The sequence below is a fragment of the Pinus tabuliformis genome, chromosome 4_1, assembly GCF_031772625.1.
Source record: "Pinus tabuliformis cultivar Carrire ecotype Pingquan chromosome 4_1, CPIR1, whole genome shotgun sequence".
NCBI classification, from domain to species: domain Eukaryota; kingdom Viridiplantae; phylum Streptophyta; class Pinopsida; order Pinales; family Pinaceae; genus Pinus; species Pinus tabuliformis.
In genome coordinates, this window is record NC_142303.1 from 301,798,287 (window position 1) to 301,942,465 (window position 144,179).

The following is a 144,179-nucleotide window of genomic DNA, read 5'->3' on the forward strand; positions in this document are numbered from 1 at the left end:
ACCTTTTGTTGGATCTCTTTGAACTCCATCACTAACTGAGCTTGAGATTTAGGCTTCTTAAACTCATTGTTCAACTCTTCTTGTGTTTCCTACATTGTTGCATTTGGTTTAGCTAAACAAAACTTGATATACCAGCTCAACGCTCTGTCTTGTAGTGTTGTAACTATTTGCGCTTTATTCATGCCATCATCTATAATCTATTGTGCCTTCCATACATCATCTGCTACAAACCAAAATTGTTCAAGCTCTTCAATCCCCAGGCCCTTAAACACAAGCATCTTCATTGCGTTCATCATGTTAAATGGTGGAGGTGGAAGTGGAGGTGAAGGTGTAGGTGTATGAGGCAGAGGTGGAGGTGGAGGTCGAGCGGATGGATGTGGTATACCTGCAATACCTTAACTCACAATCTGCAGCACACCTCGCGGTGTCTTCAGAATTCTACTTTCGTCAGCACAATCAAATGATCCCAACAATGGACTGTATTCGACACCTGAATATGGGTCCCTTCTGAACGCTTTTCCACTTCACGTAGTCCCAAACATAAATTCAAAGGCATCACCCATTTTTTGCACAATAGCATTTTAATCCAAGTCTTCAAGGATTTCAGATACTTACCTTTTGGTCCCTTGAAAAACCTTCGCTCAGCTTCACTATAAATGGCGAATGTATCGATCGCGAACTTGATAATGAATCCTCCTAGAATACTATCGATCCAGTAATCGATAGCCCGCACAATTTTTTTTTTTTGAAGCCTCCATGCGCTTCACCAGTTCTGGGGTTCACACAATAGGGATGTCAAGCTTCCACATACCCTGACTATCCGCCAATTTAGACAACCACTAGTGCAGTTCGCACAGAAAAGAGCATAATAATATCTCATGTTCATATGTGAATAGGTATATATTCAACCACTCTTCTTTTGACATGCGCATATTCCTATTTTCCTGGGATACAAACTCATGTAATTTTCGATATATCCATTTTTTGATTTCTTTCTTAGTGGGGAACCACTTATTCAACATCACACATTCCTCAGATAGATCCAGATCTTGGCAACGAAACCATTTGTTGGCTTGAGGCGTCCTGACCCAAGTTCAGAGTTAGTTGCACCAACCAACAAAACCCTAAAGTACTGGCCCTATCGGCAAAAACCAATGTAACACAGACTGCAGTCTCACCTGAAGCAGTATTGGGGGATGACAGAACCAGGTTTCTACATCCAAAGGTTAGTGTGATGGGTTTCTGTGTTTCCTAGGGCTTATTCTGACCTTCGTGAATCCTAACCCTTAAAATACAGATAATTGCAGTAACTTGCAGAAACAAGATCTAAACCTTCACAAAGTGCTTTAAACATTCATAACATCAAGTAAATGATTTGATCTACTACTTTCACACATCAATTAAGCATTGTTTCATATACATTCAGATAACAAAGCAAATATATAGAAAATGCATAAGTAAATACAGATGCACAAATACACAATTATGGCTTCAAAATTGTCTTTATTAGATGTATTCTTTCTATTACAGATTCTTCTTCTCTGCGCACACAGCTGCAAGGGCCCACACACTTATCCTGTAGACTTACCAAGGTCTCTGCTCACTCAGTAGCAGGATCCTTCTCCTTCGCCTAAGTACAGGAAACATACTTCCCTGCCTTAGCTTACTTGCCCATACAATGATCTTCTATTCTTGACTGACCTCCTAGACTTGCTATGACTCCTTTATATATATTTCTCTTTTACAATACCATGGTTCGCAGACCATGGGCGAGTCACAAAACTCCCTATCTTCTAACAAACTAAGGGACTAAAGCCCCTTTTGACTCCTATGACCTTCATGCTCTACTCCCTCAAAACATGGAGACTTTACAAGTATAACAAAATTAATTACAAAAATTTACCCCAGGGGACCCTGTCCCAACACTCAACTACCAATCATGTCTCTGCCAATGCCATTCCATCTATAAAACTGAAGATTCTCCCCCTAAGAATGTAATGGAGCTACAATCATACACTCTAACTGCAGCAATAATTTTCCTTGCCAAGTGCAAGAGATTACTCCTCATGACCATGACTCCAACTGACTTTCAGCAATGATATACAATGAAGTGCAATACATACAATGCTTCATGGAAAAAATACATAGTTGTGACAAGTACATATGACTGACATATGAATCCTCTTTAAGCTCTTCTATCACCAACCAAGAATTTTATGGACCCAATTTTACATCATGCTCCCAATTTAGTGAGGCTACACCAAAGATATTCAAATTAATACATGACTTGGGCTCCCACTGACCCATACATGGCTAATGAAAAAACATGCTAGATACCATGGGTCTCTCCATAAGCAATACACCCAAAATATGACACAATGATAGTACATGGCTTTTACATCTACACACAATGGTTCTCTTATCAATACATGCCAAAACATAAAATAACATGAGCAAATGGAATCAATGAGCATCAACATATGATTATGGAAAATTTTAAGGATGGAAAATTATCTTGAAGTTTAAAACATTGGTGAATCTCACTAGTCCCTAATAGGAAAACGATAAAATTTTTATTGATGTATTATTGGTTTTATATATACCCACTATAAAATTTTGGCGATTTTGAAGGCAAAATAATTTTATATTGTAAAATTTGGGCGAATCATTTTTATAAAAATGGAAATTGGCGAATCATTTTTTTTGGAAAAAGCATGGAAAATTATCCCACCTGCGAATAATAGCCCCTAAAATTTTCCATGCATATGATCCATATGGAAGCAATAATGAACTACAATACATGGCATCCATGAGCTATGACATGAGCTCTCCAAATGTAGCAGCAAAAATAATAAGTACTAACAACATGACCACTCAACACCTTGGCCACAACCATCCCATCAATGAATATCCTGCAGCATAGTCATGATAACCACTAGCAACCACCATGGTCCACATGTGCATCAATAAACAATATCAACTAATAGCATCAATATAACAATAGTAGCAACAAAAAGTACATATCCTCATCATGAGCAATAATAATCTCTTCATACATAAACAACCATATGAATCAACATCACTCAACCAAATGAATGTCCAACACATCATAAGCAATATCATATTCAACCATCTAAAATATATCAATAGCATGCATTACTCATCTAGAAGTGAAAACAATCAATGATGTACATAAACTCTAGATGATCCAACTAGAAAAATGTGACAATAGTAATAAAAATCATTGTTTGGTCAATTTAGTGTGATCTAAATTGCTATTTATAATGTCAACCCGGGGTTCGTAAACTGACGAAGTGAAGTGTACTATCTGTACTAGATAACCATTTCCTTAGTCTTTTGTCGTTTTTAGTTTTTTTTAAGTTTGTTTTTGGATTTATCTTTCCCTAATGTGAGATGATGAAAAGGTGATAAAGCAAGTGAAATGTGGATGATTATGGTGATCTCTAAGTGGTTTTCAAAACTTAAAAGAGAGAAAGATTTTTAAAATAACTGCAATGAAATCAATTCTTCAAAAGAAATAAAGACATCAAACAATGAACTATGACATCGGCCCAGTATCTTTGTTGCTGAATGAAAATGAAAGTAAAATCTACACTAAATTCAATTAAAAGTAAGAACAACTAATCCACACTATTTCAACTCTTCAACTCAATCTTTCTTGTGAAAAGATATCATGAAATGTTAAGCAATGTGAAATCTAAAAGAAGTTAAACTGCATAAAAGAAACTAATCACACTACTTTAACTTTCTTGACCTTTTGCCTTTCAGCTTAATTTACCCTGTGAGAAACAGTCATGAACAAGTCAAGCAATGTGAGATCTAAAGAAAACTAAATCAAGCTATAATGAGTGATATTCTGGTTCCTAATAAAGTTATTTGATTATAGAAAGGAACTGTTAACAGATGAATAGCATGATATCTAAGAGCAGAAAATAAATGTACAACTTAAGGAAATGACAGTACTGGAAATCAAACTTCAGAAAGACAAGAGTCAGCGACAAAGACAAGATGATCTCGTATGCCAGTAGTTATAAAAAGAGAAGGTGAAAAATTGCCCCGGGCTGCCTAAGAAACCCTGCAAAAACACTGATCAGTTGTAACCATAAAAGAGCAGCAATGAAAATGTAAATCAACAGAAATCAAAAGCTTTGTTATGTACAGCTAATATACATGATGAAATAAAACGCAGCATTTAAATGACAACTGTACAGCTAATATACATGAACAGGGAAAAGTAATGCAAGAGTTAAAAGACAACTGTACAAGGCTTCAGTAAGCAGGGGCCCTCTGCCACTTCAACTGATTCAACGAACAGCTACAAGATTAAGTTTAAACCAGTCTTCTCATATATTAAACAGCAACGTAAAAGTGCAGTGGGGAAATACAACAGCTTTGGATTACATTACAAAAAGATTAATTTTTTCAGCGTTCATGGACGCATTATTTATAAGGAAAGAAAGCTAAACAGATTAACTAAATCTACGCTATTAACCACGCTACCAGAGACACGTAAATCCTCTTCAGCCCGGATCTAGGTAACTGTCATCATGTTTATTAAATCTGAGAGGTATGGCTGTTGGATTCACGCTATCAGGATGTCTTCGTGGCTAAGGACTGTGCCACGTAGCTTCACGTGCTCAAAAATAGAGCTACGCAGAGCCGTGCCACCGCTGAACACTTCCGTTGACTATCCTTTGCCCCTTGTTTGACCGCGGGCTTTTATGGCCATGCTGGATGATCTGGAGGGACACGATCCATGTCCTTGACTCCTGTAACTTGCCCATGTGGCTCATTTCTTGAGAGGACACCTGTAGCATGGTGTTTGACAAAACGGCTGCGGAATCCTGTGCTGGCTGCAGAAACCTGGGTCAGCTGCGGAAACCTGTATCGGCTGCGGAAACTGAGAAGCTTCCATAGCTGTCTGAACAAAATTCTAAGCCAAACAACAGTCATCAGCGTAGTTAGAAAACCATGTCAAAAGCTCGTTTTTAAACTAAAATACAATGATTTAATCAACTTGGTGGATAAAATGAGTGGAAAAGAAGGCTGAGAGGGTGTATGGGAAGGTGCAGGTTCGAGGCTCAACATACCCCCACTGTGAAGGTGTTGCATGTCCTCATGCAACCAAAACTTAGTTATTTTCCCTCAATCCATATGCTCTGAGGCTTCTGCAAGAACATCTAGTCCTCTTCTCTTTCTCTTTGATGCTAAAATGGTCCTTGGTTCCCTGACTAGACATTTGAACTTAAGATTAATCAATGCCCTGCTCAACTTTTTACACTTCTTCTTCAGCTTCCTGTTCTTCTTCTGCCACAGTCCTAAATGGAGCATAGTGTTATCATGGACAATCTTGTCTACCTTACTCTACTCTTTGAGTGCTTCGTTTTCCTGTTTGATGTGCCTATTTAAGACTTCCAATTCAAACACTTCCTGTTTTAAAGATTGTACTTGTGCATCAAGTGGCAAGGTGGTGCTTGGTCCTGCAGCTGATTGTTCCAAGGACTCTAAGTAGTTATATGCTTCTTGCAGGTTGGAATCTACCTCAGGTGTCTTTCTCGGCCTGAACTCAAATTATGGTGAAGGATGACTGCTTTCTCTTTCCGGCTGAAAAGGGATTTCCTCACATGGAGGACTTGGCTCAATGCTTGGCTAAGTTGGAGATTTCTCAAGTGTCTATTTATCTAAATCAATAAAATGAGACTGTTTTTCTTTGGTTTTATTCCCCTTCCCTTTTAGCCTAGTGCTCCTTCTCAGGTATGAACTAGTACTTTTCTCTTGTGCAGCCTGTTTTCCTCTTTGCTTTTTCTGGGTTATGGCAGCAGCTTGAAGATCTATTAACCTCTCTGACAGAGGTTGATAATCTTCTTCTATGGATTGTTCAGGGGATGGATAGGTTTCTTGAATGGTTATCTTGCCTTTGTCCTTCTTCTGTTTCTTGTTTTTAGTTCCCTCATTTTCTTCTTTCTGAATAGTTTCCTGAATGTCTATTGTAGGAGAGTCTTGGGCTGTAATATTCTTTTCTTTCCTCCTACTTCTCTTTGGAATTTTTGGGGAACTGCTTCCAGAGGCTTCAGTCAGTTCTTGGAAGTGGTTTCTTGTCAAAAACTTTTCCCAAGTATCCTTAGTGTTTTTCAACTGCTCTTCAATAAGATTTTTATGAACCCGTGATGGTAAAGATGGGGTTCAATACTGCCTACGTGTTTTTGAACAGTAGAGCTCATTTTCTTCAAGCTTGATAACAGAAAATAAGGCAAATTAAGGGTATAACCTTCCATAAAATTCATCATTAGCCTGGCATGATACATGTACATGGTACCAAAACGACCCTCGCATGTGATAAATTTATGGACAAGTAATAACAGAGTGGACCATTCTTCTTTTATTGCATGCACATGGGTTCCTTTGGTAAATACAGAGGTATCCATACCTGGGTTTTTGAGCATGATTCTCCATCCTTGATCGTCCACACTTCTGTTTTTGAACCACCTTTCGCCTTCTTGTGGGAGACTTGTTGTAGCTGCTATTGTGGCCTCGGTCACTGTAAATTTTAAGTCTCCTATCTCCACTGCGTGTCCATTAAAGGACCGTGCAAAGGCTTTAGTCACTTCTTTGTTATAACCCCTGAACTTTTGAATGAATCTGAGCCACCTTGCTTTCTTCAACGACTCCTTCGTTTGAGGATAACCCTCCAGATATTTTGGTCCGTCCGGTTTAGCTCTTAGTAGCTTTCCCATTCTCGGCTTTAAATTCCGATTGAGAATTCTATTGCGTATGAAGGTTCAGGAAAAAAAATGGGCTGATTACGGGATTCTTAGAGTAACTGGAGTAGCCGTAATCGAAGTTCAGGATGTATGTGGTGACTGAAGCCAGGGTTTGGAGCAAACTGTAGTGGATGCAGCGGAAATGGAGAACAGAGAATGGTATGAGTACCGAGGGAGTAAAGGGTAAGCAACAGTAACGAGTTTAACATCGAATGCATGCGGGAGTGAGGTGATAAATGGGCATAATAACGGCTGAGTCCTTTTGAATCGGATGACTTGCGCACACATCTCAGCAGACGACTGCGGAAATTATGGTGAAGGAGAGCCGTAGTACAGTAGGTCATGTCTCAAAGTACGGCCAATAAATGGAAGAACAGTCCATAAATTTAGAATGATCATGGAACCGTTAGAAATGAATAGGGTGTGTGGAATGACGTCGGTGGAAGAGGAGTGGTATGGGGCTTGTCGTATCAAATCATTGCATTTAGTGGAACTTGTCATGGTTTAAATAACTATGCATAATAATGACATTGAATTGTTATTTGGTAGAGATTTTTTATCATACCTTTGGAAGTTTATCATTTCTTGATTAAGGCTTCTGACCCATGGTTGTTCTTTGATCTTGAAGATGCCCCATGTCTTTGCTGCACTTGGTGATGATGACACTAACCTTTGACTGTGATTTTTTTTTTAAAACAGAGTGATGCCGGCTGTAGAGACAGAGTGATACTGGCTGCGGAAATCGTTTCTGGCTGCGGAAACTGGTTCTAGCTACGGAAACGGTTTCCAACTGCGGAAACTAAGACAACACCCCTTTAACTGCACAAAGATAGTTAGAGAAGAACTAACCAAATAAAATAGTCCTGAGAGGGACTTTTATTGATGGAATAAAATGAAATGAGTGGAATGAGATGGAAATGAAGTGGAGTGAAGTGGAATGGAGATGAAAATGAGATGGAGGTGAAATGAAATGACAAGTGAGGTGGAGTAAAGATGGAAAGAGAGAGAGAGATTTTTTTTGGAAAATATAGTGTCAAGTGCCCCTGATTTTCACTCTACATTTTCTGTATAAGACTGCCAATCTATGATTGGTTTTCAGGCTTATACAAAAGATTTTTTTTATTTTTTTTTTATTTTTTTTTTATTTTTTTTTTTAACTAAAAGAAACAAAGACTAGGCTGATGGAGGAGAAGGATTCCTCTCCACCAGCCTCATTGTAGAATTTTCTTGAAACATTTTGACAAAGTCCTCTTTTGAGAGTGGCTTATGATAAATTTTCAATCGGTGGCCATTCACAATGAGAGGAGTTTGAAACTCATCAATGGTCTTGACTCGAACTGCTCCATTGCTAAAGACTTCGTCAATCTCATATGGTCCAAGCCAATGAGTCCGAAATTTCGCTTTGAAGTCTTTAAACTTGGAATCAAACAGTAACGCCCAATCTCCCTTTTGAAACTTGTTCTCTTTGATATATCTGTCATGCCACTTAGTTCTTTGGTGCTGAACTAGATCAGTCCTTAAAATTGCATCTTGTCTTATTTCATCTAGCTCATTCAGCTGCTCCATTCTGTGCTTTTGGGCTTCTGATAGATTCATCCCCAACTGAACTGCCATCTTGAAAGTCTTGACTTGAAACTCAATGGGGAGCAGGACTTCTTTCCCATAAACAAGTTCATAGGGAGAATGTCCTGTTGTGTTCCTCCATGTAGTTCTATAGGCCCATAAGGCTTCAGGAAGCCTTTCTGCCCAATCTCTTCTGTGGAGATGAACAGTTTTGGTGATGATGCTCTCAAGAACTTTGTTTGTAGATTCCACTTGACCATTTGCTTGCGGATGGTACGGAGTAGATTTTCTGTGCTTGATTTTGTATTCTTCCATCAGCTTCTCCATCAAGTTAGATGTAAATTGACTTCCCTGATCTGTCACAATTTCTCTTGGGACACCAAAACGAGTAAAAATATCCTCAAAAAGAAATTGAACAACTGAATTTTCAGTGGCAGAAGGCAATGCCTTGGCTTCTACCCATTTAGTAACATAATCAGTGCAAACCAATATATACTTCTTTTGTTTAGATGGTGGATTAATAGGTCCAATGAAATCTAAAGCCCATTTTTCAAAGGGTTCGATGAGTACTTGTGGCTGTAATGGCATTTCATTTGAAAGAGTTGGTCTCCCAACTCTTTGGCAGCTGTCACACCTTCTAACATATTGTTTTGCATCTTTGAAGAGAGAAGGCCAATAATATCCTAAAGAAAGGATTTTATAGGCCATCCTCTTGTCAGCAAAGTGTCCACCGCATGGTTCATCATGACATGCCTTAAGGATGTCAGGCATTTCATCTTCCCGAACACATCTTCTGATCACACAATCTAGCCCTGTTTTAAACAATTCATTAGAAATCCATGAATAATTTGAACTCTCCTGAATAATTTTCCTTTTCTCATTAGGAAATAAGTGTGGAGGTAGCTTCCCTGTAACCAAATAGTTAGCAATATCTGCATACCAAGGAGTTTTAGTAGTTACTGCAAACAAATATTCATCTGGAAACTTATCCTCTACAGGAGAATCTTCGTTAGTATTTTGGATTCTAGACAAGAAATCAGCTACTGTATTTTGTTTCCCTGGTCTATCTAACACAGTAATATTGAATTCTTGTAAAAGTAAAAGCCATCTTGTAACTCTGCCATTAGTAACAGGTTTGTTCATGAGATATCTAATTGCAGAATGATCAGTATGGACAAAAGTTTCATAGCCAATTATATAATGTCTAAACTTGTTGATTGCATGAACAACATCTAAGAACTCTTTTTCAGTCACAGTATAATTTAACTCAGTAGGAGTCAAATTTTTACTGGTGTAGTAAATGGCATAAGGAACTAAATCCTTTTGACCCAACACAGCTCCTAGAGCTGTATCTGAAGCATCTGTAGAAATATGGAAAGGAAGTTTCCAATTTGGCCCTCTCAAAATGGGTGCTTCAGATATTCTTGTTTTCAAAGTTTCAAATGCAGATTGACAGTCAGGATCCCACTTGAATTCACAGTCTTTTGTAAGTAATTTGAAGAGTGGAGATGCTATTTTGGTGAAGTTTTCAATAAATCTTCTATAATATCCAGTAAATCCAAGAAAACTTCTAACATCTTTTTGACAATTTGGAATAGGTAACTTGGAGATGACTTCAACTTTTGATCTATCAACTTTAATCCCATCTCCTGAAATATGATGTCCTAAAACAATCCCTTCAGTAAACATCATAAAACATTTTTCATGACTTAATGAAAGATTTGTTTCTTTACATCTTATAAGGACTTTTTCCAAATTTTCTAATGCCTCTTCAAATGAATTACCATAAACTGTAAAATCATCCATATAGACCTCTACACAATCATGAATTAGATCAGAAAAGATTCCTAGTACTGCCCTTTGAAATGTTGCGGGTGCATTACATAATCCAAAAGGAAGTACTCGGTAAGCAAAAGTTCCCCATGGACAGGTAAATGTGGTCTTGTCCTGATCTTCAGGTGCTACCTGAATCTGATTGTAACCACTAAAACCATCCAAAAATGAGAAATACTTTTTGCCTGCTAAAGTATCTAATACCTGATCAATAAAGGGTAAAGGAAAGTGATCCTTCAAAGTTGCTTTGTTCAATTCCCTGTAATCAATGCAAACCCTCCATTTACCATTCTTTTTAGGTACTATAACCAAAGGAGAAACCCATCGGCTATCTGAAATGGGGTAAATGAAGTTTACATTAAGTAACTTTTGGAGCTCTTCTTTCACTATCTCCCTAAGGTTTGGATTCATCCTTCTTTGAGGTTGTCTGATTGGTCTACTGTTTTCCTCAATGTAGATGTGATGAATGCAAGTCTTAGGGTCAATACCTTTCATATCAGTATACTCCCATGCAAATGCAGTAGAATGTTTTTGCAAGATTTTGGTTAGCTCCTCCTGTTGTGATTTTTCCAAGTTTCTGTTGATATTCAATGTTTTTCCTGGAAAAATCTCAATGGCAGAACTACCAAACTCTTCCATAGAGAAAAGAGACATTTGTCTAGATGATAGACACTCAATGTCAGAATCCAACTGAAATTGTGTGTGGTCATATTCTGAAGATGGTTCAAAGTTTTCTAATGTGTTCAGAATTTGACTATCTTCACTGATCTCAGAAATGGTAAAGACAGGTTGTATAGTATCTTCATCATCAACCCACTCATTATCTCCTATTTCTGTAATTGCTTTTGCTGGAGGATACAGATTGAACTTCTTTGTCGAATTACCATCAGAAATATACATATCCCCAGACCTACAACTTATGAAAGCATCAGCTGTGGCTAGCCAAGGTCTTCCTAAAATAAGAGGATGTCCTCCTAGATTACTCTTGGGAGTTAAAATCATGAAATCCACTGGATATTCCCAAGAGTCTAAGGAGACTGGAATGTCTTCTAATACACCATCTGGTTTAATAATTGATCGATCTGCAAGTTGCAATAAAGTAGGTGTAAAAAGAAGATTAGGAAGTTTTAGCTGTTCCATAGTCTGTCTACTCATGATGTTGATAGCAGCCCCTAAATCAATCAAAGTATTTGGTATTTCTACCCCATTGATATGTGTTTTGACAATTGGACTACCGGGATCTACATATTTCTGCATAGTAATTTTTCCCATCATGATATCTGCAATTTTCCCTACCAGGTGGATTCTTCTGGTATCTCTTGGTTTCCTTCCTGGTCTTTTAAGACTCAACTCCTTTATTGTTTTTGCTAGAATAGGAATCTCTTTAATGGCTTGTAACAAGGGAATCTTGATACAGACATTCTTCAATTCATCTAGAAAATTATAGTCAGGCAACCAAATTTGTTTTTCCACTCCTTTGTCAATTTGTAATCTTTCAGGAAAAGGAGGTGTGGATAAAGATGCAGGTTGCTCAACTATGGGAGTTGTGGGGGTTAATTCTTTTTCTTTTTCTTTTTGAGTGTTTGGGTTTTGAAGAGATGCTTCAGAACCCTTATTGGCTTCAAGAGACTCTTCCTCAAAAATGCTTTGCTTTTGAGCATTTATAGAAGGCTTATCTAGGACTCTACCTGATCTGAGTTGTACTTCATTGAGAGGAACAATCATATAGGTAGGAAATTGTTGACCTTCCATCATGTAAGCATTTTGAGGGTTTTTATTATTGGGGTTTGGCAATGGCTGAGAAGGAAGTTGATTTGACTTCTGTTGGAATGGAAGCAAGAGTTGAGAATTTGGATTCTGTTGAGAAGGTTGTTGTTGTTGTGGAAATGGCAATGATAGTTGTGGATTTTGATTTGGAAGTTGTGGAGCTTGTTGGTTTTGAAAAGATGGGGGATATTGGTAAAATTGAGCAAATCTCCCATAAGGATTTTGCATACCTTGTACCCATGATTGAAAAGGATTTTGAGGTTGGGACCAAGGTTGTTGCCAAGGATTCCAATTTGGTGGGGGTTGAAAATTCATAGAGTTGCTAAACCCTTGATTTTGTTGCCCCTGCCAAGGTCTCCTTGCAACAAAACAGAGAGATTCGATTGTATTTGGATCTTCTTGAAAGACAGCTTTGAGCCCAGGAATTGAAGGACAATCCTTGGTCTCATGATTCTCTGAACAAATTACACATGTTTCTACAACTTTTGCATCCAAGGGACATTCCCTTAGAGCATGTTTCTTCCTACACTTTGGGCAAAAGATGGCCAAAGCCTCAGCTTTTGCTTTCTGCTTATTGTGAATCTTAAGGGTGTCTAGTTGCTCACTAAGACTCCCTAAGATGTCAGTTTTGAATTCATCAAGCATGTTGCCAATCTCAGCCCTACTTACTGATCCAGTTGCAGATTTGTTTGCTCTGATGAGAGAAGGATCTCTAGGCCCTTTTTGAGTTTTAGATTTCCCCCTTGAGAGATGGACACATAGCTCTGCTATATCATGAAGTGGAAGTTGAGATATGTCTCCTTTTCCCATCATGTTCAAAATATCTATCCATTCATCTCTAATGGCTTTTAATAGAAGGGCTTTCAAGGTCTCCTCATCTAAGTTACTCATTTTTGCTCTTTTCAGGTTGTATTGAAATCTTTCAAGTAAATCCTCCAAGTTTTCATCTTCTCTTTGCACCATTTTGAATACCTCATCCTTGTGATTGGTGGGCATACAATAGTCCAGGTACCTATCCAAAAATGTTTGTTTCATATCATTCCAAGACCTAATGGATTGAGTGAGTAATCCCATGAACCATTTCAAGGCTGCTCCTTTCAATGTTGAAGGAAACAGTTTGAGTTTTTGAGAGTCTTCCAGATAATCATAAGTTCGACACACGACTTCAAACTCAAATAGAAATGTTTCAGGGTCCTCATTCTTTAACCCATGGAAGTTTGGGAGGACAGATGGTGAGATGTTTTTCATTGTGGCTCGGGAGTCCTCATCGACTATAGGAAATCCGAATGAGTTATCTCCATCCCTATTTCCCCCAATGTTACCTCTACCTCCTCCATTGTTTCCTCCTCCTCCTCCTCTACCTCTACCTCTACCAAATCCAGTTGCTCCTTCCTCTGTCATGGTAGTTTCCCTGGAGACTTCAGAGTCTTCTGGTTCTTCTACTAAGGGTGAACGAGAAGGAATTTCTCCCTCTTCTTCTTCAGATGATTCTACTTCTTCAATTACAATTTGTCTTTCTGTAGAAGGAAGGAAAGGATCTCTTTCTAATTCAGATTCGATGGAAGGTGTGGGAGAGTCGACTCCTGCCTCTTGAATTCCAGGAATCCTAGGGCTAGGAGTGTAAGTTGGAGATGATGGAGGTGTCTCTTGTCTATTCCTTGAAGTAGATGGACTTGTAAAAATCGAACTCTTGGCTCTAGCTAAAAACCTTCCCCTAGAATGTCATTTTTTTTTTTTTTCTTCAAGTCGGGCTAATAATTCTCTTTCTGATCTTCCAGGTCACTCTAGGTGCAAGAAGAGAGCATACTCAAGAAACTATTAAACCAATAACTTCCTCTTTTCTGATCCTCCAGATCACACTAAGTGCAAGAGGAGAGCATACTTTGAGAGGTTATCAATTTTCCTTCCTTGAAATTTTCTTTTTTTTTTTTTTAAGAATTTGGCTACCTAATTTCACTTCCCCGGCAACGGCGCCAAAATGTTTGGTCAATTTAGTGTGATCTAAATTGCTATTTATAATGTCAACCCGGGGTTCGTAAACTGACGAAGTGAAGTGTACTATATGTACTAGATAACCATTTCCTTAGTCTTTTGTCGTTTTTAGTTTTTTTTTAAGTTTGTTTTTGGATTTATCTTTCCCTAATGTGAGATGATGAAAAGGTAATAAAGCAAGTGAAATGTGGATGATTATGGTGATCTCTAAGTGGTTTCCAAAACTTAAAAGAGAGAAAGATTTTTAAAATAACTGCAATGAAATCAATTCTTCAAAAGAAATAAAGACATCAAACAATGAACTATGACATCGGCCCAATATCTTTGTTGCTGAATGAAAATGAAAGTAAAATCTACACTAAATTCAATTAAAAGTAAGAACAACTAATCCACACTATTTCAACTCTTCAACTCAATCTTTCTTGTGAAAAGATATCATGAAATGTTAAGCAATGTGAAATCTAAAAGAAGTTAAACTGCATAAAAGAAACTAATCACACTACTTTAACTTTCTTGACCTTTTGCCTTTCAGCTTAATTTACCCTGTGAGAAACAGTCATGAATAAGTCAAGCAATGTGAGATCTAAAGCAAACTAAATCAAGCTATAATGAGTGATATTCTGGTTCCTAATAAAGTTATTTGATTATAGAAAGGAACCGTTAATAGATGAATAGCATGATATCTAAGAGCAGAAAATAAATGTACAACTTAAGGAAATGACAGTACTGGAAATCAAACTTCAGAAAGACAAGAATCAGCGACAAAGACAAGATGATCTCGTATGCCAGTAGTTATAAAAAGAAAAGGTGAAAAATTGCCCCGGGCTGCCTAAGAAAACCTGCAAAAACACTGATCAGTTGTAACCATAAAAGAGCAACAATGAAAATGTAAATCAACAGAAATCAAAAGCTTTGTTATGTACAGCTAATATACATGATGAAATAAAACGCAACATTTAAATGACCACTGTACAGCTAATATACATGAACAGGAAAAAGTAATGCAAGAGTTAAAAGACAATTGTACAAGGCTTCAGTAAGCAGGGGCCCTCTGCCACTTCAACCGATTCAACGAACAACTACAAGCTTAAGTTTAAACCAGTCTTCTCATATATTAAACAGCAACGTAAAAGTGCAGTGGGGAAATACAACAGCTTTGGATTACATTACAAAAAGATTAACTTTTTCAGCGTTCATGGACGCATTATTTATAAGGAAAGAAAGCTAAACAGATTAACTAAATCTACGTTATTAACCACGCTGCCAGAGACATGTAAATCCTCTTCAGCCCGGATCTAGGTAACTGTCATCATGTTTATTAAATCTGAGAGGTATGGTTGTTGGATTCACGCTATCAGGATGTCTTCGTGGCTAAGGACTGTGCCACGTAGCTTCACGTGCTCAAAAATAGAGCTACGCAGAGCCGTGCCACCGCTGAACACTTCCGTTGACTATCCTTTGCCCCTTGTTTGACCGCGGGCTTTTATGGCCATGCTGGATGATCTGGAGGGACACGATCCATGTCCTTAACTCCTGTAACTTGCCCATGTGGCTCATTTCTTGAGAGGACACCTGTAGCATGGTGTTTGACAAAACGGCTGTGGAATCCTGTGCTGGCTGCAGAAACCTGGGTCAGCTGCGGAAACCTGTATCGGCTGCGGAAACTGAGAAGCTTCCGCAGTTGTCTGAACAAAATTCTAAACCAAACAACAGTCATCAGCGTAGTTAGAAAACCATGTCAAAAGCTCGTTTTTAAACTAAAATACAATGATTTAATCAACTTGGTGGATAAAATGAGTGGAAAAGAAGGCTGAGAGGGTGTATGGGAAGGTGCAGGTTCGAGGCTCAACAATCATCTTGCATAAAACAATGTCAACATTCTACAAATTCATTAGGAAGCACATATGCTCCCCCTTAATGTGTGATCCTCCATCACACCATGACCCTATTCATAATACAACCACGTGGCTATCGAATCTCCAGTAATTATCGTGAAACTTCTCCAAAAACCATTAGTGACAATATAGCTGAAAAAATAATCAATGAATGTTGCAACAAGGCTGATATACATATATTTTCCACTCATATACAATAAATATATTAGCTTCCAAAATAATGAGTGAAAAAGAAATAAACATAAGGAATCAAGCCTTGAGAAACTAGCTCCCCCTGAACATGATGTACCTCATATGAAGTATCTTATTGATATGAAAGTACATGAAGGAACTAAATCATGCTGCCAACACTCCCCCTAAGACCATGAAAGTCTCATGCATAGTACTGCAGTCAAGTAAATCTAACATGAAAGAGTGGACTACAGTAAGGAATGATCTCATCTATTCTGAATCTGATGAGGAAGAGTACTCTCTTGGTCTCTTCTTACTTTTCACTCTTCCCTTCAACACATATACATTATTTGGTGTCTTGAATCCTCTAGCAATCACTCTCTTTGATCCTTCCTTCCGGATGATGCAACCTTTGGAATTGAAGATCACTTATTTTCCTCCATCAACCATTTGGATCACACTCAAGATATTATGATTTAGACCTTCAATGAGCCAAACATCTTCTGCATTTTTCCTCTTCTCACAAATATTGGATTTACCGCTTCCCAACACTCTAGTGGTTTCACTATCTTCAAACACCATACAACAATCATTGGTTTTATTGAGAAAACAAAATTTTCTCCTATCTGTTGACACATGGTGTGAGCATATGTTATCTATATACCACATGTCATCAACATCACGAGAACAAAGTGCAATGCCACATCTTCCTAGTTGCTTCTCCTTCTTCCATGTGTTCCTTGGTTGCACATTTTCCCTTAATTGCTGCTTTTGAACAAATGGCCTCAAATATCTAGACATCTTACAATCCTTGGCCATGTGCCCAAAATTATGGCACACATAACACTCTATGTGACCAAGATATGTAGCCAAGGGATCTAGTCTTTTTCTGCTCATACTAGACCTTCATCTTTTTACGTTAGATCTGCAATCAATAGCTAAATGCCCAAACATGTTACAAGCAAAAAAATGACCATTAAAATAATTTTTATACCTAAATGTAGGTCCTCCTTGTAGCTAATTATATTGTTGCATGGATGAGTGCATTCTCCTCCTACAATCAATTGCCACATGACAAAAACCGTGACAATCGAAGTACTCAATCTCGTCCATCAAGGGGGAAAAGGAGTTTTGACTTCTCCTTTGAAATCTGCTACCTCCAACCATAGGAGAAAATGGTCTTCTAGATGTTAAAGCTCCTTTTGGTTTTCTATATTTTTGTTGCTTTCATGGCTCATGGGTCTCATTATTTTTTGTAGGCTTCTTTGATTCTACTTTGACATTATTTCTTGCATTCAAACTTGTTATATAAATTGCTGCCTATTTTTCTCATTGGTATAGTGCTCTTCACTTTCTCCTACCGTTGGTTCTTTTCCTCAAGCTCCTTTCTCAATTTGTCAATCACACCTTCAAGCACTTCAACACAATCCTTTCTATCTTTTTTCTTACTATGATTTACTTCTTATAATATTTTTTATTCTTCCAATTGTTCTCTTAAGGTTGTAATTCCTTCCTGGAGATTTTTCTCCTTTTGATCACAATCCTGCAATTTCTTCTTATGCTCCTTGCATACATTTGTTAGTCTACCAATTTCACTAGAATTTTTTTCAATAACAACCATGACATATTCATATTGAGCCTTAAGAAGCATATAGTTGTGATCATCATCTCTATCACTAAACAAATATGAATCATTGTCATTACCGCTATTTGAAATATAACTCAAAAGTATATCATTATGGCTTATACCTTCAGATTTGTTGTCCTTTTCACAACCGATTCAAGTGGATCTTATTTCTTCTTTTTGCTACTTTTCCCAATCTCTTCATAATTGATGTTGCTGTTGGATCCATATAAGATATGCAATCTATCCCAAATTTCCTTTGTAGATTTTAAATCTCCAATTTTCTCTAAATCTACATTATGGATATTTTCAAAAATAATTCATCTTGCTTGAGAATTTTTCTTCTATAATTTAGATGTAGGAAAATATTCATCATTTCCTTCACAAACCAATCCCCAAATGTTAGAGCCACAAATAAATAATTTATTTTTCACATTTTCTTTCCATACTTTGAAATTTGCAGCAATAAGAACCAAATTCTTTGGAGAAATCATTTTGAAAAAAATATATGCAAATTTCTATCAAAATTGCCAAGATCCACTCATCAGCAATCAAGCTGCACCCGAGAGCCCTGCTTTGATACCAATTGCTGGAAACTAGATCACTACTGAGAGGGGTGGGGGGATGAATCAGTGGTGAGAGAACATATAAACTTTTTCTCCAATATATTAATATTATAACCATGCATGAATTGAAATAGATAAACATAGATCAGAGAAATAAAAATAAACATGCAACCATTAAAATAAATCTCACAAGGACACAAGTGTTTTTGGTCTAAAACCCTTCACGAGGAAAAAAACCACCCTGCTGCTACTACACTGCTCAATTTTTTTATTAAAATAGCTAAACAAATTTTACATGGATTAGCCACACCCATAGATGGAATACTTGACTTATTTCATAGTATGTTGGTTGGAAGACTTGACTTCTTTCACAATATGTTGGTCCTTTCATACATGAACTTGTTTCTCTCTTGGATCTATGGATTACCATCCGTTGAAGGCCACCACAATCAATGATCCTTGCCCAAATCCTGTTGGATGGAGACAACTCTTCCCTCTACTGAATCCACCAAGTCACTGTATACTCTGAAACCTCGACGCCTTCACTTCCTCCATGTGAGCCTCATTTCATATATTTTCAGGCTAGACTCCCAATCTGTTCAACATGAACATTACAACAACACCATTGTTCTGAATCAAAATATACAAAAAAAACTGAAGAAAAAAATAGGACAGTACAATCTCCAAATACTCCACTAGTTGCCACATAATATCATCAAACACTACTCCACTCAACACTTCTCTTCACACTCACTACACCAATTTGATGGCCGAAACATACTTCAGCTCACTACTACTACCACTTCAAACTACTTCAAAAACTCCGCACTAGAGAACACATGCAGCTTGCAGGCTCTTCTCCACACACACACTCTCACAAACCACAACTAGACAATCAACCAAACTAGCATTGAGCTTCCTCCAATATGTATATGAACTCAAGTGCTCAACTCAATAATTATTAAGAACAACTGGGCATTGCAACTCTATTCATATGCTTGATTTGATCCAGATTCAACTCATTGGCTTAATCAACCACTAACTACACTAGCCTTTTTGATATTTTTAACTTTAATCAGCTTCTCGAGGTCCCATGAACTTTTTCGATCATAAACCAAAAAGTTATGATCAAGGATGTCACCTCAACATAACAATTAGTTGATCAATGCAAGGAATGTGGAAAAATTCTCGTGAAATCCTTCACTCGCTCCCATAACATCGAATCCATGCGACTTAGGCTATAACCACTCCCAAAATCTTGCATGCCAATGCTTGGAGCCTTTCAGCCGCTCCCACAGGCCCGTCTCCATGCAACTGAGGCCAAAAATGAAGTAAACCAAAGGATCTTCAGTTTAGAACCTCTTCCACCTGATGGAACATCTTCTCCAACATATTATGACTCCTCAAAACTTCTGTGTCGGGTCTTGAACTGATGAAATAGGCTAGGAAGAAGTCAAAGACATGAAAGACCTATTCTTCCAACCTTAGTACCAAGACCAACACCTCCATCTCCTCAAGCAACAACCATAACTTGTGAAAACACCTCTAGGACTTGTATCAACATATATGACTCCTGTAGCGACATATCCAACTCCGGTAGCAACAACATCATTTCATACAATTGCCTCCAACACTAATATAGGCACCTCCAATACAAACAACCTCATCTTATCACATGTAGCAACAATATAATGTCTCCAAGACATGTAGAAACATATGTAACATCTAGAGTAGCACTCCAACATCTTGCAATGGCATCATCTCCAACCAACACAACATATCATCCTCAAAGCAACATCACATGTGGAATCCATTTCCAAATCACCTCCACTAGGTCTAGTCATAGGTATGTTGACATCAATGCCAACTAACAAGACCATCAAGCCAAACATCCATCACCAAGCACTCATCACACATCACACATCACACATGTATATGACCAGTATTATCTCCAACATGTTGACTTCGATGCCGAAAATACAATGCCAACAAAATTTCCTTCATACAAATATCTTGGATTTGATAGTCATAATAAGTTCAATTAGAATATAATGTGGAAAAAGGGATAGTAGAGGGTGGAAAGCTCATTATGGGCATGAAAACAAGTGTAATTTAGCAAACCTTTGGTTGTGTGCTAAGAAAAACTCCTATTTTATACTTTTGTCACTCCTATTATCTTATATAGATGTGAATTCTAGGGATTTGGTATTTTTAGCGAATATTGGAGAAGGAGAGAGAAAATATAAAGAATTTTATAGCTTATAATCTTAATATTAAAATAATTACACCCTATCCTATTCTCCTCATAAAAGTGAGCCCCTCCCCCATTGAGTGCATGGTCATGGTTAGGTATTTAATCTACAAGAACAAGATAAACAACATGGATGATAAGAGGCTCCCCAAAATTGTGTCTATCTCCAACCGTAACCACCAAGATCTTAAGTGAGGATGGCATCAAGAAACCAATTATTGGTTAGATCATTGGGGAATATAGAAATACATCATCCCAACATATACTAACAATCTAAAAAATATTATTACATTTAAAGTTAAAGACAATTTGTAGTGCAATAAAGAGTTAGAAAATAAACTGAAGTAAAAATACTACAAGAAGGTGTGAACCCTAATGTAGAAGATCAAAAGTATCTTTGAGTTCTAACTAGAAAAATTGAGAAAATCAACATTATTAAAATACAAACCAACTCCCATGAGCTATATAGAGAAACTAGGCATTGGGCATTACCAAAACATTACGGAATGCAAGAATTTATCATCTTTGTGACACTAAGAGGGTTGAATATGAAAGCCAAATTATACTACAATGCCCTACATACACCCAAATTAGAACTCAATTTTGAAATATTTGTTACAATACTGACCTTCGTAGCCTCCTAATTCATCAAAACTATGATAATCTTAGAACACTTGTCTTACTACTTTTTTAGCATGGAAATAAATACTCTAAAGGAGTAAGTAATATTTAGCCTTTTAAGGTATGATAAACCAATTATGATTTGAATGGGCATAAATCATCATGATTAAAATTATCTTTTATAAAATATTTTTTATTAATAAAATTTAACTTAAAATTATTAATTATGATGATGATGGTGATTATTGTCCACTGAGACCAAATTGGTCTATTAGACCTTAAGAAAGTAAGGGATTACTTGAAACTTTTTAGAATTTTATTTATGTGCTTGAAAACCATTAAGATAAGTGTTCCAAGACCACCATAGTTTCATTGAGTTAAAATGTTAGGAAGGTTGGTCATGTGACACATTTTGAAATTGGAATCTAATATTAATATATGCAAGACATTCTAGGAGAAAGTGTTTTTTATCTTCCACTGTGTCAGTATCATAAAGGTAACAAACCCTTTCATTCTAATGAGTCCTGAGAATTGACCAATGCCTAGTTTTATTATGGAGCTCATTAGAATAAGTTCTTATTTTAACAAGATTAATTTTATTTTTTACACTCTATAGAACAAAGATATATTTTTGATTCTCTAAAGTGGGGATGATAACCTCCTTATAATATCATAATTTTCTTTTGTCCTCCATTTTTTTATTGCACCATTTTCTACTTAAAGTTTGATGTCATACTATTTTCAATTCTTCCCTTCCTTTATTATCTAAGGGTTGAGCCAAGACTCAAATCGTCACACCATCCCCTCTTGAGTCGAAGGATGGCGTTAGCAAGAGTTTAAAGCAAGTTTAAGAAGTCTATTGTCTTCCATGTTATTTAACTTGTTCTTTTACGTTATGTACTTGTCATAGTTGTGCTCTCAATTGGGGAAATGATTACTTATATGTGGAGGATAGGATTGTAACATCCCTCAGTATACTTCGTACAAAATACATAGAATTAGAAAAATTTACCAGTTTTACCAACACGTAATTTTCCCAATGACTTATCCCATAATCCTTAGATAATAATCAAATGGTATAGTCATGATCCTTAAGGAAAGTAACCTTAGAAAAGGAATAGTAAATCACATAAACTAATAACCATTAATACAACTTGTTAACATAATTTTTCTACTGCAACTTTGCATCATTGACATTGTTCATTTAATCAGGCTTGTTAATAACACATTGAATGATATAAGTTTCAACATCATGCTAGGTAGCAATATCATAAAGTTAAACAAACACATAAATGGACACCAATATACCCTCAAAACCATGAAGGGAAAAACCAACAAACATTCTCTCATGTGATTCCTATTGAAAGTCTTTGTTTAATTCATTATGGATCACAAAAGCTTGAAAAAAAAAACATTTATTTTATTAAACATTTCGTGAGGGAGTTCACCCCTCACTCAATGGAAACAAGGGATTATTTTTTCAGCTGTTTTTCACGGCCACTAAGTGGCTGCTACATCCATGGATAATAATCCACGCAGATCCACTTGAAGGGATCTACCCACTGGCTTATCTGGTTGGGCCTAACCCCAAGGGGGTCAAGGAGATTTGACCTTGTGACCTCTCAATTGGAAAGGTACTTAGCAACGAGAACTCGACCAATTGAGCTATCTCTTGGGGCTTCAATAAGGGATTCTATCCCATGTCCATTGTTGAATTTTTATAAAAGGAACATAATATTTAATTCAAGCATAATTAGCTAGAAGCAGTTACATTAAACAAGATGTCATGTTTCTCAACTACATTACATAATAGTTCTTCGTGCACAATGTCTTCGTGGCATGGTTGTTTCATGTGGTAAGTTACTTCTTATAAACTACATTGATGATCTTTCACTCTACTTGTAACATTAATTATGTATAATGACCTCATTATTTTCCATATTATTAGTTAAAATCTATCTTTTGATTGTTGGAAAAGAGTTTAGTTTAGAACTACTACATTTGATTGTTGGAAAATAGTTTAGTTCAGAACTACTACATTTTTTTGTGAAGGTCATGATTCTTTTCTGCAACACTATCAGCAATAAACCCTAACATCATGAATATCAAAACCCAAAAGATTATGACCTTTTTCATCCCATATTCAATCTTTACTGGTTCACATTTCTATGTCACAATCATTAATAATATTCTATGCATTATACCTCTTTTCAAGGAAACACTATCTCCATAACTAATTTCTTACTTTTACATGCATAACCATAACTATTTAATACTTACAATACCTTAAATATTATATGCAAAACTATATTTTTAATGCATTTAATCCAAATAAAAAAATATGAAAATATATTTTCACAACTATGCTATTGGTGGTATTGTTTTCTGGTCATTCTTCTTATTGCAAAACCTTGGGTAGTATTCTACTTGTTTCTTCCACAAAACCAATTTTATTATTACCATTGCAATAACAAAGATTAATAACATAAAATACAGGTAGTACTTTATCTTTATCCCAAAATATAATACAAATGCACACATTTATAAATACATATATATTTTTCGCATATTTCACATGTGTATAAATTATAAAAATATGCTTATTCATCCTCTATTTCACATGCATTAAATAAATCTTTAAAAATTTAAAATTTATAAAAACATGTCTATTCGCAGTTCACATGCATGCATACAATTATAAATGTATGATTATTTATGGTTGAAAATGCAAAGTCCTATGCAATAATAAAACCATATTTATATTATTTCTATGGATGCAAAATTAGATGCATTAACCCTTGCAAGTCACGACTATTTTAATATCACAAATGCATTGGCCATTGCGAGAGGTTAATGATTATCAAATCATTGTTGCATTAACTTATTGGAAATGTATTTACCATTGTGAAACCACACTTTTATATATATAGATTTATAAAGTACTCTTTTGGTGACATTTTTTGGTTGAATTGTGTAAGGAATTCTATATTTTGTAGACTCCTGCTCTAATTGCATGTATACTTTAATAGCAGGAATTAAGCAATTTTGGTTTTCTCTTGCTTGTTTTATTTTAATTAACTTCAATTCCATATAAGTCACTACCCAATTTACATAATTCTTTATTCATGGAAAATTAACAAATTTAATTAATTTACTTGATTTCCATGCATTTTCCATATAGATTACTTAGAATAATTAATTTCCATGCATTTTCCATATAGATTACTTAGAATATATTTTCCATATGGAATAATATAGAGCCAAGTACAGTTTGCAAAAAGGAATAAGGTTGATTCAGAGGGGATTTGCACTTGATAATGGTAGATTTGGAACCAGTTACATTGATCTTTCGATGAATTTGCTAACATAAAATCCATGATAGAGTGAGTTGCTAATGGAATGTAATCTTTGCTTGAACTTATAGGTGTCTGCTTTCATGTTAATGATGAAAAAATTCTTTTATTTGTTGGAACTGTATCGATGACATCCTGGACCATCTTGAAATCACTCATACCTATCTTCTTATCTATGGGTGAAAGCATGAAGATGGGGTACACTTTTGGGCCAAATGTTGAGATGAAATTTCAAGTGTTTCCTCTTTTATCAAATTGCACCCCTCAAAATTCATATAAGAATTGTGAATTTTGATTCAAAGTAAAAAGACAATATGTGGAGAATTATGTTGTTGTCTTAATGATATTTTTTGAAAAATAATTTAGTGTCGTATAATCTCTCAATTTTCCATTAAATGCAATATATGTCCTTGCAAATTTTCGCAAAATTTAAGAGGTATGCCTGTGTTCACTTAGCATAACTTAGTCTCATATATATATATATATATATATATATATATATATATATATGAGCATGATCTACACATAGATAACTAAGTTTTTTGTATTAATTTCCTTTTTTATGCAAAATTATATTTTTAATTATTTTTGAAGTTGGAGAAGTAATAGCTCAATTGCATTTTGGAGACACGTGTTCACATAATATTTTTTTCAACTCCTTAAATAAATTGAAAAACGAAGAGTACCCTTTTGAATAGGACTCGTAATTTTTGGAATTTTTTTGTTGTGTATATTTTATGTTATTGATTTTTTATTCAGCCCTAAATTATCCAAAAAAAAAATTCAAGTGTTATGTTTAAAAGAAATTAGATCCAAGATATCATATGAATTCGAAAGTGTCAAATTCATATGACATTGGATAGTGGAATCTTTCATGAATCCAACATGATCAACTACTCCACTTAAGGACAAATTCGGCCCTAAATCCGATAGGGTATGAAGTGGGGTTGCAAAGAAATCTGCAAAAAAGAGGCTAAAGCTGTATTTTTAGGACTTCAAGAGCTCGATCAAGTGCTTTAAACACTTGAACGAGCGCTTAAATTCAAATTTCTCGATCGAGCATTAAAGTAACCCTCGATTGAGCAACATACGTGGTTAACCAACAACTCGATTGAGCCATTAAAAAGTCTAACCCGCCAACAACCTTACTAACTTTTATTAATGGTATTAATGGTAAACCATGCGACTTAGGGGCTCGATCGAGCTGTTAACTCAGGTTAGAAAATGGCTCGATCGAGAGTTGGTTTAAATGCTTAATCTAGCTATTTTTAAACACCTCAACAACTTGATTGAGCACTTAAAAATTGCTCAATCAAGTGCTTAAAATTGCTTAAGAAAGCATCCGTTTTTCACCAAAATGCACCCTCATTTCACCAAAGAGTGTAACCCAACTCCATGCTTTGACCCCCACTATAATTGCATGTGCATTCTTAGGCTTTGCAAGCATCTCCCTTAGTTTTTGAGAGCCAGTGTTGAAGAATTCCATAGAATTCTTCTCCCAATTTTTGCATTGTTAACATTTGCAAAAAATTAAGAGTTTCACGTATGGATCAACAAAGACTATTTATTGATGTTCACACTGAATTCTAGGCCTGCAAATACTTGCAAAGCCCTTTCTCGGGACTTTGGTAAAAGTAGATGTTATTTATCCTCTCCCTGCAACAAACTGTTGGCCCCCTCTTGTATTTCGTTAATTTAATCCATTTTTTGGTGATCGATCCAGTGGTTGCAAAAATCATTCCAAAACCCACAACTAATTCTTGGACATCAACCATTTCAGAACACGTCGTTATATTAATCATTAATATTTCCTTCATGTTAATAAAATTATTATGTTCAGTTCGGTTTTGGGATATTACAAGAATAAAGTATATTTCTTTTAATTTTGGGAGTATAAGTTATAAAATTCTTTTGGATTTGTTCTATCTTTCTCCATGACTCTTTAAAGATAGTGCAGTCCCAATCTTAGCATCGATATAAAATAATAGGAATAATAAGAATATCAAAAAGAGATTTTTTTCTTATTCTAAATCCAAAAATCTATTGATTTATAATTGTTTTCAAACCCATAATAAATTTTCCAATATCATTTTTTTGAATACCATAATATTAATTAAACTTGTAATGTTTTTTTTAAATACCATAACATTAAGTAAACTTGTAATGAATATTGATTTTAAAATTTTTATATAAATAGTGTAAATATTTTATTATTATTATTCTTTTATAAATCTATTTTTATAATAATATTATTTTAAATACTTAAATTTATAAAGCTAACATAAATAATGAGCATTAATCATGAACAAAGATATAACAACCTCTATATATTTTTGGATTTAGAGATGTATAGGAAGTCACTATGTAATATTGATTGTATTTTATTTATTTCAATCAATTTAAAATTAAAATTATGATTTAATTTTATATTATTTATAAAATACCGAAATATTATTAATTATCATATTTTATTAAATCAATTAGCTTAAATGATTTTAAAAATTCTAAACTGGTCTACGGTCATAGTGATAATTCTTTTCACTTTTCTTTCGAATGGCCCTGTGCATCATCTTCCGTCCCCCTCTACGAGACACGTGGCGCTCGGCACCGTACTTACGTGGAAAGTATTAGATGCTCGGATCCACAAGGAAGAAATGAGACGACACTACATCAAACGGAATTGGAGGGCAGAGAAAACCAAGGAAAATTGGGACGGTCTTCGTATTCGTATTCGATCATAGGCGTGGCATTTGGGAAGTTAATCCGACACTGTGCAACGTCACATCACAAAAACTGGCGGGCCCCTAAACAACGCGGCATCACAAAACTGGCGGGCGCCTAAACAACGCGGCGTAGTAAAGAGGCCCCACACATCACAACACTGTTCAAGGCGCAAATTACGGACTTGTGGTTTCCAGGTCACGGTGTGTTTGAGAAGATCCAAAGCCACACCTACCCCTTGCTTTTGTTTTCTACCATCTCAAAGACTTTGGTGCTTCCAACTTCCCATCGCTCTGCCTGCCTGAGCATCATCTGCTTCATTGTTACTGTTACTCCTGCTTCAAACTTCCTTTCGATCTGCCTGCCCGCGCATCATCTGGTTGCTTATTATCATTACTTACCTCTATTCTTCTTCTTTTTCTTCCAATGGCACACAACACAAACGCCTCTACTTCTGCATCTAATTCATCCGCACCCTATTCAGCGCCCAACTACTTCCATATATTTATAAATCACCGCGGCTGCGATGTCAAGAAAACCTTCGCCGCACATCTCTACCGGCGCCTTACTTCCCATGGATTGCGAGTGTTTCTTGACCGGCCAGAGTTAGAGGCCGGAAAAAGAATTCTTTCTCAAATCGAAGAGGCTATCCAAGTCGCCTCTGTTCAGATTGCCATATTCTCTGAAAACTATGCGAATTCGAAATGGTGTCTCGATGAGCTTCGGCTCATGGTAGACTCAGAGAAGCGCGGGGCTACCATTCTACCTGTATTTTACAACATTAAACCTTCCGATCTCCGGTGGGCGGACGCAGCTGAACATGGACCGTACGCTCAAGCCCTACTCAAACATGAAGAAAAGGGGCGATACGATCCCCGAAGAATTCAAGGTTGGAGAGAGGCTCTTTCTCAGGTTGCAAATACAAGCGGCTTTGAATTGGAGGCGTGTAATGGGTGAGTATCTTCAACACTCTTACAATTCCTGTCAGCGTTTAATTTGTAAATCTCTCTTCGTTTTCCTTTTATGGATTGATAGCCACATGACAAATTAGGCAGGTTACTCTTTGTAATTTTACACCTCCCATGAATATGCATATTCAGGGACGAGGCTGATCTCTTGGATAAGGTCGTGGAAAGGGTGTTGACAAAGGTTCCAAAACCAGCGTTACACGTGGCCAAATTTGCAACTGGTTTGCAGGAAAAAATTCAAGAGTTTGAGGAGACAGTATCATTCCAGCTGGAGCAGCAAACGATGGAGTCTAAGGTTGTGGCGATTGCAGGTGTGGGTGGAGTAGGCAAAACGACGCTAGCCAAGGAATTCTTCAACTCTAAGAGATCAGGTTATGGCGGCTCCTCCTTTCTAGCTGATGTGAGAGAAAAAGCGTCTAGGGCCTCGCTGCCTTCCCTGCAGTCTCAGCTTATTAAAGACTTGAAAGGTATAAGTAGGGGAATTGATAAGTGGGAAGCAGGTATAGGAATACTTCAAACATGTCTCTCATCTTGTCACGCTCTCATAGTAATCGACGATGTAGATGATGTCGATCAATTGGATGCATTTTTGCCAATTAAGGGCGTCCTTCATCCCAAGAGCTTGATTTTGGTCACGTCTCGTGATAAGCATGTCCTTCGAAGTGCAGGAATAGGGAAGTCATCAGTTTATCACCTAAAGGGCCTCAATAAATCACATTCCCAAGAGCTTTTCTGTTCGCATGCTTTCTTTCAGCCACATCCACGACCAGGGTTTGAAAACCTTGTCGACAGGTTTGTAGAAGGCTGCGACAGTTTGCCTTTATCGCTAAAAGTTTTTGGTGCTCTTTTATGTGGGCAAGATCAGCCTTATTGGGAAGAAAAATTGAAGGAACTTCATAGATTGCCTGATAAGATCCTGGCAAGCCTCAAAATTAGTTACAATTCATTGAATCAAAAGGAACAGCAAATATTTTTAGATATTGCTTGTTTTGGCATAGGAGAAGACAGGGATAAGTGGGTAACAATATGGGGCGGATTGGCGGGGCTTCAAACTCTAGAAGACAGATGTCTTGTAGATATAGAGGTTGTAGAGATTGTGATAATGTCAGCGTTTATAGATGTAAAGCTGAAGAGCATGAGAATGCATGATCATGTGCGCGACATGGGAAGAAATATTGCTGAGGAAGTATCAATGCCCCGTCGTCTTTGGCGTTCGGTTGAGGAGGTCCATGATCTGTTCGAGGAGCAGTCATTATCATCTGTAAGTCATTAATCATCTAAGACTTCATACCCATGTCCACAACTTTCAAGTTCTTTTTATTCAAATAAATAAATAATAATTTTGCCAGGTACTATGTCGTAATACTGTCTTTTAACCGAACGAACAGGTAATACCAGATGTACGTGGAATTAGGATGCCTGTCCAGTGGAACTATCAAACAATAACAGAAGAGGAGGCAATATTACGCACAAACTCAGAAATACCATTGAACAAAATTTCAAGTGAGCCGGCGATCAAAATGAGAACAATGCAACTTCTTGAAAGTGAAGGGGAATTTGTGGAAGGCATAATAAGAAGGGTGCGGTCACCAAATCTCGTATGGCTGCGCTGGAATTTGTGTCCCTTCTCTTCGCTGCCTACCTGGATTCCAATGGACCAGTTAAAAGTTTTAGAAGTGAGTGGGCCGAAACTGAAGAAATTATGGCGTCGTGATTCTCAGGTGAGTAAATGTAGATGAACATGCAGCAATAGTAGATGAGAGTAATTGTGTATCTTCTGTTTTCTCATGTTATGATTAAAACGTCCAACATTGCAGGCACCTTTACAGTTGCGGGAGCTGTATGTTGATGCTCCTATTTTAGAGTTTCCAAAGTCAATAGGGAAGCTGACACACCTCGAAAAGATTGTCTTCAGAAATTTTAGTTATCTAATTCATCTTCTACAGCCCGTAGCAGATCTATCAACGTTACCAACGTTACCAACGTTCCCAACGTTACCAGAAGGATTCTTTCATCTCCGCTCCTTGAAATATCTAGAGATACATGGGCGCTTCAGGATTCTTCCGAAGGAATTTGGAAATTTAACAAGTCTCCAAAGCATCGTTCTCTCTGGCTGCCAAAGGATGGAGAAGCTTCCAGATTCCTTCACAGATTTAAAAAATATCCAAGCCCTCCAGCTGTTTGCTTGCAACAGTTTGAAGCGGCTTCCAAAATCCTTGGGAGATCTAACAAATCTCCAACGAATATCCCTCTACGGGTGCGAGAGTTTGGAGCTTCTTCCAAATTCGTTTGCGAATCTGGCAAATCTCCAAGACCTCTATCTGTCGGGCTGCAAGAGATTGAAGCGGCTTCCAAACTCCTTGGGGGATTTAACAAATCTCCAAAGAATCACCCTCAAGAACTGCGAAGGTTTGGAGGTACTTCCAGAATCTTTTGGGTGTTTGACAAATCTGTTACGCATTGAACTCACTGGCTGCAAAAGATTGAAGAACCTTCCAGATTCCTTCACAGGTTTAACGAGCCTTCAACACCTCAAGCTGTCTGACTCCGACAAATTGGAGCGTCTTCCAAAATCCTTGGGGTGTTTAACAAATCTCCAATACATTGGTCTAGCTGGGTTTACGAGTTTGAAAAAACTTCCAAATTCCATGGGCGATTTAACAAATCTCCAAGAAATCAGCCTGTCAAGCTGCGGCAGATTGAAGCGGCTTCCAGAATCTTTTGGGTGTTTGACAAATCTTTTACGCATTGAACTCACTGGCTGCAGAAGATTGAAGAAGCTTCCAGAGTCCTTCACAGGTTTAACAAATCTTCAAAACCTCAACCTGTCTGACTCCGACAGATTGAAGCGTCTTCCAAGATCCTTGGGAAGTTTAGCAAATCTCCAATATATTAATCTATCGAATTGCAAGAGTTTGAAAAAACTTCCAAATTCCTTGGGGGATTTAACAAATCTCCAAGAAATCAGACTGGACAAGTGCGAAAGTTTGGAGGTACTTCCAGATTCCTTTGGGAATTTAAAAAATCTTCAAAGGACCACCCTGCAAGATTCCGGCTTGAAGACGCTTCCAAATTCCTTTCGGCATTTAACAAATCTTGTGTCCATAGATCTGGCAGCATGTAAAAGTTTGAAGATGCTTCCAAATAATTTATTTGGGAATTTAACAAATCTCGAAACAGTAAGTCTGTCCGGTTGCGAAAGTTTGGAAAAGCTTCCACATTCCTGGGGAAATTTGACAAAACTCCGATCTATTCAGTTGGATAACTGCAAAAGTTTGAAGAGGCTTCCGAAATCGTTGGGGAATCTATCGCAGCTGAGATTTCTGGATTTGAGTCATTGTAGCAGTACGTGTTCGATTGCACTACCTGGAAACATCACCACGCTTCAATTGTTAAAATTATCAGGATGTGTCCAAATGGCAACATTGCCCGTCCAAGTGGAACATCAGAAGTCCTTGGAATTGTTGAATCTGGTGGGTACAAACTTAAAAGAGTTGACCATTAATGCGCAGACTGCATGGCTAAGCAATTTGAAATATCTGTTCTTAGGAAGTCCTTTGTTGAAAGAGCTGCCACCTTCGTTCGGATGCCTATTGAGTTTGAAGGTACTGCTGCTCCACGGATGCCACGAATTGAAACACTTGCCGGATTCAGTCGGACTGTTGACTCAGTTGACTACGTTGGAGATATCAAAATGTGGGATACAAGAGTTACCAGATCTCATGGAGATGAACAATCTCGGTTCTTTAAGAGTACGCGATTGTCCGCTGCGTGAACTGCCATTTAAGGAGGAGTCTGCCCCGAGGAGAAAGAGAAAGCGAAGAGCAACGGAGAAAGGCCTGATTCGGCTCAACTTCTTAGAGTTGTACTGCACAGAAGTAAGAGAGGTATCCTTTCCGCAAGGTGTGTGCATCAACCTTCAAACCCTCCGCATCATGTGTTGTAATGATTTGGTAAAGGTTGGTTCATTGCCAGCAACAGTAGAGCGTCTGATTTTGAGGGGTTGCGGTGCGTTGGGAAAAGTAGAAGGGCTTAGTGGGTTGGCAAAACCTTTGTGGGTAGACATGCGAGGGTGTTGTAATATAGAAATGGGGGAGGTGCCACATTTCAGGAATACCACGCGTTTATTCATCCCAACTGACACTTGCAAACCCGAGGAGGAGGAGGAGGTGGTGGAGCAGCAGATGGCAGCTTTGCAGGAGGGTGTCCTGCCGTATAGGGTTGCAGTGGACGTGGGGAGCAGTAGAGTCTTTGTTACAAGGCTTTAGTTTGTGGTGGAGTGTAAATACAAAAGGTATCTTAGTTGTGTTATATATTTATGAATTTTAAATAACTAGCAATTGCCCCAAAAGGTGCAAAGAGAGGCCGATAAGTTTTTTAAATTTGAAAAATGTTATGAAAATTGGAAAAATGGTATGAGGAACACATTTGTAGATATGTATGCCATATGCCATATGTATTGGCAAATTTAAATTCTACATAGATATTGTAAAGTATGAGGAACACATTTGTAGATATGTATGCCATATCCCATATGTATTGGAAATTTTAAATTTTATATAAATATTGTAAAAGATGATATATTTGATAATTAATTACAAATTACATTACAAAGTATTTTTATCATTTATATTTATATGTATAAGTTATGTAAATTTTAAACCACCCTCGACCCGTCTTAATTCGGAATTTACCAAGAGATTAAATTTTCTTTCACTTTAAAAGAGGTTTGCATATCAAGAGATTTGATCCTTCTTGGTTTGGTAGATTCAAAGTAATGATGGATCTAAGCTGGTTTAATTTCTCCCTTTAAATAAGCTTCATTCCACATGAATATTATGGATTCTCAATGCCATGAATAATTTGTATTTTTATTATTATTTTATTTTTATAGAGTCAAAATATTTACATTACATTTATGTTATTATTTATCTTTTACTTTTTGTTAAAAACTCCCCAAAATAGGACAAATGCAAGTTTCATAATCATTAACTTGTAAGATTGGTCACAAGTTTATTTGAAGCCTAGTCCAGAGGGTTGTAGGGGTCTTTACACTGGGCGACACCGTCATGCACATGGCATCCAGCCATGGACAACGAAGGTGATCTTTAGAACAGAAAGTCTTGATTTAACACGGCCACTTTGATAGTGACAATGTGATCATCCAGTGAAAGAAGAACCAGATCATGCCAAGAGGGGTGACCATGGTTTAATTAAAATGTAATTACAGACCCAATTAGAAAGTTCCACCTACTCTATGCTTACGGTATTCCTGAGATGAGAAAGCATGAAATTGGTTATAGATCGAGAATTCACGGGCATCAGTGTGAGTTTGAGATACCACATTTATTCTATGTTTCTTAAAATCTCAATTCACAACTCCAGCAACATAATACTTTTCCTAAACATTTCCTTGAATGAAAAGATATATCCGCCCAAGGTATGTCCAAAGTATGACAAATGAACAACACTGAATAATTTCAAATATATATCAAAGCAATACAAACATAGCAAGCCACTAAGCCCAGTACTTCAACCATCTTTACAGTCAACTATGAGAACACTCACCTAACAATAATTGATCATACAACTCAAAAAAATGAAAATAATGTTCATGCTAAATTCTCATAATTTTGATCTTTTACTTTTTTTTTTCTCCCACCTTGACGTATAACACAATAACAATCATATGATCGACATAAAGCTCTCTCTGCAACTTAGTCATTCCCAATAATTAACTACTGGAAATTTTGAAAAAATAATTAGATAACTCACGTCATGCTTTGATCACTATTAAAAAAAACTACTTTTCTAATCACGTTGAAGAAAATCAAATCATTCATCCACCATTGGAAGCAAATTGACACAAAATATCTTAATATTGACTCAGAATCAAAGGTTTTCTTTTCATTTTTTTCTTATTTTCTTAATCCGTCAACTCCAAAGAGAACTGATAGGACAAAAGTTGATCCTACACTAGCCACAATTTGTTTTAATGTAGCCGCAATTTGTTTTAATGTAGCGAAAATCCCTTGGAGAAAATACTCAAATGCTCTCAACAATTACTCAAAAACCAACGAATGCTCTCACAGTAATAGCATAGCAGTTGCCACCACTGGGCACGCAGCTTTTCAGAAACCACTCTAGACAATATCCATTGTCAGCCCATCATCACAAATCAGTGTTTTCATGTCAAAAGTTTGGATTTAAATTAAATATCTACTCAGGTAGTCTAAATTGGATGATAGTCGTCTGCAACCACATCCATGAACTTTCGTCCCAGAGAACGAGCGTACCTGAATTGAAATCAAAGGAAGAGAAAAAACTGCCAACATGCAATGGTTTATGGCATTGCCGTGCTGACATAGAGTTTGGAATGCAGGACACTTCATCTCCTTCAGCATTTCCTCTTCCTCCTATTTAACAAATGGCAATTTTTCTTTTCTTTTCACTTTTTTTTCCATCAAATTTCTCTTACAGCAGACAAGCCAAAGGTTTACCCAAAAACCCATTCTCTCTTAAATATACCCTTTTGGTACGAGTTTTGACTCGCATTTTTTCATTTTCTATTGCAGAACTTTTTGAGAATGTTTATATTTTTATCTTTTGACTATGTTGAGGAGATCATAGACGAAGATTTGTGAACAACCCTCAACTTGCTTGTTGACACACTCCACTGACTCCTGGTATTTTGCCTTACTAATGGCTATAATAAAAAAAAAGCCATTCATAACCCAACTGATTCTTTCGTTTCAACAAAAACCCCATTGTTATGGATGTTCCTAGTTTATCCTCCATATGAAGAACCATGTGAAAGGAAAAAATCATAATCTGGATGTTTCACCTGATGTAATCTCAACCATTGATCAGCTGACTGAAACAAAGAGTTAGCCTGCTGTCGTTCACAGTTTCCATTAGTACTCCACACTGTCCCCTTCAACTTGTAAGAAGCTAGACCAAATACTGGTAAAGCTATCTTTGGAGAACCCCCAGAATTGCTTATCGGAGTGACAGGAACACTTTTCCCTCCAGTACTTACATGAACACTGCCACCATCTGCCAAAACATCAGTTAGAGATCAAATGCGGAGTGAGAAAATCAGAATTCAAAAAGCATCAACATGCTTTACTGATATGAAAACTATGTGAACAAAGTAGCAACAAGATGGAGGGAAAGAAAATAGAAAACAGATGAATCAAACCTTTTAGTGGAGTTGAAAGGGAATGAAAAGTTAGGAAGCAGGCAGCCAGGTCTCGCAAGGTTGGACCTGTTGGTATCCTGTATATCGGGTACCTGTAAGGAAATTCTTGTTTTAATTAGATAGCAGTAGATAATGAAAATTCATCTAGACGTTACTGATCGCATTGAACAAAATCCAATAGAACAGGAATGCTTAATAACTAACTGGCCTCCACACCAACTTAATCAAGGATTGCACAAGTATAATTGATGGCATACCAAGCAACCAATAGCCAACTGATTGGCAACAGATCAATGCTTCTTAAGGTTTTCAGCTGTGGAAAGTCCTTGGCAAGATCTCCAATCTGCAACATCCAGTTAACAGATATTAATTTTAACCTCGCAATTGAAACTACACCATAAAATAAAACATTCCTCAAAATAAATGCATAACCGAATCTTACCTTGTCAGCCAGAGGTTCACGACTATATGGAGTTGCTCGCTCAAAATATTGAAATGAAGGGCAACTGCTTCCTTCACCATCATCACTAGAAAAGCCTTTTTGTGCAGCTTTAGAGTGACTTCTATTGCCCCACCATATTTTGAGTCTCACTCTGCTTCATCACTACTACTACTACCTTCACTACCTGTATCTCTATAATCATCACTTGCATCACTCTCCTCACCATGGGACCTGCAAAAAAAAAACACAGCATGTTCAGGACTCAACTGAGCCAGCATGAATCACATGTCCAAATGTTATCAAGTTTTAAATGATATTGCTCCAATGAAAGACATGTGCATTAACACTGAATTGTGACAGGCAAAATCTTGTCTCAGATATGACACAACTGATATAGAGAGCTGCCGAAGCATGCAATATTTTCATCGTCTGGAGCAACATTAGAGCAGAATCGTTTGCAAAGATAGATTTCTCCAAAAAAAAATTGTTAAACAACAGGAGATAAATTGTTAAAGTTAAAACAACAGGAGCTACGGTGTATATTATGCCTTATTTACCATATTATTATTATACAAAAGCATTCAGCTGTGGTCAGATTTACGAAAAATTTAAGGAACCTCCCTTTGACATGACTTGCTATGAAAATAACTGGTGAATTGGATAATCTACCTGGTGCCAATATTAGGTCCAGAAAGGTGAGTGTAAAGTTGAATGGCAGAAAGAGACGGTACATAATACTGCATACCAGTGTCGCTTCTATTCAACACTATCGGTACTCCAGCACCATATGCACTCCACTCGTTGAATGACTCCCACAGATCACCAAGACTGAAGAAGGGCATGGATTTGGCTTCAGAATCCCTCCATCCTTTCATGAATGTCTGTGAAACCAAGAATTATTCCTATTATCAATGAAGAGCCAATGACAGAACAGCTAGAAAACATTGTGTTGTTAAAAATACAGGGTTCATAACTGTAGGAATTTACAGGGTAAGTTCCTCAGAAAGAATACCAAGAGGACACCGCTCACAACCAGATCTCAAATCAATACACCAGTATTTTTGACGTGGTTAAAACCCTCAGAGTGCAAGGAGGGAAACAGTCCACGGCCTGTCCCAACGTGGGTACAGACAATTTATTAATCAAAGAATGAAAATTTACATAAGCTTCTCTCATGCACGAATTACCCGAACAATGACCCTCCATGCGCTTTAAATAGAACTCATGGACCAATCGGGTGTCAAGCCACGGATCAAGTGTCGGTAATACCGAGGTGAGAGTGAACCGTCGGATCACTACATATCGTGACCGTCGGATTGTAAGTTACAAAATGTACAACGGTAAAGAAACACACTTTACCTAACTCTAACCTAACTCTATACTAGACCAAGTTGAACTTAACTATATCCTATGTGTCGGAATATCCTAACATCCCCCCTTAAGAACAACTTGGGATAGGATTGAAGGATTTACAAATATGACACAATAGGAGAAGGAAGGAGGCACTAGAGCCTATCCCCCCTTAGTGACAACTTCCTGAACTCCAAGCATATATCGAAGTTTAGTGAACTTCGCCTCTGTGAGAGCCTTTGTGAAGATGTCTGCAACCTGATCATCTGTTGGACAATATTGCACTTCAAGAACATGGTCATGAATGAGCTTTCTGATGAAGTGCATGTGTAGTTCAATGTGTTTGCTGCGCTGATGCTGGACTGGATCTTTGCATAGCTGAATGGCACTTTGATTATCACACCAAAGTGTGGTTGGATGCTGCTGCTCAAAGCCAAACTCTGATAGGATCTGACGAAGCCACAAGGCTTCCTTACTAGCTTCCACGGCACCACGATACTCTGCTTCTGCTGACGAAAGAGAAATGGCAGCCTGTTTCTTACAAGCCCATGTAATAGGTCCTGAACCAAGAGTGAAGACATAACCGGCAGTAGACTTCCGATCATCAAGGTCACCAGCCCAATCAGAATCAGTGAAACCAACTAACAGAGGAGCTGCTTTGGCACTGTAATGAATCCCAAACTGTACTGTACCTCGAACATAACGAAGTATTCTTTTAGCTGCTTTCCAATGACTTTCACGGGGGTTTTGCATAAAACGAGCAACAAGGCCAACAGCAAAGGAAAGATCAGGACGAGTATGGGTTAAATACAAGAGTTTTCCGACAAGTTGACGGTATAAGGTAGCATCAACTTCAGGAGAAGTACAAGAGACTGAAAGTTTGACTCCAGACTGAAAGGGAGAAGGGGCTGGCTTACAGTCTTCCATGTGAAAATGACGAAGAATATCACAAGCATACTTGGACTGGGAAAGGAAAATACCCTCTTGGGATTGCAAGACTTGAAGACCGAGAAAATAGTGTAAGTGTCCTAAGTCTGTCATTTCAAATTTCTTTTTAAGGCTGGACTTCACATGGTTTATAAGGTTGGGATCACTACCAGTAAGAATAAGATCATCAACATAAAGAACAAGGATGATAAGAGAGTTGCCCACTTTCTTGGTGTAGACAGTATTGTCAGAATGACACCTAGAAAAGCCAGATTCTAAAAGAAAGCTATCCATTTTGGCATACCAAGCTCGAGGAGCTTGCTTGAGGCCATAAAGGGATTTCTTAAGTCGACAAACGAGGCTGGAGTCTGTTTGTATGAAGCCAATGGGTTGTTCCATATAGATTTCTTCCTGCAAGTCCCCATGCAAGAAGGCAGATTTAACATCCATTTGATGGACTTCCCATTTTAAAGAGGCAGCAAGGGAAAGAACAAGGCGGATAGAGTTCATTTTGGCAACTGGAGAGAAGGTTTCAGTGTAGTCAATGCCTTCAACCTGTGAAAAGCCCTTAGCAACTAGACGAGCTTTATGTTTATCAACTTTCCCATCTGGTCCATACTTGGTTCTGTAAACCCATTTGCATCTAACAAGTTTGCGTCCCTTTGGTAGAGGAACAAGATCCCATGTATCATTTGTCATCAATGAATGATATTCTTCATTCATAGCTGTTTCCCAATGTGGATGGCCTGAAGCTTCTGCAAAAGTGTCAGGATCATGATTTACTGGAGCTTGAGCCAGTAAAGAAGAGGCTCTTTCAAACTGAGAACGTGTACGTCGCTGATCTGTAGGATCACCGGCAAGATCACCTGCTGCATCCCGAGTAGCACGGACCCATCTTGGAAGTTGAGGATCCTGAGAAGGTGGGGAAGGATTATCATCCTCGCTTTCATCATCAGAAGAAGAAATGTTTTCAAAGATAGAAGAGATAGGAAGAGGTGGCACATCCGCCGGACTAGGCTCGCAGGCCGATTTATTTTCATCAAATTTTACATCTCTTCTAATGATAACATTTTTGGACTTAAATGGAATAAGTCTATAACCTTTTACATCTTCAGAATATCCAACAAAAGTACATTTCTCACTCTTAGGTTCTAAGGCTTTATGCTTTTCATCTGGAATATGGGCCCATGCTTCACTTCCAAACACACGAAAGTGACTTACATCTGGTTTAATGGAACTCCAAGCTTCTTCTGGAGTGATATTCTCTAGAACCTTAGTAGGAGTGCGATTGATTATATAATTTGCACAATTAATTGCTTCGGCCCAAAAACTAAGACTGAGTCCTTTAGATTGCAGCATACAATTAGCCATTTCCTTTAAGGTGCGATTTTTCCTTTCAGCTACACCATTTTGTTGTGGAGTGTATGGAACAGTATGTTGCATTTGAATTCCATTTTCGGTGCAAAAGTTGATGAATGCATTTTTAACATATTCTCCACCATTATCAGTTCTTAGCTTAAGAATTTGATGTCCAGATTGTTTTTCAACGAATGCTTTGAAGGCCAAAAAGGTGGTAAATACTTCGCTCTTGAGTTTTAAGAAGTATACCCAAGTGCGTCTGGAGAAATCATCAATGAAAGTTAAGAAGTACTTGCAGCCAGAGAATGAAGCAACAGGAAGAGGACCACATAAATCACTGTGCACAAGCTGTAAAGGGGCTGAGGCGTGCCAAGAGGCACGTTTGTCAAAACTGTCCCGATGATGTTTTCCGAGTACACATCCGGAACAAACACCATCTTTGCAAGATACCATAGGAAGACCTGTCACCATATTTTCTTTACATAGATGCTGAAGGGAGCGATAGTTTAAGTGACCAAACCGCTCATGCCAAAGTTTGCTCACTTCATCATTATGAGCAACAAATACTGAGGGAAGATGGGATGACCCAAAGTTGTGAAACTTATACAACCTTTTGGAATCATCAGCAAGACCAGTAGCTAGAATCTGTTTAGGATCTTTTAGATCCTTGATTACAACATCATGAGGTGAAAATTCAACAATTTTACCTTCACCTGAATGAGTTATCTGATAGACAGATAGAAGGTTGCAGGATAAGTTTGGAACACATAATACATCATTGAACTGACCATTGTCTAGATGAACAGTTCCAGTCCCTACAACATTAAGAGATCTATCATCACCAACATATATATTTTTGGTGTTACAATCATTTAAAGAAGAAAACATGGCTTGGTTTTTGGCCATGTGACAAGAGGCTCCAGAATCAATGAGCCACTCATGAGAATGAGAAGAAGAAGAAGATACATTTAATGCATAACCAGACTGAGATGATTGATGATGACATGCAGAAAATGCCGTTCCGGAAGTTGAAGTTGAAGTAGGCTCCAGATGGATGTTATGTTTCTTCATTGCGGCTTCCAAGGCTTCCATCTTCTTAAAGCATTTAGATTCTAAGTGGCCATCTCGATTACAAAAGTTACAATGTCTGTCAGTCTTCTTCCATTTGTTTTTATTGGTCTTATCATATTGCTGAAATGATCTTTCATCTTGAGGCTGAGTTGGTTTAGGACCATTCCTTTGAGGATAAGACTTCTTAGGATTCTTTGAATTTGGTTGCTGCTGGGCGGCTAACGCTTTCGAGGAAGAGTTTCCAAGATTAAGAAGACCAAGGTGTAAGAGTTTTTCTTGTTCTCTTATTAAGGAATCACAAAAGGAGTCAAAGGAAGGGGGCTTGTAGTCTTTGCCTTGACAAATGAAAGCTTCCCTGGTAGAATGGAAAGTGGAAACAAATACAGAGTAGGCTGGTCCCAACTTAGTAAGGATGGAATAAATAAGGTTACCATCTTCTTTCTTAACTTTAACACCTTCCAAGAGATATCTAAGGGTCTTGAATTTGGACAAGAAATCTTCAATGCAAGAAAAATTATTAGGATCCAAAGTAAGCAACTCATTTTCAAGTTGATGGGCTCTAATTTCATTTTTAATCCCAAAAACTTTAGCAAGTTTTTCTAATGCTTCATGAGGAGTTTCAATTTCTGCAATGTGGAATCTAAGATCAGGAGAAACAGACATTCCTATCAAACCACGTGCTTGATCTTGTCGATTTTCCCATTTTTCGGCCTTGTCTTCATCTTTGGGTTTCTTCTCTTGGTCTGTGGCTATTCTGAAGAGACCTTTACTTCTAAGTAAATCTCCCATGTAGGCTACCCATTGGAAGTAGTTAGTGCTGTCAAGAATGACTTGGCATGGACTTTCCATTTTTTGAAAAACAACTGAAGCTGAAGATGCTGAAAGTAAGTGGTCCAATGGATAGATCTCGAAAAAATAGGCGGTTTTAAAAAAAACGGCTCTGAAAAAGGCTTCCGGATGAAGAAGTTATGGCTTTTTGAAAAAAAATTGTTGACGTTGCCGGCAAAGTGCGCGAATGTGCGGGAATGAAAAAATCCGCCCCCACAAAATGGAGACTTGAACCCAAGACCTCTACTCTCTTAAAAGGTCTTTGAACCAATTGATCTATATTTGAGAGAGAGAGAGAGAGAGAGAGAGAGAGAGAGGGGGGGGGGGGGGGCCTCGATTTGCGTGCTTGCCTTGGGAAGACTCTTTTCCCCTACAAAACACAAAACACAAAACCCAACACGAATATCCAAAGAAAAACGAACCTTACGGCTCGAAGTTAGCTTTAGCCAAAAAACTAGAAATTTTAAAAAAAATCTCAAAGTTAGCTTTTAGCCGAAAAACTAAATATTTTTCTCAATGTTTCTGATTTTCCGAGATCACACTAAGGTGCAGGGAAAAGAGCATACGCATGAGAAAAATCCTTTCTTTTTGTTTCTGATTTGCCCAGATCGCACAGAGTCGCAGGGCAAAGAGCATACGCAGAAATGAAAGGTATAGATCCGGAAAAAAAAAGGCTAAATAAACCGAAACCGAAATAAGCAGAGAGAAAATGACAGTAAACTGCAAAAAAAAACACTGTATACCTCCCGATCTGAAAAATGACGCAGCTAGGGCTACCGGAAACCTTTTCGCGTGAAACGAAAGGGGTTCCTCACTGAAACAGATGCTCCGAACGCAACAGAGCAGTCCTCTCGGCCCGAAAGCAGTCAGAAACAGCAGATCTAGGAAACGACAGCCGCATGCAGTTCTACCGGCTTCAGATTTGGATCACCAACGGACGCGGCCCTCAAATAGCTCTGATACCATGTAGGAATTTACAGGGTAAGTTCCTCAGAAAGAATACCAAGAGGACACCGCTCACAACCAGATCTCAAATCAATACACCAGTATTTTTGACGTGGTTAAAACCCTCAGAGTGCAAGGAGGGAAACAGTCCACGGCCTGTCCCAACGTGGGTACAGACAATTTATTAATCAAAGAATGAAAATTTACATAAGCTTCTCTCATGCACGAATTACCCGAACAATGACCCTCCATGCGCTTTAAATAGAACTCATGGACCAATCGGGTGTCAAGCCACGGATCAAGTGTCGGTAATACCGAGGTGAGAGTGAACCGTCGGATCACTACATATCGTGACCGTCGGATTGTAAGTTACAAAATGTACAACGGTAAAGAAACACACTTTACCTAACTCTAACCTAACTCTATACTAGACCAAGTTGAACTTAACTATATCCTATGTGTCGGAATATCCTAACAATAACAGAAGATATCAAAGTCCTAAAATGCAAAATGGAAACTGCCGATAAAGGTTATACAAGATTTACAATGACAGTCATATGATATTACTTTTCAATTTTCAACATAAAATTTCCCTAACAAAAGAGAAATCAATCACTTCAGATCACATCCTTAAATCACAATCAGAATTTGAAATTCTTTCGCAGTGATATATTTGGCTAAATTGTTAAATGGATTATCCTTTCTAGTCATCTTTTCCAACATCACTTCGCCATGCAAACAATAAAGATGCAATTAGCCATGCTGGTAATTCTATGGAGATGGATTGTTCAAATAGTGCGCACATATATATATATATATATATATATATATATATATTCTGCTATATTGGCGGAAGAGAGTCCTTTTTTTTCAAAACAGAGGAAAATGAATTCTCTTTATTTGTTCAGGTTGTTCTTCTTTGTAGAAATGGATCGGCCTTTGTAATCTTTTTTAATAAAATTTGAGCTAATCTACACCTCATAAATAATTGAGACTTTTATTCACCGACCCATTTTAACTTTTCTGTTTACTATCTTATAAATACCTATGGAACAAAAATCTATATCAATGTTGCACAAAGCGCGAGCGGGATTTAATCGGCGCCGGGAAAAAAGCGGAAAAAATCGTTAAAAGCGGGAAAAAAGCGTTTGGCACAAAAATATTCATTTTTTTTCAATTTTTTTAATATCTAAACCATCTACAACATAAAATAAATACATTGACACATAAATATGATAAAAAAACTAATATATAAGATGTTTAATATCATTTCTAGCGCTAAAATCACACATAACATTGAATCATGTCCTGAATAGTAAGTCCCAACTCAGCCTCAAAATATCAACAAAAAATATGATAATGTATCTCATCATGTCATAATGTCATATACAATAAAATGAAAGTCTAATCCTATTGATTTCCTCTGCCCCTCTTGCGAGAAAATGCCACAGCTTTCCCTTTCCCTCTAGATGTAGATGCCGGTGCCCGTGCAGGTGGAAATGGCAGTGGAGTCTGATGTGATCTAGACGTTGAAGAACTAGAAGTAGGAGCTATAGGAGGTAGACCACGTCCTCTACTGGTGGCAGGGGTAGCCCGGGCAGGTGGTGTCACCTGGAAACATTACAATCTCCCAATCCTGAAATCCTGAAAAACTGATAAGTCTGCTGGATTTTAAATGAAATCTAAAATTCTACTTTCTCCATATGAAATCCAATGAGGCTGGAACCACTCTCAAACATCCTGAGTCATTTCATGGTAATGTTAAAAATTTAAGTAAAAGGATGAAAATGAAGATTAAGGAGAATGTCACTTTTACTTTAAGAATTTAACATTACCATGAATAGCATATCCATACTAGGGCCTAGACTTGATCATTAAGCTACCCCACTCAAAAATTATTTGTTTCTTTCAAAAAACATTGCATGAAAAAACCCAAAAAAAGTTATAAAACTATGCTGTCCTGAGCCCCCACGATTTTTTCGTTAAAAATCGCGCTTTTTTCGAAAAAATCGCGCTTTTTTTGAAAAAATCGCGATTTTTTGAAAAAAGCGAGATTTTTTCAGTAAAAATCGGCAAAAAAAAAATAGGCGATTTTTTCGTATAAAAATCGCGATTTAAGCGGGAAGGGGAAAAAATCGCGATTTTCCGATAAAATCGCGATTTTATCGCGATTTTAACAACACTGATCTATATATACAAATATTTCCATAAATCATAACATCTCATCCCTGCCATATACCTAAGCATGCCACAGCCTCACCAACTTAAAGGCTGCTTCAATATATCATAGCATTTCATCCCTGCCCCATACCTAAGCATGCCACAGCCTCACCGGCTTAAAATCTGCTTCTATTAATCATGTCTCATCACTGCCCCATACCGAAGCCAGGCTCACCAACTTAAAATCGGCTTCAATAAATCATGACATTTCATCCCCGCCCCATACTTAAGCATGCCAAAGCCTCACCAGCTTAAAATCTGCTTCTATAAATCATGTCCCATCCCTGCCCCATACCTAAGCATGCCACAGCCTCACCAACTTAAAATCTGCAGAAATTTAACTGTGAGATGAACAAGCTATGGCCTGTTGGTAATTTTAATCTCGGTTGGGTCGTCTCATCCCAAAACGTTTGCTGGTGCTTCAAATGCAATGATAAACAAACATAAATAATCAGCTTTTAAAAAGGTGTATATTCAATATGGTGAGTTAAAATAAAATTAAATGGTGATCCTATTTAATTTGCCTTGCTAATGTGATTCTGTTCTCTTAGGAGAATTTTCCATCTCAATGAATGTTAGTTATCATGTTGCCTTTGTTTTTCCTAGTAAACAGTGTTTTCATTCACCAGGAATATTTTTCTTCATGGATCTGCATTTAGCTTTAAATTAATTAAAGTTTACAATGGCATATTCCGGACACTGAGAGATGGACCAACACATGACAAATTCCAATCTTGGATTCAAAGTGATGCCAGACTTCTCTTTTGCCTTCAACAACAAATTTTTTTCAGAACGCAAACTGCCGATAGAGCTTATGCAATATTTACAAAGACAGTCATATGATATTTCTTTCCAATTACATAATAAAATTTCCCTACCATAGGAGAAATCAAGTACTTCAGATCACATCCTTAAATCACACATCAGAATTTGAATTTTGAAATTCTTTCACAGTGATATATTTGGCTAAATTGTTAAATGGACTATACCTTCTAATCATCTTTTTCTACATCACTTTTCCATGCAGACAATAAGGATGCAATTAGCCATGTTGGTAATGGTGCTTCTAGAATCTAGAGTTCGTATATATATATATATATATTTTGATTTCCATTATCTGCTCAGTTTCTTCTTTCTTTTTCTTAGAAATTGATTTCCATTATCTGTTCAGTTTGTTCTTTTTTGTAAAAATGGCCTGGTCCTTGTAACACTTCTCCTTAAGATTTGAATTAATAATCTATGAGACTAAACCTCACACAAACTAACTAATCTACAACATTTCTATTCACAACCCCATTTTTCCTTGACATCTCATCCCTACCGTATGCCTAAGCATGCCAAAGCCTCACCAACTTGAAATCTGCTTCCATAAATCATATTTCATCCCTACCCATACCTATGCCACAGCCTCACCAGCTTAAAATCTGCTTCTATAAATCATGACATCTCATCCCTGCCCCATACCTAAGCATGCCACAGCCTCACCAAATTAAAATCTGCAGAAATTATACTGTGGGATGAACAAGCTATAGCCTGTTAGTAATTTTAATCTCTGTTGGGCCATCTCATCCAAATGCTTTTTCTGTAGCTTCAAATACAGTGATAAATAAACACAAATAATCAGCTTTTAATATAGAAGGTACAGATTCAATATGGTGAGTTTACAATTACAATAGATCCTATTTAATTTGCCGGCAGCAGGCAGCCAGGTCTCGCAAGGTTGGACCTGTTGGTATCCTGTATATCGGGTACCTGTTAGTAATTTTAATCTCTGTTGGGCCATCTCATCCAAATGCTTTTTCTGTAGCTTCAAATACAGTGATAAATAAACACAAATAATCAGCTTTTAATATAGAAGGTACAGATTCAATATGGTGAGTTTACAATTACAATAGATCCTATTTAATTTTCCGGCAGCAGGCAGCCAGGTCTCGCAAGGTTGGACCTGTTGGTATCCTGTATATCGGGTACCTGTAAGGAAATTCTTGTTTTAATTAGATAGCGGTAGATAATGAAAATTCATCTAGACGTTACTGATCGCATTGAACAAAATCCAATAGAACAGGAATGCTTAATAACTAACTGGCCTCCACACCAACTTAATCAAGGATTGCACAAGTATAATTGATGGCATACCAAGCAACCGATAGCCAACTGATTGGCAACAGATCAATGCTTCTTAAGGTTTTCAGCTTTGGAAAGTCCTTGGCAAGATCTCCAATCTGCAACATCCAGTTAACAGATATTAATTTTAACCTCGCAATTGAAACTACACCATGAAATAAAACATTCCTCAAAATAAATGCATAACCGAATCTTACCTAGTCAGCCAGAGGTTCACGACTATATGGAGTTGCTCGCTCAAAATATTGAAATGAAGGGCAACTGCTTCCTTCACCATCATCACTAGAAAAGCCTTTTTGTGCAGCTTTAGAGTGACTTCTATTGCCCCACCATATTTTGAGTCTCACTCTGCTTCATCACTACGACTACTACCTTCACTACCTGTATCTCTATAATCATCACTTGCATCACTCTCCTCACCAGGGGACCTGCAAAAAAAAAACAGAGCATGTTCAGGACTCAACTGAGCCAGCATGAATCACGTGTCCAAACGTTATCAAGTTTTAAATGATATTGCGCCAATGAAAGACATGTGCATTAACACTGAATTGTGACAGGCAAAATCTTATCTCAGATATGACACAACTGATATAGAGAGCCGCCGAAACATGCAATATTTTCATCGTCTGGAGCAACATTAGAGCAGAATCGTTTGCAAAGATAGATTCCTCCAAAAAAAAAATTGTTAAACAACAGGAGATAAATTGTTAAAGTTAAAACAACAGGAGCTACGGTGTATATTATGCCTTATTTACCATATTATTATTATACAAAAGCATTCAGCTGTGGTCAGATTTACGAAAAATTCAAGGGACCTCCCTTTGACATGACTTGCTATGAAAATAACTGGTGAATTGGATAATCTACCTCGTGCCAATATTAGGTCCAGAAAGGTGAGTGTAAAGTTGAATGGCAGAAAAAGACGGTACATAATACTGCATACCAGTGTCGCTTCTATTCAACACTATCGGTACTCCAGCACCATATGCACTCCACTCGTTGAATGACTCCCACAGATCACCAAGACTGAAGAAGGGCATGGATTTGGCTTCAGAATCCCTCCATCCTTTCATGAATGTCTGTGAAACCAAGAATTATTCGTATTATCAATGAAGAGCCAATGACAGAATAGCTAGAAAACATTGTGTTGTTAAAAATACAGGGTTCATAACAGAAGATATCAAAATCCTAAAATGCAAAAAGGAAACTGCCGATAAAGGTTATACAAGATTTACAATGACAGTCATATGATATTACTTTTCAATTTTCAACATAAAATTTCCCAAACAAAAGAGAAATCAAGCACTTCAGATCAAATCCTTAAATCACAATCAGAATTTGAAATTCTTTCGCAGTGATATATTTGGCTAAATTGTTAAATGGATTATCCTTTCTAGTCATCTTTTCCAACATCACTTCGCCATGCAAACAATAAAGATGCAATTAGCCATGCTGGTAATTCTATGGAGATGGATTGTTCAAATAGTGCGCACATATATATATATATATTCTGCTATATTGGCGGAAGAGAGTCCTTTTTTTTCAAAACAGAGGAAAATGAATTCTCTTTATTTGTTCAGGTTGTTCTTCGTTGTAGAAATGGATCGGCCTTTGTAATCATTTTTAATAAAATTTGAGCTAATCTACACCTCATAAATAATTGAGACTTTTATTCACTGACCCATTTTAACTTTTCTGTTTACTATCTTATAAATACCTATGGAACAAAAATCTATATATACAAATATTTCCATAAATCATAACATCTCATCCCTGCCATATACCTAAGCATGCCACAGCCTCACCAACTAAAGGCTGCTTCAATATATCATAGCATTTCATCCCTGCCCCATACCTAAGCATGCCACAGCCTCACCAGCTTAAAATCTGCTTCTATTAATCATGTCTCATCACTGCCCCATACCGAAGCCAGGCTCACCAACTTAAAATCGGCTTCAATAAATCATGACATTTCATCCCCGCCCCATACTTGAGCATGCCAAAGCCTCACCAGCTTAAAATCTGGTTCTATAAATCATGTCCCATCCCTGCCCCATACCTAAGCATGCCACAGCCTCACCAACTTAAAATCTGCAGAAATTTAACTGTGAGATGAACAAGCTATGGCCTGTTGGTAATTTTAATCTCGGTTGGGTCGTCTCATCCCAAAACGTTTGCTGGTGCTTCAAATGCAATGATAAATAAACATAAATAATCAGCTTTTAAAAAGGTGTATATTCAATATGGTGAGTTAAAATAAAATTAGATGGTGATCCTATTTAATTTGCCTTGCTAATGTGATTCTGTTCTCTTAGGAGAATTTTCCATCTCAATGAATGTTATCATGTTGCCTTTGTTTTTCCTAGTAAACAGTGTTTTCATTCACCAGGAATATTTTTCTTCCTGGATCTGCATTTAGCTTTAAATTAATTAATGTTTACAATGGCATATTCCGGACACTGAGAGATGGACCAACACATGACAAATTCCAATCTTGGATTCAAAGTGATGCCAGACTTCTCTTTTGCCTTCAACAACAATTTTTTTTCAGAACGCAAACTGCCGATAGAGCTTATGCAATATTTACAAAGACAGTCATATGATATTTCTTTCCAATTACATAATAAAATTTCCCTAACATAGGAGAAATCAAGTACTTCAGATCACATCCTTAAATCACACATCAGAATTTGAGTTTTGAAATTCTTTCACAGTGATATATTTGGCTAAATTGTTAAATGGACTATACCTTCTAATCATCTTTTTCTACATCACTTTTCCATGCAGACAATAAGGATGCAATTAGCCATGTTGGTAATGGTGCTTCTAAAATCTAGAGTTCGCATATATATATATTTTGATTTCCATTATCTGCTCAGTTTCTTCTTTCTTTTTCTTAGAAATTGATTTCCATTATCTGTTCAGTTTGTTCTTTTTTGTAAAAATGGCCTGGTCCTTGTAACACTTCTCCTTAAGATTTGAATTAATAATCTATGGGACTAAACCTCACACAAACTAACTAATCTACAACATTTCTATTCACAACCCCATTTTTCCTTGACATCTCATCCCTGCCGTATGCCTAAGCATGCCAAAGCCTCACCAACTTGAAATCTGCTTCCATAAATCATATTTCATCCCTACCCATACCTATGCCACAGCCTCACCAGCTTAAAATCTGCTTCTATAAATCATGACATCTCATCCCTGCCCCATACCTAAGCATGCCACAGCCTCACCAAATTAAAATCTGCAGAAATTATACTGTGGGACGAACAAGCTATAGCCTGTTAGTAATTTTAATCTCTGTTGGGCCATCTCATCCCAATGCTTTTTCTGTAGCTTCAAATACAGTGATAAATAAACACAAATAATCAACTTTTAATATAGAAGGTACAGATTCAATATGGTGAGTTTACAATTACAATAGATCCTATTTAATTTGCATAGCACTCGTGGGAACCTCAAAAAAAACAAAAGAAGATCAATTCTGAACAAGACATATATAGTTAAACATATTGGGTTTTAACATTAAAACTACATGTCCAAAGGACAACAACAGTTTAAGCCTCACATAAAATTATACACAAGGTGCAAGTCCAAGACACTAACTGAACTACTATAGGTTGCTGTGTTTCAACTTCCATGTGCTCTAGTTTCAACCATAAATTAATCATACTTCTTTCTTACATTCCTCATGCTGCTCTGTAGCCCTCTGTCTAATAATCTTAATTTCTTCATCTTTCATACGCAATTTTGATGAGACTATACTAACTGTCTCTTCTAAATTTTTATTGTGCTCCTGTTGTTTAGCAACTTTAGTCTTAAACCAAGACAACTTCTGATTGTCCTCATCCATTTGCTTCATGGGTTCCACAACCATTTTATGATATGATCTCATCTCATACTTCAACCTTGCTTTGCCTGCAAAATACTCTTGCACTTTTATAATAGCTCCAATAAAAAATAAAAAATTACTCACTAGCATCAGAGTACATGAACCAAAAAGCATCTCCCACCTAATGCGTCTTAGACATTACACAATCAATCAAAGAATCCTCCTGTGCGTAATCAGACTTTCCTAATAAATAATGTGTCTATGCTTAATGAGCTGTAACTATGTTAGGAGACACCCAGAAATTTGTTGCACACTTTAAATTAGAAACAAAATTTCTGCAATCCACCCCTTTGTGATACATGTCATATAGACTTCAAAGAAGTAAGTAATACAAACCTTTTGAATGTCTGTTGAAAATCTCCATCTCTTCTTTTGTTGCGAAGTAACCATATAGTACACGTTTTCCACTTGGATAAAACAATACACAATGTCGCTCCCAGTCATCTTTTCCTCTCCCTTCCTTTAAAAACTGTTTCTGTAACCGCTCTGCCTCCAAGTATCCCATTGCAGATTCCTCAAATATAAGAACACTCATTCCACGATGTCCCTTTGGGCCATATGCATGTCTTGCCTTCATGGCTTTATATCCTTTGGAATACTCCAGTAATTATTTATTTCCCATTCCAATCCAATGGAAAAAAAAACAATTTCATGAAACCAAAGCATAAGAAAACACACTGCGGCCTTCTCTGCGGGAATCGATCCCAGAACTCGCTGAAAAATAGATTTGCCATGACTTTCTCGCGATTAAGGGATTGAGCAGAATTTAAATCAAACCCATCACCATGCATATCCTCCACCACAGATTCTGCACCCGTCGAACCTCCCCCTCTTATCGATTTTCCAGCTAATATGACATCTACCATTTCTTGCAGATTAACAAGCTCACAAATTACCGCTTTCCTTGATTCCCTCACAAATGAATTCATGCCCTGCAAATCAAAATGCGTAATATACAATTTTCTGCCACAATCTAAAACATTAAAAATGTGACCAGACAGTGAAAAAGATGTTAAGATCACTCAATGCTGCTGAACTCTTAGCATTCAAGATATTGAAAGAGTATAAGCTATAAAGAACTGATTTAGAAACTAAAATAGGGGTTTATATGAAAATTTAAAGGAGGTTTTGATCCATAATTCAAAAAGGGTACTTGATCAAAAACTCGTTGATGATCCTCTCGATTATGAAATAAACCACAAAGAAGCCCTTCAAACAGAAATATAGATCTGTATTTGGGGACCAAGTTTGATGCACCCATTCCCGAAGCATAGATGTTGATGGCCATAGCTGATTAAAATGAAAAATTAAGGGATTTCACTCATAGGAAAAGCAAGAAGGTTCAGATTGGGAGTCTTCCACCTCTAGATTTGGAATATCTTATGCTTTTTCTACAATGAAGGTTGGCCTTGGGAGATCTTTGGGAGTCAGTTGCAAGAGCCCTAACTTTAAAGCATCCTTAAAGGATCATGATTGAGAGGAAGAGGTTGCACCCTAGCCTTTGGCTCCTTCATTCAATATTGAGACTATGAAGATTAAGGTGTCCTTGGCTGTACCATAATATTAACAAATTATTTATTTAAAACTTAAAAGAATATTGAGAAGTCGATCCTTTGATGTGCTCAAATTATTTATTTGAAACTTAAAAGAATATTGAGAAGTCGATCCTTTGATGTGCTCTCCAAGGTTACATTGAGAATATGGGCTAAAAAGCATTAAAATAAAGGTTAAAGAGCTCACGTTAGTACTTGGTAAGGATGTGTAGCTTAATGATATTCACAAAATGGAAAAGGTGGCAATAGTTGGTTGATTCACAAGAGAGGAATGTCAATGGTAGTTCTCAAGAAGTGGTCAAATATTTTTTTTTAGTATTAGACTCTTGCTTATGCCCCAAAATGCATGATATTAGATAAAGGATGAACATGCTAGTTGGAAAACTCAGAAGAGGATGCTGAAAATTACTGAAATACAAGTGGTTTTGGGAATCTCAAGCTTTATACCTAAAACCCTGGATAATAGACTTTGATGCCCAATCAGAGAAGAAGGCTCTCATGCTTATTTGAGTCCAGGTCCCGAGTCCCCCTCTAATCTTATGGTCAAAAGATGTTTTAAGGAAATTAGAAACACCCTCAATTTTTTTAATGAAGTAGAATACTCCTTTCAGCAAACAAGATACTTGGGTATGAGTCACATTTTGGTTGGCTTGAACCTCACGTGTGGGTTATCATCCTCAACTTCTGTTGGCTCAAGGTCTTTGAAGCACCAACATAGTCTACACTTTGAGGGGGTCCCTAGGTTCTCTCTAAGGCATCGGGCCCTCGTTTGGATGATCGTTTGAATTGCCCGTGTTCTGCTTCTGTGGTTGCTCGGTCTTGTTCTCACAGCGCCGCTGCTGCTTTCGATATGCCCCGTCTCTGCCATAGAATGAGATGTCGTAGGGGCACCCCTCGGCGAGCGCCCTCTAGCCCGTCCTCCAATTCTACCTCCCTCTCCAACGATTTCATAACAGGCCATTACCCTCGCACTCGTAGTGGGAGAGGGCGTCTTCATCTGCCCAGCCATTACCCTGAGCCCCGTCCTCCAGACTCCACGTCCTCTCCCACATTCGGCTCTGCGATTTTCACCTTCAATTGCTCCCTGAATCGTCCCAGGATTACTGCTCATGTTTCGGTGTTCTTTCACGAGGAAGCCTAGGAGGTGGGAGAGTCTAGCTCTCATCAGGAGGGCCCTGGTTCGGTCTCTGCGCCGAATCCGCGTTCTGTGCAGGCTCCGGAGGTTCCAGTGCGCAATGCTATTGACGTGGTGATGGAGCAGGCGGCTCCTGGTCCTTCTGAGAATGAAGCTGCTCGTGCTCGGGACCTGCCTGACTTCGGCTGGTGTAGAATCGTGGAAGAGCCTCCAGATGCTTAGTTCATTCTCTGCTGCCTTTGTTTCAGGTCATGTGGCCCATAATAGAGGGCAAATTTTTGTTACTGCTGATAAGTGGGTTCTTCTCTGCAAGCTATGGTTCAAAATGCAAGTTTTTTTTTGGAATCTCTGTAAGCTTTGTAATGTCAAGAAGGTCATCACTGGTTCCCCTGCGTGGGATTGGATTACAGGGTCTCGTCTAAGTTCTATGTCTTGGGCAGTTTTTCTGTTTCTATCTACCTCTCCTTCTGGGCAGTTGTTTTAGACTTCGGTCAAGATGTAATTCTACCCCTTTATTGTGAATAGAGTAGTTTTATTTAGAATATATATATATATATATATATAAACAAAAACATATACACAATTTAAATAATTCATCTTCAAAAATACTTCTAAAATAAGACCGTAGGTGATATAAATAATTTTTGTAGTGGGGAATTGAACTTGGGGTTGTTCCCAACCATTCTCGTCGGGCCACACTAACAACAAACCCTGAGAGAGAGTTATCTGGAACCTCACTACACAAGCTTGAGGTGACCTCACAATTTGAGCTTCAGATGTGGTCTGTGAGATTCGAGCACAAGAGCCATCTACCTTGAAAGACCAACCATGATAGGAGCATTGAAGCCATTAATTATCATCTAATCTCCCTTCCTACAATCAACAATAATAATTATCATTTAAATTACTCCAAGCCCATAACAACTAATCTTCATGTATAGCATAAATAATAGTAATTTACCGAGATGAGGAAGTCTGTGAGGGCACTTGTCCTTGAAGGCTTTCCAATTTTCCTCAATGTCCTTCGAGAGAACAATCTCACAACCTAAGAGTTGGAAAGGCATGGGAATCTTAGGGTCGAGGTATTCAATTAAAGAAATTGAATACCAATGAGCCATTAGCTGGCTTCTCTAGCGTCATTTTGAAGGTATTACAATTTTCTGGGGTCAAAAGAATTCTGCCCTGTGGGAGGTTTTGCTGGACATGCTGAATTTTTTACTCTAATTGTTTCTTTCCAGTCCAAGAGAAACATAAATAAATTGGTTTGTGTTCTGATTTTAAGTCCCACAACTGATCTCCAATCAAGACTTCTTTCATTTTCTCACACAAACCATGCGAACAAATTACATAATCTACTACACTTGCTCCATTGTAAGTATTGCAAGTGAAATTACCGGACTTTGCCCATCTAGTCAAGCCATTACAAATGACTAAATCAAAGGCCCCACATAGAGTAAGCAATTGTTCACCAAAGATATTGCAGCCCTTGTCCTCTGAAATTCTTTCCCACTGATGATTTTTCTCTTCTGTAAGCCAAATAGGGTCGTCATCATCTTTACAGCGAAGAATGCTAGCTTGCTCACTTGCAGTCCTAGCATTGAAATCACCCATTATAAGGACTTCACCTAACTGCAAATAAGTTGCAATATTCGTTTTTAACGCTGCAAATCGATCTTTGTGGTCAAACCCTCTACCTTTGTAGATTTTTGAAACTTGTGGTGCAAAATAACATGCTGCAATTTTGATGTGGTTTCCATTTTCTGATATTTTCAACCAAATGAATTGCTTATTTGAGTCTTCTTTTTCTAACTGAATGAGAAGACCTTCTTTCTCCCTTACTAAAACCATGATACCCCCGTGCCCTTTGCCATTCCCTGTTGCCTTGTTCCACATTATCATCTTCTAGTATCCTTCAAACAGAGGTGTCTTGCACCCTTCATACTCATGTGTTTCTATGAGGCAAATTATGTCTCTATCTTCCGCAATAGGCCCTAACTCAGGTCCTCGTCTCTATGGGTAACCTTTGCTGTTCCAACAAACTAATCTTAAGGAAACCTGGATATGACTTGATTGCTATTTATTTTGACATGCAAGCTTCACATTTGAGTCTTTGTCCTTGCTTTCCCATACTGACCTTGCTCTCTGATTTCCTGTTGAAGAGTTTGTTGCCTCTTCTTTATTACCATCTTGCTGCTCTGTTTTGGAAGGAGGTACAAATCGCGCTATCACAACTTTGCCTTTATAAATCCATGATCTCTTGCCTTCATCTCTTGCTGCCCTAACCTTTAACATTTCCTCCCTTCTTTCCTCTTGTTGTTTTACAGTTAAATCTTTTTCTAGAAAAAACGAGAACTCCTCAAGAGATGTTTCTTACTTAGAATGATATATTTATCACGCAAGCTAGTCATGATGACTTTTATGGGCCTCGCTTTCTCCCTGTTAAACTTACCCACACTCCATGCTTGACATATTTGTCCTTGCTATAACAACTTGTCTTTTAAGAAATCTCTTGCAAGGTCAAGAGTACATTCATTTTTCCCATAGTCTTTCACCCCTTTAATAATTATGCTTGTTGCCCTATTTTGTCTTTCCTTGCCTTTTCTATTTTACATTTTGTCAACTTAAATGTTTGTTTTTCCTTTCTTGTTAGCAAAATTGCTAATAACTTGAGCTCAAGTTTTGGAAACTTTGGTGGAATCTCTTTTCCTTTTTTCTCTTGCTTTCTCTTCATGGTTGTCTATTCGGGCAATCATTTTCTCTTTATCTTGGGATGATTTCGCATTCACCACCTCTATACTTTCCATTACATATTTCTTTATGTTTTGCACATCCGCCTTCATGCGTTGCCATTCTGTCTTCCCTATCAGGAGAGCTTCCTGTAGCAATGCTACTTGTTCTTTTAAAACTTTATTGCTTTCTGCTAAAACCTTGTTCTCAGTTGTTATTATATGAATTTTATGATCTCTTTCCCGCTCTTTAACTTCTAAAACCTCCAACCTTTGTTTTGCATTTAACAATTCTTTCACATAAAGATCAGATGACTAGGTGAAAGGTGTGGACGTGGGTCTATATAAGCCAGAATCATCAATGACTTTTCCTTTGGACTTCTTTTTGCCACGTGCTTGTAGAGGGAACTTGTTTGAGTGCTTCTTGCAAAGGGCTCAAGTACTTTCCTTTTTAAGACCATTTTTTCCTTGTCTGCCCCAATTTTAGACGGGCTAGTCTTTGTTTTAAAATGCCCCGATATTGTTTGGCATTGGCCCAAACCTACTTCTCGACGTTGGCGGATGAGACACTTTTCACTTGTCCTAAATCATTTGTCTCCACATGTTCTGAAATTTCTTGTCCCTTTGTCATATTTGAATGCATTTGTCGTTCAACCTGTTTCGAGAAATATGTGGGTCTATAAAATGCCAAAATTACTTTGCATTGCTCCTGCTGTTCAGGTTATCGCTGCCCCTTGTTTGCTGTTCAATACTTCTTCTACATAAAAACTCCCTACACTCATACTGCTCACTGCTCTCACTTCTAACCACACCGCTCACTGCTTATTGTTCACTGCTCGCTGCTTTCGCTGCTGACCACACTGCTCACTGCTTTCCACACTGCTCGTCAACAGAAAACTGCAAACCTACAGCGAAAATCCATGTGGAATGAACGGCCTCAAATAAGCGCCTACCGAGCATGGAAATAAAAAACGAGCAGATCGCACAAAAATAAACCTACGCATAGCATGCAGCTTCAAGCATTCATATCCGGTATAACCAGTACATCAAACAACTAACAGCTGTTAAATCACATCGGTCAGATGAATGCCTGCGGTCATTTCGCCTTCCAGAATTAAGACGCTTAGTTGACTCGAACCTTGGTCTTCTCGATGCCGCGGACTCTATTTTGGTGTCGACAATTCCAGTTTGAATTAAATTTGGAAAGATGAATGCCTCCGATCGTTTCGCGTTCAGATGACAAATGATCTCCTCTTTTCCCCTCTTTCATTAGTCTCTTAAAAAAATTAAGACGCTTAGTTGACTCGAACCTTGTTCTTCTCGATGCCGCGGAACTCTATTTTGCTATCGACAATTCCAGTTTGAATTAAAAAAAAAACACTTTTATCATATACAAATTAATAGAAGGCAAAACTAAATGCATAATTATTTTTTTAACCTTCATATTAACAACTTGCTAACCAAGAGGACCGCCCTATCCCAAGCCAAACACTCCACCCCTAACACTCCACACCTAGAAAAAGTAAAAATAAAATCAATTTAAAACACTTCGCGGGCTTTTTTTAGTCTCGGTATTCTCTTCTCTGCTTCTGGTGCAGAAAGTCACTCTCGTTCTCTTTAAATCCCCAAAATCGAATACACATTGCACTCTTAAAAATCCGATCAAGAGAGTTTCAATTCAACCATAATCCAATTCACAGAAAAACAGAGCAATTTTGCATATTACAGATGGACTTCGACGACCAAATAATCCATCACGTCAAATCTTCGGCCTTTTCTGAGGGCTCAACAAAGCTCGAAACTCTGATACTCTCCAACGACGATGAAACCGTTCTAAATTATCTTGATAAGAGGTCCAGGGTTCAAAATGCGGGACAGGCAGTGACGGATTATGTTAGAGCTTTGTTTTTCATACTGGGAAGGCCCGCCAGGGAGGACAGTTCTTCCAGGTCGGCGAAGCTTCTCATGCTCCTGGTAACGAAATACCTCACCCTCTTTCAATCCAAAACACTTCCCAATGACAGAAAATGCATAGACTGTTTTGATTTTTTAGTGCAAGAAATGGATGCTCTTCCAAAGGATTTGCTTCCAACTATAACGGAATCTCTGGCGTTAAATTTAGAGGGCATTATCGGTCCGGAGGATGGTTATGAGCTTCAGCTTTTACCTAGGGTTTTGAGGTTTATTATGTCTACAGCGGAGGTTAGAGTTCCAGGACAGGACGGGGAGGAGACGGTGAGCAGCGGGGCCGAGTACGCAGAGTTTGTTCTAAAACGTATGTTGCACGCAAAATGGTCGAAGGTCACGTTAACTAGAATGGTCAGTATAATGCGTGAAATGCAGCTAGAGAAGACCCAGATTGAGGAGTTTCTGAATAAAGTTTTTAGCCGTATGAAGGGAGCAGACCCTCAGGATCTTCCATCGCTTGTTTACCAGCTTCTGCTTTTTGCCTCCAAGGGTTTTCACAAGAAGGTCGTTGTGGAAGGGATTGTTAAATTATTTGAAGTTCTGTCTAGAGTTTCAGATAAAAACGGGGTTGGACAGAGGTCTGGCACTAAGAACTGTGCAGAGATAATGCGGCAGGTGGAAGGTACGGTTTTGCTGCACATGAATTTTGCAATAAAACAGGATCCTTCTCTAGGTCAGGAACTGTTGAGTGTGATTCGTAACTATCATGGATCGATGACATCGTTCACGGTGGCTTTGTTGCTGTCGATTGCGCGAATTCAGAGGTTTGAGGAGGGTTCCATGGGTCTTTTGAGAACACTGGTGATGAGGTCTCATCAAGATTACAAACAAGCAAGGTAAGTCTCATTCCAAACACCCTGTTTGTGCAAATTAAGTTTCATTTCATGCTGCTTATACAATTAAGGCAACCCTTGCGAGATAAAGCTGATCTGACATGGTCCTGCTTGGCACTGGTTCCAATTCACAATGGATTTTATCAAGCAATTCTGTTTCTGTTAGGCACTTCCTTAAAACTCCAAGAAATTACAATTGACTTGAATGTGTCAAGCGTCACAGACTCACAAGTAGCCCATTTTCATTAACGAGACAGTCCTCGAAGAGAAACATTAGTCACTGACTCACACACACTTTTGTTTAGCTAAGCTGCTGCGAAAGACGGGTACTTTTCTGTCAAAATCAGTCATTACACGCCCCTGGTCTCAACTGTCTCAACTGCTTATCCATGCCTTAAGGGAAATTGAACCATGGTGGATGGCCCAGCACGTCACTTTCTTCATTGTTGAATCATGGCCCATTGGGGGACAGTTATGCTATGATAATGCCAACTTTCGTCATTGCTGAATCGTGGCCCATTGGCAAAAAATTATGTTATGATATTGACAAGAATAAATTCTGCTTTTCTGATATAATTGGTGGTGCAGTTCAATGATATTATTTCAAGTTTGCGGAGCTAATTTATGCTATCCCTTTTTTGTTATCTGATTATAAAAGTATTGAAATTTGAGGTCAGCGGATATTTACAATAATCCATAAATTTAAATGGTCACCTTTACAGCGGAACAGTGGCCATAGTAACCACAATTATTGAAACAAAAACCCAAAATTGTGTATTAGTCCAGCATAGACTGTTTTCTAGTCTTACAAAGATTAATAGGAAAACTAATAAGAGAGGAAATGGAGACTTATCATTTTCTCCTTGGACCACTTTATTCTTATCTGGCTTCACTATCATCTGAGTACCCAGAGGTAATATAATGCGAGGATCACTACCAACTAGTAAGGAAGCTGCTTGAGGGTAGTTTCACACCTCATCATTCTTCTATAGTTGACCCAATACGAGCATCCCTTGGACTCCTTGAAGAGTTCAATTTTCATCTGAATCTGAACATGGTTTGCCCTTCATTATCAAGCAAATCTTATAGTCCTCCCTTCCCACCTCAGTTGTCACTAAGACTGCTTATTTCTCCTTGTGCAAATCCTTGATCTTGCCCATGGCTTTCCGAGTTCCCAGATATATAATCTGTTTGAGAAATTCTTGATATAAGCTACTTCAGAGATATAAGCATGTGCATAGCAAACCAAATTAACCCATATCTATCTATATACCTATCTACTTTTGGTACTGCACCCCCATGTCTTCCCATCCTAGGGATGGTCTTCCTATTCCAGGGATATGTCCCATGTCATGGGTGTAACTGATGTTCTTGGAGGAATTTGAAGAAGGTATTTTAGAGTTTTGGATTTTTCTTGAAATCTTGACACCTTTAGTGACCTTATTCTTGCCCTTATGCACATGAAACAAGCTCTGATCCCATGTTGAGAAATCTAGGGCATCAAAGGATTAATTTCTTTAGGTAGATTTCTCTTAGTCTTTGACATTTTCTTGTGATTAGGTTTCTTATTAGTTCTTTCATGTTTTATTCATCAAGGCAAATGCCAAACAAAGAATATCACGAACACAAGATGTAGGCACAAAGCTAGGGAAAAACCCCTATGAAGGGGAAAACCTGGTCAACTCTTTCCGTAGTAGATTAAATCAGATTGAGACAAACTTGACCCTTTGACCACAAACTTATTCCATCCACCAAATCAGCCCAACCAAACATCCTATCATCTTCTGCAACTTTGTAATTTTTCTTCTTTTCATCTTCAGTCCTTGCAACTGTCATATTCTGTTCCTCCAACAATTCGATTTCTCCAATTAATGTTTTTGGATCCTGTAATAGGCTTCATAAAGACTTGTGTGACAAAGAATCATGATGATGGCTTGACAGATTTCCTATTCCTTTTAGCTTGGATTATCTCTCCTTATGATCCTCGTATTACCTTCTATTTTTGACCGAACTACAGAATGTACTTCAGATTGGTCTCACTTCAAATGGGTCGAGTTTGTTATCACTTTGTAATTTCCCAAGGTTGTGAGAGAAATTCAAAGGTAACCACAAAACCGCTTGCAAAGCTGGGATCTAACCCTTCCAACTTTAGAGAGGGATCTCTCTATTGGATTTAGATTTGTTGTTTTGAGATATTAGGCTAGTTATTGAGTTATTGAGTTTGGTTTTTTCAAAGATTTGGTTGAAACTGCAAGGACAGTCCATTGGGCAATGGAGTCATAAGTCTTAGGGTGATCAAATACAAGAATGACAGAACAAATGTAACAGGGCAAGGTAGGCAAGCTTTTGGATCTTTCGAGCATTTGTGGGGTGAATGGGATGAAAAGATTTAGATTCAATTAAATATAGAGCATGCTAGGATGAATTCTATACTTAATATCAGAGTGAAAACATGAATATTGTTTATAAGCTAGAGAAGAGTGTATTCAAACAAATTCAACCCTTAATCTTCTTTAAACAATAGAGACAAAAAAACATATGGAAAACTGGGAAAATAACAATTTTACATGAGAGGAAACTTCACCAATTGCCTGACACAGGAATCTTGGAACAAACTTTTTGTATTAATGGAATTGATCACTTCATTACATGCACAACTTTACATCAAGGATCTGCTTTCTTCATATGAGTTCCAACCCTTTGTACTTCGATATATGAAGTATTTATACAATTTCATCAAAATATCTTGATTTTGAATATCAAGATGTTTCTACAAAATATCCTAAAAAAACTGTTTACAAAAATAGTACAAGAATATAGGAAAATTAAACTGTTGAAGCTCTTTGGCACTGATTTTGAGGATTCTGGTGATGACTTGGATTGAAAAGGCTGATGCTTTGTTGCTAAAGATGAATACCTGTTTACTCAAGAAGTTGACATAATTTATCCCATCTGTCTTCATCTGGGGTGGAGAACTTGATTAAATTTCTATAGGTTTCATCCACCTTGGTATATTTCTGGAAAGTGGGCTTGACTATAAACAAATGTTTTATTTCATGTTTGATAAGTAAGTCGAACTTCAAACCTTCCATGAAAGCTTTCCCTGTAATGGTTCCCTTTATGGTGGAAAATTTGGATTTATCTCTTGCTATGGAATATAACTTTTGTTGATAATCCTCTAGCTGAACTAATTTATCTCTCATTCCCTTTAAACCTGGAAGCCCCTTTTGATGCAGTATATTGAACTTTCTGTGGAATTTTTGAATGCTAGCCTCCAAGTTATGACATTTATTCTCTAACTGTAGCATTAAATTCCTTTTTGTAAGAACTCTTCTTACCTCAAGAATTGTCTCAGTTCTGTCTGCAATCTCATATTCTTCCAGTTCTTCTTTTGTCTTTGAATTCAAAATTCTTATTAAGGCAGTAGCTTCACCTGGTTTTTGACCCAAACTTTCCTTTATATCTTCTATGACCTCTTTTGATTTCTGCACCAATTCCTCTTGTTCGAAAATAATTTCAATGGAAGGCCAAATTTCAATCATAACTTCATTAATCTCTACCCAGATGTTTTCCTTTGCTTGTGCAATTGTCTGTGCCATGGCAGATTCATTCTCTAAAAGTTCAATTCTCTGAGTTAATCTATGAGTTTTTTGAAGCTTTGACAAATACACATTATCAATTTTTAATTTTTGCTCTTGGAGATTATTAAGTTGAGCTTTCAACTTTTCAATCTCTTGCCCTCTGATAGACAAGTCTTCCATAGCTCTGATTAATTCTCCTGATGTATCTGTAGACTGTGTCTCTGCTGTAGTAGCTGTTGAAGTAGAAGCCCCTATTGTTGATGTACCTGTAATTGGAACTACTGTGAGAGGAATGATTGCTAATTTAGTTGATTGTTCTTTCTCCTTTAGCAGTTTTTCTATTTCAGTCTCCATTTCTTTAATCTGTCCATTCTGTTCAATGATAATTTTGAACATATCTTCTTTTTCCTTTTCTAGTTGACCAACTTCCTTTGTTTGTGGATCTTCAGTAGATGGAAGTTTGAGCTGCTTCTTTAGGGTTGCAATGTCAACATTTTTTCTCTTAATGATCTCCTCAACAAATTTTACATTACTAGGATCATATCCCAGTTTAATCACTAAATCCTCTAAAGACTTTATCTTAGTGTCTTTAGCTAAAGAAGATATTTTTTCTAATTTTAATTGAGACTAAATATTGTTGACTGAAGCCTGAAGTCTGGATGTTGCCATTGCTGAGTTTGTCAGGGTAGAATACAACATTTCACTTGTTTGCTTGTGCAAATCCATCTGATCAATAGGATGGATTTGGTCAATGTTAAAAGAAAAGATAGACTTTTTGTAGTCCTCTGCAGTTTTAGGAAAAGGAACTTCAGCTTCAAGGAAAGCTATCTGCATTCTTCCTTTCTCAGTATCAAAAGCAGAGAGAAGTCTGTGTTGTGATGAAGCTGTTTGCTTCCAGAACTGAGAATAGGTTGTTGCTTTCAAAATTTCATTCTTCTTTTTGATTTCCTTATACCTTGCAAATATATTTGGTTCAGCTTGATCATGGACCAATTCTCCTGATTGAGATGTTTCCAGTGGTTCTTGAGAAGCTGAAGATGATGGTGACCCTATGAAAATGTCTTCATTTCGAGGGAAAGTAGAAGTATAAGGACCTGTCAAGACTATTGTAGACTGTACATTTTCTTCCTGCAAAGACTCTTCTGCTGGATTGGTTTTCTGCCTCTTTTTGTATATTTGGAATTCTTTCCCCTGAATTTCTGAAACTGAAGGGGAAACATCCTCCCTTGGTCTTTTATCCTGCTTTTCCTATGGCACTGGAGTCTGTGATGTCGTAGTAGAAAGTACCTGTTCTTCTGCCTCCTGTAATGTATTTTCTTTCCATTGATCTTGATTCATATATTGCTCAATTTCAGGTCTGGGAGTATGAGTGTAAGGAGTAGTTTTTTGCTCTACTCTCAACTTTGAGATTATTCCTAAAGGATCATATGACCAAGTGAAATTGAGTTTAAATTTCATTTGTTTGAGGAGAAGATCTGCTTCTTTTGCTGCTGTCCTGGCATTACAAATGAAAGGCCCAACCTGTGTTTTGATTTTGAACTGAGATTTCTTTTTCGCTGTCACAAAGTGCAGCTCATCCATATTTATCATTTGCCTAATATACTCTAATGCAAAAATTCTTATAGGAACAAATTTAGGCAATCTATATGGAGGCAATTCACATCCATACACTCTAATCTCAGTGTAATTTTGATACAGGTACTAGTCACCTGTCTTTGTTTGTTCACTGAGATGTAGAATTCTCTTAATCTCAGGTCCAATTCTAGGTTCAACATCACTGTTAAGTAGGCAAGAAACTTTGTACAAAAACTGGTCCACATAATCACTGAATGTGAATTCATTTGTATGCTTCCTTACCAAGGAAGTCCAATGAATCACCAACTGTGCATTTCCCTGTTCATCTAGTTTTTGTAGTGGAAATTGAAATCTATTTGCTTGATGGAATAAGAACAAGTAAACTAAAATTGAAGCATGCTTGAAGACTCCTTCTGTAGAAAACTTGAGGAATTGTTCATGGATGACCTCTGCTAAGAATTCACTGTAATGAAAAATGACTAAAGGCTTTTCTCCTGTTGAGAATACTGATAGAAAACCTATAATGGCTTCATCAACCCATTGATCGGTTTGATAGACCAATAAACAAGAAACTATATAAATGACTTGTTTTGTCATTTCAGGAAACATTGAGGATGGATAAGGAGGGTTTGTTTTTGGCAATTGGATATTCTCAAGTAGAAATGTCTCGAAAACTTTGGCTCTGTGGGGAAAAGTGAGGTTTTTGTAGAGTTCCATGAGGGAATCTACTGAAAAGGGTTTCATAGAGGCTGAATTTTGGATTTGAAGCATCTGACATATGGAGTCAGGGGTAATTGTGAACAGGATGTCATTGTTCTGGGCTATAATTTCTCTTTGACTGGGTATGTACCTGAAATGACACCATGAGACAAATTCTAGAAAATGATGGGTTTGCAGAAAAACGAATTGAGGTAGGAAGGAGTCCCACAAACTCAATTTGTCACTGAGATCAACATATTTTTGTTTTAACCAATTGTGGAGTTCGTAGAGATCGAACTCACAATTGGTTTCAGAGATTTTATACTGTTGATCCACTAAGGGTTGGTGGTCTAGGTCAATTACAGGGGGAAGCATAGGGTTTTCCATTGTGGCTTTCGATTTACCTTTTGAAGACATGTTGAAAAGAAATGAAATGGAAAACTATAATTACCCGAGAGTTGGTTAGATGAAAACTCTTTGGCTTGATAACTAGTTGCAGTAGCAGGTTCAGTCGTTCAATGTCGTGGAACAATAGAGGAAAGGACAACTGAACAAGGTTTTGCTTTATTTTATGAGCGAGATCATTTACCGTTGAGAGTTATCCGTTTAACAGAGCGGGTTAATTAATTTGGCAACGATTATATCTCGAATGGTTGCTTAACAGTTAAATGATAGGTAAAGGGATGTGACAACAGCGAGAGTGAAGTTGGAAGGGATGTGACACTTGGTGGGTGCAGATTGGAGTGGAGGGAGTGGGGTTGATAGTTGTTATTAGGCGGGAAGGAGGAAGGCAAATTTCGGGGGGGGGGGGTGAGTTGTAAGCGGTTTAGGCGGAGGGGGGTCCAAAATTGATGAGGGGGTGACATGTTGCTAAAGCGGGATTGATAGAATCCGCTTTTCGAACCCCCCCTTCAATTAAATGTCAGAGGGGCAAAGGGGGTCCGAAATCATAGGGATCCGTTGATCTAGGCGGGATAGATCGCGATGGTTGATTATAGTGTGGTGGTTATTACATACGACAAAACAATCGTGTCAAAATAACTTTATTAACAACTAAGCTAATCACGATTAAACTTTGCGATTTAACTAATTAAACTCAATTTATTTAACATCTATGAAGCATTTGATCTAGCATCGCATATTTCAATTTTTCTAAGGGTTTTTCATCATTTTTTAATTTTTTTGAATATATATCTATTTTTCTTTTAAATACCCTTTTTCATTTTGTTTATTTATTTTTCTTTTTGGAAATAATTTGTAGAATGAACCATTATTTACAACATCTCATGACAAGAAAATCAACAGATAATCATTAGTTGATCCTATAAACTATAGGACCCTAACAGAGTTCATTCCTATTTACAGTTGTTGGAATGTCCTTTAATAGGCCGGCATGAACAATTTGTAAAAGCTGACTTGACAATTGTTTAGAGGCGAACTTGTTCACCTTTTGTCAATTGTTTGGAGGCCAACTTGAAGGATAGGTGGCTGTCATTGTATGAGAAGGAGCTGACTTGGTGGAGGAGATCCTTTGACACAAAACAATTTTCTTTCTTTTGACTTTGACTCAATAAAAAGAATCCTAAAGCACACAATGGGTGCTATGACCTATGAACCATTGACCCAAGCATGAAACCCATGCTTTAATAAGTCAATCATTTCTTAATAAAAAAATATTTTTCTTTTTCTTTAGACAAATACATTACATCATGCTCAAATTAAATTATGAAGACCAACGCTAGTTGCATTCTTCAGCACTGTGTACCTTTGTGGCTGCTTGCTCTACCTAACATGGTGCTAGGAGCTTCAACATGCTCTTGGGCCTCCGAATCAATTTGTTAGCCCACTTGACTTTCTTCCTCCCTGTGCCAAAAGTCTCTAAGTAGCTGCCTGCTCTACTCTTGGTCTCTCCTCATCATGCTGCTGTGCGACCCTCTTGCTACTTGGCTGAGATTGAAATTGTGATCTTGGTTGAGGCTCCTCCTTGGGAGCGAGTAACTCCACCTCAGATACTCCAACCCGATCTCGCTCTAAGGGCTCCCTTAGGGCTCTGTCCTCCTCAAACCTCACATCCCGCTTAGAAGTATCTTCTTGAGTGATGATTCACACCGTGTATGCTTGAGATGTCTCATTGTAACCCATGAAAATACCGTTCCCAACCATGGGTTTCAGCTTCTTCTTGTTATTTTTGGACAAATGGCAGTGAACTTTTGTGCCAAAAATGCGGAAGTGTGAGACATCAGGCTTCTTGCTTGTGAAAGCTTCCTCTGGTGTAACTTGTCCAAGCACCCTGTGTGGACTCCTGTTCTATCGAAATACTGCAGTATTGCATGCCTTTGCCCATAAGAACATATGCAGTCCTTGATCATGCAACATGGCCTTGGCCACTCCAACAATGCTGTGATTCTTCCTCTTAGCCACCCCATTCTGCTGAGGATTATGGGATGTTTTCAACTCTCTCCTAATGCCCTCCTTGGCACATGAGTCCTTAAAGGCATTGGAGACATGTTCCCCACCATTGTCACTCCTCACTACCTTGATCTTCTTCTCGGTCTGATTTTCTACCAAAGCCTTAAACTCCATGAACTTGGTTAAGACCTCATCTTTCTTCTTCATAAAAAATATCCAAGTTTTCTGAGAATATTCATCAATGAAAGTGACATAAAACCTCTGTCTCAGAAGAGATGGAAAAGAGAAGTGCCCACATACGTCTGAATGAACCAACTCCAAAATCCCTTTGGCTTTGCTGTCTCGGCCCTGAAAAGAAGTCTTGACATACTTGCCATGTGTGCACCCTTTGCACACATCATGTTGATCAAAGCTGCACGCTAGAAATCTTATGGTTATTTGCTGAAGAATCTTTAGCGCCCCATGATGCAAGTGTCCCTTGCCCCTGCGCCAAAGTTCTCCTACATCTCTACTCTGCCCCCTTGCTACCTCGCTGTTCAAGGCTGCACATGTCTCTACTTGCAACTTGTAGAGATTCTTCATCCTGATACCTATCTTCTTGACTGATTTAGAAGCAAGCCTTACTTCTGTTGAATATGACATCATAACCCTTGTCCTCTAGGGTTGCCACAAAAACAAGGTTCTTCTTCAGGCCTGGAACATAGAGAACATCTTTGAGATGCAGAGCGCTGTTAGACTCCCTCTCAAATTTGAGAGTACCAACTCCCTTAGTTGCGTACTTGCCATTATCTCCTAGCTCAATATAAACTTGCACGTCCTTCTCCTCTAGTTGACTGAAATACTCCTTGTTCCCGGTCATGTGGAAAGATGCACCAGAATCAATATACCACGTGCTATTGCCTACTGAACTTGCCATGCAAGCTATTAATGAGAAGTCTTTCTCGAACTGAGAAGCAAACCTATCTACCTCAGTTGATGCAACAACATGATCCTTACTGGATCCCTTCTTCTGAATAGGACACTTAGTAGCATAGTGCCCAAACTCGTGGCAATGGAAGCACTTGATCTTGCTCAGATCCTTCTTCTTCTCGCCCTTATGATTGAAGTCGGCCTTCCCTTTGCCTTTTTTGCCCTTGGCCTTGCTGCCTTTGCTTGCAAGGGAAAAATTCTCCTTGTCCTCTGTCTTTGTCGATCTACCATCTCTGGTTCCTCTGTGGATTTCTTCTTGAACGCAACCACCCCATAGCCATTCCCCAACTAGGAAAATTTTCTTAGTATACTGGGCCAACTGTTCAGGATCTTGAGATGGCGCTATAGCCTGCTTGATAAACTCTCCCACCCCATTATCTTCCGACACTATTGTGATCCTCTCCTTCCATGAGTAGAAGTTAGAGGCTCCCTCTAAATTGTGGTCCACCCTTAGTCCTTAGAAGGCCATCCTCCTTGTCCAAAGAATTGCTCTTCAAAACTCACAAACTGATCTCTCTGTGCTGGGCTTTATGAAAAACTCTGCTCTGATAGCATGTTAATTTTCCATGAAATTCTAAAATTGCTTAGATGTATAATATGAAACTAAAATTTCTTTCACCAAGACACAAAATTTCTTAACAATAGATAAGTAGCAGAATAAAACTCAGAGATAAAAACACAGTCACACAATTTAACACAATTATTTTTCTTGGGAAACCTAATTGGGAAAACCCTCTTCTTCGTTGTAGTATTTTATTGATAGATTGAGCAATTTGATTTCTTACAAGGTAAATAGTCACCCTAAGAACACACTTGTCCTCACACTGTACTAGCTGGACACACCCTGCAAACACTTGAACTTTGCTCCTACTTCTTTTTGTTGAGACAACCCCTATTTCCTTGTGCATAGGTCTCCCTATTTCCTAGGACAGAGGCTCCTATTTCCTAGTGTAGAAATTGCCCTATTTCATAGTGTAATTCAAATGAACAAGTTAACAAAGACAACGGGTTGCAAAAGACCAAAACACAAGTTCATTTGCTCATTCCACATTCAAAAGAAAGAGCTGCGCTTTTCCAAGGAAAGCCAAATCATCATTTCAGGTTCCAGACTATCATTGGCAAGTAAGTGGGTCATCTTATACCTTGTTTCACTTCAGTTCATGCTTGGAAGGATCAATTCCCTCTTCTAGGGTTTTGGTTGCATTTGCTTCGTTTCATAATCTCATTGATAAATTGCTGAGAAAATCCTTAATTTTATAGCTCACTCACCTTCCCCCACCTGTTATGCACCTTCCTAAACACTTCCCCTCATTCCTATCCCTCAATTTCATCATTTTCCCACAAACCCTAGCCTAGACTACACTTTCCTAGGCTAGGCTTGTGTTTTGCCCTTTTGGACCCCTTCCCCTCACTCATTCCCTAAAATTTCACCTCCCTACACTCCCTAACATCTATCCCTACCCCCCATAATTTTCCCAAGAATTTAGAACCCCCCTAACCCCTTCATCTTCCTTCATTTCCAAAACTACCCAAATCCCATGTTTTTCCTTACACCAAACCCTAATTTCTCCTCCCACTGAGCTAGGGTTTGCTATGGAATCCGAGACAATTGAGAAGAAGAGGCACAAGGGAGTTCATATCAGCAGGTATGAGCCCAATTCTGCACATGAGATCATGTCTTCACCATTTCTCAAGAGATCATTCCAAGAGACAAATCATTTGCCACACATAGGGACAATCTTATTTCAAAATTGGTTTTTGAAGTAAAGTAAATGAATTTGACAAAAGTGAAAGAGGTTTTAGTCAATCATAGACCAATGAATAAAAACCTCCTTCAGTTTATACATAGGTATTATGATTTGGGAGAAATGCCAAAAATATAGTTGCTACAGGAGAATCAACAATTGAAGGTAAAGCAACTGCTTTTGGAAAAGTATGAGGTTGATGTTGTTAAAGAGGATATAAAGGAAAAGCAGTGCTGGATGCAGAGGATTCAAATGAACATCAGGAGCAGGTGACAAGGAAAAGGCCAAAGACCAGAGGCCTCAAAAGAGCACTTCAACAACAAAGAGAGCAGATGGTTTCAGTTGACCTAATTGCAACACAAATAAATGAGAATAGAGAATTTGGTGAATTGTCATTTGGAGAAGCTTCTTAAGAGAGCTAACAAAGACAACGGGTTGCAAAGACACATGGACATGCATTATTACACAAGGAATTAGGTTGCTAGGGTTAAGGTCAAACAGTTGAAAGAGAAACTCAATGAAACCCTAATCAAGCAAAAAGGGAAGGTAAAGTTGGCTTTGCTTGCTGATGCCTCCTTCATAGCATAGTATGGTACCTGAGGACTTCACAAACCAATTTTGAGAAGTTTTGGAGAAATTTTGGCTTTTTATGAATTTTTGCACATTTTAACACAGTCATGGAGACAAAAACATGCTGCACTTTGGTTAGGGAGCTCCAAATCACTTTTTTTCTTACATATTTGGATTTGGCATGGTTTATACATCACATTTGGCCTGAGGGGAATATACTTTTAGCAGGTTCTGACAAGTGAAAATTCCCAAAAATCACCTAAAACCACCTTTCTGCCCTTGTTGAAGACCACGCTGTGTTTCTGAGAGTACCTGTGGGAGAATGCAGTTTTGAGGACCTAGCAGTAACCTTTTTAAGCTCCTAAAGAGTCCATCATGTAGCAGACATCCACAACTTTCCCATGAGCCATCAAGATTAGAATTTGGACTTCAAGAAGGCCTTCAAAAACCAGTGCTCCCAAATTCACCGCGTTTTCTCCAGGCTTGCTACGTTTTTGCCTATGACAACTTTTCTCCAGTTTTGTCAGTTGGATTCGACTTTTAATGGTGTAATTGATTAACCTTGATGTAAATATGATGTAATGATGAGTAAATAGTCTTGTTAAGGTTGTTTTTTTGCAAAGTCAGGCTTCATTAATGAGAATGGTTTGAGTCAAAGTTAATTGGAGGAGTTGTTTTAACCTCCCTAGACATTAGGGTTTAGTTGGGACACCTCATGTAGCAGTTCCTAGACTCATGGAGTCGATCCCTGAGAGCAGGGAGATGTTGTTTTGATTTATATGTATCTATCTTTCAGTGATAGAACAGGTTGGACATCAGAGAAGAGAAACACTTGTAGCTTGTACTTGGACATTTTATTGAAGAAATCAAAGGAGCAGTTTGCAACTATTATCTAGGAATTCATGTGCAGTGAGTTTGTGATGATGTATTTTCTTTGTTTCAGTTTTATTTGAATGATATACATCTCTCCTTTCATATCTTGTTTCTTTAGTGGTTTTCCTTAAAGTTTATAAACATAATTCTTTGCATAAAGCTCTGTTTTTATGGGAATATCATTTTGTGTAATTCTCCTTCTAACTTAATGAATTCATGTGCTCATGCTCATTAAGACCTTTTTCTTCTTCCAAACACTACACTACACCAACAAACCCTAAAGCCATCACAAAATTATTGCTACCTTGCTCCTCTATATCTTTGCTGCTGTAACCCTTTGATCCTTTGACCTAGCTACCTGGTTTTCATCCCTTGTCCAGCATCAAAACCTAAAACTTTCAAAACCCTACCTAAGCCTAACATATCTAGCCTAAAATCCTTTCCCATTCCAGTCATTTATTGGCTGTGAATTCATAGAGAGATCCCTCTATGGTTTAGCAGGGCTAGCTGTTGAACCACAAGTGGTTTGAGGTTACCTCCTTCGATCTCCCTTCTCAGCCTTGGGATATTGTGGAGGATAACAGCTCTGATGATTGCAAAGTCACTGTGTTAACCACTGAGAAGGGCTGAATCCCTCAAGCTAATTGGAAAAGGGTTGCTCTTGGAGTCTATCAACCAAGTTTATGCTTGGAGGTAAGTTATTAATGCAAAGTAAGTCCTAGGATGCTTGCGCAATGATTATGAGTGAAATTATCTTGAGTTAAGATTTGTTTATGTTATTTAAGTACTTAATGTGAATTATCTTACAGCAAGAGTACTTAACAATGATTAGATAAAAATCTCAAAACAAGATAAGTGTTTAAGGATACAAGTGCAAGCCTCAACTATAGGTTAATCCACAAGATGATAACAATTGAAAGAAACTAGAGCACTTATCCACCAATGATTATCAACACAAGATGCAAATCAAAGTTACTCAAGAATATTCTTATGCCAGTACCACAATGCCAATTAGATCTTAGATGCTCAAGTTAACTTTATTCATCAACAAGATTAGACTCAGATTTTTGGGTGTTTTCAAGTGCAAACTTAGACAATTCTTATGACCAAGATGAGATAAGCAAATTTTAGATTTCCAACAATTTAGATCAGCAATAATACTTCAGAAATTTCAGCGCTTATTAATCTTATGACAACAATAAGAGAATCACTTTAGATCATGAAATTCACCAAGCATGTGAAACATAAAATTTTCCAATGATTAGCAAATGTAAATTTATGATTTTAGCCCACTTTAAGATGAAGTATTCAGTGATAAATCAGATCTGAAGTAACTTATTACAGCAGTAAACAAATCAGCAGATCAACAAGCTAATGATGCTACAACAAGTGTCCAATATGCCCAAAATTAGGAAAAATTTACCAAAATTGAAAAAAATAAGTTTTAGGTTTTTTAGAGTGTATGATTCAAAAAATTTCAGAACTGATTCAGTGATTTATGCAGTAAATTCTAGCAAACAAAAACTTAGATCTAGGCTAGATCCTTGATGCCCAAGTGGCCAAAATTTTGGAAAATTCAATTTTTGCTATTTTGAGTTATTTTGACCAATTTAAAAGTGATTTTAGGGCCTAATTATCACTGTTATGAAACAAAATTTATAGTAGTAGTAAAATAGTGAAAAATTAAGGTTTAGAGGGCAAACCCTAGGGCCAAGGGCTTGAAGATCCCTTGGTCAAACTTTGTTGAAATTTTGGGATCAAGATGCCACTTGAATAATAGAATTTTTGAGGCCCAAAACCTGCAAAACCACCAAGTATTCAATCCAGAAAATTTAGAGATAGGTTTAGGGCGAACTAGGGCTAGACTAAGGCCGAAGAGGATGACATGAGGAGGAAAGAGGCCAAAGAGGGGCTGAAAAGGTCAATGGATAAGGAAGAGAAGGGAAAAGGAGGCAAGAAATACCCAAGAAGGCTTGATGCAGGGAGGAGGAGGCCCTCTTAGGGTTGCGGCTAGGTCCTTAGGGGCTTAAAAGCCCACGACAAGCCATTTAGGGCTACTGTCTAGGGTGAAGAAGGGGGGCCGAGGCCTCCTAGGTCCACGACCAACCCTAAAAAGGGCTAAAACCCTTGACGTAGGGGGCTTGAGGGAGGGCCGAGGCCCTTAGAGGCTACGACTTGCCTCCAAGAGGTCGAAAAAGATGACGCAGGCCCTTGGAAGGGTGAGACACAGGGGCTCAGGAGGAAAACACTGGCCTTGGAAGGGCTAGATCTAGGCCCGAGAAGGCCTAAAAATGAAACCCTTGCTTCAGATTTTTTTTTTCTCTTCCAGATTTGAATTTTGCTTCAAAGTTCTCAATGGTTGGCTCTGCAAAAAATTCTAGAGACTAGATCTTACACTCAAGGGCCTAAATCTAGCTCTACTTCAGCTACTTTTCTTGATTTGACTTGCAAAAATGAAAATAAAACACCCAAAATCTCAATTAGCAAAATAATTTACAAATTAATTTGCAAAATTATTCACAAAATTTACAAATATACAAAAGTTTTATTTTTATTTTTAATGGTTATTAAATACATGGCTAAAAACACTTTAGAAATCCCATGCACACTATAACCTTAGTGAATATTTAATCCACCACACAAATATTTGGGATCCAAGCAAAGTTGGTTCGTGCTTACAGTTCGTGAACTTGGAGACCAATGACTGAAGTACCTACAAACACTATGTATTTATCTCAAGACAATCTTGTTAATCATATGTCGAATCAAATCACCTAAGATTAGCCCAAAACTATCAACAGAATGATTTTATCTCCATCTAATGGAAAACAAATCTTACCATTTATCAACACAACATAAGAAAGCCCATAGTCAGTGTATACCACAAATCAATGAACATGGAACACCTTGAATTGCACACCAAAGTCTTTATTATGATAGAAAAAATAGTTCCCAGCGGGACAATAGTTTATATGATTGCTTCAGCAACAATCTCGTAGTAAAAAATCAGATGGCTAGAGACTCAAATGACTCTCTAATATATAGATAAATCTTCAAAGTGAAAAATAACAGCTAGTTTGCTTGATCCTTGTCAAAATAATTTCGACCGTAGAAAAATACTTGATCATCTTTTAATCCTAGTCGTTGAATTTTTATTTTCGAGGAATTTTCGAATTTATCATTTAATACCATTTTTATTAGGTCAAAATTAATTTTTTTGAGCTAATTTCCTAAAAAAATTGACTTTGACTTAACCACCAAGGTCCAAGGGTCCAAGTTTTTTTGAAATATTCAATATTCCCTTGGTGGAGGACCTCCGAAAATTAATTTTTTTAAGATCCACAAATTTTTCACTTGGAGAATTTAATTTTCTTAAGACATTAATTTTGACTTTAATTAATTAATTTTCTGGCTTAGGATTTAATTATTTTTGTCAGAAAATTTAATTAATAGACTCTTGAGGGGACTATTTTTTTTCCACCCTCTAATATTTTAACCATGGTGTCTAAGTATGAAGGACCATGTATTAAAATATGTTTTACATAATATTTTTTACATTTCAACTCTTAAAAGGAGGAATACTCGTTCAACTTAGACACTCAAATTACATACCCAATTTGCGATTCAATATGATCTAGTAGACCAAGTGGTTTGTAATAAAATAATTTAGCCAATTAACTTAAATTATCCTCAAATCACTTTTACATAAGACTCGACTAGAACACTAAGACTGGCCCGATTCTCGAGGAGGAAACGTGGCCAATACAGTTGGAAATGAGTTTCCAGGCCGTACGACGGAGTTTCCTCTTCTAACTTGATTTTTCTTGTATTTATTTTTTTATTTTTTCGCTTCTAATTTTTTATTGGGCGACTAAAATATCTTCTGGATGCTTCTAGATGCCTCTCAAGTTATAAAAAAGAGGATTTTTTTGAGTGGGGCAGCCTAATATTCAAGCCTATGGCCCTAGTGTTGATATGCAGTTCATGGTAATGTTAAATTCTTAAAGTAAAAGGATGAAAATGAAAAATAAAAGGAGAATGTCACTTTTACTTAAATTTTTAACATTACTATGAAATGATTCAAGATGTTTGAGAGTGGTTTCGCCCTCATTGGATTTCATATGGAGAAAGTAGAATTTTAGATCTCACTCAAAATTCAGTAGACTTATCTGTTTTTCAGGATTTCAGGATTGGGGGGATTGCAATGTTTCCATTGGATTTTGTCATGTACTAGGGTATGGAACTTGTATTTAATCAAGAGAACCAAGTCCTCTATGCAAGGGAGACTCCCAATAATCAAGAGCACGTAGGGTACTAGGGTATGGAACTTGTATTTAATCAAGAGCACTAATGTCGTCCAACTATGTAGGAGGAGACTCCCAATCAAGCACGAGACAAGAAATTAGAAATTTCTCGTGGTTGATTTTGGATATTTCTATTTTAATTATGTGATCATTCATGAGTAAATGTGATGTAAATTTAGAGACTTACAGTTTATGCATTGACAATTGGCAATTTAATCATAATGTAATAAATTATAATGTATCATATATGCTTTATGATTGCACATATTTCTTAAATGTATATGTATATATATATATATTGCGTTTCCCCGTTTCCAAAATTTGGTGGGGTCATTTTTCGTACCCATGCCCATTTCGGAAACTCATACCTGTTTCCCCATCTCATGCAACTTAGGTTTATTATAAGCTGTTGACATATGATCTGATCTTGTTGAAAAAATTGGCACTTCCGCTTCCTTGGAACTTTGACAAAAACTTTGCAACAGGTAGTAAGGTGTGCGCGTGTGTGTTAGATATTACAAACTGATACTTTTAAAAATTTATAATTTATTTTTATGTTTATATTATAATTTATATGTTAAAGTATAAATTAACATTTATAAATTTATATATATTTATAAAATTAAATATCTTAATTTATTTTATAGAAGTATCATATGTTTAAAATGTATATATAAATATCACATAAATTATATATTTTTATAAATTATAAAAATCTTGATTGGCTAAGAGCTTCTCTTCCTTGAAAAAGGAAATAGAGTAATGGCTCAAGACCTATAGTTATTTTGTAAGAGTGCAAGCCTACCCTCTTACATACTACCAACGAGTTATTTTAGGTGGCCAAGTTTTGTCTACACATGATGTAGTTGCATGTTGGGCTAGTATTTAAATTGTATCAACAGAGGTTAGGCTAGTAACCATGAATATTGTAGCCTTTTCCCTACTTTGGAGAATATGTATATATACCTATTCTTTCCCGATCATATTTGGATCTTGGCTTTAAAAAATATGATAGATCTACATTCGAATACACATCTCTATATCCAAATCTTTTTTTTGTAAAGTTAAGCAGATTATATTAGTTTTGATGGATAAAAATACAGAGATACTTGGGAGTCAATGTGACCTCCCGGAGATATTGCTTCCAATGGATATATTCGCTGAAGATTTTCGTTTCCAGAGACCGGTGTGACCCGGATTTACGATTCTCGACAGTTGAACTGCAGTGGCTGAATTTAATACTCCGTGACTTCTCATAACTTCATTAATATTCGAAGGAGAATCATTTCTCTGCAAAGGTAGGCGCTCAGAGTAATGCTGAACAGGTGATTCAATTTCTGACTCCACCCCTCCTGTCCTCGGAAAGCTGAAGTTGATCACGTCTGAGATGCCATTGAGATGATCATTAGAATCCTCTAGATTGTCATTTTTGTTCTCTGTACATGTAGCTAAGCGGACCGAAATCAACTCGCCCTTTGATATTGCATATACAGCACAAAAGATAGGGGCATTTTTGGCAACAGTTGCTGGTACATGAGGGCCCTTGATTCTCCTGGAGAAAAACAGGGATGAGGAAGAATGCAGATATGAACTAAATAAATAAATGCATTCTTCCTCCTGGATATAAACAGGGATGCTGCTTGATTTTGCCCGATCCTGTTGGCTGTGATCTCCCTTGGGCGTGACTTGCTCATAATCGATCGGGCCTTGATTGAGTTTGCCATGGTTTCCTGTAACGAGGACCCCTTGTGGCCTAGGCTTGTGCTTGCAGATCCGATTGATGGATATTGTGGCAGTTGGCTCTGAGTTCTCCCGCCTCCTGATCCTGCCAAAGGCTGTGGTACTCTGCCAGATTGGAGTCGATCCCTTCATTTGCCAATGCATCAGCTAGCTTGTTTGCTTTCCTTCGAATGGCTTGGAAGGTGATCCCTTTCATGTTGCAGAGTTGGCCTTGGAGATCTTTTAGTATTGCTGACAGTCTCCAGCTTGGGGTTACTTTGTGCACCTGTGCGCCCATCTGGAGTTTCCTGATCAGCCTTATTATTATCTTTGAATCGCCCTCCACTATCAGAGGTAGGAGTTTGTATCGACCAACCAGAGTGAGGCCTTGGAGGAGAGCGATTAGTTCTGCTGCGTTATTGGTGTTCACTCCGAGATTGCCATGATAGATGAGGTGAATTGCTCCTGTGTGATCCCGTACTGCTCCCCCATAGCCTGCCATGCCCGGGTTTTGTCTTGAAGCCCCGTCGAAGTTGAGTTTGAATGTGTTAAAGGGGGGCAGGGTCCATTTGTCCTGTGTCGTTCCTGTTGAGGTCTGGTTCTTTCCAGCAGAGTTGGTCCTTGTTTGAAGATGCAGGATCTGTATTATTCTTGCCTCGTTTGGAGATGCGTTGCCCTCTATCTTCTGTATGCCCATGGCGTTGACTGTTTCTTTGATTAGCAGTCGAACTTTCCTTATCAGTATATGAACTCCTGTGGCTATGTTTTTGAATATTCTTGCGTTTCGCTCTTTCCATAGGATCCAAACTATTGCGCCCGGAACTAGATTCCAGGCACTGTTGACTAGGGGATTGGAGGATATGGAAGATCTCCACTGGCTTAGTGAAATTTGGATGGAGTTTCTGTCTCTATCTGATTGTCTGAAGACCATGGCCATGTCATCCCACAGAGAGCAAGCCGTGGGATAGGTATTGAGCAGGTGATTGAGCGTTTCCGAACCATTCTCGCAGAGCATACATCGAGAAGGGCCTACAAAACCTCGTTTCTGAAGGTTGTCCCATGTGAGAGCTCTGTTATGCAGGACTAGCCAAGAGAAAAGTGTGATTTTTGGCCAAGTTCCTCTGCTCCACAGGGTTTGCCATTTGTGGTCTGATTGCTGATCCGGGGAGGCCGCCAAGAGCTTATAAGCTTCTTTGAGATTGAACGTGCCTTTGGGGTTACTTCCCCATCTTAGGATGTCCTCTTTGTTGGATCTGAGGATTCTTCTTTTGTCTAAGTCTTGTAGAAAAAGGTCTACATTCCTTGGGCCTGCTGGGGTACGCCATTGTTCTCTGGAAATCCAGTTCTGCCATATGGTTGCTTCGCTTGCCGGTTGCCAGTAGTCTGCTACCGTAATCTTGCCTTCCTCCTGCATGGCTCTTTTGAGAGTGTTCCAGTCTGGGTGTTCCAAGGTTGGAAGCTGCTGCCAGGCATCTTCCCAGAATAGGGCTGTGTTGCCTTGGTGTACTTCCAAGAAGCTATGCTGCTGAACAATATGCCTATTTTCCCAGGCTTTGTTCCAGATTGGGGATTCTTGAGTGGTGCCTGTAAGCCGGATGAGGTCTTTGTCCCTGATTTGGGTTGTATACTTCGCTTTCCACAGGGCGCCCCAGAGGGAGTCAGGATTTTCAACCCATCTCCACCAGATTTTTGCTGCTACGACCTTGCTTAATATCTCAGGGTCTCGGAGGCCCAAACCTCCCTCCATTTTTGGTTTGCAGATGTCTGTCCATTTGAGGAGGGCCCATTTGGATTTCTTGGAGGGTCCATTCCAGAGAAAGGAGCGCTGAATGTTTCAGATGGTCTTGTAAGCCACCTTAGGGGCTGCAAGTGCTGAGAACATGTAGGCTGGCATGGTTTGAAGGATGGACTTTATCAGTATCAGTCTGCTGGCCATGTTTAGCGCCCGGTGGGTCCAGTTGCTTAGCCTAGCTCTCATTTTGTTGAGAAGGGCTTCCCAGTTGCTCGATCTGTAGGCATGTTCCGAAAGTGGTATACCAAGGTATTTGGTTGGAAGGGAGTTCTTTTGAATATTCAGAATTCTGCTGAGATTTCTCTGCACAGGAATGGATGTGTTGAAGAAAAAAAGTTTGGATTTGGTTAGATTGATTTCCATACTTGAGGCTTCGGAGAAGGTTTTTAACACCTTGCTGATGGTGCGAGCTTCTTGTACTGTGGGGGCGCCCATGAGCATGGTATCGTCCATGAATTGCTGATGCGTTATAGTGGGTCCTTGGTGTACCGGTTTGATGCCTTTGAGTTGGTTCTGCTGCTTTGCCTTGGTTAAGGATCTTCCTAGCCCTTCTGCCATTATGATGAAGAGAAAAGGAGACAGGGGGTCTCCTTGTCTGATACCTCTGGATGGATTGAATGGTTGTAGGGGTCCTCCATTTAGCAGAATAGAGAAGAAGGCACTTGAAACCAGTTCCATTATCCAGTTTGTCCATAGCTGACTGAATCCAAAAGCTTGGAGGATTGCTTTCATGTATTGCCAGCTGATTCTGTCAAAGGCTTTGGACAGATCAAGCTGGATTAACATGCCTGGAGATCTGTTTGTTTTGAGAGAGTGCAATACTTCCTGGGTGAGGATTATGCTGTCAGTGATCTGTCTTCCTTCGACGTAGCCAGTTTGCTCTTGAGAAATGATTGAGGGGAGGATGGATTTAAGTCTATCGGCCATTAATTTGGAAAGGATCTTATATAGGACATTGCAAAGGGCTATAGGGCGGAACTTGTCAGGGGAGTTGGCTTGGTTCGATTTGGGAATCAAGGTAAGGAAAGTGGCATTGATGGCAGGAAGGACTTTCTTGGTTCTGTGAAAGTTTCTTACAAGAATAAGAAGGTCAGCTTTAATAATGGGCCAGCATGCCTTGAAGAATTCAATTGTAAATCCGTCAGGTCCGGGGGCCTTGTTCGTGGCCATGGAGAAGACGGTTTCTTCAATTTCCTGTTCAGTAAACTCTCTTAGAAGCAGGGCATTTTGATCCTCTGTAACTAAGCTGGGTATGGCCCCCAAAATTTCCTTTATGGCTTGGGATCGATCTTGAAGGGGTTCGCTGAGAAGAGAGGTGAAATAGGAGTTGAGCTCAGATCCGATGTGATCCCTTGAGAAGACTTGATCGCCATCTGCAGTCTTGAGGGATAGGATGCGATTAAAAGCTCTATTCTGGATGGTGGACTTGTGAAAGAAGCTGGTGTTGCGCTTGCCCTGTTTTAACCATTGCACTCTCGATTTCTGTCTCCACAGTAGCTCTTCCTGTTTTAGTCTTTCTTCCCATTGCCTTTGCAGAATCGATTCTTGAGTGTTCCGCTCCTCATTGGGCCCTTCTGTGATCAAAGTTTGCTGGAGGTTCGCCATTTTTACCTCAAGTTCTTTTTTGGCTTGCATTATGTCGCCAAAGGTATCTTTGTTCCATTGTTTGAGGTTGGTCTTTATGGTTTTGAGCTTCTGCTGGATTATGTACATGATGTTGTCGCTCCTTATGGTGGTTTGAGTCCACCAGTTTTGTATATTCTGCATGAATGATGGGTGCTCTGTCCAAAAGGCCTCAAATCGGAAAGGTCTGTTTTGGGGTTTATCCAAATTGGTGAAGTGGATCTGCACTGGCCAGTGATCAGATCCTCCTATGGGCAGAATGCTGGCCTCCATGTCTATGTTTTGCAACAGAATGGATTCCGACATGAGGAATCTGTCAAGCCTTGAAGCTATCTGTCGGTTTCCTCCTTGCTTATTGTTCCAGGTATGTAGACCATTGACGGTGGGGATGTCAATGAGTTTGGAAGCAGCAATAAAAGTGTTGAATGCTTCCGAGTCCTTATCCAGTCTTCGTAGTCCTCCCTTTTTCTCTGCTAGATTGGTAATCATATTATAGTCTCCTCCTAAAATCCAGTGATCTGCCCCATGGTGTTGTCTGACTTCATCCAGGTCTAGCAACATCTCCAACTTTTCCTGAAGTCGTTGGGGTCCATATACATTGGTAACGCAGATCGATTGCCCTGAATCTGGCATGTTAAAAATCACCGATAGAGAGTGCTTGGTGGACAGAGCATTTTGTACTATGAATTTGCTTTTGTTCCAGAATGTGATCAACCCTCCTGCTTGCCCGATTGCATCTATGCTGATGCATTGATGACTGTTGGAAACAAGTTTTTTGAGAGTTTCTGTGCTCTTGGAAGAGCATTTGGATTCTTGCAGTAGGACAATGTCTGGGTGCTGCGAGAATAGGCGGTTTTTCAGGATCCTTCTTTTGGAGGTACCGTTGAGCCCCCTGATGTTCCAGGTTGTGATTTTCATTGAGCAGTCTTTGGAGCAGAAAGGACCAATGCCCTGATTTTCCCCTCATTGATTAGGCGTCTGCCCAGCTCTTGTATCTGCTGTCTTGTGGATTTGCGCCCTCTTTTTCTGCCTGGTCCCTGTGGTTTATATTGATCCAGATCCATGTTGGCTTGTATTCCTGTTTGGCTGCTATTTCCCCATTGCCTTTTGGCTGCATTCTGGTTGATGTATTCCAGCTGCAAGTAGGCCATTTCTATCTTCTCCAAATGGTCTTGAGGAATGGCATCGACTCCTAATTTGGACCATTGCTCGTTGACCTTTTGAAGATCTAGATCGCCAAGGATCTCCTCCAGAGGATTGCTTGAGGGGGTTGTGGAGGGCTGATCTAAATGCATTTCTATGCGTTGCTGGGTTTGCTTTGAGGTTTGGCTGGTGATAATCTGGAGGGAAGAGGAGTCCTGATGGAGTTGCGGTGCCTGGGCATGGGTTGGATCAGAGATTGAGCTTAGGGCTTTGGTGGTAGGCGTGGGTTGGCTTGGATCTGTTAGATTATGATCAGTGGGGGCCTGAGGAGCTGTTGGGTGCTCCGATGAGTCAAGATTGCCCAGAATTTCAAAGCTATTTTGCTGGGTGGGGGTAGTGTTGGTGGGTTGTTTTGGAGCCTTTTTGCTTCTCTTCCCTTTGTTCTTTCTTGAAGCGGGGGTGAAGCCAGGTGCTGGAGTTTCCCCTTGTTCCTGTTGTGCTTTGGGCTGTGATTGATTGACAGGGCAACCGTGGCTGAGATGTCCATGCCGGCGGCAGGTTCGACATCTGAATGGGATATTTTCATAATCAATGGTTTGCTTCCAGTGCACTCCTCTGTGGATCAGCTCCATATGGCCTAGGAGGGGTCCTGAAATATCGAGGTAAACATAGATTCTAGCATAAGCCATGTACTTACCTTGTGATGTTAGATCTGAGGCTTTGATGAAGACTCCCAACTTGTTTCCTATGGCCTCCAAGATTCGCTTGTTCCAGTAATCCACAGGCATAGAGTGAAGGCGAATCCATACTGGAACCTTTTTGAAATCCTCCTGTTCTGGAGCGAAGTTTGGCCTCCAGTACGTGATGTATAGTCCGGCAGAGTTGTAGAAATATGGTCCTCCTTCGAAGATACGATCTCGGTCTTCCCTGTGGGCGAAGATGACGGTGAAAAAGCTTCTCGATCCCAGCTGGAGCTCGAAATCCCCTTTGGGTTTCCATTTCTGGTTTATCCACCAGCATAGAGCCTTTTCGTTCAGTCGAACCCCCATGAATCTGCAGATCAGGGCGTGTTTGCTCATGTGGTCTCTATATTCGTCTATCCATGGATCTTCAATGATTAGTCTTGGTATTTCCTTCGAGATGGGCTTGCATGGGGACGATTCTTGCTCGCTGTGTCGCTTGGGATTGTGCCCTGCTGATGCCGTTCCTTTTGGCTTCGATTCGTGGTTGGTTCCCTCAGATCTGGAGCTGGTAGGGAAGTTGGGGGTTTCCATAGGGATGCTGCCGAAAATGAAAGGCGTAAAAGAAGGGGGGGTCGAACCCCCCTCGGAGTTGTGCATGGAGCGGATCAGGTGAGAGCTCCGTTGCAGATCTGTCTTGTGATGGTCGATGTTGCAGGCTAGCTTGCCGAGCCGAGCTCAGGGTTCTGCAGGGTTTCAGTCCTGTCGTCGCTCTTCAGAGGCTTACAACTTTACAATGATTGCCAAGCCCCATCTTTTTTTTGCACTGAGAATGGAATTCAAATGCAACATACTGTTCCATATACTCCACAACAAAAATCCTCTGTATCCAAATCTTGGTAACGTAGTTATTTTTCTATTCTTTAACTAGTTTTGTCCTATGTTGCACGGGGACTTGCCCCCACCAAAATATCCCTTGTACTTGACGTTCCGGTGTACTAGGGACTTTTACAGGGGTTGGGAACGTCATCAAGGACTTGGGGACTTCCAAGCTATTCCCAATCCATCTTAGGCAGATTTTTGGGGATTTTTCGGGTACCGTTCTGTTGTCCCCGAGGAAAAAACAGTATGTTCCTTCCTTGTTTGATAATAAATCACAAAATCCAAGTAATGAAAATGGGGACAATTCATTGGCCGACTTGGGTATCGACTCTTTGATTGGACAAATTATCCATGGAATACTCAATGGATCATTTCTTGCAGGATATCTTATTACTATTAAGATTGGAGGAAGTGATGCACTTCTCAAAGGAGCGGTATTTGGGCTTGACATTTCAATGCCACCTCCACAAACAAATGTTGTTACAACAAAAGTAAAACATACAACTACAAACATGAATATTGGTTTTTCTTCACAACCATCTTCACTTCCACCACGAACTCTAGTTACCTTGTCAGAAGTATATGATCCAGCGTCTGTTATCAAAACCATAACAAAGCCAACTGTCATGACAGGTGGAAATAGCCTTTGTAAACAAATATGAAGATCTTCATCTTCACTAACAACATGAATTTTTGGGTGGAGAAAATGTTGTTAATGAAGATATTCGTCTTCCCTAGCAGCATGGATTTTTAGATGGAGAGAATGTTGTTAGCGAGATGCTGGAATTTGTTACTCAAGATTGCCTCCATCATTTATATGGCTGGATGATGGAGGTGATGATGGCTGGAATTTATTATTTATATCATATATATATATATTCTTTCTGTCCCCAACTTGTCATCCCTTGGAAAATTTGGGGGTGCGCTCTAGCCGTACCGAAAACTCGTACCCTGTCCCCAAAGGCAATGCAACATAGGTTTTATCTCTTGGGTTATGCTTAATCTTATCCATTTTTCCTAAGAAGGGTATAACTTGCTTGTCCTGTGTGGGAAAACTGATCTAAAGCAAATTCGAGTGGTTGTCCAATGATTTTACAGATCTGCAATACAATTGACAACAACAGATTTGAGTGGTCATCAAATGATCATCCCACGTCTTACTGTATGTGAGGAGGTCATCAAAGAATACCAACAAAAACTTTCTTAGCTGTTTATTGAAAATGCTATTCATGCATGATTGGAAGGTGGCAGGGGTTTTGGTTAGCCCAAATGGCATGACCAGAAATTCAAAGTGTCCGTAGTGGCAACGGAATGCTGTTTGGGGCACATCTTCCTCCCGAACTCAAATTTGGTGGTACCCGGACCGTAGATCGATCTTTGAGAAATATGTTTCTCCATGTATTTCATTTAGTAATTCATCAATTCGAGGAATGGGGTACGTATTTTTGATGGTCTTCTTATTAAGTGCCCTATAATTCGTGCATATTCTCCATGTGCCATCCTTCTTCTTTACCAAAACCATAGATGATGCAAATGGGCTTGAGCTGGGCCGGATATGTTCCATAGCTAACAATTCTTGGATAATTTTTTCTATCTCGTCTTTGAACTTTTTTGGATGTTGGTATAGTGTGGTGATCACACGCTTAACTCCTAGCTCAATAGTATGCTCAAATCCTCTTTTAGGAGGCAATCCCGGAGGAATGTCATCAAACACTAGAGAGTGCTTGTCTAGTACTTGCTGAATATCAACCCTGTACTGTGATTTATCATTGCCGAGAGTCTTTTGGTTATAACCTTACATTCTGTTGCATATGCTATATCCCCGTGCCTAAAAGGGGCTTCCATCCTTCTGGCTGAAATGATTTGTGGCCTGCCATTTGACATGCCTCTTAATACGACCTTAATGCGATTTGGTGCTCTAAATTCCATTTCGAACACTTGGTAATCCATTATGTGTCTGCCCAATGAATATAACCATTGAACTCCCAGTACCATGTTAAGGTCTGTAAGATCTATTACATAGAAATCACTAGTAAAAGTATAGTTACCAAGAGTTACACTCAAACCTGGGATCATTCGTATGCAATCCAAGTTGTACCCATCTGCAACTATCTCATCCAAGCCCTCAAACTCTTCAGTTTGAAGTCCTCTTTTTGCTACTAGTGCTGCATCAATGAAGTTGTGTGTGGCTCCATCAATTAGTGCTATGATGTGTTGTCCCTTGACGACTCCATTGACCTTTAAGGTGTAAAAATTGGGCATGCCTGAAAGAGTTGTAATCTTGACTTGTGATCGTGTCTTCCTTTCTTCGCTCAGGCTTCCCTCTTGTGGCGGTCCTTCTTTGGAGTTGTCAGGGTTTTCTTCATCCTTTTCTTCCTTTTGCGGTGGCTCTTCATCGATACTTGTGGCCTCTTCTTCTTCTTCGTTGTCTGAGAGTACTTCGATGTAGTGAATCTTCCCCTTTCCTAAACAATGATGACCAGGTTCCCATGGTTCCCTGCAAGTAAAACATAGCTTTTTCCTCCTCAATTCACTTCGAGTTTCCTCATCTAGTCTGTCTCTTTTGGGCCCATCACGTTGGAAAGGCTTCTTCTCCTTATCTTTTGGAGGGATGAAAGGCTTGGACGAAGCCTTAGCTTTAACGACTGCATTACCCAAGTCTCGAGTCTTCTTGATGGCTTCTTGAAGAGTGGTGGGATTGAAGGCTTTGACCCATCCTTGTAGGGGCTTAGCTAATGCTTCAGTGAAAAGCATAACTAATCGCTCTTCAGATATATTTGTCACCATAACTGCGGTGCGTTCAAATTCTACAATAAACTCTTCATGTGATCTTGTTTGCTTAAGTAGTGCCAATTCTCTGAAGTGGATTTCTGGGTTCTTTCGGTCGAATCTTTCTATCAATCTTTGAGTAAAATCTTCATAAGAAGTGATGTTAGCATGTCCCAAAGTTACTAGGCCATGATACCACCACTCATGTGCTTCCCCTTCTAAGTGTAATGTGGCAAATTGAATTGCTTTCGTCTCAAGTTTCAACCATAGTATTGAGCCTGAAATAGATGTCCAATTTTTGCACCCAAGCCCTTCTTGTGCATTTAGATGATCCATCAAATGAGGGTAAAGGAGTTTACCTACCTTACTAATTCTCCATTAGGCTATCCTTGGGGTCTATTCCAGTAGTAGAAGTTATTGTACTCATTGAAAGACAACTGCTCAAGTATTCTCTTTTAATTGTGCATGGTTCTGAACATAAGTGTTTACGAGTTGATTTGGCTCAACTACTTCTTGGCCTGTTGGCACTTGATTGTTTGTAAATTGAGGTAGAAGTGGCTTGCTATGCGTCCCACGATTGGCTTGGTTAATGGGATTATGGTTCCCACTTCCTTTAGTTGTAGTCCTATTGGTGGCAGCGACATTTCATTGGCCGGTGAGGTGAGTAATTAACACCACAATTTGCTGCTGCCCTTGGGTCAAGGCCTGAGCTATTGGCTGCTGCCCTTGTTGGTGCAATTGTTGATTCATTAGTTTCTTCCCTTGTAACAATTTCTGTAGTAAGATACCCGGGTCACGTTCTACTCTGTCCCCCATAGCGGAATGATGGTTATTCCTCCTTATAGTGACGTTGTTGGTGTCCTCAGGAAGCATAAACTACCATTCACCACAACCTGGCAAGATGCTTGTGTTCTGATACCATTGTAATAATCTAGGGAAATTTTAGCACTAGGGTTTGTATGATGCCAGAAATTTTTTCCGAAACAATTATTATAGGTGATAACTTTTCAAAGAGAAATATCACTAAATCAACGGTGTCAAAAACTGAATAGTACAAAAGATCATTAATCTTTAGTTATTCAACATTGAACTTCAACAATGTAACGTTCAAACCCAATAACAAAATGATACAATGTTCCAAGTTCAATTCTTCAACCATAAATTTTTCCCTACTGCTAACCATATGCGTATCTTTTATTGAAATGCCCAAATTCCTGCTTTCAATGTATTCCATCGATCAAGCACTCTACCTGACTTCTCTATTACGACATCCACAAGTTATGATGAATCAACACTATACAGAATTCAAGTGGCTACTTCCAGCTTTTTGCTATAATCTTTTTCGACTGCCCAGGAACCCGACTTTGTACAGGACCCCCAAGTGATGATGAAGTGATGCTACAGGAAATTCGAGCGGTTACTTCCAAATTGCAGCGATAGACGTCCATGACTGTTCCAGGATGCGAATGATATCATGGCATTCCCTACCTTACGGGTAGACTTTTCCTTGACGACTCATATGCTCGTTCTTATTTCCAGAGATGATTGCCCTAAATCGCATGCCTTCTAGTGTTGTAACTTTGTTTATTCGACCGCTGTAATTTGCGATAATTTAGATGCTATGATTTCATATATTATTCAGGTGTCTATAATCACAAACCTAATTGACCACGGTTTGCGGACTGACCACAGGAAATTATGTCTAGCCTAGGCCCTAATTTCAAAGAATTGCTCGTCTTGTTCCACAAAGGATTTATGTCCAACCCTAGGTTTTGAATACAAGGAGATGCTCGATTTGTTCTACAAAGGCAAGAAGAACTTCGCTGCTTTCTTAGGAAGAGTAGACTTGAGCTAGCACAAAGAGATAAAAACAAATAAACTTTGTTGTCCCTCCAATTAGGTATTCCCGTGCCAAACAACGATCCACAAAATTCTATTGCTTCTCCAGATAGCTTTCTTGTGCCAGAACCAAGACAAGAAAAATAAAGATAAAAAGAATTTTATCAACTAGGGTGGAATCTTTCACCATCGAAATTGATAGGGAAAAGGGGTCTTAAACCCTCAGAGCCTCTGGTTCAAGAAAAACATATATAAATTGATCCAGAATGATGCTCCAAAATGAACCCATGTCTCCTTTATTTATAGACTTCCTTGAGGGGTTCCATTTTTTGAAGTGGTTGAGTGTGTCTCACTCAAAACCCTAGATTTGGGTTTTTCACCCAACTTACCCAAACTCGCCCACAATGGGGGTTTTATCCCCTTTTTTGAAGGATTATAGCCTATGGGGACAGATAGGCTACTAAGTTCATTGGTCCTTAATTCGTTGAGGACATCACATTGAGCCTTGTTGCCTCAAAATCCCAAGAGGCCTCACAAGGCAAGAGCTAGAATAAGACACAACAATGAGGTGGATGCCAATCACCTTAGTATTCCACTTCCTATTTTTAGTGGAAATTCACCACACTTCCCAGTATAGTTTACGTAATGGTATTCTAGATAGATAAGGATTAAGGTGATATTTTGGGAGGCTTGATCAAGGTACTTCTCACTTGGAACAAGGCACGATTTTTTGTAATAAGGAACAACGTACCTATGAATAACCCTAGGAGATGAGGCTTGTAGACTAGGGTTTCAACATGTAGCTCAACAATTGCACATCTAAGCATACAAGCATAGGAAAAAGGTTTGCTTTACAAGATATAATCAACCAATGGAGTGAGAAAACTTCAAATAGCCCTAAGTTGAAGCTTTTATGTAAAATTAGGGTTTTATAAGGCCTAGAATTATTTAGGGTTGATGACGTCAACCCTAGTGAGACGCTTTTACCATGCAATATGCTGGATTTTGATTTTGTAAGATCAAGCAAGGTGGGAGAGTGCCAAATCAGCTCCAACATTTCACGACCTCAAGCCCTAGTTGAATTTGTCCAAAACCCTAGCCCTAACATCTTGCCTTGAAGCCCTGGAAATGGAGAAAAGGAACAAAAAGATAAAGTTTTGGAGTTTATGATTGTCAAGATGGTTGTCAGTGCATTTTCTCTACATGGATGATGTAGTCTTGGGAACTTTAACCATGGAAATATCAAATCTTTGAAGGGAGTAAGGGGGGAAACCCTAGTTTTCACTTCCTAACCCTAGCTATCATTTTATGAGGGGAGAAATTCACTAGAAAAATGCTATCTAGGAGGTTTTCTAAGGAGTTCAAGGATACAAGATTAAAGCATGCAATAATTACCAAGCATTTCATGTAAACATATGCATTTAGACAAGGAAAATAGAAACCCTAGCAATATTCCATTACATGCAATAACCATAAAATATATTCAATAAAAATACTCACAATATATCCAAGAACATGCCTTCTTTCAATCCCAAAATGACGTCTCCACAACAAAAATTAGTCTCCAATAGCCAAAATCCACATAAGATCACATCTCCACAAGTAGCAAAGTACAAAGAGCAAGTCAAGTCTCTTTAAGAGAGGCCAAATTCCACACAAGTGATGATAATAAAGTGAGAGAGGTGATCCTCTACTTATATGAGGTCTATCACCTTTAATTAATGACTAAAAGCCCCTACACAAGTTTGATTTTTGAGTAGACATAAAGTAAATTTGGGTTACAATCCAACCCACTAGCTTAACAACAAAATATGCCAAAATAAGCCCACATGTGTGAGCCGTAAGCCTAAAAAAGGGACAACGTCATGCCCTTCTGTGTCGAGAATCATGATTGCCATTAGACCAAAACTCGCAAGTGTTGGTAAACAAACACATCACCAGATTTAAGGATCATCAGGAGGCTGTTAGACCATGTCATGACACACATGGAGAGTAGCTGACTTTTCTTCGTGCAACAATCTTCCCCTAGCGCGAGCCGGGTGTGTATCAAACTCGTGACCTAGGCTCTGATACCACTTGTTGGGAACCACGATTGCCATTAGACCAAAACCCACAGGTGTTGGTAAATGGAAGCATTGCCAGATTCAAGGATCATCGAGAGGCTGTTAAACCATGTCATGACACACACAAAGAGTCACTGATGTTTCTTTGTGCAACATTTTGGGGCTCCAAATGCTCCATAAAGGCAATGGAAGGGCTACAAAGGTCTCCAAGCATCATGATCATCCTTCATTTGAGGAAATCCTCAAATCAAGCCTTAAAGTAGCTCCACGTGTCCAAAATCCAGCTGTGGGTGCCATACGTCATCTCCATGGGTGCTAGGTAGACAACGTGGTGCCCTCTCCCTCCAACGTTGGGGCCTCGTCAGGTGCAACAAGCCCTCCTTAATGATTATGGGTGATGACCATCCTCATCTGGGCTTTGGATCAATGCATGTCCATCAAATAGTGTCAAGGCCAACTTGGGGGCATGTTGGGTCCACTGGTACATCATCAAGAATCCTCTATGCCAAGCAAGAGAAGCTCAACATTCTGGTTACTGAGGGTGCTCTGGGATATCCATCAATTGCTCAGGTCATCAAAATGCCCAATGCTTTGCTATAAATTGGGAAAGCTGCATCTGCCAAATCATCATGCTTTATGAAAGTGTAATGTATGGCCTGGGCATCATGTGGAGTAGGGTGCCCTCAAGGCTTCTATTGCTATGGACCACTTGGCAAAACCAACTCAAATGCAAGTGAAAGCAACCATTCATTAGAGATTAATATTATAAATGCATCTAAGAGGACCATACTTAAGTGTTACATGCATATTAATACTTCAAATTGGGATCACCTTCAAATATCTAACTAGACCAAGTCTTGTAGAAGTGTTCCCTACCTTTGTAGGAGTGGCTAAATAGTCAACCCTATTAGGTGTTTCCAACCCCCAGGAGGTGGTGGCATTTCCAAGGTCAACCCTTTAATTCATAGGTGTTAGTGCAAGTAAGTGGCAATGGAGGGGAAGGACTTCATGGCCAAGTACCATGGTCAGAGGACCAACTAATGGGAGTCCACATCCTGAGTGTATAGATGTAATAGACGAAGCATTTGTGGAGGCATGAGTTATCTTTTCTCGCTTGTTTTTTCCACCCCTTTGATGCGCCTTTTACTTCTCTTTGATAATGCTTTATATTTTGGTGCATAGCTCAAGGATCAAAGCTTGCTCTTTATGATATATCAGTTGTTTTACCCCTTGAGATAGTTTCTCACTCATCAATGTTGGGACATGCAAGAGTTCCTTTTGATGAGATGGAACATCAAGTGCTCAGGAATCGGGTGATGGCTAATGAGGAGGGTAGAGCTCATGCTCGGCTTTTGCCCACATGCTAACTTATGTCTCACCCATCTTTTGTATTTTAACTTTTCTTTTCTTTCTTTGTGGCCATCTTATGCTTTTTCACTCTTTTAGCTGCATCATCCTTAGGGGCAATGTTTTCCAGCCCGACTCAAGGATGTGGATAAGAGAGTGCCAGATCCCAAAGAACCAATGACAGTTAACTCAAAGAATGGAGATGATATGAAAGGGAATAAAGTGACATGGAAAATGTTAAGTATGGTAATGGAGATTGGACACGCTATTTCAATCCAAGTCTTCCAAGTAGAGGCCTTAGGGGAAGTCCCATTGGACTAGGGCTAAAAATTAACCCCCATGGTAAGGTGAACGAACAAAGTTAGAGTCAAGATCAGCCAATCATCAAAATCACTCCTTTATCCATACTAGATGCCCAAAACATTTAGTAAAAGCACTTGATTGCAAAATGATCAAAGTACTTGTTGAGTGGTATCCCACCTTCATCTAAGAGGAATGCTAGATGGGGAGAGGTGTATGACTAGTGCAGATGCCAAAGGAGACTGGCCTATCATTGTCAATAATCAGGTGTGTAGGGCTGCTGGCTGGCTGGCTGGCTGTCCAAGATAGGAGAAAAGTCTTCTCCTATAGGGTTACCCATTATGGCGGGTAACAAGCCTAAAAGCTATGTACTTTAAAACCCTTGTCTATTTTTTCACTTCATGGTGATAACTCATCATTATTTGAAGTGAATTATCATTTTCCAACTTGCTGGGAATTGAATTTCTACACAAAATAAAATTCTGGGTTTTGACACTTTGGTGATTTGATCCCTTCAGCGAGTAACATTTTCCATGTTGCCATAGTTTTCAAATTACTCATTTCCTCCCCTAGATACATTTTAAAAGTGTATATATAGGCTTGTAGGTGGCCTCCAAAAGGGGTTTAGTTTGCTGGTTTTTGTGATTTTTTTGCAGTTTTGCAGGTTGGAAGTTGCAGAATAACAAACTAATTGTTTATCTTCAGCCTTTTACCAAGGTATACAGTAAGGTATTCATCTCAAATTTGGTAAAGACTCCTAACATTCAAACTTGTTCTATTTGAAGGCCTTTTTTCCATATTTAGAGTGTTATTTTCCTTGCCAGTCTGCATTTTAGTGGTCAAATTGTTATCTTCAAATCTGCAAAAAATTAAAATTAGCTCCCAGACTCCATCACCCAAAAGATATTATTAGGTAGTGGTCTACTAACATGTGTTGGAGGGTATTTAGTGTAGTGTATTCTCCTTTGGCTTTCTAGGAGTTGGCCTAAAAGTGGGGACTCATGCTGAGGTGATAGTGGGCATTTGTCCTGTGTGGTGCCACCTTAGTGTCTTGTGAGGACCTTAACGAGACCTGCTAATTTGGGCAGTAACTGAACTCACATACTCTATCTTAGGCTGTCAATTCTTCCCAGGCTCATCTGTTGCTCTAATATGATATAGGATTTTAGTGTTCACACATTTGCATATGCAGTTGTGGAGAGAAAAGAAAAACAAGTCCTTATTATGAATGCTGTAGTGACTCTTCTCTCATACCCCATAAATTCCTATAGGTGACATATTTATAGCACCCCTAGTTGGTTCATGTGGTTTATCCACCTAATCTCTAACCTCAACATTTGAAATAACATTTTTCAAAAGTCACTAGCACATAAAGTGACAAATATGAATGATTATTGATTCCTAACCTAAATGTTATGAGCGTTATCAGTCTGACAACCTTGACTTAGAAAATGGCATCCCTGTACCACCACCCACATTTATAAACCCTGGCTGCTTAGTCTTTCTGTCTATCTACACGCACTTCCAGTACTTAATTTCTTTTAAAGTAGGATGTTAGTTATAAAGTATTTTGGGAACTGCACAACTAAATCCAACTTGCCTAAGAGTTGTGCTGAATAGAATATGGTGTGAAGCCACTCCAACGGCATTGAACAGGCCTAAGGCACAAATCCATTTCTAACACCTACCTCTAAAGAGTTGAAGTCAAGGTTCTGGATCCCACAAAGGGCTAGTTTTCAAAAGTATTTACATTTCTTTACATGCACATTACATATCATCACTGCTGAAATCAACATACTGTCCTTTGCATATCTCAACTCCAAACCATTAAACCTACTTCATTTATCAGCAATTGAACCATTTAAATTTACAACTGGCAATAGAGATTTGGGTTGGCATTTTCTGTGCTCTTTAGGATTTCATATTGGGCTGTAGAGCATAGGATGCCAACAAACATCAAATGTTCCCACAGTGTTAAGAGTCTATGCTGCAACTTGGAATGGTTCTGGAATGTTGGGTCATATGATCATGAAACTAAAATGTCTTAATGAGATGTAGAAATTGTTATCACCAGTAGGCAGACCAGTTTCTAGACACTATGTTTGTCAACTGACGCCTTTTTGTAAAATTTTTAGAATTCAATTTTAATTAATAGTAAATTAAAGTTGTTGGAGTATACCTGTTGATACTGATATCAAGCATAGGCAAAGCCACTTTGCACTAACTAAAAGCATTAGGTTCATTGAGTCTTGCAGTCCAGGATTTCAAACTTCGTTTTGAATACATTTTTGTTGCTTTCAGGAAGCACGGAAAAATACATTATTAGTCATAGTTACCTTTAACAGAACGATGAATAGATTTTAGTACAAATCTGGCTAGCCAAGGAAGCTAAGTTTCCAATCCGTTTATTTGTGAATCAGTGAGAGAGTACCTTAATATATCCATTACTAATTGTTTTAGCTATCTATATTTATAGGCTAAGTCACCAGGTTCGTGTTCGAGTTCGAGTTCGGCGACCATGAAATTCGAATAAAGTTCGGCAACTAAAATTTTGTCGATAAAGTTCGACATAAAATTCGACATATAGAAATTCGAAAAAAAATGTATATATATATAAAATCAATTTAAAGTCAAATTCAAATAAATTTTTGGCTTAGCAAGAGAACAGAGGCTAGAAAATTTATTAAATTTTATAAATTATGTGTGATCAATTTTGGTCATTTTCAAGCCTTTTAATGTTAATCTTTATTGTAATTATCCTCCAAATTATATGCTTCAGAATCTACAGGTGAATATATTGGCAATGCTTTCCAATAATTTCTCATATCTCAAGGCATATCTTGCTAAAGAACTATTCCTTACACTCCACAGTAAAATGTAGTAACAGCACGGAAGAATAGGGCTATCATGGAGATGGTTGGTGGCTTGCTTCACTCCAAGAAAATGAAACTTCCATTTTGGGAATAGATTGCTGTTTCCACAATCCATGTCATCAATAGAACATCTACTCGTCCTCTCAGTGCTCTCACAAATATGACTCCATATGAGAAATGGTATGGCAGCAAACATCCTATTTCACATTTCAAAATTTCTGGATCTGCTGCATGGGCTTATGCTCCTAAATTTGCAGTTGTGGCCAAATTATACGATATGAGCATTTTCCACTCAGACATGTCACCTGCAGCCTGCAGGGTTGATTCAGTTCTATCACAATTGTGTTTGGCATTGACATTAGGTGTTTGCAGTTTGCCACATGATCATCAACCCACTTTCAATGAGTTTGTCAATAAATTGTTGTGCCTTGTACAACTTCAGTTAGTAACTAAACATTTAACTTTCAATGCATGGAAGGGGTGATTTAGGTTTCTTAGACGCCATTGATTTCTTGTTTAAAGGAATAGACTTGCTTGACAGAGGTTGATTTGCATTGGAAGATATCAATTCTTTCATTCTTGAAGAAATTTAGTCTTTCCCATGCTTAATCTGATCAACTGGCCATTAGAAGTGGCAATTGTGAACAACAAGAAGCAGGGTTGATTCAAATTGTCTCATAGAAGGAATTGATTTTTCATGAAGGAATCAAAAGGCAGCAGAATAATTGGTCCAGCATTTTGAGTTGATGCTGCAGAACTAATTAAACATACAATAACCAGATCTAGACTAGGCCCTAGGGAATGAATGGTCTCCTAGCAAATTACCAGGCCTATACAGAAAGCTAGAAAATGAACTGTAGGTGTCTTCATAGCTGCTAGAGTAGAAGAGGTCTTGTTGCTCTGAAGAAGGGAGTGGACCTGGTTCAAAGATTCCACAGTGAGAAGTTGCCAGAAGATATCCCAGAGAGCTGCAAATTCCCGAGGAGTTTATAGCCTTGCTGGTCATAGACCACAGTAAGAAAATCTGTCAGATAATGACAAACTGGACTAAGGATACTTCTCCCACCAAACAATAGAGGCTCCAGTGCAGATATTACCCTGCAGCTTCTATTTACACCCTTCCAAATCAACCTAACTGTACAGTGCAGTTTAATTTTGGACCAGAATTTGATTGCTTTCCTGAGGACTTTGGCAATCGACCCATTCCCAAGGCCATGTGCGAGGCTTCTTATTGTGGAATTGACGGACAAGCAGTCCACCATGGAGAAACTCTTGTTGAAAATGGTCAATCTTCAGAAAAGAAAGCTTGATTTTTTTGGTATATTTTTTCATTTTAGAACTGAGACAGTATACATTTGCTGTTGGTAGTGCTTACCTTTGCATAAAATCTTGATCTGTGGGATGCAGTGGTGGCAATTCTTTTATGACATTCTAGGTTTCTTAATAGTTAATAGGAAAGAAATTTCTATTATGTTGTATGAAACCTTGCAAATGCCGTTCAGCTGAATGTGGATAATCACGCAACTGATGTCCTTGCTATGGATTGAATCTGTTTAGTTCCATGATATAGACTCTAGAGTGTATTTTTCCTGTGTATATTTTTCCAATTCTTTATCATTGAATTTACATGTGTTTAATCCAAGAAATTACAGACGTCCCTAATCTTTACAACAACTTATTTAACTAGTTTATCAGCAATAATCTATGTCAGACGAGGTGCTTGAGAGGGTGGAAAGGAAGTCCTTCGATGATAAGAAAGATCCAATATTCCCAATCACAGGTTCGGGCTTCAAAGCCAAACAAAGGCTACAGCCTACAGATATACAACAGTATGTCTCGACAGATGCCTTAACTCATGCAACCTTTTGTATAAACTGATATGAAATGAGCAAGTTGACATCAGTAACAACCAGTTACAGGCTTACAGCGTTGAAAACTTGCGAGTCCTACCTGAACGCTGAACCCTGGTCCCTAAGCAGTGAGAGTGAGAGGCTGAGAGCCTGACGGCTGCGCAGCAAGAGTCCTTGGAGAGTCGGACCTCGGTCAAGAGACGCGTCGGCAGCTGTAGACTGGTCACTGAAGACGTCTTCTGAAATGAAACCCTCCGGCAGGCTGCAGCTGTAGACTGGACTGTTTGCAACAGAGTTTGGAGTCTGGACCACAATGAAAGTTGAAACCCTTCGAAGTTCGAACAATGAAACAATGTAACAATGAACAATGAAACCCGGCGAACAATGAAACCCGCGGGCTGCAGGCAATTTGCTAAAACGCGCGAAAAAAACGAACTGAAACGAACTTTTTCGAACCGGAAACGAATTTCATCGAACCCTAAACGAATTAATTTGGTAAAAAATTCGAATTTGCGATGAAATTCGAGTTCATCATAAAATTCTGTGAACTCAAACGAATAAATTCGTTTTTGATTAAGATTCGCCGAATTTCGAACCTGTTCGTTGAAATTCACCGAATCTGGTGACTAAGTTTATAGGGAAGGAATCCGCCATTAAAAATTAGATTTTATATTTGTTAACCTGTGAATCAGTTGAAGTATACACTTACTATCATGCTAGGGCTAAAATGTAGGTCTGAATTAAAGCTTTGGAATGGAAACCCTTGGTAGCATGAATCTTGAACTATTACAGATGGTGTGCAGAGACTGTAGGTGGCTTCCAGATGCTGTAAGAGCACAGTCCTTGCACATTGCAAAAGCTGTTGAGCAAGCATTGTTACAAGCGGTAATCAACTCTACCACATGCCTTTCGCTTAATGTCTATGGTCAAGCTTTGGCATAATATTTTTCCACAATGCCATAATCAAACTCTGCTATATCTTTTATCTCAAATATTGTCATAGCAACATATATAGTGTAGTTCTTGTCTGGTTTCATACTCAAATTTCCTGTTCCCTTACTTTTTGCACTGCCATTGGATGTGCTTTCTGTGATTTTTGCTGTCAGGTTCAATATAGCAGTTTTGGACGAGACCATATTATACCAAGTGTAGTCAGGATTGGTTTTGCTCTGCTTGAATCCTTTGAACCTGGCAAGATGGCTTTTGCAGCAGACTCTGTCAGTTTTGAAGGATTGGTAGGGAGCAAGGAGTTAGGTATCCAAGTACTGCAGACAGCATTTGAAGTTCATGAGATGGCAAGGAATGAGGTTTGTGCTAACTGTATTTTTGGTTTCTTACTATGGTAAAGTCTTATGATTTAAAAAAAAATAGTGGGTCTCTTAATTGGGAAATTCTATGTTCAATTCTTTGATTTATGCAACTTTTATAATTTGCAGATTATTGAACAGAGTAAATTTCGTATAATTTCTCTGAAGCCTCAACAAAGCTCACCAGTCATCAGGTGATCTAATATGAGCACACCTTCATGCTTGTTTTGTATTACTCCGTTGAATATCTTAAATTATTTTTTTGCAGGTTACTCAATCAACTAGTTCAGCAATATCCACATCTGCTGCTGGAGCATGCTGCTCGCTTGAAGGAGTGTTTAGATTATTTCACTTTTTTGAATTCCTTTACTGCATCCTCTCTTATTAAAGCCATATGCCCACTTTTTCAAATGAGCCGCGACCTTCAGGTAATTATCCCTATTTTGGAAGAACACTCATTTCAATAAAATAAATCTAAGAACTTACCAGCATTGACAACTCTCACATTCACAGAATTACACTGTTCTGGTTTTGCGGAAGGCAATGTTTGGACGGGAAGAAGCTGCACGCATGGCTGCAACTAGAGCCATAATAGATTTAATTATATCAGAAAAGCAGTCTCCTAGCATTGATTCAGAATCTTTTCCATCTTCCAGTCAGGCTAGCTGTAGTCAGCAAACAAAACTCCCTGGCCCTGTAGGGTTGAATCTATTTCAAGAGCTCAAAGGATTATTGCGAAGGTGTCTTTCACAACAGGTATGCACACATCCTAATCCATGATATTTATTTTTATGTTATGATGCATATTTTAATTATTTGTACAGCATCCTTCAACAGGCACGAGTCAAGGAGACTATGTACAAAGGGCTTGTGAAGCTTGTACTAGTTGACCCTTCAGCTGCAGGGGCAGTCTTTGATCTATTATGGCCTCATTTCCTTCGATTTTGCATACCCCAAGAGGTGCCTGATTTACTTTCTCTATTGTTCTTTTTATCTGCTTAACATAATTGGCATGATGCCGCAGATTTTTAATAACTTAAAGCGATCATGGAGTTTCTTAGATGTTCTCACTAGAGATCTACCATGGTCTTGCTAAGAAAATATACTTAATGAAGAGTTTAGGGAAGCCAAAGTAGTCATTAAGTGTACTACTAGTTCTCACCTGTTGTAGTCATGCAGGATGGTGGACTGCAGCTTAAGCTAGGTGCTTGTGTTAAATTCCAAAATGGGATAATTAGTTTGGAGGAGCCATTAGACTATCTACTTTCTTGTGTACATCACCTTCTTGTTCTTCAGCCACAGAATAAAACAGGTCAACAGTCAGAATACTCATTGCCATGCTTTGGGTTTTCTTTATCTCAAGAGAATGAGGTATTTCTTTTCCAATTTCTTTGCCCAATTTCCACTTGTTGAAATATTGTAGACTAAGAACTATTGTGGCTTTTCAAGGGACAGCTGCATTTAACATTCCCTTTAGAATTACAGGTTGGTGGCTTTCCAGCTGGAGAATCATTTGCAAATGCTTTTATAAACCTAAGAAAAAGCTTACGAAGTTGCAAATTGGAAGGTGCATGTTGCAATACCTGATTATTTTGATAATTTTTGCATAGATTTCTTCCAAATTATGAGTCATGTGGGGTTTTGACCATGTAATCATTTTTCCTGTTGCAGAGTACAGTTTAGATAAGACCCAGAATTTCAGTCTGGAAACTCCAGAAGGAGAAAAGAATGTTGAGCAGGCTCGTGTTTTTTTGGGGATTTTGGAAGTATTAATGAATGCTGCAGTATCAGATATGAAAAATGCAACTGATGGAAACCATGTAGGCACTAAAAATGAATTTAGAGCACTTCTTGATTTGTATGGTTCTCTAGAGCAGTCTGCACTTAGAAAGCAAGGAGGGCCTCGAAAAGGTTCTACGAAACCTCCTTCAGATTCCAAGGGACAGACTCAAGAAGCCGGAACTCATTCCAACCTCAGTTTGAAACATGGTTCAATTGCAGCTCCACCAAGTTCAACTCAAGAGAAAATCCCTTTCTTAATGACTTCAAACATTGCTTACCTCTTAGGGGCTTCATTGACGTTATTTAGCACTGACATATCTTCCAGCCAGCCAACTTCCCAACATCGTAGCCAAGGAACATCTCGGAAGCAAACCATACATCACTTCAAGCTTGCATCATTTGCATTGAAAACATGTTTGCGTCATCTGAAAGCATTTTCTACTGAGTCACTGATGGAAGGGGAATCTCAAGATCCATTCATGGCTCTTGTTTTTGGTGACATTAAAGTTCTGGGAGGTCCACTGGTGCAATTAATGAGTTTATTAAAATCAACTTCAAGCTCAGTTTCAACACAGGAGAAAACAAGGAACAAGGAAAACAGGAACAAGAAGGGATCTGATGAAGCAGGAGAGGGATTGATCCACACAGCAGTTCTTTGTATGGATATGTTATGCAAGTTGAGTTATACAAAAAAATGTTTGTCTGATGTACTTGAGGAAATGCTATCTGTTTCAAGCAGTGAGGAAGAAGCTGTAGATGACATGGATATTGCGATGGAAGACATTGATGAAAATGAAAGTGAAAGCCCAGAAAATAGGTTGATACATCTGTTTTTGTGGAAAAAAATCAGACCACTTTTGGTAGAGTTTCTTTTGCAGACACATTTTCGAGAGTTCGAGGTAACATATTTCCAGAATTTGAAGCTAGATTAGTTCATAGAGTGTGCAAGTTTGGTTTCTGCAGATATTTTTAGAATTAGAGTTTAAATAATTGCTTGTGCACTTTCATGTTAAAGTTTTGTATATCAAAAAATCTTGATTGGAGCTACTATATTTTAGTTTAGTAGTTGTTTTCCTAATATAGTTGGAGCTACTATATTATTTTACGTCTTGATCAAACAGCAGGGCAGTATATCTGTGCATGTTTTATACTTCTCCTTGTTATCTATATTATAAGAAGTTAGCATAGAAATGTAGCATATTAGCATGAACAACCTGTGTTCCATAGGGATGTATTTCCCAGGGTTGCCCCCCATCCACCCCCTGTTTCCCATATTGTGGGGACTTGGGAGTACCTGGGGAAATGTTTCCCCATCGCCCCCTTTTTGAAAAGTGCTGGGAACACACAATGAAATGTTTCTCGAGTGTGTGAAGTATCTTTTCTGAAAAGGGGGACTTCTGGGCATCCCCCTAGAAAAGAGGGACAGTTGGGCACCCCCTCTCCCCTGAAAAAGGGACACCTGGGCACACCCCACTGTGCTCCCCCCTCAAATCCTTGACTTGTTGCCTATAACTCTTAAAAAAAATACAAAAATTCAAAAAGGCGTAGAGGCTTTTAAAGAGTAAAATCTGTATCTATCTCACATTTCACATGCAAGTTTGAACTTCATGCAGCAGATGGATGTAGAGGACCAGTCAATGAGATTGACTCCATGATGCTCATTTTATTTTTAGTCTTCATTGTCCATTGTTATTTTCAAGTTTTTCTCTACTCTAGATATTTATGACCTCAGACTGAGTCTTTGACATGTTACTCTACTATTTTTGAGTAATTTCAATTTACTATTGCAGTTGTGTTCTTCTTCATGAATCTATGGTAACATCGTTTTAATTTTTGCAAATATTATTTGAAAATCGCAAATCAATAGCTCTCTTAGAATAATCTGAATACAGGTATCTTATTCAGTTTGTTGGATCTAGGGTAACATTTTTAATTTTGATTGAATTAGCAGGTATCTCTATTTCTTCAGAATTTTATTGTTATTCTATTTCTCTACTTGGTTTGATGGTTGATCTAGTGTTTGCAGAAGATCTCTAAGGTTTTCATTGAGTGTTTGGGGATAGTCCTCGGTTGGACCAGCCAACTCTCAACATATATTTTTTGAAGAGCCTACCTCATACTAACTTCAAGATTTATCTAAAGATTAAATTTTTATGCATGAAGTTTTTGGGCTAGTACCTCTCTAAAAAACCAAAATCTTTTAAATATTTTGTGGAAAAATTGATAGATCTGGCTAGTAAGAGCCTTAGATCTTCAGATCTGGGAGCGGAGTTGGACTCATACTCCTCAGATCTGACAGATCCACAACTCTTGTGCATAGATATGTAGATATTTTGTATAGATCTAAAATCTTCGTAGAATAATTTTGATTTTCCAACTTTTGAGGTTTTGGATTTTGTTTTAAATTTTTAGTTTTGAGATTTTTAGCATACTTGTAAATATTTTTTAGATTTCAAAAGTGTAAATATTTATTTGATTTAAGTTTTACTCTCCGAAACCGGATTCGTCCAAAACAGGCCATGTGTCCGAATCCCACGAATCCGACATGATTCGATGGGAATTCGAATCCAAAAATGGGACACAACGTGTCCTAACGGGACATGATTGAATCCCGGTCGTGTCCTATTAGGACACATCGTTTCCCGATTTTATGAATCATAGCCCTTGTATTATGTGACATGTATTTGAATTCTGTATGTACTATGCATGCTATAATGTTACTAACTTTGTAAACAGTAAAACTAACATCTAGATGAAGATCTATGTTTGAAATCAATGAATTTGTATCATTAATGAGAATTTGTGTAAGAAATATCTAATTTTTAATATATATATATATATATATATATATATATATATATATATATATATATATATATATATATACTTTTTATAATAAAATAATATATAACAAATCCTACGTGTGCTGTTCGAGGGGGTCAATGTGTCCGAATCCGACACTCGAATCCCCATATCCTACGAATCCCAAATCCCCATGTCAGTGTAACAAATAAAATATATATAAGTAATATAAAATAATGTAAATGATAACAAACATAAATAATTATTAGTTAACTAGTAATTAGGCTGAAGAGGCATGTCTAAATGAGACATGACTCTTCATGAAGAGACACTTGCGTGATATATAAGCAAGCCTCTCGTTCTCATTTGTAAATTCATTTTCATTCTTATTATTATTCACATATTTAATATAATATTTATATCCTCAATGGATAATTTCATATTCCAAGTCTTTTGGAGTAATTAATCTGTAGAAAGAACTTTGTTCACTTCATTTGGTATCAGAGGAGTTCGGTCCTCTAGCGGTGCACAAAGCTCGTTCTCCAATCCAGGTCCTTGGCTATCGAAATTCGTCAACCGTGTTGCTGTACAATTGAAGCATTTTGCTCAGAATTTGGGAGTTTCTCCTTTTCTCCGTTTTTCTAGGCCTTTGGCCATTAAAATTAAAATTAAAAGAAAATTCGCTAGTTGGAGGGTCTCCAATTCGCTAGTTGACCTTTGGCCATAAAAAAAATTAACCAAAAAAAAATATAAGTAAATAAATTAAAAAAAGAAGAAGAAGAAGAAGAAAAAGTAAAAAAATAAAAATAAAAGAACATAAAAAAATCAAATTAAAAAAAATAAATAAATTAAAATCACCTGGTAGAAGCCCGTGGTTTTAGAAACAACCCATGGTAATTGCCCATGGTATTTTAAAAGTAAAAGAAAAAACAAAAGGGATACAAAATCTCATACCAAGTGATATTTAAAACTTTTTACATGGAGAAGCCCATGGTTTTAGAAACAACCCATGGTAATTGCCCATGGTATTTTAAAAGTAAAAGATAAAACAAAAGGGATACAAAATCTCTTTATGTGAAAGGTAAGTTTTACTTTTTACTTAAAAAGTTTGGTGAACATCGTGACCTTGTCATATGAAAAGACGTGACCTTTATATTTATTAAGTGTGGTGACATCATAAAAATTTATAATATTAAAAAAAAATAATATACAAAGTCCAAATTCAAAAGTCGGGAAGTGCCACATTCAAGTCAAAAGAGGTGAGATATATAGTATATATATTAATTTAATATAAATTTTATATATACTTAAAAGGATTATTAAATCAATTAAAAAAGGGGGGAGATAAAAAAAGTGAAAAAAATGGAATTTCTAAGTAATGAACAAAAACAATTCCAAAGAGAGGTAAAACAAGAAATCACAATACTTAAGCGACAATATGCTGAATTTGTGGATATGCATCACAAAGAAATAATGGAAAAGGACGAAGAAAATTCTCGTCTCAAGGACCACGTCGAAAGATTACTTGCGCAAGTGAAGAAGACTAAGGTCACAAAGAAAGAACTCAAGAAGCACTTATCAGAACAAGAAGAGGAAACTTTGCATTTAAAGAACCTTAATAAAAATTTATTAGAACAAATCAAAGATCTAAAAGATGAAAATCTTAAAATTCAAAACATTGAAAATAAGGTTGATAAATCAGAAATCAAAGAACTTTTACGACTAAAAAACCATAATCAAAGTCTACTCACTCAAATTAAGAAGCTTAAGGATGATAAGAAAGCATTAAAAGATAAGTTGGAACAATTCACTCAAGAAGAAGCATCGAAATCTCCAGTCGTAACAGTCCAAGTTGAAAATAAGGGAACAAATACCGATCCAGTGAATATGACAACTCAAGAAGACAAGTCAGTTGAAGAAACGACACACTTAGATGTTGCAGTTCAGACAATGGACATCCCAAGTGAATGTTCCATAACCAATTCAACAACATCTTCGCCAGAAGAAAATCTAAAAACTCCATATCGACATCCGAATCACGAGAGTAGACCAATCAACCATGCTACGTATCGGTACCATTCAGACCAGAAACAACAAACTGATGTTCCAGATAATAGTGATGTAATCTCACTCCAGTCTTATGCTAACAAGTCGTTACAAAATTCCAGTGATCGGAATATTCCACAGAAGATTAATCTGGGATGGTCTGATCCCTTCTCAGTGCGACAATTCTGTTTGTCACTAAGAAGATCATATCAACTTGTATCGACGAGGATGACTATCCCGAGAGAGAAAGACATTCGAAGCCGAAAAAGAGATCAAGCCTTTTTCATCGACAAGCTTTGAGGACAAAGCTTTTTGAGGAAGGAGGCAATGTAACAAATAAAATATATATAAATAATGTAAAATAATGTAAATGATAATAAGCATAAATAATTATTAGTTAACTAGTAATTAGGCTGAAGAGGCATGTCTAAATGAGACATGACTCTTCATGAAGAGACACTTGCGTGATATATAAGCAAGCCTCTCGTTCTCATTTGTAAATTCATTATCATTCTTATTCTTATTCACATATTTAATATAATATTTATATCCTCAATGGATAATTTCATATTCCAAGTCTTCTGGAGTAATTAATCTGTAGAAGGAACTTTGTTCGCTTCATTTGGTATCAGAGGAACTTTGTAATGAAGCGAACAAAGTTCCTTCTACAGATTAATTACTCCAGAAGACTTGGAATGTGAAATTATCCATTGAGGATATAAATATTATATTAAATATGTGAATAAGAATAAGAATGATAATGAATTTACAAATGAGAACGAGAGGCTTGCTTGTATATCACACGAGTGTCTCTTCATGAAGAGTCATGTCTCATTTAGACATGCCTCTTCAGCCAAATTACTAGTTAACTAATAATTATTTATGCTTATTATCATTTACATTATTTTACATTATTTATATATATTTTATTTGTTACAGTCAAGTTACTTACGTTTTACTTTTGTAGTTTATTTTTTTTAAAATTAGATTTAAATTATAATTTTTAAAGTTTTTATTTTTTCACTTTTTATCCCACATTCAAAACTTGAAAAGACTTTATTTGTATCTATATATACTAACCCATTGCATTTTTAAAATTTAGAGTTTCTTTAATTTGTATCTATATATACTAACCCATTACATTTTTAAAATTCCTTCTTGTATATATAATTTCTTAGTTTTTTGTTTTTTTTGTTTTGTTTTTAAAACTTGTAAAAATTGGTAAATATTTGAAATATTTTATCTGTGAATATAATATTTGAAATATATTTCATTTAAACCTTGTAAATAATATTATTTGAAACATTTTATTTTCAATTTTGCAAAGACATTCTCATAATCTTTATGTCCATATCTCATTATATATATTCGAATGGCGGTCTTGTTTTCCAGGTATAGAGAAGGTGCAGGGTTTGGAAATGCTTTGTTTTGCAGGTCCTTTGTCAGAGATCAGTGTTTAACATTGAGGAAGCAACAACAGGCCCAAAAGGAGCCGTCTAAATCAGCCACAAGTTTGGTTGGATCTCACTGACCTAGCCGCATCCATAAAATCCCTAGATACTCTTGCTGCAAGTCTGGAGGCCCCTTTAACTATTGGGTCGATTTTTTTTTTGAAGGAATTGAGGCATAGATCCCCGAAATAATTATTTTTTAGGCCCTGTTTCTAATCATATTGTTTCTGTAGGTATTTTACAGAGCTTTATTGAGGGTCTTGACATAGATTTTGGCATGAATTTAAATTTTTCATGGGTTTGGCCTCAGTTAACTTTTGAAATTTTTCTGAAGGTTTTTAAAGGTTCAGATCAGCTTCACTTCTTGTAAATGGTAGCTTCATCAGACAGCTATCGATCCTCGCATACCAAGCCTGGGGTGCTTTCTTCAACTCATAGAGGGCTTTCTTCAACCTGTATACATGTGTCTGATGATCTTGAACTTCAAACCCCTCAGGTTGTTCCACATAGAATTCCTCCTTAAGTGAACCATGCAAGAAGGCAGTCTTGTCATCCATCTGGTGTAGATTCTATCCTTGCGAGGCTGCAAGGGCTATAATCAAACAAATGCTGGTGTAGCGAGCAACGAGTGCAAATATCTCATCATAATCTACACCTTCCTTTTGAGAGAAGCCTCGAGCAACAAATCTGGCCTTGAACTTCTCAACACTTCCATCAACACCATGCTTGATCTTGTAGAGCCATTTAGAGGTGACAACAAATTTGTCCTGGGGTCTAGGGACCACATCCCAGACATCATTCTTCATAATTGACTCATACTCTTCGTTCATAGCATCCTTCCATACTTGTTGCTTCACAACTTCTTCGAATGAGCAAGGTTCAGATTGAATAATGGTGCTCATAGCAGTTAAGTACCCTTGGTACCTATTAGGCTTCTTGCTTTCACGAAATGTCCCCCTTGGTGCAACATGTCTCTTGGCATCTTCGAGAGTTTCCCTCAGCCATGAGGGTCTCCTTTTGGAGGAGGAGGGCTCATGAGGAGGAGGATCAATGGGATCCATCGGTTCTTCAACATCGGGCATCGGCTCATCCTACGAATCTCCCTGATTTCCTGCATCTGCTTCTTTGTCCTTCCTTGGAATAGGAAGGTTGCTAATCTTCCTTAGGGCAACATCCTCATCGAAGGTGACATCATGACTCAACTCTACTTCTCTTTGACCAGGCACATAGATTCTATATGCCTTAGAAGTTTCACTGTAGCCCACAAAAGTTCCTTTCTTCCTAGATGCCTCCAATTTACTTCTCTTTTCTTTCGGCACATGAAAGTATACGGGACTACCAAAAATTCTAAAATGAGAAACATCAGGTTTCTTACCGGTGAAAACTTCTTCGAGAGTTTTGGAGTCCAATGCTTGATGAGGGCATCGATTTTGAATGTACACAGTAGTGTTGGAAGCTTCTCCCCATAAGAACTTTGGAAGTCCTTGATCATGGAGCATGACACCATATTGCTCAAGAGTATATGCAATATTAGTCTCCCTCTTAATGCCAACTTCCCTGCAATAGTCATTGAATTCATTTGACTCATACTTGGTTCCATTATCGGTCCTCAATATCTTGATCTTCTTCCCTGTTTGATTTTCCACCAAGGCTTTGAAGGCACGAAACCATGAGAATATTTCGTCCTTCTTCTTCAAGAAATATATCCAAGTATTGTGAGAGAAGTCATCCACAAAGACAACATAATATAAAAATCCTCCTAATGATGTCACAGGAAACATATCAGATAGATCAGAATGAACCAATTGCAAAATGTCTGCGGTCTTACTATCACTTGAGGGGAATGGTCCCCTTGTATGTTTTCCCTCGACACACCCCTGACATCAATCTTCATGCTCTATTTTGAATTCAGGCATACCTGTAACCATCTTCCTTGCAGCGGGTAGAGCCTTATAGTAAAGACGAGCAAACCTCCGGTGCCATAGTTCGGATTGAAGAGATGTGTCGCAAGACATGGCTTCCAGTGGACTTCCTCCAACTTGATATAAACTGTCAACCCTGAATCCAAGAGTAAATGCTTCTTTGAATTTTTTACTCCACACACGTACCTTTCCATCAATGAAAGCCACCTTGAATCCTTTGTCATCCATTGCCGAGATAGATACCAGGTTCTTCTTTAGATCGGGTACATATAGTACCTCTTGTAGATGAATGGTATTACCTTGAGTCCCAGCTCCCTTCACGGGATATGTGGCATTGTATCCAAGGATAATTTCTAAATTTGTATCCCTTTCAATCAGATTTGAAAGAGCTTCCTTATACCCGGTGAAGTGCCTTGAGGCACCACTATCAATCAACCAATTTCTGAAAGTGTCTAGAGGAGATGCAGTAGAAAGGGCAGATATAAGATAGAATTATTTTTGCTTGTTATCAACAACATTAGATTCATCATACTTGGTGTTTCTTGATCTTTTGGGAGGGCGACCATTTCCTTGATGAGAAGCGGGAGCATTCCTTTTTCCTTGGTTGTTGAGTCTGCCATTCCTTTGATTGTTGTTGCCCCTAAAATTTTTGTTGTTGTGGTTGTCATCATCATGAGGTGTATCCCTTCTATTAGGACACTCCCTAGCATAGTGACCAAACTTGTTGCAAATGAAGCATCTTCCCTTCCTTCCATTTTTGAAACTCGACCTTCCTTGACATTGCATCTTTGAACCTGCATTGTTCTTCCTCTTGGCATGAGCAGAGAATGTGGTAGGATTATTCCTATTCGAAGGCATCTCCAATTCCATCATCCTTGTTTCTTCTTGAGAGCATCTAGTCAACAGTTCTTCAAAACCTGGAATACTGTCATTATTAAAAATAATAGTGTTGAACATGTGCCATTCTCGAGGGAGTCCTCCAAGGGCAATGAGGGTAAGCTCCCTATTAGCAATAGCGTCTCCAATAGAAAGAAGATCATTTTTGATCTCAATAATCCTCATGAAGTAGGATTGAATATCTTCATCTTTTCCCTTCTTTATATCCTTCTGCTTTTTCTTGAGGAAAAGAATTTGATTTGCATTGCTAGATTTGAACATGCCAACCAACTTGTCATATATTTCCTTTGATGTATTCAAATCGGAGATGTAAGCAACTAAGTGCTTATGAATAGAATCCCTAATGATGTTCTTGGCTTTGACTTCACCCTTCTTGTACTTTGTCTTAGCAGCAGCCAGTGCATTTGAAGGAGGTTCCAGAATTTTTCCCTGCACATAATCCATGACATCTTGCTCTTCTAAAGTCAAATCAAGAGACATCTTCCATGCATGATAATCAAACTTATCATGAAGCTTATCATCAGACTTGAAGTAGGATGTGGAGGCCATTGAGACTTGTTCTTGATCAATGATTGCTCCTCTTAGTGATTGCTCTTCACTCTTGCTTGAGCTTTGTCTTCACCTCAGCTCTAATACCATGTTAATTTTATGATAACAATGGTATGTTCTATGCTTGAGAAATTTTACTTCAATTTCTTTATTAGCCCAATATCAATATCCAGTTCAGCAATCACATCATCTGATAGTAAAATGTAGATAGAACATAAACAATAACAATAGAAGACAAGGCAACACAAGAGGAAGCAAGATATGGCACCAGCCAGGGACAAACCCCAATGAGGGGAAACTCTTGATCAATTCTTCTTGTAATTCTTCAAAAGTTCAGCAGAGAGAGAGAGTACAATTTACAATATTCACTTGCCCAATCTGATCAGTCAAAACAACAGAAACATGAAGCCTTAAAATCAGAAAGTCAACGCTGGTCAATAGGGCTGAAATAGACCTCCAAAACAACTTGGTGAACCTTGGTAAACTCGGCCTCCAACAACAAGATAATGCAGCCCAAAACAGTCCGAAAATAACCAGTCAAACCTAGTCAACAAAAGTCAACACAGCAACCAGAACTAGGGTAGTTAATGCTGGTCAACACTGGGGTCAAACAACCTCAGTTTTTGTGCCCAGAATTGTGGCTTGCCCAAACATAAGCCTCCCTCACAAAACCACAGTCAAATAGGGTCAATGCTGGTCAACGTCAGCCTTTGAAATTTTGGTCAAATCTGGTCAACACAGCAGCTAGAAAAACCAGTCTTCCATTTGTACATGTGGAGAGAGAGAGAGGCCCAGAAATCCATACCCAATCAAGATGAGAGAGAGAGATGAATGAGATGAGTTGCCAAAATGAGGAGGAGGCACCTTGTATTTATATGCAACGTTGAATGCTGGAGGAGGCTAATTTGATGGCTGGCTAACCTTGACAATTTGTCCATAATCAAAATAAATTCATAACTTCATTTGTACATGTCAGAATGGGATGATCTTTAGATCAATCCTACACCTCTCGGAAAGAGGAATCCAAGAAAAATATCAGCTGCGTCATAAGAGCTCTCCAAAGTGATGTTTGTCCAAAGTAGTGGTAGCACCAAGATAGACCCACTGTAACATTACCGAACTGCATTAGCACCAAAAACGTCTTCATTGTAATAGCTCGAAAACTGTGATAGTTCTGAGGTTTATCATATCAACAATCAATCTGAGCTTCCTTCATTGTTGAAATATAACCATTGTAGTGGCATCGAAATTGTAGTAGTACTGAACTGTGGGAGCACCAAATCTGTGTGGTTGGCATAGCATCGAGCTGTAGTTTATCATAACACTGAATTGTAGTCAATCATAGCACCGAATTGTAGTCTCTGAGATCTTGTCATTGTACCGAGACCCTATCATAGTGGTAGCATCGAAACCATATAGTGAAGTAATATTTTATCAAACTATGCCTTCATCGAAATACTAATACAGACCCTTCACAAAATGCCTTTGACCTTCTTACTGAGAGAGCTTCAAAGATGTAAAAACTGCCTTTGACTTTGACCATAGCTCTGATCCCATGTTGGAAAATCCATATAGGTGGCAGTTAAAACGATTTTCCTCTTAATGACATTAACTTGTGATATTTTTATTATTAGTATTTGATCTCTTAGTTATCTTTTCTTATCATCAAGATTAATGCCAAGCAACAAATAAAAGAGAATACAAGTTATAGGCATGCTGCCAGGGCAAAACTTCTTCGAGGGGAAAACCCAATCACAAAATTCTTCCTTCATTAGATTCAAGATAAGATGACCATGACCTTTCCAAACTAGTCTAGACTCCCTCCATCAAGTCATCCTTCTTTCACTGTGATTGCATTGAATACTTGTCATTGTATTTGCACCGAGACATCATCCTTATCACTGTCATGACACCAAGATCTCCTCACTGTTTTTTCACCGAAACCTCATCATTACTGAGATCTTTTCTCTGTGGAGACACCGAAACCTTTACTGTGATGGCACCGAAATGTTCTCCCGGGAATGCACCGACACCTTCTTCCTGAGATTTCACCAAGACTTTGTTCTTGAGATAGCACCGAGATCTGTGAGATAGCACCGAGACTTTTCCTCTGAGATTTATACGAAATCTTCTTTGCTGTGATATCTCTGTGATGTATCTGAACTCCTATCCAGTAGTATTACCGAAAATTTCTTGTCTATCCTTTATGCGAAGTCCATACTCCTTTATATAGTTGTTTCTCCTTGAAATTAGGCTGGCATGACTATATGAAGGGATGCATCCTTATATTAGGCTGACATGAATATATAGAGGGAAGCCAACTTGAAGACTTTGATGAAAAGGCCAAGTGATGACTTTTGCTGAAGAGGATGACTCGATGGAGGAGTCCTTGACCACACAATAAATGACTTTGACAATAACCTAAAAACTACAATGGAGGCTTGACCTGTAATTGACCCAAGCATGAAACCCATGCTTTAATAAGTCAATTCAATTTAATATTAAAAATTCTTTTCACTTTCTTTTGACAAATAAATTACATTTTGACTCAAGTACAATGATGAAGACCGAACCTAGTTATATTTTCCAACACCTTTTGTTCGTTGCTTCCTTGCAGAAATCACTGAAGTCCTTGGAAGTATATACTTCCCTCCATTATCTGACCTCAAAACTTTGATCTTCCTTCCTGTCATGTTCTCTACCTGAGCCCTGAACTCCTGGAACTTGCTGAAGACCTCATCCTTTGTCTTCATGAAGTAGATCCATGTCTTCCTGGAGAAATCATCAATGAATGTCACATAATACATGAAACTGCCCAAAGATGGACTATGACCTGTCATTGGTCTACATAAATCTGACTGTACTAGATCCAAGATCCCCTTGGACCTACTATCACTGCTCAGAAAATATCCCTTGGCATTCTTGCCAAGTGCACAACCCCTGCAAACACCCTCATGCTCTACTCGGAGCTCTGGAAGACCTGTAACCATCCTCCTCAATGCTGGCAAAGCCCTGTAATGCAGGTGAACAAATCTCCGATGCCATAACTCACATAAACTGATACTGTCATGTACCAATGCCTGGGTTGGACGTCTTAGCAATTTGTACAGTCCTCCCTCTCAAACACTAATCACTCCTGCTGAGTCTATGCTTGAGCCCTTAGGCCATACAAGAACCTGACCATCTACAAATGCAACTCTGTAACCTCTATCCTCCAATGCTGAAATAGAGAGCAGTTTCTTCATCAATCCTGGTACAAACAATACATCTCTCATGTGTAGAGAATCTCCGGACTCCAGCTGAAGCGAGATTACCAACTACCTAATACGCTTTGATTTTCACTGTTAATTCAATAAAGTACTTTCTGCTAGTCCTCACAAATTTCCCTGTTGAATGCATCTACCAAATAAAATGTGTTACCCTTTGGAAACTGGGCATCTGCTTCACTAGGATTTTAATTTTTTGTCGAACGAATTTGTTTGAGTAAAATTTAAAATAGTTTTCCCTGGGTGTATTTGAGGTATGTTATGTTGGATACATATATGATACCCGAAAGCTTTTTGCATTTTCCCAAGTTTACAATTTGGTAACTGGATGTTATCAAGATGTAATCAGAATACTAATACTTGTGATTCTGTTCAGGTACTTTCTGGCACTGCCTTGTTCTTGGGAGGCAAACTGCCTTCACATCTTAGAAAGGTGCATGGCACTTGGGCTGATCTTACTTGCAGAAGCACAAAGGTAGTGCACAATGGGGCAGCTCGAGCTCTGGCCACATTGGCAGTCTACTTTTGCATTCCACCATTAGATCTCACCATAGGCCAAGGAATGGCTTGTGAATTGCTGAAGGTTACGGGGTCAGAGGAAAGGGATGCCATAGATATATCAGATGTGTATTTCATTATAAATACTTCAACAAGAAGTGGTATTGTTACTGTATTACTGCAGCTTGCTGAGGCTACTTTAGTTGATTTGGACTGGCTTATTTCAAAACTAAAAGTTTGTCCTCTAGCTGGAAATGTGGAGATTTTAGATGGTGACATCAACAAGCCAAGACAAGGAAATGTTCCAAGATCAGTTTTGGAAGAAACATTGCATTCTAGAGTAGAATCTCTAGTGCGGATGCTTTCCCTCTTCACAGAGATGAGTCTTGATAGTAAGAACTCTGTTCCTTATTTTCGTTATTCCTTTATTATTTCTGAGTTTTCAGTAGTATGAAATCTGTTGTTTTTGTTTTGCCACAGGTTCTCCGGCAGATCATTTCTTGAGAGTGGCTGTGAGGCTTTATAAGCTCTTAGCCGCTATGACAAAACTATGCATTGCTCCTAAAGGCTACAAGCAGTCTCTGCCTAGCAGTAAATTTCAACTGCTTGCAGAAGTGACTTGCAGAAAGCTCACAGCCCCTCTTTATAACTTTATGGCTGTAATGCAAAGGGTATGTATGTATGTTTGGGCAATTGTCATCATCAATGCAATTAAAGACTTTGTCCAAGATGACTATTTGCTTTTCGAAGATGCAGTTTTCATTTTTTTAATTTTGTTTTCATATCGTGTATACTTATTTTTTAAGTGAGCATTGGACTTATTGTAAAATAGTTTTCAAGTTATTATGTTTTCTTCGCCGGCTGCAGGACCAACAAGAGAATTTACAGGCAAAAGGTGTGGTAAACAAGATAAAAAGGGAATTTAAAATTATTCCAAATTTGATTTTCCACATGGAAGATTACGAAAAATATCTTATCCAGCTTAGCAAAGTCACTAAAGTCAACCTGATGAGACATGCCAAACGCAGTACTGCAAGGGACTTTAAAATATTGGATACAAGCAAAAACAATAAGCAGGATGACAGCAATCAGCCTGATGAAGCTAATCAATCAGATGCTGCAGTTTCAGTAAATGAATCACAAGAATCTGAAAAGGAGGAAGCAGATGGATCTCAAGATGTTCCTTTAGAAGCTAATGTAGTTGCAGAGGAAAGCAAGACAGATAGTGATAATGACTCAGGGATGAAAATCAGTATTGCACGAAAGCGGAAGATTACCAGTATTGTTCAGGACTCTGATGAAGAATAACCATCACCTTGATGGTTCTACGTTTAGAGACGAAATACAAAAGCATTTAGTTCTGACCTTGTGCAACATTAAACTTGTAGCAGTTGAAGGAAAGTTCTTAGCAATATATACATAGTTCACTTGATCCTGTCATACTAGATGATAATGGAGTGCGCTACGAATGACATATGCTAACTCAAGAACTTAGGTTGAAGAGGTCTTGCAAGAGAAAATAGTTGGTTTGGAGGATAGATGGATTGGTAGGTTTTGGTATGCAATGCCCCATGTATGAAAGGGGTATGTATCCATATGGTGATAGAAATAAATTCTCCTAGAATGTAAGCCTGACCCTTTACATCAATTTACTGGAGACTTAATATGGAGAGATTGACCCTAATATGTGCAAGACAGCAATAAAAAAGCAGGCATGGGACACCAAATTTGCCAAAGCATTTAATGGATTTAAAGTGATGTATAATGATTCATCTAAATGAGGTCAGTATGGTCAACATGAGATGTGTTCAGTTAGTGTATAGGACTCTATGTTTTAAAAGTCAGAACCGAAAGTAGAACTGGTCGAGGGTCAGATTGGACCAGAATCTAGCAATCAACTGGTTTCTGAACCGGCTTACTAAAAAATACACAAATACACAAAATTTAATAAAAAATATTATCCTCTTGTACGCTAATTTAAATTGGAAAGGGTGTTTTCTGTGTTTTTTTTTTCAATTATTTTCCCCCATTTTAGTCTATGCTATGGGTCATTGCAGGTCTGGCCTATTAAAACTGGCTGAATTGACCAACTTGATTGGTTCCATACTGAATTGGTCAGTTTGTGACAGAACTGGTCTCTGGTTTGGTTCAAGGCCTGGTTTGATGCGTGGGAGGTTTGAACCAGCGAAATTGGCTTGTTTTGGTTCTGGTTCAGCCAATTTTAATACACTAATTGGAATTTCTTCAAAGTTAATAAGCAACAAACCTCTAAAGGTGCATGCCATATTTCAGTGCAATTGCACTGACATAGTTGAAACATTTGGGCTTGTATATATGATGAATTGGCATAGAATAAGACATTTAGGCTTTGTATAAATGCTGAGTTGACATAGACTAAGATGCTTGGGCATGTATATATTTGTTTAATTGATGCACTACCCTCTTGCACAACTCATACTTGTTCTTTGTCCTACTGAAACCGTTTGAAGTTATTCTTTGATCTCCAATGGACCAATCTTCTAGCAACAATGACTGAAATAATTGGCACTAGCTTATTAATAGATCAACCGGTAACTAGATAAAGCAACTTCAGGGACAATCTCAACAATCTACATCATCAACATATCATATCTTAGATTTGATTTGATTGACCAATTGGACAATTACAGTTGATTAGGTCAATCTAGGAATGTACTAGCAATCAATTCTAACCAAGGCAACACATGCCCAAGCTGATTTGATTTTGGGAAACAAAGCAACGATCATCCTTCTTTAATGTGTAAGAGGTCAACCATATAAGACCATCTCCATCAATTATCATTCCTTGTTTAAATATCCATTCCCGTACTGTAAATTAGTTAGATGGTGTGATGGTTTATTGTACGACTGAGATATCTAGCTCTATGGTCATATCCTTTGCATGCCTCGAGTCTCATTATAATGCTTTGGTCTTTGCTCAGTTTGTAGTGTTACCTGGATTGACAATAGAGGTTGCACATCGGAATAATATATATATTTTTGATTGTATCCTTTGCATGCCTCGAGTCTCATTGTTTCCTTGTAATGCTTTGTTCTTGGCTCAGTTCCCTATTTGGATTATGTTTGAGTACAAGAATGGGTTCAATCCAACTACTCCTACCACCATTTGTTTCACACTAACATGATCATAAATGATGCCTAACAATAGTTTTAATGGTTACTTTGAAAGTGTTTACACTATGCTTGTGGGTGCTTCATGAGATTTGGGAACATGGTGTATGATTATCCCTTGGTTTGTTGGTGATGGATTTGCACATTAGATGTGGCTTACTTAGTGGATGACTGATTTTAATTGGGGGCTTGAATGACATTAGTCCTTACGATATTGGAGATCTTTAGGTAGTGTGGTGACATTATGCATGCTGGCCATATGGGCCAAGTTGCTTGCTTGGACAATGCCTTTCTATGGAGGAACATTTGACAGTTTGAAGGAGGGTGTTGAGCCTATGAATAGTTTGGATGCTTTGCATGGAGGCTTGGGGTTGATTTGGGGATCCTTGAGTTGGGACAATATTGAAGGGAGAGTGGACCTAGTGAAGCACATTTCCTAGGAGGAGCATTGGAGCCCCTAAGCAGTGTAGAGGTGTGTTGGACACATCTTGTAGAGCACTTTTGCCTTGGAGCCTTGCTTGTGGATGTCATTGTTGAAAATTGGTAGTTATGGTCGGTATTTTCATTGGCAAATCAATGAAGAAAATTCATATTTTGATGATTGACCAATTCGGCCTAAAGGATGCAAGTCGATCCCACATAATGAAAAGCTTCCTCTTGAGACACATAAATACAAGTTCGTTGGAGCTCATTTGACACATCAATCATCCATCCATTCGATTTGAAATCACAAGGAGTTCACATGTGGGAAGGAGTCAAGGAGATTTTCTATTATGCGTTTACTAGCTTCTATTCTTTTGTTTGACCAACATTGACTTGGGAAAGTTTGCTTTTGTTTGACCGAGTTCTTTGACTATTTTGGAGGTTGAATACTTCAATGGTTTGTTGGCCTAGTTTGAATGAGATCCTGTCTTGTTTTTGGGTTATTGACTGTAGGCCAACTTTGTCCTTTGATCGAGAATTTTAGAGCTTTGTTTGACTAAGGTTTGATTGGATTTTTCAGAGCTTCCACAAGCCAAAATTTAGCCCTTCTGTTGCAGATTGAGACATTGACCAGTGGTGACTATTTTCTCTCTTTTCATTGGTTTGACCTGTAAATTGAGGTCAAAAAAATGTGGTATCTTGTATTTGAATATTTTAATGTATTTTTGATGAATTGAATTCTCTCTCATAAGGAAATATTGGTTGGGTTTTCACTTTGTGGGTTTTCCCTGTGGTTGCATGTCGCCCTTGTGGGTTTTCCATCAATTATCATGGCTTGGGGTACTTCTTGGAGTGACATGCGACCACAAGGTGACTCACCCTCCCCTAGTGGTGCGCTATGTACAAGGTGAAAGGTTCAACCTTCCCCTGTGATACCCCATGGTGACTTAGGGACATGATGATTAGTTTTCCTGTCGAGGCATCCTACCCATGCAATTTGAGACTCATGGGAATTACCTCTCATCTGATCAATGAGCAGGGAAATGGGGTTAGGGACCATAGTAGTACTATTGATGGACACATTGTTGTATTTACCATACTCCCTATGCTAGGATGACCTCCATTGATCTGGGATCAGTGAGAATGGTATGACACTCTCTGGGACTGACTTCGGGTCAATGGAGGATGGTATGATACATCCTCGATATTTCTTCTTCATAGTTCAGTAGAGCAGAGCAGAGCCGAGCAGTAGTGCATTTGATGGCTAAGATTAGTACCGACGATCAGACGGATTAGCAGATGGAGATACGAATTTATTTGTATTTACTTAACAAATTGTCAAGGTTGGCTAGTAGCTAAATGTGTGGCACACATGCTCAACATATCATATAAATACAAGTGAGGTTGAGGCATTATTCACTCATCTCATCTCTCACACATTCTTCTCTCCTTGGTTGATCGGGTTTACACACAAGAGAAGGTCACACGTGGGAAGGAGGACACAGTAGGGCAAGGAAGGACGCAGGAGGACGCAGACGCTGCAACAAGACTTTTTGACCAGTGTTGACCAAGCGTTGACTTTTTAGGAGTGCGGTTTTGGTGTGGTTGCCTCTCCTAGGAAAGCCACAATTTTTGGCACGCAAATTGAGGCAATCTGTCCTTTGGTTTGACCAGCGTTGACTGCCCTAGTTTGGGGTAGCAAGTTGACTTCAGTTCACTGTAGTTTGACTGTGTTTTTGAGACTGTTTATGGGCTACTTCTTCTTGCTGTTGGAGGACTAGATGATCAGGAAATTGACCAAGCATATTAAAGGTCAATTTCATCTTGTTTGACTAGATTTGACTTTGCTGGTTAGGGTTTGTTGCTATTGTCATAAAATTACAGATTTATGTATTTGTACTATTTCTCTCTGCTGAACTATCGAAGATTAAAGAAGACTTGATCAAAGGGTTTCCCCACATTGGTGTTTGTCCCTGGCTAGCCGCCACATCTGGTGTCTCTTGTCTTGGCTTGTTTTCTGTCGATATATTAATGTTCTATTTGCATTTTACTCTATGTTTATGTGATTGCTAAACAATTGCTAATAAGAAGAAATTGAAGTAAACTGCACTAAGCATAGAACATACCATAAATTAACATGGTATCGGAGCTGAGGTGAAGACAAAGCCCAAGCAAGAGCAAGAGCACGAGCAATCACCGAACGCTGTTGAAGCAATCCTAAAGACTTCATGGGGTCCTCATCACACTTCCCCGCCGAAGACAAGCTCTGTGAGAAGTCCGACTACCACGGATGGAAGATGTCTCTCGATCTGACATTGGAAGAGTAGGAAGTGTTGGACCATGTAAGAGGCAGAATCATTAGCCTCCATCAAATGCATTTGTTACTGCAAGGAACAAGTGGAGCAAGGGAGAAGTCAAATCAAAGAAGATCATCTGAGACTCTATCGACAAGCCCCCGGTGGTCTCTGTTTTCGAGCTGACCACCTCCAAGGAAATCTATGATAGACTGGTAAGCTTATTTAAAGTTAATGATGCAAATCAAGTTTTGTTCCTTAAGAACAAGTTGAAGGAAATTAAGAAGGGCAAAGATGAGAGTATGCAAGCCTACTTCTTAAGGATCACCGAGATCAAGAATGATCTCCTATCAATTGGGGAAGTCATTCTTGACAGGGAACTGACCATCACTACTCTCGGAGGGCTCCCATCTGAATGGTATATATTCAGAACCACTCTTCTCAACAATAATGTAATCCCAGGAATTGAGGAATTGATGCCGAGATGCATTCAAGAAGAAACAAGGATGGAAGGGTAGGAAATCCCTGCACTTAGAGGCAATCTCGTTGCATTCTCCTCTCATGCTAAAAGGAGAACTAATTCTAGGGCAAAATCTAAGGGAAAGGCTAGACCGAAAGGTGGAAGGAAAGGTAGATGTTACATTTGCAACAAAATTGGCCATTATGTGAGGGAGTGCCCTGATAGAAAGGACACATCTCATGACGATGATCAAAATCACTCCCGAGGCAATTCCAACAACAATCAAAGGAAGGGCAGGTTCAATGGCAAAGGAAAGATGTAGGATACTAAACAAAATTAATACACATAAAAAATACCAAAACCATAGAAATGGTGGAAAAGGCCTTAGCCTCACTGTATTCCTCTCATGATGCAATCACATGTACAAAGAATGATAATAGTACAAATAAATACATGAAGAAGTTTGTCTCAAGATAATACGCCTATCTTGGACACTATGGTTGAGAAAATATCTCAACAACACACTAATCTAGGAGCCTAACTAGTTGGAGAGAATCTCTCAACCAACTAGGCCTAAACTGACTCTTAACCATGAGGAACAAACTTAATTTAGAAAGGTAGGATTAAATCCTAACTTTCATGATTTTATTTAATATAATTATTTGGACTTAGAATTGTTTTAACATGTGAGAGTGAGGCTAACATTCCCCCCCTCAATGATAAGTCCAAAATAAAAACTTGGTACCATCTCTAAGTCCTCATGCTGAAAGTGTTGATCTTCAAAAAACACTCCCTCAAAAACTGTCAAAGCTGGATGCTGGAAAAACTCTAATCCAAAGAGAACATGAGTCAGCTGCAAGTCTGAGTAATCTCTGAAATTTTTCTTGACAACTCCATCATGTGCCAAGTTGCAAAAGGATCTATCTGTCATTTTCTTGCAATCAACATCCTTTGTCCATTGACAAAATGTTGATGAACGCCCATTGGAGTATTTGTTTGTCCACTGACAAAAGTTGATGAATGCCCATTGGCAAATCTGCTGATGATGATCGCCCACTGGCTGATGACGTTGAAAAACAACTCACTGTTGCTTTTGCTGTGTTTGAAAACTGCTCACTACTGACTTTGTTGTCGATCGCCCACTGGCGAATTTGTTGATGCTCACTCGCTGATGAAAAATGCCCACTGGCTGCTTCGTTGATGTTGTCGAGACTTTCAGTTTGACAACCACTATCAATTTCATTGACATTTTCCCCCCTTTGTCAGCTTAAGGGAGATATAATCTTCTTCAAATTATTTCTGAACTCCCCCCCTTCAGGTGTAGGAGTGTTTCACTGGTGTACTCCCCCGTTCAACTGCACGAGAGTGCCATCTTCATTTTTACTGTTGACTGCAATATGTGTGAGTGAATTCAATTGTAAAACTTATATAATTTTCTCACTGTGGATGACCATTCCTAGGGATCAATCCATGAACAATTGATCTTCAATCTGGTTGATTGTTGTTGTTTGCTGCATTGTGCTGATGAATGATTTGACTTGCCACAATGGTAACAAGGATGGAGATCGAAACATTGATCTTCCAGATGTCCGGTTCTTTGACAATGAAGACATTTTGGTTTAACTGCAACTTCAGTTTGCATGTATTTCTGTTAATCTTCAACTTTCTCAAAACTAGCCGATGTGATTTGTGCAAGAAACCCTGCACTGACAAATTTAATGGGCCTTGAATAATTTGGAATATGCAAGTTGGCATCATGTTTGTCATATCCTAATCCTCGTCTATTTTTGTTGCTTTGAAGTTCTTCCCACAACTTATGATTGGTTTGGAAGAAGCAAGTTCAATTTGATCATGAACAACTTCTACACTAGAAGTTATTTGGATGAGTGATTTGGAATCAACATCTTTATCTTCACCTGTATGGTTGAATGACTTGGAAGCATCACTCTTCTGTTGCAACTCATCTCTTTGTAGTTGCGACTCCAGTTGAAGGAACTCAATTGTTTCATGTGCTCGCTGTAGATTCATTGAAATATCAGCAAGAGTTGCTTCGCTGATTTGTACCATGTCTTCAGCAGTTGAGAGGATCAAATTGTTAAGAGTCTTTAATAACTAAATGCTTTTCGTCATGTGAACTTGATGGAATTCACGCTTGCTTGCTTCAATCAGTTTCAGGCTCGCTCGATGTTGTGAACTTTGCACTTGCTTGAACTCACTCTCTTGATTGATCAAAAGAAGGGTGTCGAATACTATCGAAAATGCACCCAAGAGAAATGCTTACAATGATTTGAACGACTCAGTTGAAAAACAATGGATTCACTTGGTTTAATTGATTCTCTATCAATTCAAAGCTTGGGTGTCGGTTTCAATCGAGAATGCACACTTACAATTCAACTCAATTGGACTTTGATTACAATCAAACTCATAAATTATGATTTGCAAGTTATGAGCTTATTGAAAAAATGGTGCAAGTTCATTTTCCAAAAAATTGCTTTTGAAGTAATGCAAATGTTGTTGATGTAGATGACAACTTCATTAACTTGATTGGATGCTGATGTAGAATCTTCTTTGACAACTTGATTATGTATTACTGCTTCTTGATTGTTTGTAGTTCGCTTGATTACATAAGCTTGAATGTAAATGATTATGTGCATGCAATTCACTAATTTGTTGTGTGCTACACGTGTACCATATTAGAAGGATACCACATGAAGGTTAGTGTCAAAAACTAGACACAAAACAAAAACAATATCAAGAATCATGCACCATCACAATCGTGCGCACAATGTACCTCAGATCCCCTTATTCAATTTCGGGCGGATCTAGGACACTTCAACTCCACAAAAAAAATTATGTCTTTATTAAGTATTGAATACATAAACAATCAATTGTCCCTTATAACTCCGTTTGTTGACATTGTTTAAGCACAAAGCTCTATCTTCAAAGTTAACTTCAATTTCTGCTCCACTTAACTTTCACATCAACCCTCACTTTGCTCACTTGACATTATGACTTCTCAGTTACAATTTTAACTTTGACTTGACTTTGAAATGAACTTAAGCTATCTCAAAGTAAAACATTACTTTGGATTACAATAATAACATTTCAAATTTATTTTTTTTTCAACAAGAAAAATGGAGAAGCGGACATAGTTCACAATTTCACTCACAAATCAATTCATATTCCACATCAAAAAACAACTTATACTCTAAAAAAAACCAGTAATTTCAAACTGCCCCTCGCTGCCATATCTCCCTGACGCAATGCAAGTACCTTGCTAAATATATAGTCCTCGTATTGAACATGAGGAACAACCACTTACCAAATTGAAAATGAGTGGCAGCTTCAATCTTTGACATCGACACTCATACCATGGACACCATGATCCAATGGTGTCTTGGTTGCACAAGGTGTCGCCACTCATTGAAGTCAGCTTTGAAAGACGATGACAGGCTTCAAAGGTAGACAGACCCCTAAGAGTGCAACTGCAAACCCACTTTTAGCCCTTCTACCATGCAAAAATACCATTTCGTGGTAGATTAATGGGACTCCTTGCGTGGCCTCACCAAAGAATGCCTACTGAAGTGCAAGCGTTGGAATTACCTGCCCTGATCGAGGCTCTACATGTAGAGGGATTCTATGCTCAATGAAATTCCTATTTCTCATGATCTGCGACAGATCTTTGCATTGAACTGCACAATACAACTCCCCGTCGACGACAGAGATAGTTAAGACTTCAGTCAATATTTTGAACACGGCTGGAGGAATCGACAATCCTCATAAACTAGGGAAGACAGAAATTCATGTTATTCAATCACACATGCTAAAGGATTCAAACTAAGGGGTTACACAAGATGTAGCGTAGTCCGGTTAGCACGTTTTGGAGAGCGTCATTCAAATCTTAGGCAAGGCTTCGAGCAAAAAAAAACAGCAACATAAGGCTTTCAGATTCCCATTCCCACTTCGCTTCACAAGGCTGCACTATGCAGTCAACACTACAGAAACAGGCTCCACGCAAGCTTAGTAAAGCAACGTTCACATGATCTCTCACATGATCGCGCAAGAATCTATGTTGAGGCAGCTTGATTTGGAAGGAGAAATAGTACGAGTGGTATCATTGTAGAACAATTGACTTATGGATTTGGAGTGATTTCTTCCAAACATGAGTCTTTATGGGCCAAGAGAATAGCATTGTATGCTTGCCACATAATTTTGATTTGGAATTTGACTCGGAAGAACAGGAAATGTGAGCAGCAATTTGGAAAAAATTCTTGTGAATGCTATTTCTTATAGCGCATTGCTACCATCATCGAAGAAACCAATGCTTCTCTTGTTGAACTACGTTGCAGTCTTTAGTCCGAATACTATCCAATCAAGCGTTAGAGTAGAATAGGACCCCATAATCATTCACAACCATGATAATCCAACTCGATCTACAAAGCTTTACCTTCATGGCTTCGCCCATAGAACCATCTCGCGCACAGGTTATGAAACATGCATGCACTTCTCCGTCGATTTACTCTTCTTCATGGATGGTGGACAAACTCGTACTCTAAACAGACAACAACTCACGCATAGCAACTCACCCAGGTAGGAATCGCCATGCTTAGAAAAAGCAGCCACACCACGGTCAAATGCCACATTAATGCTTGGCTCTCTCAATCGGCTCTGTGGCTCCACACATAGGAAACCACACTAGTTAAGACTTACTCAGCGACTCAAGCTCATGATGCTCACATCTCTAATAAAGATAAATCTGTCACTTCTCTACAAGTCGCAGCCCATACCGATCTGATACCACATGTAGGATACTAAACAAAATTAATACACATAAAAAATACCAAAACCATAGAAATGGCGGAAAAGGCCTCAGCCTCACTGTATTCCTCTCATGATGCAATTACATGTACAAAGAATGATAATAGTACAAATAAATACATGAGGAAGTTTGTCTCAAGATAATACGTCTATATTGGATGCTATGGTTGAGAAAATATCTCAACAACACACTAATCTAGGAGCCTAAATAGTTGGAGAGAATCTCTCAACCAAATAGGCCTAAAATGACCCCTAACCATGAGGAACAAACTCAATCTAGAAAGGTAGGATTAAATCCTAACTTTCATGATTTTAATTATTTTAATTATTTGGACTTAGAATTGTTTTAACATATGAGAGTGAGGCTAACAAAAGAGGAATGTCGGAAATCAAGGAAGTGGTCAACCCTCTAAGAAAGCAAGAAACTCTAGGTATGAATCTAATGTTGCTAACAATAAGCAAGATGAATATTATCTACCAACGACCTTCTCTATTGCTTCTCCCCCAGACTCGTTGGGAAATTGGCTTATTGATAGTGGTGCCTCAAGGCACTTCACTGGTTACAAAGAAGCTCTCTCTAATCTGATAGAGAAGGAGACCAACCTGGAAATTGTTCTTGGGGACAACTCCAAATATCCCATGAAAAGCGTAGGGAATGTCTCTCTTCAATTGAATCAGGGTAATACAATTCATTTGCAAGAAGTCCTATATGTATTTGATCTCAAAAAGAACTTGGTGTCCCTTTCGGCAATGGAAGACAATGGCTACAAGGTGGCCTTCATCGATGGCAAGGTACGTGTATGGAAAAATAATTTCAAAGATGCTTTCACTCTTGGGTTTCGGGTTGACTCTTTATATCATGTCGGAGGAAGTCCATTGGGTGTCATGACTTGTGACACATCTCTTCAGTCCGAACTATGGCACCTGAGGTTTTCCCACTTTTATTATAAAGCTCTACCCGATGTGAGATAAATGGTGACCGAGATGCCCGAGTTCAAATTAGAGAAAGAAGGTGTGTGTCCAGGATGAGCTGAAGGAAAGCTCAAAAAGGGGACCATTACCCTCAAGCCATAGCAAGACCTCCGATATATTACAGTTGGTTCACTCCGACATATCTGGTATGATGCCTGTGAATTCTTTAGGGGGATATTTATATTACCTCACTTTCACAGATGATTATTCTTGCAAGACTTGGATATGCTTCTTGAAAAAGAAGGATGAAGTGTTCTCCTGGTTTCGTTACTTCAAAGCCTTGATCGAGAATCAAATCGAAAATAAGATCAAGATCTTAAGGACTGATAATGGGACTGAGTATGAATCCAATGAGTTCCATGACTTTTGCAAAGAGGTTGGAATTAAGAGGCATAGACTATGACAAGATATTTTCACCTGTTGCTCGATACACCACCATCCACTTGATCATAACCCTTGTTGCTTCGCAAGGATGGAACCTACATCAGATGGATGTCAAGACTGCATTCTTACATGGTTCGATCAAAGAGGAATTATATGTGGAACAACCCGAAGGATTTGAGATTCATGATCGAGAATCTCATGTGTGCAGGTTGAAGAAAGCCCTCTATGGGCTGAAGCAAGCACCCCGAGCGTGGTATGAGAGGATCGATAACTACTTGATGAAACTGGGATTCACTAGGAGTGAAGCCGACCCTAACCTTTACTTTAAGATTGAAGATGAAAAACCTCTCATACTAGTGATGTACGTTGACGACCTCTTTCTGACAGGTGCAGACCCTCTCATTCACAAATGTAAGAGGGAGTTGGCTTCTGAGTTTGAGATGGACTTGGGACTGATGCAGTATTTCCTAGGACTAGAAGTCTGGCAGAAGCTAGGGGAGATTTTCCTATCTCAAGGAAAATATGTGGTGAAGACATTGGAGAGATTCGGTATGGTGGACTTCAAGCCCATGGCCACCCTGATGGAGCTTGACTTCAAGAAGTTAAGTGGTAGTGCTGTCGGACCTACTTTGCAAAATGCTACAGAGTATTGTCAACTCATCGGAGCATTGATGTTCTTGGTGAACTCCCATTTGGATATATGTTTTGCATTCAACACATTGAGTTAACATATGGTTGAGTCTCACTACACACATTGGATTGGTGCCAAGAATTTGTAGAGATACCTTTGTGGCACAATCATTCATGGGTTGAGATACACTGTTGGAGATGTGAGACTACATGGATATACTGACACTGATTGGGCAACTATTGTGGTGGACCGAAAGAGCACTTTCGGGTGCTGTTTCTCTTTGGGGTTTGCTTTGATATCCTAGATGAGCAGGAAGTAGAAGTCGGTGGCTTTGAGCACTGATGAGGTGGAGTACATTATTGTGAGTATGGCCTCTTGTGAGGCGGTTTGGTTGTGGACGCTCTTCAATGAGCTGTTTGGATTTACATTGGATACTACTGTGATCCTGTGTGACAACCAGAGCGGGATTCGTTTATCAGAGAATCCTGTATTTCATGATCGCTCCAAGCATATCGAGATCAGGTACCACTATATCTGGGATATGGTGTAGAGGGGAGCAATGAGGCTCCAAGATATCGGCACAGATGAGCAGGTCGCTGACATTTTGACGAAGCCCCTAGGAAAGGTCAAATTCTTGATTTTCCGAGAACGACTTGGTGTTGTTGAGAGACCCTCTTATGAGGGTCGTGTATGATGCATACATTGAGATCTGGGAGCTCCGGGGGGCTTGGGGTACTTCTTGGAGCGACATGCGCCCACAGGGTGACTCACCCTCCCCTAGTGGTGCGCTATGTACATGGTGAAAGGTTCAACCTTCCCCTCTGATACCTCATGGAGACTTAGGGACAAGATGATTAGTTCTCCTGTTGAGGCATCCTACCATGCAGTTTGGGACTCATGGGAAGTACCTCTCATCTGATCAATGAGTAGGGAAATGGGGTTAGGGACCATAGTAGTACTATCAATGGACACATCGTTGTATCTACCGTACTCCCTATGCTAGGATGACCTCCATGTCATACACTGTCTGGGCCTGACTTCGGGTCAGTGGAGGATGGTATGATACATCCTCGATCATTTCTTCTTCATAGTTCAACAGAGCAGAGCAGTGCAGGGCAGTGCATTTGATGGCAGAGATTAGTACCGACAGTGAGATAGATTAGCAGATGGAGTTCTCCCTAGTTGAGAGGGAGCGTTAAAATTGGCAACTAGGGCCAAAATCCACGTGGGTCATCTTATTTATGGCAACTGATATTTTTCCTTGATTCCTCTCGTCGAGAGGTGTAGGATTGATCTAACGATCTTCTAATTCCGACAAGTATTTATGGAGATATGGATTTATTTGTATTTACTTGACAAATTGTTAAGGTTTTCCAGCAGCTAAATGTGTGGCAGACATGCCCAACATATCATATAAATACAAGTGAGGTTGAGGTATTATTCACTCATCTCATCTCTCACACATTCTTCTCTCCTTCGCTGATTGGGTTTACACACAAGGAAGAGAATCTCACATGTGGGAAGAAGGAGGGTGCAATAGGGCAAGGAAGGAGGATGCAGTAGGGCAGGAAGGAGGACGCAAAAGCTGCAACAAGACATTTTGACCAGCATTGACCAAGCGTTGACTTTTCAGGAGTGCGGTTTTGGTGTGGCTACCTCTCCTAGGTAGGCCACAATTTTTGGCACACAAACTGAGGCAATTTGACCTCTAGTTTGACCAGCGTTGACTGCCCTAGTTTGGGGCAACAAGTTGACTTTAGTTGACTGCAGTTTGACTGTGTTTTTGGGACTTTTTATGGGCTACTTCTTCTTGCTGTTGGAGGATTAGGTGACCGGGAAATTGACCAAGCATATTGAAGGTCAATTTTATCTTGTTTGACCAGATTTGACTTTTCTGGTTAGGGTTCGCTGCTGTTGTCATAAAATTACAGATTTATGTATTTGTACTATTTCTCTCTGCTGAAATATTGAAGATTAGAGAAGACTTTGTCAAAGGGTTTCCCCACATTGGGGTTTGTCCCTGGGTAGCTGTCACATCTGGGGTCTCTTGTCTTGGCTTGTTTTCCGTCGATCTATTAATGTTCTATTTGCATTTTACTTTATGTTTATGTGATTGCTAAACAATGGCTAATAAGAAGAAATTGAAGTAAACTGCACTAAGCGTTGAACATACCATAAATTAACACTCTTGTCCCTTGTTTTATTATTTACTGTGATCTCTATTCCTCTATTGAAGAAATTGAATGGTTGAAAATTTTCATGTATAATTGCTTCATGATTGGAATGCTATAAGAAGACTAATTGTATAATTGGAAGTAGTTATCAATTTGAAAAATTGTACTCGTCTTGATTGCACTAGAAAATCAACATGGTATTAGAGCTTTGGTGAAGGGAAAGAGCATTCAGATCACCTTGAAGAGCATTAAGAAGCACTTTGAAGAATTTCGGGATTGTACTTTCTGTTTTGGTTGGATATCTTCATCATGAATACCTTCATGAAGACTAAAAACAAGCTTGAAGTAGCGACAAATTACAAGGCATGGAAGGCTAGGATTGACCTAGTGCTTGCAAGGCACAAGGTCTTGGGTATTGTTACAGGAAACATTATTGAACTAGCTAACTAAGTAGGAAAAGAAAAATTTCAGGAAGATGACATCTTGGCAAAAAGTATCAGTGTGAAATCTGTTAGGAATTATCTAATTACCTATATTGTTGATCATCAGACTTCCAAGGAGATGTATGATACCATTACAAGATTGTACACTATCAACAACATCAATCAATATATAAGTTTTAGGGGTCAAATTCGCAATATCAATACGACAAGTAATGACACTCTGGCATCATATTTTTTTAAGGATATCTCAAATAAGAGATCAACTCAAAGCTATTAGAGAAGAAGTATCTGACAAAGAATTGGTAGCCGTGGCAAAGGGTGGTTTATCCGAATCTTGGGATCCTTTTGCAACGAGCATTAGTGGAAGAGAAAATCCACCGTCTTTTGATAAGTTGTGGGCTGCCTGCACATAAGAAGAATCAAGGCTTGTTTCCAGAGGCAAGATTGCAAATCTAGGTGAAGACTCTTAAGATTTTGTAGCCCGCTCAAGGAGTAACAAATAATGTCTAGCTTTGGAAGATTTTAAAAAAGTTCAGGGAGAAGACCTAAATTAATTCAAGATCCGCTCCAAGAAGGGCACTTGCTCCACAAAGAAGACCGCCTCCCCCCTCTCAAGATAGAAGAGACAAAAGAAGCTTGACAAATGTTCAATGCTATTGTTGCCAAGCATATGGTCACTATCAAAATGACTTTCCTTAGAGGTGTTAGCTACCTATACCAATAGGTTTCATTTTTCATGATTGGCAGGGGAAGTGCCAAATATGCTCTACTTTGATGATGCAAAGATCTCATATTTTTGTGGAAAACACCTATCTACAGTTGTTTGATGCTGTCCTACTTCTGAATGGGTGATCCAACAGTCTAAGCTGGGTCATGCCATATTTCAATTTTTGTTGTAGACTAGAGAAAGAAATCTGTCCAAACTGTTCAATCTTGGCAGATAAGTAGTTAGGTAGAGAATGAAGGTTCCCAACTGCTTAATCTGGGGCCTTGAAAGTAATAAGGCTAGCCTTAGATAGAAAATCAAAAGAAAATGCAAAAAGAAAAGAAAAAGAGCAATGGAGGGTTTGCCAGTCTAAGTGCACCCTCCTTGAAGTAACAAAAAATGCTAGGCAATAGAATGGGTAGGTAGATGGGGTTGCAGAAGCATGATTTCTTTCATATCACTGGCCTAAGCAAAGGAAACACATGGTGGCCAGTGTACATCTTCCTATTCAGCAGTTTTGTAGCAACAAAGTGAAGCATGTCTAACTTCCCAATCATCCCCTATCATACTTCTTTCTAACATCCCAATACCACCTTTGTTCATAAGAGAAGTCAAACTCTTTTGTTGATTCTTGTTACATAAAGAGCCACATTTCTTGTGTAAAAATATTTTCATTTTGATCTACTCTCCTAACTAAGTTTGTTTCCTAAAAAACTTAGTCTTTGCTTCCTCTCTTCTATATCTCCCACCCAATACTAACTACTAACTCCATTATTACTTAACTCCCTATACTTCCCTTTTTCCCTACTACTATATCACTATTGTGAAAAGGCCCACTAAATATGTAAATTCCCCCTTTTTGGCATTATAGCCATATGTTCAAATATTTGGAAAATCAGGCAGAATCAAAGGTTTTGTTTGGTTTGCTTGAAGTTAGGGATTAAACTAACACTTGGTTAGTTTAATAACCTATTCCCAACCCTATCCCCTTCACAAACCCACTATGATGTATAACCCGCGCTATTTGCATAAAACCCGGTTAAAACCCATTTCCTCCGCTTATCCTAAGTTTTTACCTCTCGGCGCACTTACCACAAAAAACAAAGGAAAAATATTATTTAAATGCCGTCGGGTCCCGCCGTATCATGTTGGCGATTTGCTCTCCCGTCGTCCGTCGGATCTGGGCCCTCCCATCCGACGGCTCACATCAATATCGGACCGCCTCCGATGCCCGGACGATAGCGCCCGAAATCTGTCAGACCATGACGTCAGGGCTCGGACGCGTGTCGTTCCCAGATTGTATCGGGAGGCCGCCTGCCAAAACCGCTCCCGTACAATAAGCGGTCCGAAATTACCACTTACCGCCTTTGTTTCTCCGCCATACGTCACGTCCATGTCACGCGTACGTCACTGCCACCTCAGCGTCGCATCACCGCTCCATCCACTATCGCTCCGAGCTGTCCGCCATGTCACCTACCCACGTGGAGCCACTCACTGGCCGCCACGTCATCACTCCGTACCTGACCCCACCCATGACGTCATGCTGACGTCATCCGACAAAAGGCGCCAAAGGCCAAATTTTCCATATTTTTGCCCGAAATCGCGTTTTTTCACATTTTTTCCAAAAAAGCTACTGTGCTCCTGCATGAGCGATTACGTCGCTTGCTCACCAACCTTCAAGACCATTTCCTTGCTGCTGGCGCCGTGGATTCACCTGCATGTCAACGCCATTGTCATAGTAAACCCAGGTATTTATCGGTATCCATCTGTGTACCATGGTTTTTGCATAATTCACCAAAATAAGCAAGAAACGAGAGAAAACACTGTAATTACCAGAAAATCTTCGGTGACCAGCGTTTCATTTCCCACTGTAAGCTGAATTCACCTACAGAGTTTCCGCATTGAGCCAAATTACCATGAATTCACTGTTTGTTTGCGCAGTCGCAAATCTAAACCTCTGCTAGACAAATCCACCAGGAAGGCCACCCTCAAACCCAGCATTTGCTCATTTAAATATCTCCCTGGAGCATTTCAACTCAGTTTCTCCTCTGTCTACCCTGCCCTCTCTGAAAATTGCCCCCTCATTGGAAATTCACTGCTCTGTATCACTGTGCTCAGAAAATCAAGTTCAAATCCAATTCCAAGTATCAGTGGACCATGGAAGCCCCAGTAGCTCTAAACATTCCACCTTTAAATGCCCCACAAAGAGAGCTAGAATGGCTGCCCCTGGCTGACAGAGACTACCAGATGGCAGAGGGAATCCCAGATTACAACAAATACCATATTCATGTACTCAATGAGCTGAAAGCCAAACACCTCAGTGGAAATGATATTCTAGGGATTTGGGACTCCAATTTGCCCATCTTCAATCTTCCTCAAGTCAATATCCTACCAGATTTAATCCATCGATGTAGTGCCAACTATGATCCATGTCAGAGAGCTGTACTCAGTCCCTCAGGCTCAGTTTTGTTCCATGTCACCCCTGAGGCTATAAATCAAATGCTGCACTTTCATAATACAAAGCCATTGACTCCTCTATCCATGATGGATTTGATAAAGCAAGGAGGCAAGCTGTCCAGTGCTCAAATTATAAAGATCAATCAATTATTCATTCAATCAGGCTCTCAGACTGTAAGGACTCCTCCTATTGGAAATGTATATCTCAATGAGTTGGGCAAAATGCTTGTGGATATGATCAGTTATGTCCTGGGATACAGATCAACTGAGGATGTTGATGAAACCATTCTGGCAATGATGTCTATCTTCTCCCCTGGAAAGCCTCCTTCTATTCACTATGATTATGCTACATACATTGCCAATAAAATTCATGAGCAATTGATGAATTTAGAGAGGGAAAGGATATTTAGATACACTTCTTACATCTATCACTTGTTCCTATTCTATCAGCCTGATAGCTTCCCTATTACTCTCAAGAAGTTTGATGCTCAGGGAAACCAAAGGTCTGTGGTATTTTGGTCTTCAATCTGCCATCACATATCTTTTTCACCATACAGCTACTGTGAATTCATAGACCTTTTTATCCATCCAGCCATGTCCTTGCTGTTGAGCTCTCCTCCTCCAAGATTGACAGATGAGATGCAAAGAATCCTCCAGCTCTCAAAGGCCTACAACATTGGGGATTGGTACTTTTACCAACACCATACAGTGATCAGAATATATGGTTGTGAGTTAGCCCCATACAGGCTACCAAGATATGTCCCTATGAGACTTTTTTCTTTAGAATATTTCAGACAATTTGGAAATGCAGACATGATCCATTTCCACAGTAAGAATAAAAAGGCTCAACTCAAAGTCAAAAACCAGCTAGGCCCATTTATTTATAACAAAAGAGAAGAGGCATGGCAAGAAGCAGATAAGATCCTAAAGTGCCTCGGGTTGCAAACCAGCTTCCTCTGGATACCCTATGATCCCAATCACTTCATTAGTCTTAGAAGGGTCAAATATAAGTTGGCTAGCTATGATCATGTCAGGTTGCCTCATATTGAAAAATATGCAAATCTATTAAGATGGAAAGAGGGCACCCTAGAAGAGGCAAGTACTAAAGAGGAACTAGCACAAAAAGAAGCAAAGATATTTGAGAAGGAAGCTGACTTGGAAAATTGTGGACAGGTTTCTTCTTCTTATCATACTCAACTTGGAGCAGCTGCCTCATCCTCTACAGCCCCCCAGCAAGCAGCTCAAACTACTCCTCAAGCAGCTAGTACAGACAAGGGGAAAGAAATGGAGCAGGGCCAGACACTCCCAACAGCAGAACAACAGAAAGAACAGACCGAACAACAAGAAGAAATGGTTGAGGCCCCTGTATCTACAGAGAAACAGGCTCAAGAAAGTGTGCCCCCAAGGCAGGAAACAACAGTGGATACCTCGGTGCTCCAAACCCCGTTGAATGAAGAGAGAACCAGGAAGAGGGACAGACAACAAGAAACTCCCCTCACTACATCAGCAAGTCAACAAGGGGAGAAAAGGCAAAGATTAAACCCTTTTTCTGAAGAAGAGATGCCTATTGAACCATCCATGGGTATGGGCCCCCCTAGCATGGAAGCATCAGCCAGTTCCTTCCAACAGGAACAAGAAAGACCACTTGGAGGAGAGGTCAGCTCCTCAAGCCAGCAAAGAAGGGCAGAGTCTGGAATCAAGAAGCAATTCATGGATATAAAAGCTAGGAATGAGCCAGTCAGACTCCAGCTTTACAATCATTTACTTAAGATGGCTCCCACCAACCAACAGAGGCTCATGTCAGCATATGACATTGCAGAAGGAAAGATGACTATGAGCCATTTCATGCTTGCCTTGCTGCAGCCACAGTCAGCTGCAGATTACATCAGGACCAACCTGGAAGTGTTTGCGAAGGACATCCACCCAATGGACCAAATAGAGCTACACAAGCAAACGGGTGAGATGGTCTACTCAACTCTTGCAGACAAAACACTTCTAGCACATAAACTGCAAAATTCTCTCCATAATACTACTGCCCAACTAGAATTGGAGAAAGCTTCTTCTCAAGCCAAAGACAACAGGATTAGGTCTTTGGAAGATATCATTATAGAGCTTGGGCATGACCCAAGTGATCCCAAAGCTGTGCAGGCACTAATGAAGAAAAAGGATGAAGATATATCAGCTTTGAGGAAGATGGTCAAACTTCCATCAACCCTTCACCCCCAAACAGAAGATGTTGCTCAGCAGAGAAAGGATCAAGATGTAGCAGCCATGCTGCTGACATTACACAAGCAACTAGTAGAAACAGAAGGACGATTGGTAGCTACAGAGGGTGCATTAGAGGAAGCCTTGAAACAGAAACAAGGAGAGCAGATATCTCAGCCCTCTCAGCCAGTAATTAACCTTGAGGAGCCTCCTCAAATTATAAGTCCTCCCACAGGACAAACACCAGAGGCAGGCCCTTCAGCAGCAGCACCAGCAACAACATCAGGACAGACACCCAGCCTTGATATGCAAAATATGATGAAAGAACTTCAAGCTCTGGAGGCCCAGATGGCAGAACTAAATGAGGCCAAGGAAAAATTGGCTACACTTAATGAAAAATATGATAAATCAAAGCAAAGTGTAGCTGAAAAAACGAGAGGTAAGGGCTCTTGAGAAGAAAATAAAAGAACTGGATAAAGAGCTCTCTCTTGATAAAGTTGTAGCTGAAATCAAGAAAGTCCTGTGGACCAATATTGGTTAGTCTATAACAGATCAATGGCAATATATTGAAACCATCCATGAGCATATAGATCTCATAGGCAGGGCCCAAAAATAAAGCCAAAGAGCAAGGGAATCTCTAGGCAATATGCCTGAGATAGCCAATAGGATGATCAATGTCCTTAACAATCGCACAGGCCCCCAGCTGGCAGCAATGGGTATCTCTAACAGAACTGATACCATTTTACTAGTAAAGAGGGTGCTCACTTTGAGAAATCATGTGCAAACATTGGATAGAAGGTGCCAGGAAATGCAGACAGAGGTGAACAAATTCATGGAGAAATTTACAGCATTACATAACAGAGGCCTTCCCAGCTTAGTAACCAGTGCAGGTAGGTTACTATCTCATGAAAACTATGCCAAGAGGGTAAATACATATGCCACAAATCAGATCACTGCAGCATCAAGTGCCCCAGAGGAAACAGGGCCTGCATCTGGGCAGAGTCTCTATGACAAAATAGAGAATTTGTTTTTTATCATGAATGAGATTAGACATCTATTTGAAGTGCCTCCAAATTACTACAAATATACTGAGGCAGATGAAACCTTAGGCATAATTTTGAGACATCAGTTGCCTACTCAGGAATGGTGGACAAGCATGATACAGACATTGCTGTGAAGAAACAGATTTTTTCACCAAATTTTTGTACATCAATTATAAGTCATCATGTTCAGAAAATTGATATATTCACTATGACTGGAGAGGAGTGGACAGAGCCAACTCAGAAAACAAATTTGGCCACTAAAGCAACACCGACAGATGCAGATGACGGGGCTGAGATAGCTGCAGCACGACAAAGCAATAAAGGGCGTATCACTCAGAATCAATACAAAGCACCCGACAGACCCAGTTGCCCTCAAAAGTCAAGAATTTCTGACAAACAGCAAACAGCTGTTGTATGTGTATTTAAGTAGCTTTTAATTTTGTAAGAAATATCTTAGAAAGTTCGTAGGAGTAGTTATTGTGCAATAACTCAGTGCTGAGATATTTTTGTGATATTTTTGTATATATGCACCCCCGCATAGCTTATTGGGGGTTATTGTTACTCATTTGTTCAAGAGAACTCGACTGTATTTCCTCTGAAAGAAATAATACAAAGGAGCTGTTGGTTGTCCAAAGGAATGAGTTTGGCTTGGAGCTGATGTGATGAAATTATTGGCTGCTGCAGGATTCTCGTGTTATGGCATGATACAATAAGTGTTTTCTAACTGTATTTGTGTTTCATCTCTTGCATAATCTGTCTATGATGTATGGTCATTAGTCTTGGTAGAAAGGTAAAAGACTAGTTCAGGGTTTGTCCATTAAAGACACCCTAAACTCAATCCTTACTACTAAATATGTTTTCTTCATGGTTAGCTGCAACTATGGAATTCTTAAATGCTCCTATTTGCTCTAGTCAGATGATAAGTCTTTATTCAGTAATTCTCTTTTACTGCTGAGTAGGATTTGTTCTTCATTTCGTGTTGCTCTGTGAAAGAACTCTTGATTGCCTTTCTCGGTGTAATTTGTACTGTTTCTTTTCTAAAAATCAAAGTTTGTATCATGAATACCCATCTAGCCTTGCAGTGAACCTCTCTTTATCACATATAGCAAACACTTTCATTTCTGGACTCCACATGCCCAATGGATTGAACTCTCTTTGGTATTTGCATGCCCTTCCTTGAACAACATCCTGCAACCAAAATTCAAACAAAGCTCCCATCTCATAACTAGCCTAAAATCTTCAAAAAACAAAGTTAAAACTAAAAGAGAGAGCCCTCTCTGATTACAGGTAGGCTAGAACCTGTAATCCAAAGCTTGGTTAGTGGTTACCCCGGCCGTATTCCCTCAGGAGTCAAAGGGAACAACCTGGGTGTTAACAAGAGGAATCAAATGTGTGGCTATCAAAGGAATAATGATTGAAAGAGGAAAGAGAAGCATCATGCTTCTGTAGCTGACCTTGAGGAATCCTCACATAAGAGGAGGCTTATAAAGAGAGATTTTGATGATGAATACTCATTTTATTTTGCTTTTACAAGTTCCATTACAGGTCATGATGAAATATGATTGGTGGACAATGGTGCCTCTAGGCACATGATTGGAAGTTGTGAGAACTTCTCCGAATTGGTTGAAAAGAAGATAGCTCAAAGAGTTGAGCTTGGAGATAATGGAAAATATGAAGTCAAGGGCATTGGATCATCATCCTTCCAATTGGAATAAGGAGGTAATGTATCTATTAACAATATTTATATGTTCGTTGTTTGAATAAGAACTTGTTTTCTATTTTATCTCTTGAAAACAAAGGATATAGAATTAATTTGTGGATGGACAAGTTCTAGTATGGAAGAAGGATGCCTCCCTTGAATCCACTAAAGTCATTGGTGTATGAATTGGAGGCCTATATAGTCTCATTGGTTGCTCAATCCAAGCCCCAATACACAACAAATCTGATCTTTGTGGACTATGGCATCGAAGGTACACTCGTGTTTATTATAAAGCATTGTCTAGAATGAAAGATTTTGTTAAAGGTGTACTGAAAATCAAAATTGAACATGATGGAGTTTGTAAGGGATTTGCACTTGGGATAAATGTTAAAGGAAGATGTACTAGCAATGATAGTAGATCCAAAGGAATCTTGATCTTATGCACTCTGATGTTTATGGGCCTATGTCTGATAAGACCTTAGGTGGAAATTTGCATTATAGCCCTTTTATTGATGATTACTCTCATACGACATGGATTTATCTCTTGAAATCCAAAGATGGAGTATTTGAAAATTTTCAGGAATTCAAGGCACAGGTTGAAAATGTTGTAGGAAGAAGGATCAAGACTTTAAGGTCTGACAATGGAGGAGAATATGTATCCAAGGAATTGATTGCTTTTTGCAAGGATATTGGAATTAAGAGGGAGTTGATAGTTCCCTACTATCCTCAACAAAATGGAATTACCAAAAGGAAGAATAGGACTATTATGGAAGTTGCCAAGGCCATGCTTCATGATCAAGAGTTGCCTATGTTTCTTTGGGGAGAAGCTGCAAGAACATTTTTTTATGTTCAAAATAGATGCCCACATTGAGTCTTGGACTACAAGACTCCCGAAGAAGTATTCACAGGTGAGAAACCCAATGTTGAGCATTTAAGAATCTTTGGTTGTCCTATTTATCTTCATGTGCTCAAGGAGAAAAGGATGGATTTGGAACCTTTCGAGAAGAAAGGAACTTTTGTTGGTTACAATGAAAACTTAGAGACCTTTAAGGTCTATGTACCAGGGAAACGTTCTATTGAAACTTGTAGGGATGTTATCTTTGATGAGGATGCTGCTTTCTGGAAGTCCAAGGGTTCACACTTGGACTCTAATGATGAGATGCAGGTGGCTCCAAAGAATGTGGAATCGAAATCTAAAGAACCTGAATTGATGGAACAAGATCCTCATGAAGAATTTGATGATCATGAATTTGTTGAATCTCCAAGAGCCATTGTACCTAAGACTAGAAAGAGACTTGCCTAGCTTGAAAGAACATTGAAGGAAGCTGAAGGACATGCTGCACCTCGTGGGACCTTCAGGGAAAGCAAGAAGCTGAAGAAGTATTCTGGTTATGCAACAATGATGTGCAAGATCAAGTAGTCCGAGCCATCCATATATGAGGAATCCACTGAGCATCAAGTTTGGAAAGATGCTATGTTCGATGTAACAACCCTGGTTAAAAACTCATGTAAAAATATATATGACCATGGTTGATGGGACACATATTCCAAGCTGAATGTTGGGAAAAACATCCTAGTGGGTGTTCATTTTGGTTATTATGGCTAAGTAAATTGACAAAGGCAATGGCTAAGGCTTTGGAAATGCAAAATGACATTTTGGCACATTTCTTTATGAAAATAAAGGAAAATAAGAGAAAATGAAGGTGAAAGGTCACAAATTGCATGTGAGGAGGTCAAATGAAGGAAAGCAATGGAAATGGAAGAAAATAGAGGCCTCATTAATAAAAAGGCTTTTGAGGATCAATGGGTAGGCTTGCTCAGTGTAGCTTTGTGTCAGTTTAGTTTTGGAGCTCTCTCATTATTCTCTCTCTCTCTCTCTCTCTTATACACTTAGAGTTTTCTTGGAGCACTTGGGCACTGGATCAAGAAAGGCAAAGAATGCAAGAGGAAGAAAAGATCAAGCATGGGAAAGCAAGATCAAACAATTACAACATGATTCTTTGCAGGTATGGATTTGCATGTGTGATTTCCTTGCTAGGTTTGGCATGCATAGTATTGCATGTGGTTCTTTTGCTATTATGGCATGGGTTCTACTAGGAGTGACATTTTTTTCAGCCTAGCCTTGCCATTTCTTGATAGCCTTGATGAGATGGGTTCTCATACCTCGGTTGAGCTGGATTGTCGGATGGATTCGAAGCTGAGTGGGGTGGATCTTCGAAATGACAAACACATGGCCTAGTGGTCCCTGAAAAGGATTGTGGATCACTGTAAATCCATTGTCCTAGTAACCATTGAGCCAAACTGTGGGTTGCGGTAAAGCCAGGATTGTGTGCCTCGGTGGGCTTAGGAATCCTTGCTGGTGAATGGCGGGATATACGGTAAAGCCAAGAGGTGGATTTCTCTTCGTTGGGCCTAGTAGTCATGTGATGGGATGTACGGTAAAGCCTAGAGAGTGGGTTTCAGTGTAGGGCCTAATGATCCGTGGATCGGGTTGTGGATTACGGTAAAGCTTGAGAAACTAGGAGGCGCTCAAATTCCTCACGGTGTAGGTGGAGAACTCCAGTAGCATCCATGCTTGTTTGGTTATTTTTGGTTAGTTATGAGTCCCACATTCATGCTTGGAATATGGCAAAGGGGTGATTGAATGAAGAGAGACTTGGCTCAGTCAATATGGTTGGGTGGAACGTGGTAGTCCCATCACCGGTTGGTTTTTGCATTCATTAATGAGAAATTCATTCCCTTGGTTTTCATGTTGAAATGTACTGGTCTATATGTGGATTTTATGGCTGATGTATTTATGGCATTTCTGTTATTATTATGCTGGTTATATATATGTTTTATGGCAACAACTATGTATGACTCTCATCATGTTTTTACTTGTAATTGAATGGACAATGTATCTATGACTCAATAGATGATAATGCAGCCAATGACATGAAGGAACAATGGTTCTTAGTTATTCTCAGATAAGTATTAGATCTCTATACTTAATTATGTTGTTTACACCTATTGATTACATGTTGGCAATATGTTTGACAAAATGCCTATGATGGCTAGTAGGGGTCGGGTTAAGGGCTTATTTAACTAATTATTTTTGCATCATTTTTTCCCTCTTATTTTAATTTTCTTAAGAATTCATTCCATTCTGGGCAGTGACCTGGGCTTTGGGCTTGAAAAAGTGGTTCAAATCTCGATGACACTGGCACAGAAATGGACAAATTGGTCCATGGACGCTGGCATGTAGACCTGTGAGAGTGTCCAAAGGTCCCTGGACGCTACCATGCCCATAACATGAGAGCGTCAAGAGGGAAAGTGATCAGAAGTTTCAGTGGGACCCAAGGGAAAGTTGCCCTCCATTTCCTTAAGGTCACATAGGAGGTCGAATCCAACCATAGTAGTCTCTCGTCACATGTTTACTCCGGTTGGCCGATTACTTGGGTAGATGTGGGAGGAGGGTGTTACATTCAAAGAGTATTAATCTATATTGTAGAATGATGTTTGGGAAATTGTGCTAAGGCTTGTAGGGAAATATGTTGTGTTTTCCAAATGGATTCACAAAATCAAGCATGTAGTTGATGGAAGTGTCGAGAAGTACAAGGAAATATTTGTGGCCTGAGGATTCTCCCATGAAGAGGGAGAGGATTACGAAGAAATGTTTGCTCCCATTGCCATGTATGCTTCTATTAGATCTGTCATTGGTCTTGCTTCTATTGCAGGTTGGAAATTGCATCAAATGTATGCCAATACTTATTTTGAAGGGATTCGTTGAAGAGGAATTCTATATTGAGCAACCTCAAGGACTTGAGGTTCATCATAGAGAGACACATGTTTGAAATTTAATAAAGCCCTTTATGGGCTAAAGCACACTCCTCATACATGGTACTCCCGTATTGATGGTTATTTGTTGAGTCTTGGTTTCAAAAAGAGCGATGCTGATTTGAACTTGTACTTCAAAGTTGTTGAAGGCGAGCCCTTGATTTTGCTGCTGTATGTAGATGATTTATTTCTGACAGGGGTTGAAGTTTTGATTGTCCAGTGTAAGAGGAGTTGATTTCTAAATTTGAGATGAAGGATATTGGTCATATGCATTATTATTTGGGATTGGAAATTTGGCAAAAGCCTGATGGAATCTTTGTTGTCCAAGGCAAGTACACTATTAAGATCCTTCAAAGATTTGGCATGATGGATTGCAAGTCCATGGACACTCATATGGTGACGAATTTGAAGAAGATACAAGATTGACTCTGACATGATTGATCCCTCTATGTATCAAAAATTAATTGGCTCGTTGAACTATCTTGTGAACATTAGACCCGATATTTGTGATGCTGTAAACATATTGATCCAATTCTTGGTTGAGCCCCGACATTTGCATTGGGTTGCATCAAAACACATATTGAGATATTTGGATGGTACCATTGATTATGGTTTGAGATATTCTTCTAATGGAGAATGGTAGTTGCATGGTTTCACTGACGCTGATTGGGATGGAAGCTATGATGATAGAAAGAGCACTTCTGGATTTTGTTTTAGCCTACGCTCTGCTATGATTTCATGGTCTAGTATCAGACAAAATTTTGTTGCTGTGAGTACGACTGAAGCTGAGTATATAGTTGCATATTCTACCTATTTTCAGTCTGTGTGGCTTTGAAATTTGTTTGATCAAGTGCTGGAATTGACCATTATATATTGTGATAAACAAAGCTTTGTGAAGCTTTTGGAGAATCTGAATTTGCATGACAGGTTGAAGCACATTGAGATCATGTATCATTACATATGGAATATTGTCTAGGGGGGAGTTGTGATGCTCGAGTATGTCCCTACTGTTTTGCAAATTGCTTATGTTTTGACAAAGCCTTTTATGCAACCAGATCAAAAATAGCTAGATCAACGACTTAAAAGCTATCATATTCAAGGGTGAAACCTCCTTTACATTACATAAATAAACAATTCTTGGATGATTCAAATGACAAAACCTCCTTTCTATATATAGGAGTCTAAGGGGTCACAATATAATCAGAGCCGACATAACAATAATAATGTAAGGGCACATCAATAACAATAGTGGGCTTCTGTGGGGCATAATAATAAGAATATGGGTACTACACGGGCACAACAATAATAATAACGAGCTACACTGAAAATAAAAATGAGGGAATACACTAGTATTATAGGGACCTAACATGCATCTGTCCTTCAAAAAAGTGTTGTCCTTAATGCTTGAGTAGTTATGGATGCTTCTGTATAAAATTCTCATCCTCCCATGAGGAATCTTTAGCGGGTAAGTTCTTCCATTTGATGAGATACTTTGAAATTGATCGAATTCGTAGCTGTCAAGTTCTTGTTTCTGTGACTGTTTCAGGTTCCAATATGATTTTTCCTTCCTCATCAAGTTTTGTCAATATTGTTTGAACTAGGAGCTTGTCACCTATAACCTTCTTTAAGCATGAAACATGGAAAATTGGATGCACTCAGGAAGATGAAGGAAGCTCCAATTTGTATGCCATAGTACCAATCTTTTGCAACACCTTGTAAGGACCATAGTACTTTGGTGATAATTTATTATCCTTCTTAGCTTGCTTGAGGGACATTTGTTTGTATGGTTGTAGCCGTAAAAATGCACAGTCACCTCCATCAAAACTTCTTTTGCTGTGATGCTGATCTTCCTATTGTTTCATTCTATTCTACGCCAAAGTGAGGCTATCCTTTAAGAGTTGGAGAACTTGTTGTTGATGCTCAATGTGATTTTCTACTACTTGAACCTTAGAATTTTCTCTCAAAGATGATGTGATGGATGGAATTAAGTGTTATACCACCATTTAGCCAGAGGTAACCACTTGATCCATTGTGTTTGTTTATCAGATACAAAGCAATGAAGATATCCTTCCAAACATTTGTTCACTATCTTAGTTTTCCCATAAGATTGAGGATGATAAGATGAGCTATGAGCTAATTGAGTACCAAGACAAGAAAATAATTCTGTCCAAAAATTTCTAGTGAAAATGGGATCTCTGTCGCTTACAATAATCTTTGGGTTTCCATGTAGATTTTGAATTGTTTCCATAAATGCAGTAGCAACTTTATTGGCTTTAAATGGATGAGATAATGCACAAAAATGTGCATATTTGGTAAGTCTATCAACTACCACCATGATGACACTCTTTTCTTCTGACTTGGGTAAATCTGTGATAAAATCCATTGAAACCTCCTCCCAGTGTTGACTTGGGATGACTAAAGGTTGTAACATACCCAGGGTCTTAAGTTTCAACTTTATTTTGTTTGCAAACTAAACATTCCGCCACAAACTTTTGAATATAAGATTTAAGGCCCTCCCAAAAAAAATTCCTTCTTGACGTTGTGGTAAGTTTTTAAAAATCTCGAGTGCCCTCCTAAGGGAGATGTGTGCAATTCGAAAAGAATCTTTTGTTTGAGCTGAGAATTCTTACAAAGATATAAGCGATCTTTGTACCATAATGAATCATTTTTCCAGCTAAATGTATCAGATATACTGGGATCTTGCTGCAAATTTTGAATGAACGTCCACACTTCTTCCTCATTCTTCCATTCATCCCTTGCTTTAGTTATCCAATCTGGTTGGATAATAGAAATGGCACAAAGAAATCCTTCCACATCTTCATCATCTCTTGAGAGTGCATCTGCAACAACATTTTGCTTCCCTTTTTTGTAGATGATTTGAAAGTCATAACCCAAAATCTTTGTGATCCATTTTTGCTGCTCTTCTAAAGATAATATTTGTTCTAAAAAGTATTTAAGACTATTGTGTTCTGTTTTTACCTTGAAGTGTCTTCCCATTAGGTAAGGTCGCCATTATTTTAGTGCATGTAGTATTGCTAACATTTCCTTCTCATAAATAGGTTTGTGTAAATACTTTTATTTGATTGGACGACTTTCAAAAAGAAATGGGTCTTCCTTCTTGCATTAAAACAATACCAATTCCATTTCCCGAGGCATCACATTCCATAATAAATGTTTTTGTGGAGTCTGTCGTGGCTAAGACTGGTGCTTGGCACATTGCCTCTTTAAGATGTTCAAAGGCCTTAGTTGCTTATGGAGTCCAAAAAAATGCATCTTTCTTCAGTAATGTTGTTAGAGGTGCTGCTATTCTCCCATAATTCTTAACAAACTTGTTATAATACCTTGTCAACCCAAGAAATCCTTGAAGATGATTTATGGTTGTGGGGATTTTCCATTCCTTAATGGCTTTAATTTTGTGAGGGTCTACCTTAACACCCTCATGAGATACATTATGACCCAGATATTCCATTTCCTGTACTCCAAAGAAACATTTGGAGGTTTTTGCATATATTTCTCGTCCAATAGTTTGAGCAACCTGTCAACATGTTGAACATGATCCTTCCAAGACTTGTTGTAGATTAGTATATCATCAAAAAATACTAACAAAATTTTCTAAGGAAGGGTTTGAAAATGGAATTCATCAAACTTTGAAATGTAGAAGGTGCATTGGTAGGGTCAAAATGCATGACCAA

At 38.6% G+C, this 144,179-nt stretch overlaps 3 protein-coding genes and 1 pseudogene across 4 annotated transcripts; 2 read left to right on the forward strand and 2 right to left on the reverse strand.

The window, feature by feature from the left end:
• Window positions 1-27,415: 27,415 nt before the first annotated feature.
• Window positions 27,416-32,662, forward strand: LOC149175487 (uncharacterized). Its single transcript, XM_089419690.1, has 4 exons — window positions 27,416-28,092; window positions 28,240-29,368; window positions 29,496-29,828; window positions 29,925-32,662. The coding sequence occupies exons 1-4, from the start codon at window positions 27,566-27,568 to the stop codon at window positions 32,373-32,375; spliced, it is 4,440 nt and encodes a 1,479-aa protein (XP_089275816.1). The 5' UTR covers window positions 27,416-27,565; the 3' UTR covers window positions 32,376-32,662.
• A 1,821-nt stretch (window positions 32,663-34,483) lies between these two features.
• On the reverse strand, window positions 34,484-36,625 carry LOC149175488 (uncharacterized; annotated as a pseudogene). Its single transcript, XR_016258327.1, has 5 exons — window positions 36,420-36,625; window positions 35,751-35,981; window positions 35,566-35,651; window positions 35,309-35,400; window positions 34,484-35,163 (listed from the first exon to the last, which is right to left on the reverse strand). The product of XR_016258327.1 is annotated as an uncharacterized LOC149175488 (transcript).
• On the reverse strand, window positions 35,787-51,946 carry LOC149175489 (uncharacterized). Its single transcript, XM_089419693.1, has 7 exons — window positions 50,809-51,946; window positions 47,442-47,653; window positions 46,772-47,002; window positions 46,587-46,672; window positions 46,341-46,421; window positions 36,420-36,631; window positions 35,787-35,981 (listed from the first exon to the last, which is right to left on the reverse strand). The coding sequence occupies exons 1-3, from the start codon at window positions 50,914-50,916 to the stop codon at window positions 46,918-46,920; spliced, it is 405 nt and encodes a 134-aa protein (XP_089275819.1). The 5' UTR covers window positions 50,917-51,946; the 3' UTR covers window positions 35,787-35,981; window positions 36,420-36,631; window positions 46,341-46,421; window positions 46,587-46,672; window positions 46,772-46,917.
• A 5,478-nt stretch (window positions 51,947-57,424) lies between these two features.
• Window positions 57,425-114,410, forward strand: LOC149175490 (fanconi anemia group I-like protein). The gene is made up of 13 exons (XM_089419692.1): window positions 57,425-58,690; window positions 97,096-97,177; window positions 97,399-97,599; window positions 97,729-97,793; window positions 97,868-98,027; window positions 98,113-98,355; window positions 98,437-98,559; window positions 98,779-98,970; window positions 99,085-99,166; window positions 99,271-100,280; window positions 112,691-113,204; window positions 113,293-113,483; window positions 113,680-114,410. Exons 1-13 carry the CDS (start codon window positions 57,615-57,617, stop codon window positions 114,118-114,120), a joined length of 4,380 nt encoding a protein of 1,459 aa, XP_089275818.1. The 5' UTR covers window positions 57,425-57,614; the 3' UTR covers window positions 114,121-114,410.
• Window positions 114,411-144,179: the final 29,769 nt, after the last annotated feature.

Excerpts from the sequence above, each read along its gene's own strand:
- LOC149175490 (XM_089419692.1), top strand. The coding sequence starts at position 57,615 with ATGGACTTCGACGACCAAATAATCCATCACGTCAAATCTTCGGCCTTT. Across the intron at positions 98,560-98,778 it reads GATTTTGCATACCCCAAGAG|GATGGTGGACTGCAGCTTAA; the intron begins GTGCCTGATTTA and ends GTAGTCATGCAG. Across the intron at positions 98,971-99,084 it reads CTTTATCTCAAGAGAATGAG|GTTGGTGGCTTTCCAGCTGG; the intron begins GTATTTCTTTTC and ends TTAGAATTACAG.
- LOC149175487 (XM_089419690.1), top strand. The coding sequence starts at position 27,566 with ATGGCACACAACACAAACGCCTCTACTTCTGCATCTAATTCATCCGCA. Across the intron at positions 29,369-29,495 it reads AGGAGCAGTCATTATCATCT|GTAATACCAGATGTACGTGG; the intron begins GTAAGTCATTAA and ends CCGAACGAACAG. Across the intron at positions 29,829-29,924 it reads TATGGCGTCGTGATTCTCAG|GCACCTTTACAGTTGCGGGA; the intron begins GTGAGTAAATGT and ends CCAACATTGCAG.
- LOC149175489 (XM_089419693.1), bottom strand. The coding sequence starts at position 50,916 with ATGACTGGGAGCGACATTGTGTATTGTTTTATCCAAGTGGAAAACGTG. Across the intron at positions 47,654-50,808 it reads TTTCAACAGACATTCAAAAG|ACATTCATGAAAGGATGGAG; the intron begins GTTTGTATTACT and ends TTGGTTTCACAG. Across the intron at positions 47,003-47,441 it reads GGACCTAATATTGGCACGAG|GTCCCCTGGTGAGGAGAGTG; the intron begins GTAGATTATCCA and ends TTTTTTTTGCAG.